At 38.7% G+C, this 144179-nt stretch overlaps 1 protein-coding gene across 2 annotated transcripts; it reads right to left on the bottom strand.

Annotated features, from left to right (window-relative positions):
* Positions 1 to 40025: 40025 nt before the first annotated feature.
* sox2 (SRY-box transcription factor 2) lies at positions 40026 to 115702 on the bottom strand. Of its 2 annotated transcripts, XR_005008138.1 has the most exons (6): positions 115579 to 115702; positions 68038 to 68286; positions 62215 to 62299; positions 61635 to 61704; positions 40648 to 40707; positions 40026 to 40414 (listed from the first exon to the last, which is right to left on the bottom strand). XR_005008138.1 is itself a non-coding variant. In XM_036586851.1 (5 exons), exon 1 carries the CDS (start codon positions 64599 to 64601, stop codon positions 63594 to 63596), a length of 1008 nt encoding a protein of 335 aa, XP_036442744.1. In that variant the 5' UTR covers positions 64602 to 64979; the 3' UTR covers positions 40026 to 40414; positions 40648 to 40707; positions 61635 to 61704; positions 62215 to 62299; positions 63358 to 63593. The 2 variants fall into 2 exon arrangements, 1 of the variants encoding a protein (XP_036442744.1); XM_036586851.1 differs by lacking the exons at positions 68038 to 68286; positions 115579 to 115702 and adding an exon at positions 63358 to 64979.
* Between the last annotated feature and the right edge of the window lie 28477 nt (positions 115703 to 144179).

Genomic DNA, 144179 nt, shown 5'->3' on the forward strand with positions numbered 1-144179 from the left:
TTAAGCTTTTCAGTTTGGCTCTGAATCTCCTACAGCTCTGAAAACGCTGCTACTTTCCTCACTACAGACGCAGAAGCACAACAGTGCATCAAAAAGACATGAAAACATGAATGTGTTGGACTTTAAATACTGCTAATAGCATTAATTGCGTTAGCTGTGCATATTGTTTGTGCATTTCTCATTAAGAAACATGTCTGACACTTTAGTAATATGAGAATAAACAGGAAATGTGTCATTCATTTGTTTTTCATTTTAGATGTTACATCAGGAATTAATAAAAATAAAAAAAGCTCACTGATTACTTTAATATATCAGCATGAAAATTTATGTGATGACAGAGTTGCAGCTGAGACTTAGACATTCATTCAGACTGCATACTTCTGTGTTTTCCTCAGTCTAACATGCCTGAATTCTGTTCAGGTAATTATCCAGCCAATTACCATTTTGGTAAAAGCATATGATAACAGCCTGTATGGAGTTCAATCAGATTCATTAAAATTTGAACCTGAAAATTGGATCCATGATGTTTGAAAGGAAAAAAAATGTGTAATTCGATGTTGCTAAAAATTCATAGTTATAGAGGTTTAAATTTAGATCCTTGAAATTCATGTAGTTAAAATAATCAGGTTAAAAAATCACATAGTAAAATTTCTGGTTTAACAAAAAATCATGTAGTAAAAAAATCAAATAAAAAAAATTGAGAGGTTCAAAAAATAAAGTAAGTAAAAAATCAGGTTAAAAAATTAAAATACTAAAAATTCAGGTTCAAAAATTAATTTAGTAAAAAAAAGGTAAAAAAATGACCATACTTAAATTGAAGGTACAAAAAATTAATGTAGTAAAAAATCTGGTTAAAAAATTAATATAAAAAAAAATCAGGTTCAAAAAATGTGCGCAGTAAAAAATGTAGTTCAAAACGGATCATACTAAAAAAATGAGATTAAAAAAATTAATGTTGTAAAAAAATCTGTTAACATGGTTGTGAAAATTCAGGTTGTGGAAATTTAGGTTGTAGAAGTTCAGATCATTAATTTGGGACAAACCTTATGAGTGGAGTTAATTGATTAGAGTCATTTGATGTCACTAAAAGTTTTTATTAAATGTTTTAGATATTTGAAAACATGAATATTTGAAAATCTTTCTTGATATTAATGTTAAAAAATCAGTAAAAATATAAGTAAAAAAAAGGCTAAAAAATATACATACTAAAATGTCAGGTTTAAAAATCAAGTTAAAAATTTAAGCAATAGAAAAATTAGCACTTTGTATTGAGGTGAAAATTCTGGCTGTGGAAATTAAAGTTGTAAAAATTCAGCTCATTAAATTTTGGAACAACTTTATAAGTGGTGCGTGGATTTATGGAGCCTACAGGACTGACGTGAAGAACATCTGTAGTAAAACTTTTATTTCGGTTTCACCAAACAATAGTAACTAGTTCCTTTCACACTTCATGCTACAGATTCTTTACCTGGAAACTTCTTAATACTCTTTGGAAAAGAAAAAATTAGAGCTCTTCAAAACCTAATAATAAAATTAAAACCTAAATAATAAATTATGCTGTATTAGTGGTCACAGTGAAGCAGGCTGCAGACAAAATGGTTCAGTTGTCCAACAAAATCTGCTTGTAAATAATGATTTTAATGAAAAAATCTTTGGAAAATGCTGCAAATCAAAATTAATTTTTCTATGAACGCCAGCCAGGCCGTGTTTCCAGGTGATGTCATGTTCTTGTGGAGTTTCTGTGCACAAACAGAGTTGAGAACCTCTCACTGTCCAAAAATTGAGTCAGAGACACGTCTAATCTTGTATTTTGGTGAAATTTGCCTTTAATCTAGCTGCGGTGTTCCAATTCCCCACCGATTTCATGCAGTGTGGATACACACACCATCACCGCCTGCCCCGCTCAGCCCGCGCACTGCTAAAAATAATCCACGAGCAAACAGCTTCCCTTTTTCTGCATGTGAGAATGTGTGAAAGGATCCACTAATCAAGCCACAAAGGGGCTGAAAAACAAGCGGCGGAGACACAAGACTCAACGCACAAAAGACCTTTGTGTGGCGCTCTGTCCTTTACAGCCTGGCAGTGTTAGAGTCGCCATTGCTGGAGGAAAGGATGCAGCGTTTGAATGGAGATGGGTTACATGTCAAACTCCCCTATTTGGTTTACAGTATCAATCAATACTTAGAAGCCACCTGATTGGAAGTACAGTACTGTACAGTACTGGAGTTCAAAGACTGATTAAAAGCTACAGAGCAAATGTGACCCCTAACAACCACCTGGAAGAGCTGGTCAACACCAAAACTGCCCCCATCAGATAAACAGCACTTAAAGCTTTCATCTCTGAGAGAAAGGAGAAAATCAAGCTGCTTCAGATCTGAAAACATCCACAGGTGTTTCTGTCCATCCTTCCACTGTGAGAAGACGACTCAGCGCTGTGGGTCTGAAAGGATGTGTAGCTGATCAAGAAGAACCTCACTGAGAAAAGGAGACGGACACATCAAACAAAGAAGCTGAACAATGGACTGACCACCCCAGAGTCCAGACCTCAACACCACTGAATGAGTTTGATTACTTCAGAAAATGATCAACCAGCTTCTAAGACTGAACTTTGGAGGTGTGTCTGCAGATTCTTTGAGGAACTGAAAGTGAGTCTCCTGAAAAGAGTGGAAGCTGGAATGAAGGTAAAGAGTGACTCACTGAACACTCAGACAGCTGAGATTAGATTTAGCTGTTGAAGCTTTTGTGTCATTTTGTCATAAATGTGTTTTCTTTTATTTTCTTGACTCAAGAAAATTAATAACTTGTACTAAAACGCTGTTTTGTCAGAAATGAAATGAATGAAGCGTCTCTGATTTTTGCTCAGTAGTGCAATAAAAACATTTTGATCTGTGAACAACAGTTAAATGCATGGAATTTGTTCTTAAGGCAAATATTAATAAGTTGGTGTTTATGTATGATTTTATGTATTATTTTATACCCAACACAAAACAAATATATAAATAAATAAAAAAAAAATTCCCACACAGTTTGAAGCAGGTGTGTGATGATTTAGGCATGTAGTAAGCACAATGCTAATTGATTTAGGCATCAGCTTCTATTAGCTTTGCTAACTTGCTTAGCTTAGCTTTGTAGCTCCAGTGTAAAACTAAAGACGCATCTAGGTAAATTTTTATTTTCACTGATCTGTGACTTTAAGCATTATGAATTACTTTAGCATTATACCATTATAACCATTTTGTTTCATGAATTACTTTAAACTTTATCAACCACTCTAACCATCATGAAACACTTAAATATTATGAATCTGTTCAGCCATTATGATTTTGCTTCAACCATTATGAATTGCTTTAACTATTCATAATCATTTTAGCCATTATGCACCACTCTAACGTTATGAATAGCTTTAGCCATTATCAAAATAGAATTTTGAATTGCTTTAACCATCATGAATCACTTTAATCATTAAAAATTGCTCTAACCATTACTTTAAGTTAGGAAATTATGAATCATTTCAATCATTATAAATCACCCCACCTGTTATGAATCACTTTAACCCTTAGGATGGTTTTTACCCATTTGTAATCACTTTAACCATTATGAATTATTATCAAAAGAATTATAAATTTCTTTAAACATTTTGAATAGCTCTACTCATTATGAATCACACTAAGCATTATGAATTTCCTTAACCATATGGAATCACTTTGACCATTATGAATAGCTCCAACCACTATAAATCACTATGACCATTATGAATCGTTTTAACCTTTATGGATCACTTTAATCATTATGAATCACTTTAATCATTATGAATCATTTTAATAATTATGAATCAGTATAAATGTTGTGAATTGCTTTAACCATTATGAATCACTTTAACCATTATGCATCATTTTAATCAGTATGAATCACCATAACCATTATGAATCACTTTAACCATTATGAATCATTTTAATCAGTATGAATCACCATAACCGTTATGAATCACTTTAACCATTATGAATCATTTTAATAATTATGAATCATCATAACTGTTATGAATTGCTTTAACCATTATGAATCACTTTAACCATTATGAATCATTTTAATTATTATGAATCACCATAACTGTTATGAATTGCTTTAACCATTATGAATCACTTTAACTATTATGAATAGCTTTAACCATTATGAATTGCTTTAACCATTATGAATCGTTTTAACCATTATGAATCGCTTTAACCATTATGAATCATTTTAACCACTATAATTAATTTTGACCATTATGAATTGCTTTAACCATTATGAATCACTTTAGCCATTATAAATAGCTCTAATCATTATGAATCGCTTTAACCATTATGGATCATTTTAATCTTTATGAATAGCGCTAACCATTATGAATCACTTTAACCATTATGAATCATTTTAACCTTCATGAATAGCTCTAACCATTGTGAGTCACTTTAGCCATTATAATTAATTTTAACCTTTATGAATCGGTTTAACAATTATGAATCACTTAACCAATAATAAATAGCTCTAACCATTATGAATTGCTTTAGTCATTATGAATCATTTTAACCTTTATGAATAGCTCTAACCATTATGAGTCACTTCAAATATTTGGAAAAACTTTTAACCATTATTATCACTTTAACCATTATGAATTGCTTTATCCATTATGGATCACATTAACTATTATGAATAATTTTTTGCCTTTTGAATCACTTTAACCATTCTGAAATTATTTAAACATCCTGAATCGCTCTCCTCATTATGAACCACTTAGTTATGTATATAAATTCTGCCCGTCTAAAGAGTTAACACTGGAGAGCAGCTGGCGTTTGTCCATTCCCTCTGGCCTCTTGTAGCTGCTAATTTCCAGATTAAGGGAACAGGAATAGCTTTAATCTCTCACAGCTTCATTAAATTTCAGGAACAGTTTTGTATTTTGCTCTGTGCGAATGAATGAGCGAAGCCTTCCTAAAGCTCAATGTATGAAACACTCATTACTGTAACGTACAGCGGCTGATACTCTTTAAACCTGCTATAACATAACATTACACTGAGCGCTCGAGTTGGCACTGAGCGACTCTAATTAGAAAAGAGAGCCATTAAAAACAGTTGCGTCATTCTGAAGATGTGCTATAAAGAGATGAGGAAAGCAGCTTCCAGCACATTTGTTGTTATTTTATTGTTATTCCAAGAATAAGAACCCGAGAGACAGAGGAAGAGTGAAGGGGTTGCCGTTCAGCTCCGTCGCAGATGGGCTGGGATGAGTGTGGCCTTCTGCCATGAAGCGTTTCATTTCTCCCTCTCTGTGTTGGCACAGCGGCACTCAAACCTCTCCTCAAGTTTTTCAGGAACGCCGAAGCTGGCCAGCTGCAGCTTTTTCACTTATATGATTTAGAAAAAGGCCCACGGCTCCAACTGGGAAATCAGCTCAAAACGTACTGCATTCACTCTCGCACGGCCTGCACAGAGAGACCAGGCTCCCGGAGAAGGACTGAAATATGTTGATTGTTCAGTTGATTTAACCCGTTGAGTGAGAGAGTCATTATTTTTGTTTTCCTATACTGTTTAAATGAAAATATGTAGTAATACATTTAATTACACATTAGTTACGCATTTACTACATATATTATGGATTTGCTTTCTGTATTGACAAGTTTGAGTCTACACTCTTAAAAAAATGGTTCTTCCAGACTTCTTTAGTAGAGAAAATAGTTCGATGCAGAACCACGAACACTCAAAGAACCCAGTTGCTTTAAACATTATGAATCATTTTAACCTTTATTAATAGCTCTAACCGTTGTGAATCGCTTTAACCATTATGAATCGTTTTAACCATTATGAATCATTTTAACCTTTATGAATAGCTCTAACCATTATGAATTGCTTTAACCATAAAGAATCGCTTTAACCATTATGAATCATTTTAACCTTTATGAATAGTGCTAACCATTATGAATTACTTTAACCATTATGAATCATTTTAACCTTTATGAATAGCTCTAACCATTATGAATTACTTTAACCATTTTGAATCATTTTAATCTTCATGAATAGCTCTAACCGATATGAGTCACTTTAGCCATTATAATTAATTTTAACCTTTATAAATCCCTTTGACCATTATGAATCACTTAACCAATAATGAATAGCTCTAACCATTATGAATCGCTTTAGCCATTATGAATCATTTTAACCTTTACGACCTTTTTCATGTATCCATTTCATGCTTAAATAGTTTTTTGCATGGTGAAATAGTTTTTCAGATTGATGAAGAATGTGCTGTCCGCACGGTAATATGAGTTATGAAATAAAAAGCTATGTTTTACATATTTCCATGCATGCAATTTCCAGGGTAGATACATTAGATGCAGGGTACACAGGGGATAGAATACTGATATGTACATATTCAAGATTATGCAAGATATGGATAGAAGACACTTCTATAACCTAAAAATAGCTCAGCCTGTTTGCGTTGAAGTCCCTGTGGTTAATATGTAATAAGCCTGAGTTTTTAAGAGGTTAACCTGGTAATTTACTTTTTTAAGTTTAAAATCTGCAGTTTTTTTACAGTGTGGAAGTTCTTGCCCCACCTGTGTGCCAGGGCAGAGAAGAGCTATAGACTTCATGACCCCTGGTTCCTATCACCACCTCTGTAGAGAAATCTGAGCTGGTAAGTTTCTCTACAATGAACTATTTCACATCAAACCCCTCACTGACTGAATTTTGCCCTTTAAAAACTCTTATAAGTACATTTTTCTCTCTCAGTCGTACCAGAACACTGATTGCTTTGCTGATGAGCCCTGGGTTGTGTTTCTGGCTCTGAATAAGTCAGATATTTGTCTTATTTACGCTCGTACAGCAGGTACAGTAGGAGCCGTGGAACAAAGCTGGGCTTCACGGCTGTAAATAAAGTCACTGGGTGGTTTTGTTTCTCCTCTCCGTTTTGGCTCGGCTCAGATTGCTGGTTCAGAGACACACCAGAAGCTCCATTCAGAGTGTTTTGTGTGGCGCGCCAGAAGGCAAGTAGTGCTCCACACTCCAGATATCATCAATGGACTACTGGAGTTTCTTATGACATGCTACTGAAGCCCTGCGAGCCGGAGGGTTAGCTAGCTCCGCCTCCGGGCAAAAACAACAACAATGAAACCCGTACTAGCTTTCTGACACCAAAACTCATCCGCAATCCTGATCACATTTGATCTCTGAGGGCTTTGTCATCGTTCGTTTATGGGCAGGGGAACATCTACCAGTTTTTTGGCACTAGAAACATCCAGATTGGAAATTTAATCTGATTTATAGCGCAGATTTAGTTCACTACATTACATAGAACAATACAGAACATGCAAAGTTTTGGGGGCACATTGAGTAATATATAATCTTCAAAGAAAATGGTTCTGTGTAGAACCCTGAACACTCTAAGAACCCTTTGCATTATTAAATGGTTCTTTGCATTGTGAAATAGGTCTTCAGATTGACAGAGAATGTGCGATAGATGATTATACATAGACCCTTTTTGAAAACGGTATCAAAAATGGTTCTTCTATTTTTACAAGCTTGACATCGTAACAGCAGCAGAACCCTTTTTCTATATAGAACCATTTTCAAAAATACACAACACATTCTCCATCAATCATCAGTGTTGTATGTGGTTATAGCACCACATACGGTTCTACTATTGTTAGAATGTCAAGCTTGTAACAATTGAAGAACGTTTTTTGGTGCTATATAGAACCCTTTTCAATGAGGTTCTATATAGAACCATCTACAGCACATTCTACATCAATTTGAAGAACGATTTTCTCACGCAAAGAACCATTTAAGCATTTAAGCCATTTGAGGTTCTTTGAGTGCTCATTGTTCTATATAGAACCATTTTCCTTACTAAAGAACCACTGCTTCAGTCCACTGCTGCTCCCACAATCTCCCAAGCTGTACAGTACAACACAGATGCTAAACTTATCTCTAGCAACCATTTTCTTTACTATAGAACCCTTGAAGAACCATCTTTTTCTCAAGTGTACTCTTTATTTTTCAGACTATTAATGATTTATTTTTTTAATTTGTGAGTACGTTACTCACAGGGGAACCCTGAAGGCCTTTTAGATCTTCAGAGAAGATCTAATACTTCTTGAGAACTAAAATGCATGTCTGTAATTTTTATGGAATAAATTCATCACTGTTGTGTTAAAACTCTGCAACTATTGCAGGAATACTTTTCTTTCACTGTCAAATTTTGGTTGGGAACTAAATAGTAAATTCTTGAAAAGCTCAAAGGACAATTGTCCACTCAGGACTGGTATCTAGGAAAAAACAGGCAAGTGAGCTCTCCCATTGGTTAGGACTTCAGGAACTGGACTGAAGGCCTTACATGTTAGATTAAACACTGGGGTGGAACCCCCAAGGCTCCATCTCAGTACCTTTAGTCAGGGAACATAACTGAACCATAATCCACTGAAATGATATGTTCTAAGCTGTACTGACTCCACACACCCCGTCTCGTCTCCAGGCTTTTATTTTACTGTTCTGTTTTAAAACATTCGGTTATGAAAAGGTACAAATATGAACTTTTCACCTGGAAAAACTTATTTAAGGTTCACAATCAGACCTTAAAACCACTGTTGGAGCTTTGAGGGAACATTTACATTGTTTTTACCTTGATGAACGAAAAATGGACGTGAACAGAACCTTTATTTCTAACAGTGTACAAGCTCAAATATATGTTAATGTCTGTTACAAGCGGTGTTTAATTTAGACATGTTCATGTGCACCAGTGTTAGCTTAGCACTAACATATTATTAGAAACCCTATAGGGGTGATAGCGGAAAATAACCTTTTCCTAGACATGTTTTATATCATTTTTCAATCAAGTTTTGATATTTATGGTCTAAACTGAAGGCCCAGCTCTGGTAGTCACTACTTGATATTGACCCAAACTGGTGACCACCACCACCAATATCTCAGAGTCACATTCATATCTAACAAAAGGCAAAAGCGCCCCTGTTTCCCAAAGGGGTGATCACGCCTTCTGTCTTTGGCTGCTATTGTAAAGCAAGAAAAGGGAAAACTGTCCAGTGTTGGGTGCTTGTCTCCATCCCCTCATACAGCCAGTTTGTTTGGGTCTGGATGAGCGCTCTGTTCGGCCCCCCAAACCCACAGCAGCTGGAAGAATACAGCCAGTCATCGTCTTTCTGAAAGGCCACATGTGCACCGTAACACTGCGTGAAATGGCACTTTTAGAAATATCCATATCAGTTATGTGTTGTCTCTTTTAATGAGCTACTGATGGTGTTGTTTGTTTCCATAGCGACGGCTCCAGAGAGTTTTTAGGTGCTCTAACGTGGTTCAGGCTGCTTAAACTGAGTTCAGCAAAACAAATCAAATGTACACAGTATTCCACCTCCTTTTTCCTGAGGTCAATCAGCTACGTCATATTTAGTGTCTGAAGTTTGCCTCTTTGTTTTTAGCACTGCAGCTATGAAGCTAATGTAGCTAATAAGTGGTTTTGACAATAGTGTAGACAAAATCCAGGCTGCTGCTACTCTTACTAGCTAGGCTAATGCACTTTAGTCCATGTTTATAGATAACAGTGAGTCATACAGTGTCAGAAACCACATAATCAGCTCTATTAGAGACACTGAACACCTCCACATGGTTTAAGGCGAGCCTGTGATGATTTAGGCACACAGATAGCATCATGATAATTGGTGTACATAAGCTTCCATTACTTGTTAGCTACATTAGCCTTGTAGCTTGAGTGCAAAACAAAAGAAATTTCAGACACTACACATCTCAGCTGATTGTCTACATTTTTAGTAAGGGTGAAATTTCATTGTTTCAGCAAATTATACACTTATAAATATTCATAAGCATAATAAATAACAGAAAAAGTGGGCTAGCTGATCTGGGTGACTCCTCATATTCAGGGCTGGAGAGCGGCTGGTCCTCCGGCCTCTTGCAGCCACTAATTTCCAGACTAAGGGAATAGGAAGTTGTTCTAATCTCTTGTAGCTCCTTTAAATTTGAAGAAAATACATATTTTTTGAACCTAAAATTAATCCTAACAACCAAATATCTAATCACAACCTTAAAATGATGGATTCCAGATACACTCTTACAAAAAGATGTTTTTTCAAGGGTTCTTTAGTAATGAAAATGGTTCTATGTACACTCAAAGAACCCTGCATGATTAATGGTTTTTTTCATGGTGAAATGGTTCTTCACATTACTAAAATACTCCATGTAAACCAGTACGATTCGTCCATTGTGTTAGAAGATGATTCTTTAAAGGTTCTTTAGTAAAGAGAATGGTTCCGTGTAGAACCATGACCATTCAAAGATGGATTGATGGAGAGCGTGTATGGTTCTATATAGCACCAAAAAGGGTTCTGCTATTGGTACAATGTCAAGCTTGTAACAATAGAAGAACCCTTTTTGGTGCGATATAGAACCATTTACAACATATTCTCCATCAATCTGAAAAACAATTTCATCATACAAAGCACCATTTAAGCATGCAAATGGGTCTTTGAATGTTCATGGTTCTATATAGAGCCATTGTCTATACTACACAGAACCATTCTTTTTACTAAAGAACCCTTGAAGAACCATCTTTTTCATAACTGAGGCTTTGGCAGTTTTAGGCTGCAGTCTGAGTAGCTGGTGTTGGAATATATTACTCTCATTAAATTTGAAGAGAATTTTTTTCCATTTTTGTGTCCCCCGCATTTACAGACATATCACACATGAAAAACATGTTAGGGTTACAATTTATTTATGTTTTAAAATAAAACAATAAATTATTTTAACAATTACACCTTCTTAAGCCTCAATTTAGCAATATTGGTTTTTAAATCAATTATACAGAATTCCAAGCAGCACAGAAGAGCTCGTCCTCACAGTCATGAAGGCTGAGGCCATATTTTGAGGTAAAAAACATGGTTTTTCTGCAATTTTAACTGCAATAATCTATACATGACTATGGAATATATGAAATAAATGACATAAAGAAAACAAATGCCAAATAAATACTATAAAATATATAATGGAAGTTGTCCCCAGGAGTCGTGTCACTGGTGTTACTGCGTAACAAAAAATCTCTTATTTTGAAATAAAAGTCACACTGATGACATCACTTGACTTCCTTCTACCTGTTTTCTGAGGATCTATGAAGAAAAGCACATGGTGAGTCCACTGTGTCTTTCAGTTATCAGAGATTTTCTCATTTAGCTCATGATTTCATATGAAGCTTTTAGCTGAAGTCACTGGTGTGACCGACTTTATTCTGAGCTAATTGTGAAAAAATAGAATACAAATGGATTAAATTTCCTATTTTAGTGGATGTTCCATGATTGACAACATGTGGTTTGATGCTCTGTAGCAGCTGTTTTGTAAAATACATTGTTCATTAAAATGTCTCTGGTGTTCCCTTTATTACGTGTAAGGCCAGTGAGGATCAGTAACACCAGTGACTCCTATGGAGAGATAGAACAGTGGACGTTTCTGTAGAGTGACCCCCAGAAAGATGGTGCTGTAATGTAAGTGCTGGAATGGTTTTCTCTAGACTTGCTGGTCTGAGAGGAATCATCCAGAGTCCATTCTCACCCCAAAAACCCAAAACAGCGTCACTCGGAGCTCCGCGCTGTCCTGCTCTTCCTCCACAGTGGAGATCCGCTCTGCTCCCTCCTCATTTGTATAATGTCGGGTCATGGATGAAATTGAGTCTTATGCTGGCGGATTGAAGTTTTAATTCGGGCCTTCGCGCTCTGGGGCATCCACACAGCCTGCCCCGCCCACTGCCCGCCAATCAATTAGAGGACACACAGTCTAGCACATTCACCTCTCTCTCACTCTGTCTCTCTCTCTCGTTCTCTCTCTCTCTCTCTGTTCTCCCTCTCTCTCTCTATTCTCTCTCACTCTCTCGCTCTCTCTCTCCCTCACTCTTACTGTTCTTTCTCTCCCTTTCTCACTCTTTCACTCTCTCTGTTCTCTCTCTCTCTCTCTTACTCACCCTCTTTCTTTTCTTTCTCTCTCTCTCCCTCCCTCTCTCCCTCTCTTTCTGTTCTCTCTCTCAACCTCTCTCAATGTTCTTTCTCTCTCTCTCTCACTCTCTCTGTTCTCTCTCTCTTTCTCTTACTTACCCTCTCTCTTTTCTTTCTGTCTCTCCCTCCCTCTCTCCCTGTTCTCTCTCTCCCTCTCTCTCTCTCTTTCTCTCTTTCTCTCACTCAGTTCTCAGTTCTATTTTCCAGCTGTTGTTGTTTTGTGATGTTGAATTATGAATTAGCTGTGTGTGTGTGTGCGTGGTAAGTGTGTGTGTGTGTGTGTGTGTGTATGTGGTGAGTGTTTGAGATAAAGGAGTGCAGATGAACAGTCCACAGCTGTATGTAAACGAGTGCTGGTCTGTATAATAATACGCTGCGTGTCACTCAGGTGCTGTAATGTGTTTTTTCTCTCTGGTTTGCAGTATCTGTGGCCTAAAGCTACAGTATCGGGTGTTTTTACAGCTCTGTGTTTCCACTCTGCATCTGTCAGACGCCTCGTATTTAACTCTCTCAGCGCCGCAGGCCGTCAGACTCTGCTATGGGCAGAGAATTAGCTCAGCGACTGAGACGGAGAAAAACACACACTGCCTGTCTAAAATTTAGAGACACCTAGGAACAGCAAGAGATAGTCTTAAATCTAAACCTGTGTCTAATATTTAATAATAATGATGATAATATCTTTATTTATACAGCACTATTCATGCTGGTGGCAACTCAAAGTGCTTTACAGACAGAAGAAATTATGAGCATTAATTGAAAATCTTATAAGACAATAACAGATCAAATTGACCCCTTAAATGGCCAAAGCACATTTTATTACACACTTCTATAACCTGAGAGTAGCCAATTTACATTGAAGTCCCTGTAGTTACTGAATAATAAGCCTTAGTATGTAATAAGCCTGAGATTTAAGGGGTTAAAAAAATAAATACCAAAGAGACAAAGAATTGTATTTAACCCTTTGGGGTGCACTAACTCTCCCGTGTGTCAAATTCTCTGTTTCTGTATCTGTTTGTGTATCTTTGTGATGATCCAGCTCAGAAATCCAGTTCAAACACTTCCTGAATCTGTAGAGTCGCCCTTTCCATTCCATCTTATCACCAGATCATACGAGACTCACATCCGGAGTTATGAGCCTATGAAGAGGGGCTGAGATACACGTCATCTGCCTCTCACCGTGTGGAACTGGTGGATTGGTGTGTCCATCTACACTCAGGAAATCACTAAGGACTGACCATCACGCCGGAAACCCTTCATTCTTCATTCAGTCCACATCGGAGACTCATGAGAAATGGTGTGCAGATAAAAGGTGAACTGAGCTCCACAATTTAGAAGCTGAATAACAAAAAGAGTCTCTCCATGTTTTCTGTTTCACGTAAAGTATTTGCCGAAGATCAGTCATATGATTTATATGGAGTATTTTTATGCTAACAAAATATTTCCAGTGATGTTTCTATTGTAGATGGGCAAGAAATGAAAAGAATATGCTTCAAAGTTCAATGTTTTATTTGTCACACACATAGTCATACATGGTACAACTAGCAGTGAAATGCTTGGATAACTGCCAGCTCACATGAAGCAATAAGGTAATGTATGACATGAAGTGAAATATAGGGATCAGAAACAGCAGTCAAATAAAAGAACAATATTATACAGAAAAAGCTATAACAAAATATCCATCTATGGTTGTTGCCATATGGCAACACTTTGCAGAAAAGGATGAATAACAAACTAATGCAAAATTCTCTTTATGAATATTTTATGCTAATAAAACATTTCTAGTGACATTTCTATTGTAGATGGGCAAGAAATGAAAAGAATATGATTGTTGCCATATGGCAACACTACGCAGAAAAGGGTTAATAACTTATGTAAGGTGTATTATGCCAGATTTCAGTTGTTGTGTTTGGTTATATATGTTAATACATATATAGTATTATTCAACAGCTTTAAATTCATCTAAGCCTAAAAGATTTTTTTCAGTTTTGTAACAGCTGTTTTATGCTGACAAAATGCTTCCAACTACATGTATATTATAGTGCTGTACCATGAACGTATGGGGAACATAAAGCAGAGCTGATGAGTGGCCTTATACTGAAACTCAGTAACACTTCTCACATTAACCCCAGCGGCTCAGGTGTCAAAGCTCTGGCCTTCAACATTCCTTCATAAAGAAACTCTGATTTTCTCGCTGTGGGTCAGCTCAGCCTCACTGGTCTCCATCAGCCGAGAACAGAGCACACCGGTCAGCACAGCACACACACATACACCAGCAAAGGGCCCAAACCTGCAGCGCTAATGCCGTTCTTTTGTCTGGTAAATGCTGCAGTGGTCAGAAGTGGGGCTAAACTGGGGTGAGAGGTATATTGGTGGCGTTCGGTTGGCTCGTTACTGTGTTTGACCTCCGTGGCTAATGCTAACACCGGCTAGTGAATGGGCCTAGGGGTCAGTGCCCAGTGACACATGACCGCGTGACCTGCCGCGGTTAATTCCAGCAGAACAATGGCTTCGGCCCCAAAGGGAACTCATCCCATTACACCTCCGTGCCAAATTAATTGTTTGTTTTCGCACCGCGCTCTTCCCCTGACCTGCCGGTCAACTTGTTGTAATAACGTTTCGGTGTTAATCTCAGGAAAACGTGGGACGCAGTTGATGGAAAAGCTCGATTGATTCCGTCGAGGTCCCTGCTGGTGTCAGGGTCTCCAACATTCCTCACGCTCTCCGTCTTTTCACTGGACTCAACCACTTTACCCTGAAAACTTCCTCAGTGAGTGATTAAAGCCAGCTTTACAGAAACGATGTCGTAATCAATAAGCATAATAACCGCAGAGAGAGAGAGGTGAACTGGTGAAGAGAGAGGGGGAGAGAGAGAGAGAGAGAGAGAAAAACAGAAAGAGAGAGAAAGAGACAAAGAGAGATGGTTACAGAGAGAACGAGCGAGATAATGGGAGAGAAAGAGAGAGGGAGTGAGAGAAGAAGAGAGAGAGTTAGATGTATAGACAGAGAGAGATAGAGAAAGACTTGGCAGAGAGTGAGAGAGAGAAGAAAAAAAACGAGAGAGAAAAAGAGAGAGAGTGAGAGAGAGAGAGCAAGAGAGAGAGAGAGAGAGAGAGAGAGAGAGAGAGAGAGAGAGAGAGAGAGAGAGAGATGTAATGGTAAGTTTCAGCACCTCAGGGCTCTTAGCTGATCCTAACATGAAAGTTCTTTAGTTTCTCTCCGTCGTTACTCAGCAACACACATAAATTATCCAAGAATTATACTTACATTAAACTGTCACATTTAAGTTACATTAAACTGAACTGGATTCACTGGATGCATAAAGTGGTCATAATTCATCTCTCAGCTGTATTAGAGACTACTTAATAACTCCATCTGGTCTGAGGGTAAGAGTAATGATTTAGATTTTGGTGGGATGTAAGCCTCTATTAATTGCTAACCACAATAATTCATAGTAGACACTGAATAATTCATAGTAGATACTGTATAATTCATAGTAGATACTGTATAATTCATAGTAGATACTGAAAAATTCATAGTAGATACTGAATGATTCATAGTAGACACTGAATGATTCATAGTAGATACTGAATGATTCATAGTAGATACTGAAAAATTCATAGTAGATACTGAATGATTCATAGTAGTCACTGAATAATTCATGGTAGACACTGAATGATTCATAGTAGATACTGAATGATTCATACTAGATACTGAATGATTTATAGTAGATACTGAATGATTCATACTAGATACTGAATGATTTATAGTAGATACAGAATAATTCATAGTAGATACTGAATAATTCATAGTAGATACTGAATGATTTGTAGTAAATACTGAATAATTCATAGTAGATACTGAACTATTCATAGTAGATACTGAATAGTTCATAGAAGATACTAATAATTAGAAATAGAAAATTAACAATTCATAGTAAATACAAAATAATTCATTATAGTTACTGAATAATTAATAGAAGATACTGAATAATTCATAGTATGTACAGAATAGTTCAGAGTATATGCTATTGAATTAATAAATGGTGCTAACTGAATCATTTGCATTAGTTACTGAATAATACATCTTATACTGATATATTAATGAAGTTTAATGTGTTAAACTCCTTCTGAGAAGTGCTGCAGCTGTTGCCTCTTTGTTGAGTCCTTACAAAGAGTCCTTCTGAAACCATCACCAGCACCCACCCACCCACCCCCACTTCACCTCAGCCTGCACTGAGTGCGTATGAGATAAAGGTGGACGATGGGTCATAATTTGTGCGAGAGTGAGCCTGTTCCTCCTCAGCAGCTCCAGCATCACCTGCCCGTCCAACTGGTCTGCGGCGGCCGATAGACACTCCTGTTCGCTCTCGGTCACCCCCGGCTGAGCTCCTCAGGGTCCGTCTGACCACATGGCTGCCATTTACATAGCTGGAGCCTGGACAGCTGGGCACAAAAATGGGCATCTGCAGACAGTGCACTAAACTAAACAACAGGCCAGCGAGGGAAGTACTTTACTAAATGAATACGACACCACAGGGAGCTGCGTAATAAACCAGCACCGCTCCAGACATGAGCGCAGGCTCAGATGGCTTTATGACCAGGTCTGTGTGACGTATGTGATCTTTAAAAAGCACATATATGGAATTCTAACCTTCAGAAGAGAATCGTTTGGTAAAAAGTCAATAATTTTCCTCTTATCCCAAATGCAGTCAGTCAGCCAGGGCCTGCTTGTCATCTGAAGTTATTTCTGGCATGCAGGTTGTCTGCTAATGCTAACTGGTGGGCTATGATGCTGCATTCAAATTAACTTGAAAGCAGAAAGTTGGAGCTCAGAACTGCTTTACTTTTAACTCGTACTGGAGTGTGTAATCGGGAGATTTTGGGCCGTTTATTGAGAGCTAATATATAAACTGACGCATGTTTTTGGGATTTTTACCCTCCTCCATTCTGGCAGGCACCTCCGCTCCCGCACCAGCAGACTCAGGAAGAGCTTCTTCCCTGAAGCCGTGACCCTTCAAACTCCACGATGCCACCTGAACTGCATCTTTGCACTCACTGCACTGTTACTGTACTTTATGTCCTGGTATTATTGCACTGTTTATATTTGTACAGTCTATTACTGCACTATTCATATTTGCACAGACAGTTGCTATACATGCTTCTACTCTGCATACGTATCATTTTACATATCGCTGCTATCGGAACAAAACCTTGTATCTCCATTTTTGTTGTTTTTCAGTTTTTGACATAATTTGAAAATGCCTGTTGTCCTTTACAGTGTGTGTAAATTTCATGATGAATGGACCAGAGGAAACGGTTTAAAATGAGAAAAGTCTGGTTCCATTGACTTACATTAAAAGTAAAGAAGGTTTTTTCCTTCTCCTGTAAAGAATTCTCCATTTTGGAGATACAAGGTTTTGTTCCGACAGCAGTGATTATGCATATTTATACTTGAAATATCTATATTTTTTACCACTCTACCATCCTTATATGTGCATATTGTAACCACAGCATCCCTTACCATGGTTACTTTCCTGCACTTTAAATGTAAATAATACTGTATTTTTCACTTCTGGTTAGATGATAACTGCATTTCATTGGCTCTGTAGCTGTACTTTGCATAATGACCATGAAGTTGAATCTAATCTAATCTAATCTAATCTATTATAAGCACAGAAACACTCAGACAAATGATATATCGCTGCTGTCGGAAGAAAACCTTGTATCTCCATTTTTGTTGTTTTTCAGTTTTTAACACAGTTTGAAAATGCCTGTTGCCCTTAACATTATATGTAAAGTTCATGAACAATGGACCAAAAAAAATGTCCCAAAATTAATTCTGGTTCCATTGACTTACATTAAAAGTAAAGTATGTTTTTTCCTTCTCCTGTAAAGTTACTATTTTGGAGATACGAGGTTTTCTTCTGACAGTAATTTAAGGGTTAAACCTGCAGCATCCACCTCAAACAGCAAATAGATAGAGTGAAAAGATTCAGATTGATGGAGAATGTGTTCTATGGTTCTATGTAGAACCTTTTTGAAAATGTTTCTATGCAGCACCAAAAAGGGTTACAAGGTTTATCTTGCAACAACAACAACAGAACCTTTGTTAGTGCTAAATAGAACCATTTTCAGCACATTCTCCATCAATCTGAAAAATCACTTCACCAGGCAAAACCATGAAATGGTTCTATATAGAACTCATGGTTCTAAATAGAACCATTCCTTTTACTAAGAACCCTTAAAGAACCATCGTTTTTAAGAGTGTACTTTAAAACTGCTGTATGTAAATGAGCACTGTTCTGGTTGGCTGCCATCTATGGTGCCTCGTTCAGAAAGCAGAGCTGCAAAATAAAGTAAAGCAGTTCAGTGTGAGTGTGTGTGTGTGTGTGTGTGTGTGTGTGTGAGGGTGGACAACATGGACAGGCTGCTGACTGGCTACAGCTGCTAAAGGAGAACCCTACGCTGGACACTTGTGATATTTTAAACATCTGGTATTTTTATATAAATTGTTCTGGCTGTACTCATTTAAAAAACAATAATGCGGTGGGTCCAGCAGACCACTGAGAAACAAACATTTCAACACCACACAAGGGTTAAATACTATATCACTTTATTTTTTTAAGTTTAAAATTTAGTTTTTTACTGACAGGCCCTTCAAGGAACAAGTCTTGAACAGCAAAGTTTACCAATGACTTTTCAAGTCCTTTTTTAAGGACTCAATCCATATAAAAGATGAAGTGCTCTTAAGACACGGTTACTTGGGACAAAAAAACAAGCAATTTTCCACCATTTTTCAAACAGTCGTTGTGTTTATTTGCCGCACAATCAGTTTTTGAAGTAGATTTGATTTAAGGCAGAATAAAAGCAATCATTAACCAAATAGTTCTGAAGAGTGTGTGGAGGGAGAGAGAGAGAAAGAGAGAGAGAGAGAGAGAGAGAGAGAGAGAGAGAGAGACAGAGAGAGACAGAGAGAGAGAGAGAGACAGAGAGAGAGAGAGACAGAGAGAGGAGAGAGAGGAGAGAGAGATAGAGAGGAGTACAAAATCACTGCACACCTTCAGCTTAGGCCCTGCATGTTCTCTAAAAGAAGTGCTGGTAACACTTGAACCTACATAACATTGACATAACCATGTTATAAACATGTCATATGCATATATTGTTTGCTAATATGGTTCTTCAAGGGTTATTTAGGAAATACAGTGGCTCTGTTAAGAACTATGAGTTCTATAGAGCCATTTGCATGGTAAAATGTTTTTTTTTGCATGGTGAAATGGTTCTTCAGATTGATGGAGAATGTACTAGTCTGTATCAGTAGAAGAACCCTGTGTGTTGCTGGGGTGTTGAACCATCTACAGCACATTCTCTATCAATTTGAAGAATGATTTCACCATGCAAAGAACCTTTTAAGCATGCAAATGGTTCTTTGCTCGTTAATGGTTCTATAAAGAACCACTGACTTTACTAAAGAACTCTTGAAGAACCATCTTTTTAAGTGTGTACTCTAGGTAGCAGTCAGAACATTAAACATTACAGCATCCGTCATGGCAATTACCAGTATTACTAATATGACACTGTTATATCAGACATGAACTGTCATAACATGTTTACGGCATGTTTATGTCAGTGTTATGTAACGTGGTTCAAATAAAGTGTTACTGAAGTGTTGTTGAATTTGGAAAGTTTGTATAAAAACAGGATGTTTACAGCTACAGCTTAACAACAACACAGCCAAATAAGTTATCATTCATAATTCACAAAATGATTATAGGAAAAATTCTAGAATTTAAATGATAATCGAACATAAATCTGTTTCAAGATTAAATCTTGGTTTTGAATTAATTTCATTATCACTGTTAATATTACATTATTACATTATTATTATCACTATTACTATTATCAGTGCTGTTACTATCTATCATTATTATTTCAACACGTTATTAATTTGCTTGGGTTGAAATAATACATTTGAACCACGATGCAAATGACCTTGTAGATGTAACTAATGCTTACTTGACTGTTTCAAATTTTAGTTTGTCTTATTTATTCTGTTATGTTAAATATTATTAGTTGGTTTATTATCTTGGTCTTATTTTATTGTTCCACTTATTTCTTATCTTAATCTCCACTTATTGCTCTCTTAATTTTTTCCCATTTATCTAGTTTGTTGAGTTTTATTATTAATATTTTCATGCAGTTCTGTTCATTTAGTTTAATCTGATTAAATTCCATTTTAATTTCTTTTTCAATCCCTTCAGCTGTAAATTCTCAGCTGCATTGACAATATTTCTGATTGAAAATACATGTTGATTGGTTGACAGGTTAATTTAAACTTGAAGACAAAATTCAAAATTTTGTGAAATGACAATAAAATTCATTACATCCCATATAAACATTATTTATGTCAAGGTAAAGACAACAAAACTGACCAAAGGCAATTAGATCCCTGAAATCACTGGCCAAACTCGCACACATGGGTTTTGAGTTATTGCGGTGTTTGGTATGGTTTTAGTGGGGTAAATCTGGAAATAAGTGTCATTTTGTCCTTGAAAGCCACTTTTTAATGGAAGTTTAGTTTTTCCAAAACTGTAAACTTCTGAAATTTATTTCAGCCCATTTTTTCTGCGTGTACCTTAAAATACTATGAGGATTTGTACAAAAAAATAACAATAGCAGTGGCACTAAAATTGACCCCTATGGCACACCACACTTCAAAGCAATACATGCAAAATGTGCAGCATTTATTTTTAAGTTTGGTTTATGTCGCATTAAAGATGATCACGTCTAGTTTGTTGCACTCTCAACACAACTGAAATTTGATAGTTTGGAAAGATGTTCACCTTACAAGTTAAAAGAGAACAAATTACAATAACATGCTAAAGGTGAAAAAGATCAAAACATTTGCATGTGTGCATTTTGCCAACACAATAAACAGTAATACAAATGTAGATTTTGAGGACAAATAATTGTTGTGTTTTGTTACATTTATTTATTTTTAATAAATAAGCAAATAACAAAACCAAATGTTAAAAGGTGAGTTCCACTGATTGAAAAAATGGTTAAGATATAAACAAAGCCATTCAGAGTGGTTTGGTGTGAAACGTTCCGTTCTAGAGAAACTTACCGAGTCAGAACTGTTCACAGTGGTGGTGATAGGAACCAGACGTCCACCTCTAAAAGCTCCCTCACAGAAAGTTACTACATGAAATGGTCATTAATAGACTGCCAGATGTCTGAGACACTGTTTTATGATAGTTTTGTGATAATGTTTCAGCTTAAAATGTATTTTAATCCATTTATTTTAATCCATTTATGGTGGAGGGATACATGCAGGGCTTTATGAGGCAAAATAGTCCCCAAAGAAAACTGATTATTTCAGATTTATCACTGTTTTCTGATCATCAACATTCCATATAAACTCAGAAGACTCGTGTAGGTTCACTGGTGGTTCTGGATAGTAAATAAAATGTTTATATTTTACACCATGTTTTACACCAAACCACTCTGAATCACTCTGTTTACATCTCACACACTGAGTTACGCAGAAATGTAAGAAAGTTGGTGAAACTCCCCTTTGAGAACAGAAGACTGTTCTGCTAAAAGAAGAGCAGACAAACTGATAAAGAGCAGAATAACTGTACTAAACTGATGCCAAGTCAAGGCTCCAGCCTATGAGCAGCAGAGGAATCTTCTTGTGTCTGGAGCAGGCAGATGCATTGTGGGTAAGGCAGGTCCACAGCTCCATCACCTAAAACAAACATTAGGTCAGGGATGAGATGTTTAGAGAGTGATGGAGGTGCTATCTGCTCCTGCCATTGCGGGGAAGTCTGTATGTTTAGAGGGAGGTGGGCTGCAGATGGTAAACACCACTGAGGGTCCTGTTCTGACCAAAATGACAGCAGAAAATTTATTCAGACTGACCAGTGGACAAACAGACAGAGCCACCTACATGCACATTAGAACACACTTTACTGCAACTATGCTCAGGATGCACCACTGTTATGCCAGGTGATGTGTGGTTTGAAGTTTGTTTTGTAAAATGTTGTTAGTTCTGGATGTATATTTGCATTTGCATGCACATTTTTAGACTACACAAAAAATTTCCATTAAATCAATGAGTAAAGACGCATCGCGTCATATCATATTACACACAAATGAGCTTTATGATGTTAATGTCTGATGCTAATGTCACGTTATTTGTTCAATATATGTAACATTTCTCATTATGAGACCGTTGAAAAAAATAAATGATTATTGAATAAGTGTCTTGGCACTATTATTTGTATAGTGTGTTTAGTATTACTTTTGCTTTTACTTATTAATTTCAGTAATGTGCATCTAATATATTGCACGGTGTATTACAATCACAGTATGGTGTTATTATGGAGCACAAATTACCTTTTAGTAAATAGTATGTATATATATATATATATATATATATATCAGGCATAACATTTTCTCTGAATACTTTGTTAGCCCACTTTTACCCTGTTCTTCAGTGGTCAGGACCCCCATGGACCCTCACAGAGCAGGTACTATTTGGGTGGTGGATCATTCTCAGCACTGCAGTAACACTGACGTGGTGGTGGTGTGTTAGTGTGTGTTGCGCTGCTCTGAGTGGATCAGACACAGCAGTGCTGCTGGAGTTTTTAAACACCTCAGTGTCACTGCTGGACTGAGAATAGTCCACCAACCAAAAATATCCAGCCAACAGCGTCCTGTGGGCAGCGTCCTGTGGCCACTGACAAAGGACTAGAGGATGACCAACACAAACTGTGCAGCAGCAGATGAGCTATCGACTCTGACTTTATATCTACAAGGTGGACTGACAAGGTAGGAGTGTCTAATAGAGTGGACAGTGAGTGGACACGGTGTTTAAAAACTCCAGGAGCACTGCTGTGTCTGATCCACTCGCACCAGCACAACACACACTAACACACCACCACCACGTCAGTGTTACTGCAGTGCTGAGAATGATCCACCACCCAAATAGTACCTGCTCTGTGAGGGTCCATGGGGGTCCTGACCACTAAATATATATATATAAATCTGATTGTTAATATTAATTTTAGTTGAAATATTCTTTATTTTTCCATTTTTATTTTATTTTATTTGTTTTGGTGCATGTCTTACAGGGCCTCACTGTAAATAAGACCTTAATCTCACACCCCATCCCACTAAATAAATAAATGAATACATACATAAATAAATAAATGACCGATTGATTGAATGACTGACTGATTGAATGACAAAGCAAGCCTCAAAATTTAGCTTTGTATTCATAAACACTGGAAGCACATGAAGTGAGCAGCACTGTTACTGGTCTAATATTCCGTGCGTGATGGGGATCCAGGAATTACGTGTAGCTTCCACAGACAGGTGGGTTTGTGTCCTCCAGTTGCAGCTCTGGCTCAGTTTTTTGGCCGCTCCGTTCCTGCGACAACGTTCTATGCAAAGCGTTTAGTGACGGTGGGTGGGCTGCACAATTATGTAAACTCCATTTCTGTGAGTGCACAGAAAGCTGCTGAGTCACAGGAGACACCTCGGGGCGCTCATGATTCACCGAATGTGAGTGCTATGTTATGTGATCGCATATGTACCTTTATGAGCCGCGCTCTTTTATAACGCTAAGCCATTTCTCACTCGCTGAGGGGACATCGTTCAACACAGAGGCCAATCTGCCCCGCTTAAGAGACTCTCTAGAGTGTGTTTAGAAAATTAAAGCCCTGGAATTTCCTCATAATTGTCAATTTTATCATTTTATTACAGCAAGCTTATTCTGAAGGGGTTCCCATTATGATTTATGAAATACAATTAAGCGTGACTCATTTCTGCTCCTTTGCACGGGGCTGCATGAATCCGCCCGCTACATTTAAATAGCATTAAGTAATTGGAGGGGAAAACACTAGAGGAGCGAGCAGAACACGTGACCGAGAGGCAAAATTGTCTTATTTCGGATTTAACGTCCAGGCCCAGCCCCCCAAAAACACACACACAATAAATATTCCAGAGGTTTTTCACTATCTTAGTCTAAGTTTAAGCAGGGGGGCACGTTGTCTCCAACTGATACAGAAACTAATTTAGAGTGGCTTGTCCAGAGAGATATGCTCTCCGCTGAAAATGAACATTTAGCATGAGCCAGTACCTCGGGTTCCGAAAAAAACCTCGACTAATGAAGTTGATCTCTTTAGCCATTCCGAACTAATTGCATAGTTAAGATTACAAAGCATTTGAATGGCAAAAAAGTGGACTGTTAATTTACACAGCACCATATAACATTAATATTCTACATAAATACGATGACTACAAGCAGTTGCTAAAGATTTTTCTGCAAAGGAGTCACTGCATGACTTTATATCTGTTTCTATGTAAAAAATAAACAAATAAATAACACAATTCAAACTAATGTTTACATTTTGAGCTCTGATTTTGTTTCTGGTAAGAATTATTTTAACAATTCTGCTATTTTAATAAAGACAGTGCATTTTATCTTATAACATCTACACACTGAGGGTTGCTTTCCCAGACAGGGATTAAGCCTCCTGGGGCCACAGCTTAGTCTCCATGACGACTTCAGTACGGACTGAATTTCGGACAGTAGCTATTCCAGAATAACAGTTCCTAACTTCATAATCTAATCATGAACTCCAGATAAGAAAACAGCATCACACAAACATCCTAACTAGACTGAACCTCCTAAATCCTGTCCTAACTTTAGGATGAACCCCAACAGGGTCCTCACTTCTGTTTAAGGTCCGTTTCTCTGGTTTTTAGGCAGCTGAGTCAGCAGCATAGTTCACTACCAGCATAATGAGCTCCATTTATTCCTACTGTAAAACGCTGCTTTCACTGTGAGATGATTTTCTTTTCTAACTCTGCGTTTTAAAGATCTCAGACGCTGCAGACTCGATCTCCACCGCCCCTCTGATCACCTTCGTGTGTTAATGTTGATGATGAAATATTACAGTGATGGTGGTGAATAATGAGGAGACGGAGCTGAACGTGTGTCTGTTTATTAGGAGGAGTAACGTTAGCGCGCTCGGCTAAAGCGTTTGGGAAATGGAGACTGAAACTGGGGAGCGTTAACGGTCTGATAAACAGCAGGGGGCGCTCTCACAGTATTCACAACTTACAGTTGATAACACTTTAGTGTTGCTGTAATAGTTGCTGTCTAGCTGAGTAACATTTTTAACATTATTCTGATGCGTGTTTACGTTTCAGCTGTGTGTGTATGGTCGGTTGCTAGGTAACAGACATGACAGCTGATTGTTGACTTTGATCATGTAGGTTAAGATTTCCTAACTGGAGATAAGATGCTGTAAGATAAGATTCCCAAATGAAGATCAGATTTGCTTCTGCAATATGAATTTGTGACAAAAATCTTATCTTGACCTGTCAGATCTTAATTTAGGACCAAAGACAGGAAGTTTCTGTAACTCGGCCTCCCTTTCTCTCTTTTCTATCTCCTTGTCTCTTTCTTTCTGTCTCTCTCCTCTTTTTTCTTCTCTCTCTTCAGTCTTGTTTTTTTTCTCTTTTTCTTGTTCTCTCTCAGCTCTCTCCTTCTCTCTTTTCTTTCCCTTTCTCTCTTCTCTATCTCCTGGTCTCTCTCTCTCTTTGTCTTGTTCAATCTCTCTTTCTGTCTCTCTCTCTCTTCTCATTTTTGTCTTTTTCTTGCTCTCTTTTAGCTCTCGCCTTCTCTCTTCTCTCTTTTCTCTCCCTCTCCTGTAATCTTTCTATCACTCTCTCTCTCTCTCTCTCTCTCTCTCTCCCTTTCTCTCTCTCTCTCTCTCTCTCTCTCTCTTTCTCTCTCTCCTTCTCTCTTTCTCTCTCTCTCCTTCTCTCTCTCTCTCTCACTCTCTCTCTCCCTCTCACTCTCTCTCCCTCTCTCACTCTCTCTCTCCCTCGCTCTCTCTCTCTCTCTCTCTCTCCCTCCCTCTCTCTCTCTCTCCGTCTCTCTCTCTCTCTCTCTCTCTCTCTTTCTCTCTCTCTCTCTGTAAATATGGTGAGAGTGCTGGAGGCTGTGCAGTAGTCACTATTGTGCGTTCTGTTTGGGTTCTTTGTTCTGCTCTAATCAGCCGTGGCCGATGTGGAGCCTCCAGCTCATTACGTATTCGCACTCGGAGGTGACCATGGGAAGTTTTTTTTTTTCCTTTTTTTTCCCCAGAAGCCTCGGCTGCAGTACTGATGAATTACCTGCTCAGACGACACCAACAAACACACACACACACACACACACCTGCTGCTTCAGTTTCACTGCGGCCTTCTCCTCTTCATACACACACATGTACAGAGTTCTAGCTACATCTGCCTCGATTAGACCCCGGGGGTCCACACTGCTGCTGCCCACTGCCCCACAACATTTCAGATTTCAGCCGGAAAAATGCAGATCCTGTGACCTGAGTGTCACTTGCATGAAGATTCTTTTGCCATTTTCTCTTTTAAAAAAACACCAAAAAGAATTTTCACATATTCACAAATCATTAACCCTCTGGGGACCACTAACGCGCCTGTGTGTCAAATTCTCTGTCTCTATATCTGTGTCTGTATCTTTGTGATGATCCAGCACAGAAATCCAGTTCAAACACTTCCTGAATCTGTAGAGTCGCCCTTTCCATTCCATCTTATCACCAGATCATACGAGACTCACATCCGGAGTTATGAGCCTATGAAGAGGGGCTGAGATACACGTCATCTGCCTCTCACCATGTGGATCTGGTGGATTCGTGTGTCTGTCTACATTCTGTGTGAAACTGACCAATGGACACTCAGGAAATCACTAAGGACTGACCATCACACCGGAAACCCTTCATTCTTCATTCAGTCCACATCGGAGACTCATGTGAAATGGCGTGCAGAGAGTTTACAGCTGCTGAAGTTGCTGCAGCAGTTTTGGAAAGTAGTGATGAAGATAACAGAGCATTTAGATATGAAACATATGAGGATCATGTTATATGAAGAGACTTTAACCCCTTAAAATCTCAGGCTTATTATATACTAAGATTTATTATTCAGTAATTACAGGGACTTCAGTGCAAACTGGCTGAGCTATTCTTAGGTTATAGAAGCATGTAACAAAGCTTTGGGCCTGCTGGTGGGCCCATGGCCTGTTAAGGAGAATTTAAGACATGCAAAAATTGAGAAAATCCCCTCAGACCCCAGAGGGTCAATAACAAACTCTACTTTTTGCCTCCCATGCAAGATCCACAGCCTGTTTGATGCATATGGAACTGAATCAACTCTAAGCTTAGCATTAGCACTGTGATAGCTAATGCAACAACACGCAACAAATCTAAGCATTTCTACACAGCCTGCCGCGATGGCTGGATTACTAAAGCAGGACTTTACTGCCAGTGGCCAGGATTAGAGCAGGATTAGTGCCAGGATTAGGATTGTGGTTTGGGTTAACGTAATTTTTTGTTTTAGATTAGGTTTGGTTTAGGATTATAGCAGGATTAGGGTCAGGGTTTGGGTTAAGGTACATTTAATGTTTTAGATTAGGTTTGGTTTAGGATTATGGCAAGATTAGCGTTAGGAGTAGAGTTTGGGTTGAGCTTAATCTTAGGTTTAGGTTTAAAGATTAGGTTATGTTTAGGAAGATGAAGAGGGGTAAGTGGAAATCAAAAGATATAAAAATTGTGGCTTACAATATTTCCTTATTCTTGTGAGATCCGCTATCAACAACATTAAACATAATTAATCGTTGCACAACTATTTTCCACCCGTTACTTATCCCTGAGAAATAAACAGGCTATTTTTGTTGCTGTGTCTTTTATGAGTGATATATGAATATGAGCTCTGTTCTGATTGGCTGGCCTCTTTCAAGAGGCATGAATTGCTGTAGGCTGAGTAGAACAGATGTAAATGCACTGTTTTTTATGTCATGACAAAAACAGTGAATTTAAAACAGGCTGTTTTTGTGAATCAACTCTTTTAAGTATATATTGAGTATAGAGGCATTATGAATTAGAACAAAGGCTGATCAAGTATTTAACATCCATGTAAAGCAGCATCACAAAAAAATGTTATTATCCTCCCAGCCAAATTTGACTGATTAAAAAAATTGCCAAGTATATAAAATAAGGTTTCAAAAAAGAAGCAGTATTCTAGGCTCTGAAATGCTGGGGGCGTGTCCACTGAAGGTGCTAAAACCACACCCACTTGTAGGAAAGGTGCAGCCTCTCTAATGTGTCGAGCACCATCTGAAAAATGGATGCTTTGTCCTGTAGCCTGTTAGCCCTGTTCTGTAAGTGGCCATTCCAGCTAACGTATCTCCCGGAGACACAATGCACTTACCTCTCGTGATCTTTCAGTCAATTCACTCATAGTACCGCATAGCTGATAGCGCTGGTAGCCTAGTTGAAATTAACAAATCAGGCACTGGCTGAGGAGTGCTGGTGGGCCATAACGGGGCTAGTAGTGTGAAATGTAGCTGCTGGGCACTAACCTCACTCAAACTGCCCAAAGGGCCTAGAGTAGGCCAGCTTGCTGATAGAGCCTTCAGCTTAGCTGAGGTTAGCGAGGCTAGCGCTGTAGTTTTTTTACCACTATAGTATTAGGGGAGGGGTCATGCTAAGTATGGCTCCGGTGCATCATCGGGCCATGATTTCAGGTCTGCCCAAACAATTCTGAACGAAAAAAATGTTGAAAAACAGTTGAACTCCACAATCGAGTACTCCGCAGTTCACCGCAATTATTTTCTAACATGTTAAGAAACGAATCTCTGAGTTTCCTTTCCACAAACTTTACAGTGTGACTGAGGGCATCATATTCTAATGTACAGCAGCTGTTCACCTCTCAGGGTTTTAGTATAAAAACAAGCCCGTTTACAGTGTGAACAGTGGAGCGGTTGCGTGTGCTCTGCGGGGCTGGAGGGGGCAGAGGCTGCCGCTGGTTCGGGTTAACGTGACAATAATTAGAGTTGACTCACCCATCTCTGTTTCTAATCCCCCTGGATATACTGCACTCATACAGGTGTCCCCAAAATCCAATTAGCACAACCGTGCTTGCTGAGGGGGGGAAAACTCAAGATTGAAAAGAAAAAAAAAAAATCACAAACCAGTAAGAGAAAAAAAAGCAGCTTTAACCAGGAAAGAAAGTTTGAAAACAAACTTCAAACTGCCTTCAAGAAAGGCAGCTAGAACTTTGACTGTGACTGAAATAGATACTGCTTCTGTACTGTACTATATAGAGGAGAACTATTTAGTTTACAATATTGCAGTTATAATGTACATAATTGAATTCTAATACTTTTTCACATCAGTCTGCATCAGTACTCACCAATCACATAACAGACCAACGTTTGTTACCAGTTCTGTTATCAAAACCTTTTATTTTTGTCACATCAACAAAACAAGATCAAACAAGCAAGCAAGGGGACAACAGATGATCATGACAATACAAAAGAAAAATTACAGGAACGTGAAAGAGGCCGCAAGTACGTTTTTCATCTCAGATGAAGAGATTGTTCATATTTCAGTTTATATGCTGCATAATGCAAAAGATGTCCAGGCTTCAGCAGTTGTGGGCTGCGCTTCGTTGACAAGAGCTGTTGTACATTCAAGGTTCACTATTTTAACCCCTTAAAATCCAGGCTTATCACATACTAAGGCTAATATTGTACTAATATTATTCAGTAACTACAGGGCCTTCAATGCAAACTGGCTGAGCTACTCTTAGGTTACAGCAGTGTGTCATTTAAGGTGTTAAGAAAACTGAATGTCGAGAATGACTGCATAAAAATCCTGGGCGTAATCCAATTCTGTAAAATTGCTTTCTTAGCAGAAGTAAAGCCAGCAAACTTTTTCCTTTGCATTTACTTTAACCACTTTCAGCAGGGCCCCCTAGTGGCCATTCCACTGGCAGAATGGAAACGTTTTAACTGATATTTGTAATTAATGCTATCAAATAAAATATATTTATTCTGCAACTCGGTTATCTCTGTTATCTGTTATTAACTAGGATTGGTAAAGTCGCTAGTGTGACTCTGTAATGAGCTGCTAGTGAGCAATGAGGGGCAAAAGGTCAGGGGTGAGAACCCCCTGCTGTGAAAAACAATTCCACAAAGACGGCCATGCCAAAGATAAAACAGTCAACTTCAGCTTTCTGTATGTCAAAGAATCCTGCATACAGTAAAAAGCAGCATTTAAATAGAAAAACACTGAATGTTAAACTGCTCACTGTCCTACGAAGATGAGCATCCAGTTCCTTCCAGGTTTGTAAATCAAATATTGACATATATTTCATTGGTGTTCTTGAAGAAAAAAAAATTGGTAACACTTTGTTTTGAGTAGTCTTTTGTACATGATTAATAAACTCTTAACAGATTATCAGTAACACATCAACGACATATCAGTGAAGTAGCAGTAGTGAAGCATTTGAATACTCTGAAGTAAATATCTTGTAGATGTTCTGTTGATTCATTACTTATATTAAGTAGATATTTTGTTAATATGTTTATGTATAATAATATGTATAATCCATTATGCAAAACCAAACCCTGGCCCTAATCCTAACCCTAACCTTAACCTCAACCCAAAACCTAATCCTAACCCTAACCCTGGCCCTAATCCTAAAGTTTACCTTAACATCAACCCAAAACCTAACCCTGGCCCTAATCCTAACCCTAAACTTAACCTCAACCCAAAACCTAACCCTAACCCTGGCCCTATTCCTAACCCTAACCTCAACCCTAAACCGAATCTTAACCCTCATCCTGGCCCTAATCCTAACCCTAAACTTAACCTCAACCCAAAACCTAACCCTAACCCTGGCCCTAATCCTAACCCTAACCTCAACCCTAAACCGAATCTTAACCCTCACCCTGGCCCTAATCCTAACCTTAACCTTAACCTCAACCCAAAACCTAATCCTAATTCTCACACTGGCCCTAATCCTCACCCTGGCCCTAATCCTAATCCTTACCTTAACCTCAACCAAATATCTAATCCTAACCCTCACACTGACCCTGATCCTGACCCTCACTCTGGCCCTAATCCTAACACTAACCTTATCCTCCACCCAAAACCTAATCCTAACCCTCACCCTGGCCCTGATCCTAACACTCACCCTTAACCCAATCCTAATCCAGTGTATCTCCAGGTACAGGATGGTGTCAGTGTGTCTGTATCAGCTTGTTGAGGAGGTTGATGGTCTGTATTAAACCTGTTAGTGTTCAGTTCCTCTCAGTTAAACATCCACAGATCTGTCTTGTGATAATCTACTGAATGTATTCACTGCTGCTACCTCATTAATATGTTGTTGATGTTTAAGAGTCCGTTGACGGTTTATTTCATCTAAAAAGGACACTCAGAATAAAGTGTCACTAAAATATTGTACAGTTCAACTGAGGGAGAACCAACACATTTTTGTGCCTGTTTTGGAAAAGAGTTTAAACCAAGATTTGATTCGTCATTCATAAACACGGGTTAGCAGTGCGGTTCAGTTTGATTAGAGCAGATAAAAAGTTGCATGATTCTAAAGCTTTACGACCTCAGGACATTCCCGGAATATGTGAAAGACGTTCCAGGGAGCAGCAGTATTACACACGTGACAATCAATTAAGGCTGATCTATCTCTGATACAGAGCCTCGAGAGGGCAACGTAGGTTTGATCCAAACTAACACTGGGTGGGAAGAACAAGGAGAGGCCCCAGGAACCTCACATGCCTTCAGGGTGGATCTCAACTGTAAGTACACAAAATAAACGGATGCTGGCAGAGATCGTTTGGTTCTTCAAGACTGGAATAAACTAATTAGCAGATATTTACGCCCATAGAAGACAAGGAGGGCTGAATGAAGGCTTCGCTGCCACGTAGCAGGTTGTGTCATAGAGGAGTGGATTGACAGAAATTAAAAAAGCCTCTCATAATTCTCTCCACATGTGTTTGTGAGGCTGAAGTTCTTGTTATTTATAGTCATGGACATGGCGTTTTGAGACGTGCAGAAGGAGGAACAAGAAAACAATATGAAACATGACAATAATACACATTTACTTCTTGGCCCATAACTGCAGAAACCAGTTAGCGTTCAGTGTTTTTGCTGTATGATAGTGTTGTAGTGTATAAAGGCACTGATGCCATTACACTAAACGTACCACCATGCAAGCAAATGGGAAAACTGTACATTTCAAAAAATGAGAATAAGAAGTAATGGAGAAAATAAGGAATAAATAAATAAATAAATAAATAATCTACAAAGAACCATGAACACTCCAAGAACTCGTTGAACGATTACAGGGTTCTTTGCATCATGAAACAATGCTCTAGATGGTTCTATATAGCTATATAGTGATGTCAAGCTTGTAACAATAGAAGAACCCTTTGGGTGCTATATAGAACCCTATTCATAAAGGTTCTATATAGAACCATCTACAGCACATTCTTCATTAATCTGAAGAATGTTTTCATGACGCAAAGAACCCCTTAATCATGCAAAAGGTTCTTTGAGTGTTCATGGTTCTATATATCACCTTTCTCTTTACTAAAGAACCCTTGAAGAACCGTCTTTTTAAGAGTGAACATACTGTATACATGTTCTTCAGTACTTGATTGTAACTCCCACTGTGCATCCTTTGTGAGACTGTTTGTGTACTCTGTATCTTATGTATAGTTTTTTCTGTATTTATTTATGTATAGTTGTAAATCTGGTACTGAACGAATAAAGATTCTGAATCTGAATCTGATTCTGTGTTGCTGTTGGTTCTGGCAGTGAAACTGAGAGCTGCAGCGTTTTTATTCAGTCTCTGCTCTCTGACTAAAAATGAGCCAAGCGTGCTTCTGGATCTGCTATTACACATTAGCATAGCCGCCGCTGATATTTATGAATGGCTGCTCTGAATCAAGGCAGGTTGTTTCTGCTCGGCTGCTTCTGAGGAAGCTTCTTACTTTTCCCATCTGATTTTTTCCCACACAGCACACAGACCTCAGCGCGCAGGTGCTTCATTACGCTCACTTTTATCCTCCATTGATTATCGCCTGCTAACTTAATCCAGTTCAGTTCAATTCAGCTTTATTTTCAATACACATACAAACATGTAACACACTGAAAACATATTTCGATAGATGTATATATTTTAATATAACATTGCAATATATTCAATTATTATTCAGATACACATTATTATATACATTATCATTGATGATGATGTTCAGTCTTTAACCTCTTGAGGTTAAAGGATTAGTATTCAGGGTTTAAGTTAAAGTTCTGTTGTGAGAGTGAGGAACTGAACCCACATACAGGCCATTAGAGTTTAAGGGATAAAGCTGGAATCTACAACATGTTTTATGAAACACAGTTTATATCTGTAAACTTTCAATCTTTAGACATATTTGAGTCAGAGAAAGTTTGACTCTACATATTTGAACCTTTTAAAAGTTTGAACATTTAAATTTCAATCGCTAGAAATTTTGAATCAAAGTTCTTTACATTTGCATCATAGGAAGTTTTGAATCAAAGAATGTTTGAATCTTTACATTTGAATCTTTAGAAAGTTTTAATTCCGAAAGAGTTTGAACCTTTAAATATCAATCAGATATTTCAATTAGAAATTTTGAATCAAAGACAACTTATATCTTTGAATTTGGATCTTTAGAAAGTTTTGAACTGAAGAAAGTTGAATCTTTACATTTGATTCTTTAGAAAGTTTTGGATCAAAAAAAGATTGAGCATTTAAATTATAATCTTTTGAAATTATAAATTAAAGACAGTGTATGTAATTTTGAGTTTTGATATTTGAATCTTTCAAAACTTTTCAATCAGAAAAAGTTTTAGTTTTTAAATATGAATCTTTAGAAGGCTCTGAATCAAAGAAAGTTGAATCTCTAAATTTGAATCTTTCAAAATCAATAAAGTTTTGCTTCTTTAACCTCTTAACCACCTGCAGAAGTATTGATCTCTTTTATTGATTATCACTTGCTTGTTCAGTTCAGTTAATTGCTGACACCCAAATAAAAATGTAACTGCAATATATTCTGTTTACTCAGACTGGAGCAAAATGTATGGTACACATATCATTACAGTTCAGTGTGTAACATTAATGCAGAGGAGACTTTATTTGATGTCAGAGAGATTTGTGTTGAGCTTAGTCGCAGTAAATGGAGTGATGGGTCAGCATCCCCCCGGGCAGAAGTGTTTGTAGGAGAAAGTGTCCCCACAGTAAGAAGAATAATACTCAGTGAGCTGATTTGCAAGCATGTAACGTGCTTTCTCTCACCCACCACCACCCCCCCCGACCCCCTTTCGTTGCAGAAGGAGGTGGAGAAAGTGTGCTTGGGTGTGTGTGTGTGTGTGTGTGTGTGGAGGATGGGGTAAGTTTCCTTCCCTGTTGGATCCCACTGTTACCCCCCCCACACAGTGACAAAAGCCCTTAGACAGGCTACCCCTCCTATCCTTAATGCCCCTCCTACCCATAATGCCCTGCACCCCCCTCCTCCTTGCCCCATGCTGGGGTATGTGGGAGGAAGCTGGGGTCCAACCTCCTGCCCCCTACACACACACACACACACACACACACACAGCTTGAATTCATGACTGCACTAAAATTCAGTAATCTATGATTCACAAAAATTTAAAGATTCAATGCTTCAAAACTTTTTAACAATTCAGATTTAAAAATTACAATTTCTATGATTCAAAACTTTTTAATGATTCAGATTTAAAGATTTAAATTTCTATGATTCAAAACTTGTTAATGATTCAGATTTACTATCCAAACTTTCTAAAGATTCAAAACTCCCAGGAGATCTTAGGACTTATTATTATGAAATGGACAACAGTGCTTAGCTTGTTCTTAAGTTATAGGAGTGAGGAAAGTACGTCTAGACCTCATGGGCTAGTTAACCCTTTAAATGGTCAGGGCCCACTGAATGAAGTTTTATTGCACAATTCTATGTCCTTAGAATAGCTCAACCAGTTTGCACTGAAGTCCCTGTATTTACTGAATAATAAGTCTTGTGTAATAATAGTGTGTAATACGCCTGAGATTTCAAAGGGTCAAGAGGTAAATATTCAGAATTTCACTTATTCAAAACTTTCCAACAATCCGTCAATCTTTAAAACTAACGGTTAAAATTTAAAGATTCAAACTTTCTTTGATTCAAAACTCTCCAAAAGTTCAAATTTAGGGTTCAAACTATCTTTTGTTCAAAGCTTTCTAAAGATTCAAATGAAAAACTTAAAACTTTCTTTAACTAAAAAAATTGTCTAGAGATTCAAACTTTTTTTCCATAAATTTCCAGGCTTAATATAAACCCACAGCTATTATTCAGTAATCAGATGGAAAGCATTGCAAACTGGCTGAGTTATTCTCAAATTATAGGAGTGAGGAGTGGAAGCCTGGACCTAATGGACCCTGGTTATCAAGGGGTTAAAGATTCAAATTTAAACACTCAAACTTTCTTTGATTGAACTTCCTAAAGATTCAAATGTAAAAATCCAATCTTTCTTATTCAGATGTTCTTTGATTCAAACTTTAACCCAGTGAACTCTATGGAACTGTATGTGAGGCCACGCTTCAGTTCTCATAACAGCAGAACTTAAACATTACTTTCATAGTAATTATTGAGTAATTCATAGTAGATACTGAATAATCCATAGTAGATATAGAATTATTTATAGTAGATACTGAATAAACCATAGTAGATATAGAATTATTTATAGTAGATACTGAATAATTCATAGTAGATACTGAATAATTCATAGTATTTGCTGAATGACTCACAGTAGATACTGAATAATTCAGCCTATACTAAACAATTCATAGTAGATACTGAATAAATTGCAGTAGATACTCAATAATTTGTAGTAGACAGTGAATAATTCATCTGAATAATTAGAGTAGTTACTAAATAATTCATCCTGGATACTGAACAATTCACTTTACTAAATGATTCTTAGTAGTTACTGAATAATCCCATATTTTAACAAGTTAAAGATTCAAAAAGGTACATATTTATCAAATCTTACCCCAAAAATTCAAACTCTCTATCTGTGAAAACTGTGCTTGAAGTTCTGAGCTTTTTAATGTTGAACTGCTCTTGTGTGCTTATGAGTTATTACGAGTTATTATGAGTTATTTGGAGTTGCCTTTGACCTCCACGAAATCAGTCATTAGTCATTGGAGGTTTGCGTATTTGATTTGTGGTTTATTGAATATCTCTCCCTTTATTCTGCCTGTCTTATTCCAATATCCCAGCCTAGTCTAAAGTAAACCCAACTTTTATTAATTAATGCGAGACAATGGGACGCGTGATCCCAGCCACATTTGTCCTTAGAGGAACACAACGAGTGGATAAGCCAGCCATCAGTCTTAATTGGCCTGTGCTAAACCGCCATGAGCTCGGGTAATGATAGCAAATATCCTGGTGGGAGTTCTATTTGAGCTACGAGCTACAAAAAATGACTCTGTAAACATAAACCCACATCTCTGTGGATGAGCTTCAGCTCGGAGCTGCTTTCAAATTTGCTCTGGACCCAGATGCTCCCCAAAAGGGATGGCTGGAAGCAAACTCTACAGCAAAGGAGCCTAAAGAGCCTGAGGACTGAAATGAAAACTTTGGTCAAGACTGATAGCGATTCTTAGAGGACTTTTACCCCTTAAACTCTGGGCTTATTATTAATCCAAAGACATAATATGGAGCAAACATACATTATTCGGTAACTATTATGAAAGTAATGTGTAAGTTATGAGAGTGAGGTATTGAAATTTAGGCAAGTTTATGCAAATTTATTTATATAGCATGTTTTATACACAAAGGCAATTCAGTCTGCTTTACACAAATAAAAGCAAAAAGGAACATCTAAAGGAAAAGTGCTTAAGAGTGAAAATCACTTAAAAATAAAGAAATAAAATAAAGGGCTTAATTGTTAATAAGATTAGCTTATTAAAGGTAAAGTGCAGTAAGAATAGAGAGTCTTAGAGCTCAATCATTAGCACACGAGGAATGTTTTTATTGGACTTGAAAATCTCTACATTCGGAGCTCATATAGGGTCTTTTGACAGTTTGTTCCAGGTGCATAACAGCTGAGTGATGCTTCATCATGTTTAGTTTGAACTCTGGGCTTGACTAGCTGACCTGAGTCCACAGATCATAGCGACCCACTCACTTTATATTCTGTAAACGTATCAGTGATTCATTCGGGCTGAAACACCAGCAGCACTTTAAACTCTGTTCAATGACTAAACAGAAACCAGCGTGAAGATTTTAGAATTGAAGTAATTTAATATAATAATCCTGGTTCTGGTTATTTATGTAACATAGTAATTCTGGTTCTGGTCAATAATGGTTAATAATCCTGGTTCTGGTTAATAATCCTGGTTCTGGTCAATAATGGTTAATAATCCTGGTTCTGGTTAATAATCCTGGTTCTGGTAAATAATGGTTAATAATCCTGGTTCTGGTTAATAATGTAATATAATAATCCTGGTTCTGGTTAATAATCCTGGTTCTGGTAAATAATGGTTAATAATCCTGGTTCTGGTAAATAATGTAATGTAATAATTCTGGTTCTGGTTAATAATCCTGGTTCTGGTAAATAATGGTTAATAATCCTTGTTCTGGTTAATAATGTAATGTAATAATCCTGGTTCTGGTAAATAATGTAATGTAACAATCCTGGTTCTGGTTAATAATCCTGGTTCTGGTAAATAATGGTTAATAATCCTTGTTCTGGTTAATAATGTAATGTAATAATTCTGGTTCTGGTTAATAATCCTGGTTCTGGTAAATAATGGTTAATAATCCTTGTTCTGGTTAATAATGTAATGTAATAATCCTGGTTCTGGTTAATAATCCTGGTTCTGGTAAATAATGGTTAATAATCCTGGTTCTGGTTAATAATGTAATGTAATAATTCTGGTTCTGGTTAATAATCCTGGTTCTGGTAAATAATGGTTAATAATCCTTGTTCTGGTTAATAATGTAATGTAATAATCCTGGTTCCGGTTAATAATCCTGGTTCTGGTTAATAATGTAATGTAATAATCCTGGTTCCGGTTAATAATCCTGGTTCTGGTTAATAATGTAATGTAATAATCCTGGTTCTGGTTAATAATCCTTGTTCCGGTTAATAATGTAATGTAATAATCCTGGTTCCGGTTAATAATCCTGGTTCCGGTTAATAATCCTGGTTCTGGTTAATAATGTAATGTAATAATCCTGGTTCTGGTTAATAATCCTGGTTCTGGTTAATAATGTAATGTAATAATCCTGGTTCCGGTTAATAATCCTTGTTCTGGTTAATAATGGTTAATAATCCTGGTTCTGGTTAATAATGTAATGTAATAATCCTGGTTCTGGTTAATAATCCTGGTTCTGGTAAATAATGGTTAATAATCCTGGTTCTGGTTAATAATCCTGGTTCTGGTAAATAATGGTTAATAATCCTGGTTCTGGTTAAAAATCCTGGTTCTGGTTAATCATGGTTAATAATCCTGGTTCTGGTAATATACTAATCTTAGTTCTGGTTAAAACTCTAGCAGTAGCATTCTGAATAAGTTACAGGTGTTTAATGGTCTTTTTGGGAAGTCCAGTTAAGAGACCATTACAGCAGTCCACCTTTCTGGAGATAAAAGCATGGATGAGCTTCTTTAGGTCTTATTGAGACCCCAAAACCTTTGATTCTAGAGATGATATCAGGCTGTTGTGGTGACTGCTTTGATATGGGTAGTGAAAGTGAGATCTAAGTCTGTTTGGTCTTGATTTGTTTTGGGGTTTGAGGTGTTCGCTAATACTAAGTCTCTTCTCTTTATTGCCACAGCCAATGATCTCTGTTTTGTCCTTATTTAACTGAAGAAAACTTTCCCTCATTCAATTATTTATGTGCTTATGTGAGTTTAAAGGTTTAAATAAAGTCTAAAACCAGCACATACAACGTTTTGAGAGGTAGCAGGTTTAAGGGTCTAAAAAAGAGTAGTGGTTCCTGCTAAAACGACTTGCTCAGAAGTTTATGTTTGACATTGATTATGAATTGATGCATTGACCTCGCTGAAGGAATTTTCTCCACACAGGGCTGGAACCCGTGGGCTGGTTTAGAAGGTGAGAAAACAGGAGCTCACAGTCGTTCCAGCACAAAGGCAAACAGTTTGCAGGAACTTGCCACATTCCAGAAGACAAGTGCACCTCTACCCCTCCTTTCTGCCGTCCATCAGAGGGAGGCTGTCGGAAGGATGATCAGGAGCCACAATGACCCACCATGCAAAAGTAAAGGCACCCCCAACAGAGCAGTGTCCCTCCAAATGCGCTCCACAGTGGCCCCCCCTCTTCCCTTCACCCTATATACCTCCACAGTGACAGCAATGCCACATTACTTCCCCTCATAATATATATGTGTAAATATATATATATATATATATATATATATATATATATATATTATAAATAAGCTTCAATGATTAATTACCACTGATTATTGAAAAGAGCTCTATAATGTTTATATCATCCACACAGTCATTCTGACAGACTGTAATACACTACAGGAAGAGTAGGGGGCGATATGGCTTCTACTGTTTCATTTAAAAAGCCTCTATAATGTTCATATGATCCACACAGTCACTCTGACAGACTGTAATACACTACAGGAAGTGTAGGGGGCGATATGGCTTCTATTTTGGAACCATTTCTAAATTTCTCCTCATGGAGGTCCATTATTATTTGTATTTATCATTCAATATCAGGTTTGATAAACAAACCCTGCACAGTACAAGTCTGACATGATGTGTGTTGGTGCACAAGACTTTTGCACAGTACTGTATGTCTGATGCCTTTACCAAGGAACTCATGAAGGACCGCCTTTAAAGGCTGTATGTATGTGTTGTGGTATGATGACAGCAGTGGTGAACTGTGACTATTACACCTAGGCCTCCAGGACAGGCCGTGAATCCCCGTATCCCTGTGAGTTTCTTAAAGTATGCTAGCACTAAGCTAATGTTGGCGCACACAAACATTTTTTGTCTGTACTAGATTAAAAATAGACAGTTGAAGCCTGTAAAAGACACTCCATATATTTTATTTGAATCTTCTTACAGACATTAACATGTATCTGAGCTTGTATGTATCAGTGTTACAGTGACTCTTTCAGTAAAGAGTTCTGACATAGAGCTGCTGCCGCTGTTTTCCATTCCTAACAACTGACCCAAACCTGCTTAAATCACTAAGCAGTAGTCTAGAACTTCCAGAAGAATGTTTTTTCTCATGAAATTGGTCCCCCTGTAAATCAAAACTTGATGACCTAATAAGTGCAGATGTTTTCTTGTTAGTTCTTTTAAATCGTTAGGTCTTCTCCGAGGGCCTAGAAGGTCCTGAAGGTTCCCCACTGCATTTCAAAGTTGAGATGAAATGATCTGGAATTTAACCCATCTCGGTTCCACTGGAATTTACCCCCATTCCTGTGTAAAAGAGACAGGAAAGCACACAATGGACAACTCACACTCGTGGATTTGGTGATGTTCTCCACCTGGCTGGTGCATCTGAAGAATGTAGGAGTATGTTTGAGTGTGCAAATGTTTTCAAACGTTTAAGATGTGTGGAATTGCTTTGTCAGTGGCCAGCAAACAGAACCATTACGTTCTAGGCCACCAATGTTGAAGTAAAAATGTCTAAAGTTTCAAGAGAACATTACCTTTTTTCCCTTTTCAGGCCTGTTTTCTTCTAATAATTTTCATGTTGGTTCCCACCAGTTCTGCAAGAAACAAGAATGAATAAAGTGTTAGAGGGACAAAAAGAGGAGAAGGGGGGTAGTTTCCCAGACCCAGATTAAGCCTAAGCCAAGACTAAAAAGGATTTTTATCCCTGGAATTTATCCTTAGGCAAAACAAAGGGGAATTCTTCAAAAATTCTATGTAATTGAATCATTAAGATGTAAACAGAGTCATCCAGAGTGGTTTGGTGTGAAACGCTCTGTTCTAAACAAACTTACCAAGTCAGAACTGTTCACAGTGGTGGTGATAGGAACCAGACGTCCACCTCTAAAAGCTCCCTCACAGAAAGTTACTACATGAAATGGTTATGAATTCACTGTCTGGTGTCTGAGACACTGTTTTCTGATAGTTTTGAGAAGATCTTGGCCTTAATATCCATTCATGGTGGAGGGATACATAATATGCAGGGTGTTGTGAGGCAAAATAGTCCCGAAAGAAAACTTATTTTTTTAAGATTTTCCACTATTTTCCATCATCAACATTCCATATAAACTCAGAAGACTCGTGTAGGTTCACTGGTGGTTTTGGATAGTAAATAAAATTATATTTGTGTTGTTGTCATGACGACCCCTGTTTCCTATCACCACGACTGTAAAGACATCTGAACCATTCCCTAAACCAATCTCAGTGGAAGATAATTTGAAGACTGTTTGTAAAGTTTGGTAGAACTTCTACAAAATGTTCTTTTCCAACTGAAAGACTTTTACCTTTTACCCAAGAACTGTGTAGAAAGTTTAATATTTGAATCAAAAAGGGAGAATAAATGCATTTTTCCAGGTTAGTCAGCACAAGCCTGTGTATCGATTTTTGCTTTGCTTCTTGAAGAGTCTATTTTTCTTTATTTAGTCAAAGAGAAGCCCTTGTTTGCTCCCCCAAAACAAACGTCTATTGGAGTCTGTGCTCAGGCTGTGGAATCACAGAGGACTTCACAGAGCGTCTGGCCTTTCACAAAGTTTTCAGGGCCGGACGGAGAAAGGCTGCCGTTGTGTGCGAAGCTTCATCGTCCAGCTGCCGTTCGTTCCTGCAGCAGTTTATTACGCGAGGACTTGCTAATGAATGGAGGCTGCTGTGTTACAGTATGTGACAATCGCCGGCCTTATCTCTCTCCGCTAGCAGAGATTTCACTGATCCGCTCTTCGGCACGGCCATCATAATTCTTCCCCGTCATAAAGAGCGCTTGTTGAGTTTCTGGAGGGATCCACAATGGCCCTCCTTCATCGTTTCCCTGCTCTTTTGGCCTTACCAGAACTTACTAGGACTGTAAGTGTAGCCGTCATAGATGGCAGGGACTATTTCTGAGGTTCTAAGTAAACAGGTCTGAGTATCGTTAAGCTGTTTCTTTTTTAGTGGGATAGGAGAGACAAAAGCAAAAGTGGGGAAGCGCCGCCACTCCCTCACTGCCCGTCTCCTGTTTCCAATGGCTGGGAGGAAAAATGGGCTGAAATGGAGCCGGTAAACAGGGTAGCTTTATGACTCAGCGAGCTCAGGGTACAGCTGTGCTCCTCCGCCATTAGAGCCTGTTGTTTATCAGTACAGACTTATAGACAGACCAAAATATGTAATACGGCCAATATTTGCTTGTTGTCTGTTGTGCTGTGGAAGTAAAAACTGTGTTGTTCCTCTTAGCACCATGAAAATGAAATAGAAGTACAAAAACAAGTACAAATTATTTGTTTTCAGGATATTTCTGCAGAGATTAAAAACTTCAAAAGCTGATTAAAAGCTACAGAGAAAATGTGGCTCCTAACAACCACCTGGAAGAGCTGGTAGACACCAAAACTGCCCCCGTCAGATAAACAGCACTTAAAGCTTTCATCTTTGAGAGAGAGGAGAAAATCAAGCTGCTTCAGATCTGAAAACATCCACAGGTGTTTCTGTCCATCCTTCCATTGTGAGAAGACGACTCAGCGCTGTGGGTCTGAAAGGATGTGTAGCTGTCAAGAAGAACCTCACTGAGAAAAGGAGACGGACACGTCAAACAAAGAAGCTGAACAATGGACTGACCACCCCAGAGTCCAGACCTCAACGCCACTGAATGTGTTTGATTACTTCAGAAAATGATCAACCAGCTTCTAAGGCTGAACTTTGCAGAGTCCCCATCATGGAGAAGAACCATGCAAGGAACCATAACAAGCATTAAAATGGCTCATTGAGTTGTCATGGTTCTTTTTGTAACTGTTTGCCTTACTGAAGAACCTTTGAAGAACCCATTTTTGAGAGTGTACTCCATTAAAAAGTAACAATTTCAGACAAACAAACCCTTAACAAACAGATTATCTTTGTTTTTTAGAAAAATCCATGCTATTTTATTCTTCTTAACACTAAACCGAGTTAAGGTTCTCCTCAGTTCCAGCTGCTGTACTGTAGAGTGCTCAGCCTCTTGGCAAAAAAAAGCTCTTCCTTTGAGTGCGCTGGTACAGCTTGGACAAGCATATTAACTGTAATTGCGCTTGCTCTCCATTAGAAATCTTCATGGAGGCCGTAATCCTGATTTGCAAGTAAAAACATGAGAGGCTTTGGTGTGTCAAAGCTCAGGCTTTAAACAAACAAAGGTGTGCGCTTGAGCTGAATTCGCTAATTCTAAAACATCTCAACCTGGATATGAGAAATTAATAAATGGCACGCATAGCCGCTTACGGTGACGTAGTACTTTCTCAAGCACAGGCTAGAGCCATTTTTCATTCCACGGCGCTAAATCACAGGGGTGAGGAGAAAAAATGGCATGAAAGTTTGCTGTAATTAATTAATTGGTGGTTGCTGGATTCTTCTGAACTCACGATAACGCTCAGGGTTTAGTTTACTCATGCAGACGAATAAAATAATACACTGCTACAAAAGATTTGGAGCTTTAATTTGAAAAGACTGCCTTAATCTGTCCAGATCAGTTGCACATGCACTTTAACCCCTTGAAATCCAGGCTTATTACATACTAAAGCTTATTTTTCAGTTGCTACAGCGACTTCAGTGCAACCTGGCTGAGCTATTCTGAGCTTATAGGAGTGTGTAATAAAACTTTGGGCCCACCGGCGGCCATTTAAGGGGTTAAAGCACAAATGGTAATGCATGTCATATGCACTGTATTTCTCTGGCTGGAGTCCCCAAATTCCCCTTCTGTAGTCAGTTTCCCGGTTGCACATATGCACTTTCAGTTATTGCAAACGTACATTGCACCCCCCCCCCAAACCTCCACGGTCACCCCCTGCTGAATTCCATGTTCTGTTGAACGTCTAAGACAAAATGAGTTAACACGTTTTTAACAGAGAACACAGCAAAATATGGGATTTTCTGCAAATTTTACTGCACAATTTCTATTTATTTGCCGATTTTAAAGGGTAATCACACCATTGATTTAAATTTCAATTAAATAATTAGGAAATTTTGAAAAATTCCTCGTTAACTCCCCTTTAACACATTGAATCAATCAATCACTCAACCCTTATTTACACTCAGTACATTGAGTATGAACCTCATTTATAACATAGCCGAACATTATGCAAAAGAACAAGGAACTGAAAAGTGTAAATCTAAATGTATGATAGTAAAAGTATAGCAAAGAAAATAAATAAGGCCAAAAAATTATTATTAATTAAAATTATTAAAATTATTAAAATTTGAAATGGTGCCATAACTTTTGCAAAGTCCATAATATATGTTTCTTCCCCCAGTATTTCAAATTCAGTACATAACATAAACAGTAATGAACAGTAATTGTGCATTAAAATGTGCTGATGTATGTTCTCTGTTAAGGATGCGTTAACTTATTTACACAAATTTATGTTTTATTTTCTCAACTAAAAAATAGAAATCATTGGATTTTTTAAACTGGAAACCCATCTCTATGTTTAAAAATGTGACTGTATATATCACCCTCTGCTCATCTTGTGTATTACACTGTAAATGCTCACAGTATACTTGACTACAGAGTTTTCACTTATAATAAATATGTTTGCAGAAATGTTAGTGAATAGTAAATATTAGCCAATTTTTCACACAAATTACTTAGAAATAACTTTTGATCCTGAACTTCAGAACGTGTGTATTAGTTTACTTTGGAATTATCAATCACTTTTTTCCTTACAGCAAAATCAATATTTACAGTGCACATATTTTCTTGTGTATTTCGTAAGTTATTGTATTGGAGTTTTTGTTGAAACCTTCACAGGAGAAATTCCCCAAACGTCTAAATTGGGCACATAAAGATTCTGATTCTGATTCTTAAAACAGTTTACAGAAGTCCCACACTGTGTTAACTTACAGTTTGAAGTCTAAATTTGCAGACAGCCAGGTTACTCACACTGTAAAGAGTTGATTTGTGGTGTTTTTGGGTTTGATTTGATGTAAATGTTGATTTAGTTCATCTTAATTAATATTTTGCTTTGCACTGTTTCATTAGAAGTGATTATCTGAGCTGAATAAAACTCATTTTCACGCAAATTCATTTTTGAGACTGTAATGTTTTTACAGTTTTTTACAGTTTTTAGTTTTTAGCTAAAAGTAATGTTTTACAGAGCTGCTGCTGCTGATGAATAAAAGCACAAATGTATGAATGCTGAAGGAGCGGGTGGGAGTTTGTCGGGCTGTAGTCCCCCCCCCCGTGTGTGTGTGTGTGTGTGTGTGTGTGCTGTGGTATGTTTGTCCCAGTGAAAAGAGGGCTGTGCTCAGCCCAGCTCGGGCCCCTGTAATGCTGCAAACAGGACGGATTTGGGCTCCTCTTTTGTTGTCCCGCTTGCTGACATCACACAGTGCAGAGGGGCTGAAATCCCTCTTTCTCCAGCACCAGCACTTTTGAAACAAAACTGCCGTGGCACTGATGAGTATTGCCAACTTGCCAAAAATACCTCATTAATCATCACACGCGCACACGCACTCTAAACAGCCCCGTTCACAGACCCATAAATCCTAACGACAGTCAGAATCACTGCTCACAAACATGCACCAGCGCTGGGCCTTTCGGAAAGTGGAAGCTTCCTCGGCACTCTGGACTGCAGGATTCACGCCGCTAATGCTATTCATGCTTATAGGGGGAAAAATAGAGCACTTTCAATGTACTTCATTCAAGTGTGCATTTATACATGAATAAAATACATCAAATCAATGCAATAACTGAAAAAAGTCAATCAAAAATGAATCAAGCACATCATACATAATTACATACAATACAGTTTTACAGTCTATTTGAATCATACAGAGAGATTCAGAGTGGTTTGGTGTGAAATGGTTCAGATGTCTTTACAGTGGTGGTGATAGGAACCAGGGGTCGCCATGACTACAACACAAACATAGACATTTTATTTACTATCCAAAACCACCAGTGAACCTACATGTGAGTTTTATATGTTGATGATGGTCAAATTGTGGGAAAAATAAGTTTTCTTTGGGGACTATTTTGCCTCACAGCACCCTGCATGTATCCCTCCACCATGAACGGATTTTAAGAAATACATTGTAGCCCAAAGCTTAATATCATAAAACAGTGTCTCAGTCATCAGGCAGTGAATTCATAACCGTTTCATGTAGTAACTTTCTGTGAGGGAGCTTTTAGAGGTGGACGTCTGGTTCCTATCACCACCACTGTGAACAGTTCTGACTCGGTCTAGCTACTGAGGTTGGACAAGCTGTACAGAATGCTGGTAAAAATCCATTCAAATTTGCTACATGATGTTGAGTTTCCAGTTTAAAATGCGACACCACTCAGCTGGACTGTATTGTTGTAGCTAATCGAAACTAGCCAATTGGGGAACAGCAACAAAGTTGCCATCATGCTACCATTAGCTTGTTTAGATAAAAAAAAAAGTGAACTGCAACACATATACAACATAAATAATATTCAGAATAAACAATGCATGTAATCTGATGAACACTGACTTACAATTTTGCTGGGTTGAACAGGATTTTTGCTGAAGTTCTGTAAAGCTCCTCCTACTTAGCACCAATTGCTAAGAATATGTAAGTAAGAATATGAAGAATAAGTAAGAACATGTTTGTGGGTGCAGAATGGATAGGTCAATTATGAAAAAGTGGTGAATATGTAATGAGAAGGATACATCCACCAAACAATAAATGAAAGCTGATTGCCACCAGTTAGCATTGAGGAAGTATAGCATCACAATACTTTAAGACATTTTTTGGTACATGATTGGCTTCACAAGATTTTAAGTTTTTTTTTTTTAACCCTGATAAGAGATCAAAATGAACCATGTTATTAAAACTGTGATGTGATGTAACTCATAATAATAAAACGTTATCATACTGCCCACACCTACAATGAATTCACCACCATGCGAATGTTTGATTAGCTTGATTAGATGGCAAAACCTAAACACAGTCTATCCTAACAGTGTGAGCTTTCACACATATACAGAATAGAGAAACATTTAAAATGAATGATGTACATAATTTGACAAAAACTGGGTTGCTAGGTTGGATAGGATTTTTGCTAACGTTACGTAAAGCTTGCAAAACTTGCCAACGATTGCTAAGCATTTGTAGGTGGAGCATGGATAGATCAGTTGTGAAAAGGTGGGGAAAATGCAATGTAAACAACACTTCTGCCAAAAGTTCACGGCTAGCAATGAATGAAATCGAGTCTCCACCACTTACAAAGTGCTAATCAGTGGTTACCAGTTATCTAGCGCTGGAATTTTTGGTCAAACTGTTCCTTTAAGACCGGAAAGTGAGAGAAGGCCAGTCTCCCAGACTGAGGCACTGCGACATGCTGTTAGCCGCTAATAATTCCACCCGTAGCCTTGGAGAAATATTTACACAGGAGCACAGTCACTTTCACCTTTGCCCTGGAAACGTATTGACAGAGTCAGAGTCATGCTATGCAGAGCGGAGAGCGCAGGCACGGCTAATGGAGGATAAACTTAAGAACGAAAGGTGACATTTAGCACCGATGTAAACAAACCTACACAGTCAACACGCCCGACAAACACTTCTGCCACCCAAACACTGACGTCCTAATAACAGCGTGAACTCATACGAGGGAGGCTGCATGTGAGCGTTTCAGTCAGAAACGCAGCAACTATCACACTCGGTTAGCCTGTGTTTTCACAGTCGTATCTCCAAATAGCAGAACGGTGCGTTCCTTTATGCCACTGAGAGTGCCTGAGTGCGCGGCTCTGAGCAGTGTTTCCACTATTTTTTCCCTCTCCCACTGATGTGACAGGAGAGGATGATACCAGCACTTAGCCGCCTAGCCCCGGCTGCACTCCATCGCAATCAAACACAATCAGCGGCGATGCGGCGCTCGGAGAGCATCACTCTGTTAAACGTCTGACAGGTGGAATCAGCCGGGTTAGGCCCGATGAAGCCTGCTCCTCCGAGACCAGCCGAAATGATTTGAAATCATGGAGCAGATTGACTCCGATTTGCGGGGCCGCCGGCAGCTCGGCCTTTGCGAAAGTGAGGAGAAGTGAGTCCTCGATTCAAAACAGCCAGAGAGGAGTGCTGCATTTGGAAGATGGAGGTTCAGAAAGAGGCTGTGGCACCTGGAAGCATTTTAACCCCTTAAACTTTGGACCTATTATTCAGTTAATCTTTAGGCGTATTATTATAGAACTAAGGTGTAAGTATGTTGTAGGATTTATTCAGTAAATACTATGAATTATTCAGTAACTACTATGAATTATTCTGTATCTACTATGAATTATTCAGTATCTACTATGAGATATTCAGTATCTATAATGAATTATTCAGTATTTATTATGAATTATTCAGTACCTACTATGAATTATTCAGTATCTACTATGAATTATTCAGTATTTACTACAAATCATTCAGTATCTGCTATGAATTATTCAGTATCTACTATGAATTATTCAGTATTTACTACAAATCATTCAGTATCTACTATGAATTATTCAGTATCTATTATGAAATATTCAGTAACTACGATGAATTATTCAGTATCTATTATGAAATATTCAGTAACTACTATGAATTATTCTGTATCTATAATGAATTATTCAGTATCTATTATGAATTATTCAGTATCTATTATGAATTATTCAGTATCTACTAAGAATTATTCAGTAACTACTATGAATTATTCAGTAACTACTATGAATTATTCAGTATCTACTGTGAATTATTCAGGTACCACCACAAATCATGAGAACGAGGAACAGAGACAGGGAGACATTTGGTCAGTTTTAAGGCTTATGAATTATTGATCTGTTGGTTTTTGCAAACATGATTATCATAATTTACTAAAATTTGGTAAAATCATGCTGTGTTTAAGTTTGTTCCCTGTAGAGGAACTTATTCTCACTTTTAAAAAATCAACAAATCTTTTGTATATATAATCGTGAATCATGAAAATGACCGTGAATCATGAAAACGATTGTGTTTTTACCATATCGCCCACTCTTAGCGAATAGGTCGTTCCACTCCAGTGCAACGTGGTAAAAAACAGCCCTACATTTTACTCCTGAGCTGCTTAATTCTCTAAGGACTGCAGTTCCACTTCTGCTACTGGCCATTCAGAACTTTAATAAGCTTTTAATGACCACTTCTAAAACACACCCCATGGTTGAAGAGCTGTTCAGCTCCGTCTGTGCTTTTCCCGCATGCTTATCTTCCTCTCCCTCTCTCTCTCTCTCTCTCACTCTCTTTCTCTTTTTTCTCTCTCTCTCTCTCACTGCTTGCAAATCTGTAAATCTGTCATGGGCAGCTAAATTGTCACCCAGGTTTGTCAACTCTGCCTGTGCTCGACAGGGTCACGGGGTTACAATCGATTTCACAGGCCACCTGCGGAGCCTGGGCCGCAAACTGACTCAAAAAATTTATATCAGACTAAGAACTGCCTACCACCCAGGGCTAGGAGGCCAGCGCTCCCCTCCCACCCCAAAAAAAAGCGTCCCGGGCCCAGCAGAAGCTGGCCCAGGCGGAGGCTGGGGTTGGTGACCCTGCAAGCTGACCCCTTCAAACTTCAAGTGAATTGTTCTGGCAGTTTCCACGGTGACAGGGCACTCCAGGCTTATCCTTCTTACTCTGAAAAGGGTAGGAAAGCTCACCATAGGCAACCAGGCAATGATGCAAATGTTGCATCTCCTTTTTCACTGCAAACGGGTGACTGGACTGAAAAAAGGTTTCGACTGTCTTTCCTTTTTCTTTTTCAGTACTGGCCATGTGGATCTACGTAGATACACACTGTATTAAAAGTTATTATTGGGACAAAATCTTGTATCTCCTAAAAAAGGTAACTTTACAGGAGAAGGATAAAATCTTGTTAACTTCGAATGGGAGTTAATGGAACTAGAATTTTTGCAAAGTAATTTTGGTGTTTCCAAGTGTTTCCATTGGTCCGTTCATCTTAAAATTTTTACACAATGTAAAGAGCAGTCGGTATTTTCATATTATGTCAAAAAATGAAAAATGACAGTTATGTTATGCAAAATGAACGCTTTCTAAAACAATAATAATAATATTTACATTAGATTATTTTTCTAGCTAAGCCCAGATATGTCCTTACTTTGTACTTTAGCCTTAATTACGCTGAGATAATTATGTAATTGGTTGTTATGTGAATTTATATCCTGCAAAAATTGTGGGAAATCAGTTTTTAAGTTGTTTAGAACTTATTCACACATTGACTCATTAATTCAGCACCATCTCTTCATTGATTAAATCATTGATATTGATTAAAGTGATGTTGTACATGAGCCGTCTGAAGTGGCTCAAAGATGAACTGAGCTGATGTCGGAGTGAAACAGTAAAAGTGACAGTAAATCAATGAAGCAAGCTTCGCTTATGCCCCGAATGCGCCTCAGTGCTGTACTGGACCTTTGGAGTGAGCCGTGTGCCAACAGCTATTTATCATATAAACAAATGACCGTGTTTATTCAAGCAAATTTCATAGCATTATGCAAGATTATGTAGCCTTAGAGAGCACACAGCATTATGCAGCCTTATATGACATTATATAGCACAATGTAGTAGTATGCAGGATCATGTGGCATAATGTAGCAGTTTGCAACATAAAGTTCACTTCATACCAAGACATTCTTAAACAGGTTCAGGATTAAACTGGCCTTTATTCCCAGGGAAAAATTCAAATTTCAAAATTGTTCCCAGTTACAGAAACAGTGCACTATATAGTATATCAGCTATGATGTATCGAGCTGTTTGAATTCTCAACAATAAACCTGTAAGTCATTCTCCTGTTAGCTCACTATATAGCAACTGCTAGTGGTATAAGTAGTGAATAGTGAATAAGTAAACAAGTAAACCATTCCAAACAATGCTTACATAGCATTATGTAGCATTACACAGCATTAGACTATAGCTGCATTGGAAATTGCCCCTATTACATGTTATCTTGCCATATGCAATATTATGTAGGATTACATATTGCTAGGTTTCATTCTGTAGCATTATGAAGGATTAGATAGCGTTATGTATCATTATGTAGCATTATGAAGAATTACATAGCGCTATGTATCATTATGTATCAATATGAAGGATTACATAGCGCTATGTATCATTATGTATCATTATGAAGGATTACATAGCGCTATGTATCATTATGTAGCATTATGAAGGATTATATAGTGCTATGTACCATTATGTAGCATTACTCACCATTAGACTTTAGTTGTCGTGGAACACAATCCCTTTTATACAAAAGCAGCCATTTACCTTTGGCCATTATTTGGCCATATACACCATTGCGTAGCATTATGCAGCATTACATTGTGCTATGCTGCATTATGTAGCATAACACAGCATTAGATCACAGATGTCTTAGGAATCGTTCCCTATTACAGAATAGCATCCATGCTATTTAGCCATTTTTTTAAACATAGATAGCATTAAGTAGCATTATGCATCACTGTGTAGCTTCATACAGCATTAGACTATAGCTGTCTTGGAAATTGTTGCTTTTTACAAAATAGTAGACATGTTATTCTGCATTATTTAGCCATGTGCAACATTGCTTAGCAATATGCATAGCGCTATCCAGTATTATGTGGCATTATGCAGAAATATGCAATATTACACAGCATTACACAACACTAGATAGGGATATTGTTTAGCAAGAACTATGCTACATTATGTAGTGTTGGACAGCATTACAGTACAGCTGCCTTGGGAATCGCTCCCTGTTGCGGAATCACAGCCATGTTTTTAGCCATATATAACATTGCACAGCATTATGAAGCATTACACACTGCTATACTACATTGCATAGCAATTCAAAGCGCTAGACTATAACTGTCTTGGAAAATGCTCCCGATTACAAAATAGCAGCTATGCTATTTAGCCATTATTTAATCATATGTAACATAACGTAGCTTTACATAGTACTTTGTCATGTTACTTAGCATTTCACAGCATTGCACTATAGCTGCCTTCCCTTTCCAAAATAGCAACCATGTTATTTACCTGTAAGAAACATTAAGCAGCGTTCTATTTAGCCATTATTTAACCATACACAACATTAGGTAGCATTACACATCATTATGTACACACTCAATAAAGATAGTTCGTCGAGGGTCCTTTAGTAAAGGCATAAACCGAGAGTTCTATATAGAACCATTTGCATGCTTGAATGGTTCTTTGCATGGTGAAATGATTCCTCAGATTGATGGAGAACTAGTTGTGTATGGTTCTATATAGCACCAAAAAGGGTTCTGCTATTGTTACAACATCAAGGTTGTATACAATAGAACTCTTTTTGGTGCTATATAGAACCATTTTCAAAAAGGTTCTATATAGATCCATGCACACCCCATTCTCCCTCTATCGGAAGAACCATTTCACCATGGAGAGACCAATTTAAGCATGAAATGGTTTCATATAAAACTCAAAGTGCATGTCTTTATTAAAGAACCCCTGAAGAACCATCTTTTTTAAAGTCTGTAGCATTGTGTTACATCATGCAGCTTTCCATACTGTGACATAAACATCCTGCACTGCCACATAATGGACCCAAGGTGAGCAGTGGTCAGGTTTCCTCACCTGGCCTGCCTCCAGCTCCCTGCCTTCTCCTCATGCCCCACACAGATTGGCTGGAGGAGTGACGGCCTACAGACAGCATTCACACTTGAAAACTTACAAGCTTCACTGGACTTTTCAAACGTTCTGCTTTATCAGGCAGTCAGACTACAGAGCCCACAGTCTTAAAAACATGGCTCTTCATGTTTTTTTACACAAGGAAATGGTTCTAAATAGAATTTTGATGTTGTACAAGGTTTTATGCAGAACCTTTTGGAAAATAGTTCTATGTAGCACCAAAGAGTTCTTCTGTCGTTGCAAGCTTGACATCGTAACAATAGTAGAACACTTTTTGTTTTCTATATAGAACCAAAAAAATGTACAACACATTCTACATCAGTCTGAAGAACGATTTCACAGCACGAATGTCTTGCATGAGGTTCTAGATAGAACCCATGGTTCTATATAGGTCTATTCCCTTTGCTATAGAACCCTTGAAGAGCTCTCTTTTTCAAGAGTGTAGAGATGTGTGTGGTTTAGAGATATTTGGGGACAAAATCTCCTGAAACCTCAACAGTGATTTGGGGGGAGTGAAGTGCGCAGGCGCAGCGCTGCTTTGCCTGCGTTAATGGCACTCAGTGCTAATGGGGGGTGAATGACAGTGAAATCTCATCCTGAGAGTGGATGTCATTTCGCAGAGGGGACACAATGAGCGCTGATGTGGCCGATAGGGACATGGGGACCAGGGCATCCGATTAAAACGCTGCGCTTGTTCCCGCAGTTACTCGATCAGCGTGTGAACTCTTTATTTACTATCAGATACACTGACCGGGTGGCACCGAGCTGCGGCTCAGCGGCTCACCTGGAGCACGAGGCTGAATGCTATTAGCCTATTAATGCGCGCTATTAGCCCGTATGCCTATTAATGAACGCTGGTCTCTTTTGCGGTTTTACGAAGATAACGATTATGATTAAATTACCGAAGTGCTGGGGTCGTGGCTACTGAAGGACTGCGTATTTCTTTTATTATGTGATTGCTGTGTTTAGTATGCCTCGCGCATGCCATTTATTTACTCAATGGATAAATGCAGTTAGTTCATGTTAATAGTCTTATTATCATCAGGCTTGACTGAAAAAAGCTCTTCATTTGAGCTATTGCTTTCCACCTCTTCCAGAAACCCCCCTAGAGACTGATAGAGGGGGCTTTAGCATTACAGAAGAGACTCCGCAGGAATGAGCTCCACTCAAAGGCTCCAGACTCGCTGACCACTCTTAGGCTTTAATTAATCTAGGAGAAAAGCGGAGGAGCAGGAGAGGTTTTCTAATTTGCCGCAAAAGTCCAACCATGGGTGGATATCGAACCACGCTAGTTTTTATGCTTGCATACTTTCATGTTTTACAATGAATGTTGTGTTGGATGTTATAAACAAGCCTCAGCAGTGGTCTGTCAAAGCATTACAGGTCCACGTGCATCGCAAATCCAATGTTACGATTATTCGCTAAATTCGAAACCCTTTTTGCGGTATGACTTTACTTGCTGAGCCAAATTATATGCAGATTCTACTTATGGCTTGCGCATTTGGTGCCTGGTTTGAACGTGGACAGCCAGTTTTTAACGTTGTGCCCCAATATGTGCCAGTTTATAGAACTAATTATATTCGCAATTTTAATTTTGACATGAATTAACATTTTAAATTCGCGAGAAATTTGTAGTCACCATATACTTGTTATGAAAAGGTAAGCGTTTTGGAGCTGGATGGAGTAAATAAAAAGCTTTAGTCTCGCTCCTAAGTTTGGCAAAGCAAAGACCTTGGAGAGTTTGATCGTTTAATCGCCTCCATAATAAAATTGTTCGCTTATCTTTGAAATTCATCTGTTGTAGCGGTAAAATCTGCCACTGTTTAAATGTTCAGATATTATAATTTTCCTACAAAACACTGTAAAAATGGTTTCGGTTCAACCTAAAATAAAATACAACATTCTGTAACAAACGATTTATTCCACTCAAACACATGCTTTGAACAAAACAATGCAAAGGAAAATAAATATGTTTAAATATAGCAATATTTGATCATTGCTTAAAAAAATGTACATTTGGTCAAATTGGTGCCCACGAAATTCTTGTCACATCGAAATATTAAAAAAATCAAATAAATAAATCTATTGATGAGTGAATGTGTTAGCAAACACAGCAGGCAAACCTTTGCAAATCTTTTCCTTCTTAATGCACGTGAGTGTAACTGAGAAAATTGCTGAGATTTGATTAATCAAATAAAAAAATTAGAAAGTAAAAAACAGCATAAGACGTCAAACTATCGCATGAATTAGCACACAGGCTATTGTGAACGTGTTTGAAACCGCCCTTTACTTCATACATGATGGACTAATAGTTTTAATTATGGATCTTTTTTTTTTAAGTAGGCCAACCCATCAAATCATCATATAACCCATACAACCTATAGAAGCCATATAACGCCATTAATGAACATGATGTGTCCTGGAAGTGGAGGAATGAGGGGCACAATGGTGGGAGCTGCTGGAAGCCTGGTGTGTTTGGAAGCTGCTTAATGATGACCAGAGCTAGGGCTTCCATTTGATATGCTGATGATCCGCCCCATGCTCGCGCTGACACTCTCAATCACAACATTTATTCATTTTCCGCAAGAATTCCCAACGACAGCCACCGGCCACCGAACCGGTCAGCGCCTCAGAGCGACACACGCACGTTTACTCTTTCTTTTCTTCTCTTTCCTTCCTTTTCCTTTCTTTGGTTGGAGATGTAAAGCGAGGATAAACTCAACACAACAATGCTGCACATATTGCTCAGCCTCTTATTTAGCTGTACAAAGATCAAGAAAACGATCCCCCGACCACAGCAATCAAAATAAACATGTAAATAGATATAATAAATATTTTTGAAACCTGATAAATACAAATACAGATCACCCTTCTATTTATGTTCTGTTCGTTGCTGGATGCACCTTTCTGGTATTAATCCTTTTAAACAATTATAAATCATTTTATTTCTAAAATAGATTTTCCATTATCTCAATTACTGGAACAGCATTGATGGTTAATATTTCCCTTTGAAAAACAATAGAGCTGTGTCATTCGGGTCTGATGCAAAACCTGCAACGATCAGTGATTTGGGGAAGGGAGGGGAGGGTATATTTTCATATTTGGTGGAATGTGTGCATAAAACAATATCTATGAATTATTACATTTCTTACAATTGCAAAAATCATGGCCAATAATTTTCTTCTTGTAACCAATCCACAAATCTCAACGCTATGCAACACTTTATTTTACCAAATCTAACCAAAAATATAAAATCTACACTGATCCTGCTTTGAATTTGTTTGAAACATCTGCATCGTTTCCACATGAATGAAATATATTACACTGACACAATTACTGTCGTTTGTTTTACGAACGTGTGGCAAGAATTGTGTCGGTATTTGCTTTATTCACGTGGAACAGATGGACATTGGAATGGAGTAAATTCAAAGCAATAGCACAAGAGTTAGGAAACTGATGACTGGCATTAGTTCAGGTTAATCTAAGTGATCTTTAAACGCGCTAAAATTTTGACGCTGATTTTTAAAAAGTCTAAAAACGGTGTTAATTTCGTTGTTGGTCGAGATTTCCTCGTTAATGCGAGCACACAGCTTTGAGTTGACTTGGTTCAAACGTGCACACTGGATCCAACTGCTGTCGTTCTTTTTACTTTCTTTTGATAAGAATTGCGTTGACTGTATTTTATTCACTGAAAAAAGCGCTTATTTGAATTTACTTCACTCAAATATGTACATCGGTGCTACACGAACAAAATACACTGTATCAACACAATTCTTGCCTAAAGTAAGTAAAGTGAATGGCAGCAACTGCGTTGATGTAATATATTTCCTTCATGTGGAACCAATGCACACATATAAAGTCAATTCAAAGCAGTGCTTGTTTTTTTCAGTGTATATGTGTGAATGTAAGTAAGTGTCCACAGCTCTGCTGGACTCTCCTGCTGGACTCTAAGCCCATATTGTCCCCAGCATGGCGCTTGAGGCCCCGCAGCCTGACCTCCACCACCACCACCACCACTGCTTTCTCTCTCAACCTGTTGCTGCGCAGTAAGTGCTGGAGGGACAAAACGCTGGCTGAACCATCAGCGCAGCCCAGATTGTTCGCTCCATCCAGCCCACATGCTGCTCCACGCGCTCCGAAAGACAGAAACTCGAAATTTCCACTATTTCCAGTTCAGCACAGTTCAGCATTTTGCGGCACAAAGCCCACCAGCGTCCTCCACGCGACGCGCTTTGGCTTTAGAATGGGGAAAAAAAGCGAAGATGGTGGTGATGTGGATGGTGATGTCGAGTTTCTGGTGCAAAAACGGAGCTTAAAAAGGAGTCTGCGCGAGACCACGTCCCCCTGAACAAGACTGCACGTGGAGAAAAGGCTCGGCAGGCCAATGCAGCCAAGCGTTCTGACCTTATTAAATAATAAAGAGATGCTGATTTACATTGTCGTCGAGGACAAAAAGGGGGCCAATTATCCGCCCTTACGCTGCCATTAACTCCAATTAATAAGAAAACAAAGTGTTTATGTTTAAGGTTTTTTAAAGGCTCTGACAAAAACGCAGCACGCGGAGCTTATTGGCTGCTTGACGCATGGACCAATAAGATGAATAAAAAAAAAATAAATAAATGAGGAAAGGTGTGATTACAGATGTTTAGTTTAATGCATGCCCCTGCATGACAGCACTGCTGTAGGGAAAGTGTTGGCACCTCTGACAGCTGGCTTTTCTGTTGCTGCTTTCAAAGAAAAGAAACAGTAAGCACTTGGCAGGCTGCTCTGTGTATTCATTGCACTCACAATTAAGAAAATTGTGTCACACATAAGTGAGTGAAATTGAAGAAAACGTCTCAGACCTGCTGCAGTAAGTGCCACGTTCTGGCGTACTGTCATATCACACTGCTCAATCCGGAATGCTTATAGAGCATAAACTGTCCTGCTCAGTAATAAGCAGGCGTGGTGCATTAATATGAGTTTGCATGCATTAGAATGCAATCTGTTTCACTGATTATGGCTACTTTCTACATTCCTGACTGCTAGAAAATTTGATTTAGACTTCTGAGCTGTGCTTTTTACTACTCTTTTAAAAATACGGGTTCCAAAGCGGGTTCTTAGGCCTCCCTAAAGAATCTTCTAAGTGGATGGTTCCTTAGGAATCACTGTAAATGTAATGGTGTGAACTTTTTTAAAGTTTAAAAAACCTAATAAGAATGATTGAGATTTTTCCCTAAAAGCCACAAACGATTCAAACTTTTCTTGCACTGAAAATTGCTCTTGGGCTTGTAACAACAGCAGAATTTAAGCATGCAAATGCATAGAACCACTGAAACATTCAAACAATCATGGTTCTATATACAACCACCGCCGTTACTAAAGAACCCTTGGAGAACCTCCACTTTTTTTAAGGGCAGTTAAGGAAACTGGCCTCCTTAAAAGCACAAATACAGGTGTGTGCAATAGTTTGAACATCCATGGTCAAATTACATGCTGATTTTCTCAAATGACATAACAGTTAATGCATAATTTAGTACTTTAACACGCTGGGAAAAAATATGTATGTATATGTGTAAAATATAGGTGCCATAACTTTTGCACAGACCACATTTTATTCTTTTTTACCCCCCAATGTGTTAAAGTGAGCAAATAAACAGTAATTGTGCATTAAAATGTGCAAAGATTTGTTCTTTGTAGAGGACGTGTAACTTATTTACACTTACAAAATCAACAACAACATGGACCAGGGGCGCACAAACTTTTAGCACACGACTGTACATGTACTTTCTTAGAAGCACTATGAATAAAACTCCAATTAAACACAAATAAATGTTTTTCTAGCACCTTCATGTTTGAGAAATGAGAGAATGTATTTCAGTCTATTACGACACAGACCTCAGTGGTCAGTTCTGGATTGTGGACTTAACAGGACAGTGAACATCAAACAGGTGCATCAGCATCTCTGAGAGGCGGTTTATACCAGTGGTCAGCGGATCAGAAATCCGCTCCGGCCTAAAGAGCAGCGCGGTGAGGCGCGGAGCCGATGCCATGCTGGCTGGCAGTGTGTGGTCTCAGTGAGGGGAGTATGTGTGGGTGTGGGGGGGGGGGGTCCATCCCCCCTGTGCTTCCCTGCACCTGCACTGGATCAGGCAGCCACGGCTATTCACCCACTCGCACACTGTTAAAACATACCACACTTTTCACTTCAGCCCACTTTACAACGCTGCTGCCCCCCTATGGCCCCCCCAACCCCATCTACCCCCACATAACCCCCACCTACAGCCCCCCCAGCCCACCTCCACACCCTTACACATGGGCAGAGAGGGGGTGCAATGGGGAGAAAACTCAGAAACTCAGATCATTAGCCTACTTTCTCTAGCCGGACCCCCTTCATTCCCTCACAACAGGCTCTCATAACCAACAATGCTGCGGAGCAGAAATAGATTATTCAGCTTTGCTTTTTTTGTTGTTGTTGATCATCTTGAAATGAAGTATTAAAAAAGAACTGTCACTAACAGAAACATAACAATGTAACAACACCACCAGCAGCAATAATAATAATAATAATAATAGTAATAATAATAATATACTCTTTAAAAGAAGAAAAGAGGTTCTTTGTGCCATAGGAGAACCATTTTGGCTCCCTAAGGAACCATGCTCTTAAAAGAGATGTGTGCTAACTTTTAAAGTTCACATAATGAAAAGGTTCTCTGCTTATTCTGGGGCTCTTTACAGCAGAGGTTCTTCAAAAAGCTTCTCGACACTCACACAACTCATTTACAAATCTTCAAAGAAGGATCCAGTGAAAAGTTCTTTAGGGAACCAAGTATGGTTCTTCGATGGCCTCATGCAAAGGACCCTTTCTGGCACTTTCAGTGTGATAATAATAATAATAATAATAATAATAATAATAATAATAACAGCCAAACTGTTTAATTTCCATGTCCATTTATGCCGCTTAAGGAGCCAAAGCAGATCAAACTGATGAAATAAAGAGAACCAATCATTTCCTCCACACACCCAGTACTACAGTAATACTACATTTGTTGTGGTCACTGCAGCTGATCTGAGCAGATGATTCTGGACGACGCGCAGAGTCGTTTGACTGATAAACCCGAGTCCAAATCTAAGTTATATTAAACACTTAATACAGCAGCAGCACTCCAGCCAAGAGGAAAGTGCAATCTATTGAAATGCACTGCCCTTATCAGATTCCTTAAAATCTCTATAGCGCGCGCTCGCTCGCCTACAGACAGCCCTTTATTTCCCCAGCAACAATTTCTCATTAACGAGCACAGTCCAGTCCTCAGCATCCCTCACCAGCACGAGTGAATGGAGACACTAGAGCAGGTATTAAAGGGAAAGTTAGAGCGCTCACCACCTGTTGCTGCTGCTGCACCCTCCAAAAAACAGCCCCCACGGCTTAGATACGGGCTCTAATTCTGCTCGGGCACAAGAAAATAGCGTGATAATAATAATGGCATTGTTAGTGTATAATATATGTGTACTAGATGTATAATATGCGCGTAATGTAAATGTAAAGGTAAATCTTGTAAATGAGCTTAGATGTAGTTACGTTATTGGAGAATGTAAGGCAGCCAATGGCAGCTGTTCTATCCGCCTAATTATGTTCAATATGTTTGATCATAATTACCGATCAATTTTGACGTAACTTGAAACGGATTTTGAGAAAAGTTCAGCTTCACGTAGAATTCAGGGGGGGAAAAGTGCAATATGTTACATCAACTTAAGTAAGTTAAATGAAATAATAGTAATTATTTTGATGTTACATGTAGAGCCAATATACATATTTCAATCATGTAAATTTAAAGCAACTTTTCAGCAACTTTAACTTTAAATAATAATTAATAAACATGAAACTGCGTTCTGCTGGTTCTCCTCATTCCACCACTGTTGTGGATCCATGGATCTATGGCTAATCCTCCATGCGCCCTCTCCATCCCCACTTTATCAGCGCGCAGTGAGCGCGCGCGCGGCCGTTTCCAGCGCTGGTGTTGAATAATGAATTGAACCAGTGCTCTCTGACCCTTAGAGAGTCCAGCAGGGACCCGTTTGTAGGAATAATACTCCGCAATGAGCCCTCGTCAAATATTCATTTAGCTGTTAATGTGAGCTGCTCTCCCCTGAGGGCCGCTGGGAATGAAAGGAAAAAGCAACAGGGCCACAACTGCGCTGCACGCGAACCCAGCCAGATTTCAAACCAACAGCACCAAAAAAAATTCCCACTAAAAACATACAAACATAAACCTGCCCTGCATTCGCGCGCTCTGCCTCAGCCTTATCTTGGGCCTTTCACGCCAAAGCCTCCTCTGCGCATGACAATCAACCGTGAAAGAATAAACAGGCTTTTCAAACACGAGTTTTTGTTCACATCTTTGTATTTGTGGAAGTTTATGCGAGACACTGCAATGTTTACGAACCAATCGTGGTTTAAAAACTGTCTAAAAAGCTCTTTAGGCTTTTTAGAGTTGCGCTTATAAAGTGTGGAAATGGAAAATTGGAGCGATGCCATAGAAGAATCACCCGAAATTACACCGTAAAAATAATTCAATGTTTCAACCAAAAATTCCCTTAAAATTTTGAGTTCATTGAACATCACATAATAAGTTAACAGGATGTAAAACACATTATTGTTCAGTCAATCTACCATTAGACTTTCAATGAACTAAAAAATCCTCTTACTTTTAAGTTAAATCATTGAATCCATTTTTACAGCTTGAAATGGAAGGAAGAAGGTTTGAAGAAGGTTCTAGGCCAGTTAGCGGTTTTTCTAAAGCTACAAGGAGCTAGGAACCACGCAAGAACCAACATGCTGAAGAGCAAAACTTTTGCTATTTAATATTACTATTAATATTTGGATGTTTAGAAGGTTCACAGCGTTACTCACAGCTCCACAGTGCCGGAGATGTTCAGGTGTTTCTCCTGGTTTTCCCCTTTACAGCTTACAGGCACGTGCACTGTAAAAACATAAGATTTTTTTTATATAATCACTTTACTTCTGTTATTAGATCAATCGTAATCTTGGTTTGAGTTGCTCGATATTTTAACCAGCGCGTTAAATGCTGGAAAATAAATTATACACTTGTTTTAGTGCAGAATTGTTGACAGACGAATGAAAATGTGGTGTTAATTTAGCCACAATTATTAAAATAGTTGGATAAACGGAAATATTGAATTACATGAGCTGAAAAGAGGGAACCGCAAAATTACAATTGACCGTAACTTTGAAAAATAATAATAATTGTGAAAATATTGCAACTTCTATTTTTTTGGTTTAAGATGATAAAGTGCTGAATATATTATTTAAAATGGCTCAGAAAAGATTTAAGATTGAGATGTTGGCATCAAATACAGCAGAATTTAAGTCATATAAGCGCTGAAAATGTCGCTAAACTAACGAAAGACATTTTTGAAAATTGCGGTTGGGGTTTTTTAGATTTAAAATATTGTAAACAAATAATGACTACCTGGTTGTGGGTCTTCAGACTTTTTCTTGGTTTCTCAGCCCCACCAGAGCGCAGCTTTACAGGCAAAAGAAGCGAACGGAGGAGCCTAAATACAGAAACATAGAAAATATAGAAAACGTGGTTAAGGCTCAATTTAAAGCTCAACACAGTCATTAATGTGTATGCAAAGCTTACAAACACACACACACACGCGCGCACACACACACGCGCGCGCACACACACACACACTCACTCATACAGCTGCTTTGCTTATAAGAGCTTAAGAAGGATTTTCCAAATACTTACTGTCAATGAGCCGCACTTTGCGCATTTCTAATTAGAAAACACTGATAGCAGAACTTGAGTCCTACAATTTTAGTTTTGTGTAGTGATTATGAATGCATATTAAATTACTGGCATCTATTAGTAATTTTGTGTACTGGATGACAGGAAAACCAAACAAACAGAAATGAGAAATAAAATCAAAAGCCAAAACGATTTCAAATATCCAAATTTCAAAAATTTATTCATTTCAAACTGCATATTGAAAAAAAAACTCAGCTGAAATTGTAACTGTTATGGTGCTATTAGTTCAAATATATGTACATGGAGTGTTGGCATCTGCGTACAGGCCACATTTTAAAATACAACTACGCAAAAGAAAAGAAAAGAAATAAAAAAAAAAAATTTAAACTTAAAATATCACAGTAAATGTACATAAAATTTACAAACCATGAGAAAATAAAGAACACAAACTTCATATCTCTAACAGATGGAGGGTTGGAGACTAAACAAAAAGTATAAAGTAACGTGCGTATGTTTCATCATTTAAAACTAAATTAAAATTTGCTGTCTTTGTTGTTGTTGTTGTTGTTTTTATTTTCACTTTATTTTTTTTTAGTACTATTTACCCTCAAGGAGAAACACGTATCATTTTGGAGCCACAATTCATTCATATGGTTTTTTTTTTACTTTTATAAAAAATGTAACTTTTTGTATAGTTTACAAACATTACAACTGATTGTTATGTGTCTTTGATAAATACTGTACAAAAAGGTCGATTGCAATAATAAAACATTTCTCCCCTCCCCCCTCATTTCAATGTTGAAAACAAAAAGAAAATATGACACAAAAAGATAATTAAAAAATTTGCGGTGTTCCTACCGTTCAGCGTCTTTCTTTAAAATAGAAAGCAAAAAAAAGGTGGGGGAGGGAGGGTGGCTGTGTTCTGTGTTCATTCCTCGAGTCCTGTACAAGTTTTCCCTCACCAAAAAAAGAAAAAAGAAAGAAACGTTCTGTACAAAAATAATAATAATAATAATTATAATAATTATAATAATAATAATAGCGGTAGTAGTCCAGTCCAAGTGTTTTGCGCAATGCGTCCAAAGTGTCCACGTCTACATGTGCGTTAAGGGCAGCGTGCCGTTGATGGTCGTCCCGTGCACAGGTGCGCCCTGGTAGTGCTGGGACAGGTGCAGTCTGCTTTGGCCCGTTTGCTCCTGCACCTCCGCCCCGGGAAGGTACATGCTGATCATGTCCCTCAGATCGCCTGTCTGGCACGGCTGCGCTGCGGCGGCGCGCGAGTGCGAGCTGGAGGTGACCACGGCCGGGGGACTCGCGCTGGACTCGGACTTCACCCCCGAGCTCATGGAGCCGTGCAGGCTCATGGGGGGTCCGCTCTGCTGCTGCGAGTACGCCATGCTGCTGTACGTGGGCGAGCCGTTCATGTACGTCTGCGCGCTCGTCATGGAGCCGTACTGGAGCGCGCTCATGTCGTACCGGTGCACGGGCGCCGTGGCCGTGGTCTGCATGGGCGCGTTGAGGCCGGCGTGCTGCGCGTAGCCCAGCTGGTCCTGCATCATGCCGTAGCCGCCGTTGCTCCAGCCGTTCATGTGCGCGTAGCCGTCCATCCGCTGGTTCATGCCGGCCCCGACGCCGGAGCCGACCCCGACCCCGACGCCGACTCCGACTCCGACGCCCACCCCGACGCCGCCGACGCCGCCGCCTCCGGGCGCCAGGAGCCCGCCGGGCAGCGCGTACTTGTCCTTCTTCATCAGCGTCTTGGTTTTCCTGCGCGGCCGGTACTTGTAATCCGGGTGCTCCTTCATGTGCAAGGCGCGCAGCCTCTTGGCCTCGTCGATGAAGGGTCTCTTCTCGGACTCGGACAGCAGCTTCCACTCGGCCCCCAGCCTCTTGCTGATCTCCGAGTTGTGCATTTTGGGGTTCTCCTGGGCCATCTTCCTGCGCTGGCCCCGGGACCACACCATGAAGGCGTTCATGGGTCTCTTGACCCTCTCCGGGGTGCTCTTCTGGTTGTTGCCCCCGGGGTTGTTGCCGTTCCCCGTGGCCCCAGCGTTGGGCTGAGGGGCCGGGGGCTTCAGCTCGGTCTCCATCATGCTATACATTTACACGGCGGTGTCAGAAAGCCTTCCCTCGGCCAAGAAGAAGAAGAAGAAGCAGCAGAAGTTCAAGAAAGTAGCAAAAGAAAAAAAAAAAAAAAAAAACAAAAACAAAAAACACACCAACAACAAACCCAAGTCCAAGCGGTCGGTTGTGCTGCTGCTGCTGGAGTCCCCCCTTCAGCCCGCGCGCGCTGGGGTGAGTTTCTCTGCTGTTTCCCCTTCGTCTTTCCCCCTTTTCCTCCTGTCCTGTTTTGCCCACAAACTTCTCAAGTCTTCAAAAAGAATCAACAAAATTGAGGTTTTTTTGCCCCCTTTTTCCACGCGGAGCCTTGACAACTCCAGATACTTTTGGTACAAGTTAATAGACAACCGTTCACGTGGAAGGACTGTCAGCCAATATAAATGGTTTCGCACCTGACCAATGGCAGCGCGGGGTTGGGTGGCTTCATTAGCATAAAGGGGCGGGGCATGGGAGGCTGGAGTGGCTTTCCCAGCAGAGTTTGTAGAGAAATCACACGCACACACTCACTCTCTCTCTCACACACACACTGCTCAGAATATATTCGACAAGTCCTGGTCAAACATCTGCAGTGAGGTCAGTGCTTTATTGTGCTGAACTGGCCCTAATCTGCACCAACTCAACGGTCTGCAATGGTCAAAATTGTAGCAGAGCAAAAAGTTCACCAGCTTCTGTAACAGACTTCGTATTCAAACAAGAACAACTAGTATTATAGTTGGTATTATTGGCTCGGTCAGTTGCTGCTGAGCACCTGATGCTACTCTAAAGTCCATACTGTGACCAGAGGAAAATAAAATCAGGAACTGAATCAGTAAAGGACAGTCAGCACATTTCTGACCCCGACAAAGAGGAGCAGCACTGACTGGATGTGAAAGAATCTGTATTGTGGTCAGAATCCAAAAAAAAAGGCAGAAAATGGAGTTTAAAGTGAAATCAACAGCTCTGCTTTCCACCCAGACACTTCAGAGCAGGCGAGCTCTTCGTATGAGCCGGACATTAGGCGCTCAGGGCTCCTCTGCTGCTTTTAAAGCGCTCGTGAAGCCGCGCGAGGCCCGCAGAGTGTCAGTCTGAGTTATAAATAAACTATTCACAGAACAGAACTCTTTATGAGGGAAGTGGAGCTGATCTGGCCTACAAACAAGGCTTATTGTCGAGACAAACACGTGCAATCAGATCACTTTTAATTCACAAAACGCACGAGCCGATGAGGCGCTCACTGTGTTTCAACAGCGCCCTCTCCCGGCCGGACTGACTAAAGGCGCAAGAAGCGCCCGAGCCTCTCTGAGCCGGAAAGAAGTTCAGTCTGAGCAGAGGAGTTTGGGCTGGGAATGTGGGGGATTGGGAATGTTGTTGGGATTTCAACCAAAGTTTTGGGATTTCAACTAAAATTTTGAAGTTTGTAGTAGAATTTTGGGATTTGGACTAAATGGGGTCTGAAATAAACGGTCGCAGTTTGTAAAGAAAGTTGAGATGTTTGTATTTAAGGTGTGTTGGATGAAATGCTATAGTATGAACTAAACATGTTGGGATGTGGACTAAAAGTGTTACAGTTTGGGGTGAAATGATGCACCGTAAAATATCAGGATTTGGACTAAATGGGGTCTGAACTAAATGGTTGCAGTTTGTAATACAAAAATTGACACCTGGGCTAAAAATGTTTGTATTTGAAGTAAATGTTGTGCTAAATTTGGGCTACAATAGCATAGTATGGACTAAACGTGTCCAGATTTAAGACTAAATGGGGTCTAAACTAAATGGTTGCAGTTTGTAATAAAAAAAATGAGACCTGGTCTAAAAATGTTTGTATTTGAAGGAAATGTTGGGCTAAATTTGGGCTAAAATGTTATAGTACAGACTATATAATAGGATTTGGACTAAAATGTAACAATTTGGGCTGAAATGTTGCAATATGGACTGAAATTCTAGGATTTGGACAAAAATATAAGAATTTAAACTAATATGTTACAGTTTAGTTGGAAATGTTGCAAACGTTGGCTCACTTTTTGGCATCCGAAGTGAAGTATTTAAGTTTGAACTAAAATGTTGCAGTTTGGAGTGAAACATCTGGATTAGGACTAAAATCTTGGAGTTTGAGCTAAAGCGTTGAAGTTTTGTGGAAATTAAAACAGGCAGTAAACTTGTGTGAAATCACGTGTAGTGAAAATGACGGAAGTACGAGAGAAATGTGTTGAAATATAATAGGAAATTAAAGGAGACTGCAAATAAACAGGCCTAAACAAATTCAACTTCAAAGTTTTTACCAGGCCAAATATAAAAAATAAATATTTGATAATTTGAGATCAGATCACAGCTTTTGTAAAGTAAATGTAAAAAATCAACAAAACATTGAAAGTCATACAACATTCAGCACATATTTGAATGTGATTAGAGTGAGTGAAGTGGGCAGCACTGCGGTGAGTTTCTATAAGTGAAGATCAGACACACACACACCCTCTCTCTCTCTCTCTCTGTGCATTCGGGCCTTAATCTGCTTATGGAAATGCACTGAACAGCAGGGAATCACCATCATCTCACTGTGTGTGTGTCCTCCTTAGCCACACTTTTCTTAATTGACACACTATAGTGCACATTGCATTACAGCTTTAACGATAACAACAGCACAAGAGCCTTTTCGTGAAAAACAAGTGCAGACCTAGTTAGCAGAAAACAGGCTGCAGGCCAAACATGCAAAAAACATAAAGAGAGTGAAAGCAGTGAACTTCATTCTTCATTTTCAACCTCCATACCATCATACAGGCTTAAATACTGACAGCCAAACACATCAACATCAATAACAACTCTCGGTTACAACTTAGCAAACAGCTAAACACCTCAAATTAGCATGTGCAGTTTAAAATGAATGTTTTAAACCCATGTATACAGACTGTGAGGGACTGAATAGTTTTAATCTACAGCTGGAAACCAGCAGGTGAGACTGTGTCTGCATGTGTGCGCATGTTGTCCACTAGGGGGCGCAGGTGAACAGCAGCTTGCGCAGACACTCGTTTTGGAAAAAGCTTAAAAAGGACTGTTATTATTTTTCACGCAGTAAACTGTTATAAACACATCATGACAGCAAACACTGGGTGCACGGCTAAAAAATATACATTTATTTTGAATGTGTCAAACATATGCATCTAATTTATTACTCACGTGACAAGCATGAATGGAATTAGACTTTAAAGGCATTTTTAATGATATTAGCAATAATACAGCTGAAATAAATACAGAAACAGATGCTTTAATAAGCAGAGCAGGCTTGTGAAAACAGACTCAAATGTAATGCATAGGCTAAGAGATTTAAACATCCAAGCAACTCATATAATTGAGAATAAACAGACCTAAATGTCACAGTTAGAGACATTTAGTGCCCCACAAACAGCTCCCTCTTTCCAAACCGCACATTTGCACCTTACTCACCTCCACTTTAAGACAGCTGGCTGCTCCATTCCCTTCACTGACCAATATCCACATCCCGGGGGTGCCAAAACTTTCAGCAAAAAAAAAAATCCCTCAGGTGCCCCATCCACGGCTGCAGGTCAGCTCCAGCACGGGCAGTCCACGTGCACACTCCGTACACACCTCACGGTCCATATACACCTCACGAGCCTCACTCTCCGTGCACGCCTTGCACTCCTAGCACTCCTCGCTCCTCTTCGCTCGGCGGCCCTGCAACAAGAAAAAGCCGTTTTATGGCTCCACACAGGGCTGATTTGAAAAGAGGAAGAATGCATCAAGAACAACAAAAGTCAAATTATACCGCCACCCCCTGCACCAAACATAATGAGAAGGAGAAAGCTTTGTATTTCCTTTTTTTTTTATATTTTTTTTCCTTTCACCGGGTATTCAGAGATAATTTGAAGCCATTGTTTCTTCCACAGATGGTTCTTTTTTTAATACAATAACGCTGCTCTTTGTGTGCACTACCCACAATAAAAATCTAAAGCCTTCTCCTGAATAACCCATTTTGTTCTCTCTTGTAAAGGGCCAACAAAAGCGGCCGGGAGCTAATGGGCTCGCTTTATTCACAGCCAAAGAATGGCTATTTGATAAAGATTTTTTCTTTCCTGAATGCTTTGCCATGTCAGATCAAGCGACCGTACTGTTAGACTCACCGTAAAACAGCAACTGCAATAAACACAACACGACTACTGCTATTATTGTCATCATCATCATCATCATTATTATTATTATTAATATTAATATTATTGCTGGTTGAGAAATTCCAAGACTTGTTCTCTTGGATTTGGCTCAATAAAATAATATGAAGGTAAGCTAATACTGTCCTAACATGGTCTAATAAACACAGATCACATACAGTCTGCATTCTTTCAGCAAAATAAACATTAATCAAATAGACTGTCGCTAATGAAGTAGGAAGGACACAGTTCAGTGCTATGATATTCTGTCTTAAATACTGTAAATGCTACAATATTCTGATTCAAATGCTATTAAATACTATAATATTCTATACTTACAATACTGAAACTGCTATATTTTTTTCTAAACTATGAAAATGCTATAAAATGAAAAATATTCTGTACTAAATGCTGTAACTGCTTTAAAATGCTACAATATTCTGTTCTGAATGCCATAAATGGCTATAATTCTCTGTTCTAAATGCTGTAAATGCCATAAAATGCTATAATATTTTGTTCTAAATGCTGTATGTGTCATAAAATACCATAATATTCTGTTCTAAACACTGCAAATGCTATAACATTATGTCCTAAATGCTGTAAATGCTATAATATTCTGTTATAAACAAATCAAATGCTATAATATTTTGTTCTTAATGCCGAAACTGCTATAAAGTGCTATAATATTCTGTTATAAACAATGCAAATGCTATAATACTCTGTTGTAAATCCTGTTACCGCTGTAAAATGCTGTAATATTGTTATAAATGCTGTAAATGCTATAAAATGCTATAATATTTTGTTCTAAATGCTGTATGTGTTATAAAATACCATAATATTCTGTTATAAACAATACAAATGCTATAATATTCGGTTATAAACAATGCAAAAGCTATAATATTCGGTTGTAAATCCCGTAACTGCTTTAAAATGCTGTAATATTCTGTTATAAATGCCATAAAATGCTATAATATTTTGTTCTAAAAGCTGTATGTGTTATAAAATACTATAATATTGCGTTATAAACAATGGAAATGCTATATTCTGTTCTACATGCTATAAACGCTATGGAACAGAATAATAATCTTACACAAACACTGCAAACTGAAAACTATAATATTCTTTTATTAGTGCTGTAAATGCTACAAAATGAAATCATAATCTGAAATTAACTCTACAAATGCTGTATAATACTATAGTATTCTGATACAACCACTGATAACCCTATGATACTGTTATAAACTGTAAAAGCTATACAGTGGTATAATATTCTGTTATTAATGGATGAAATGCTAAAAAGCCTTTACTGTATTCTGTTATCAATTCTATAAACTTCTCCAATATTCCATAACATTTAATGCTAAAATATCCAGGGCTCGCTGAATGTTTACACTTAGGCATAACGAGTCAACATCAGACAGATACTTGCTTGACACTTGATTGAAGCTCTAAATTTGTCAGCCAATTGCAGACAGCCATGTTAAATATTCACCAACATACACGCAGCACTGAGCAGTGAAGTCTGACCATTAAAACTGTTTACTATTTATGGAGAGATTTGGAAATGGTCAGGATAACACACACACACAGAGAACAACTGCGATGCATGGTTTATTTGTTTATTTGTGTTTATACTATTGTTTTAGGAGCAAATAAATGTTGACTGCTCAGATAAACAGCTTTACAGATCATTTCCTCTCTGCACTGAAATGTTTTAATATGCATTCATACGTTATATGCATTTGTCAGTCAATGCATGATTGAATGTGCAGTTATGTAACTGAGAATATATACATGCAGCCCATCCATTCACACAATCTGCAGCAGATACCATTTCTATTTAAAGGGGAGTTCCACCACTTTTCCAAAATTTCTGCAGAATTAAATGGTGAGATGTAAACAAAGTCATTCAGACTGGTTTGAGGTGAAATGATCCGTTCTAGACCAACTTAATAAGCCAGAATTAATAGTTTTGGCCTAAAACATACCATAATGCCTAAAACAAAACATATTTACAAAATAGTAGCTTTAAAGTACAAGAAAAAAACACATTCCTATAATGTAAGTTAATGTTACACGTTTTTTTCCAAGTAATTTTCAACCATTTCTGTTGATCCAATATTTATACAATTTTAACAGAACGTAAAAGGCAAGGTGTTTTCAAAGTAAGCAAAAAAGCAAAAACACAAAAAAGAGATACAAATATTTCCAGAAATACATTATAAGATCTCTTCATAGTGGAGGGATACATGGAGGAGGCTGTGAGGCAAAATAGTCCCCAAACAAAACTTTTTTTTTTTCAGATTTTCCATCATCAACATTCCATATGAACTCAGAAGACTCGTGTAGGTTCACTGGTGGTTCTGGATAGTAAATAAAATGTCTATATGTGTGTTGTAGTCATGGCGACCCCTGGTTCCTATCACCACCACTGTAAAGACATCTGAACCATTTCACACCAAACCACCCTGAATCTCTCTGTTTACATCTCACACACTGAAATATGCAGACATTTTGGTGGAATTCCCCTTCGGTCAATGTCGAAGCTGTAACGCAGGGTGGTCAGCAGTGGTCAGGACCAGTATTCAGCCTGGAAATATTTTCACACAGACTCAGAGCGGAGGACTTTATGGTTTCTGACAGGGAGCGGCGGGAGGAGGGAAGACAAAGGGTCCCAGCGGGGAAAGTTGTTAGCGTTGTTTGTGTACCTATCTGTAAGAATTACGGCTTTTCTCCACCTTCCTGAAGCTCCACACTGACAGTAATCCACTGCAGCCACCGCCAGGGCCTTTTGTCTTCCTCGCGAGCGCACAGTTCGCTCTTAATCTGCTACAAAAAAGCCAAGAAATAATGACTTCAATCAAAATACTGCACTCACTAATTAGCTCACAGAGGTGTGCCCAAAAAAAACAGAGAGAAACCTGAACAGATTACATCTAATAACAACCAAATCAATAATCTGCTGATGGGATTATCAGGAAAAAAGACATGGAAACGTTTCATCTGCCCAAAACACTCTCAAAACACGTTGCTATCCCTGGAAAAAGTCGAAGGAGGAAAAAAAAGCATCCTGGCTTTAAGTATTATTGTCAAGAGGATTAGCAGATTTGCTGTTAGTAATATGCTTTTCCCGCCGATCTCATTATTAATTTAATCTCCGAGCTGAAATCAAAGTCCGCTGACAGAAATGCCATTGACGTTTTCACTGACGCTTAATTAAACTCTGAAAGTAACAGAAAAACAACAACAGAAAAAAAAATGATCAGAAGTGACAGAAACACAACAACTTCTGGAGCGTCCATCAGTCTGGACGTTCTCAGTCACAGAATGCTAATGCTTCCTTCAGATGGAGCTGCTGTATGAATGACTGGGCGTTTAATTTCCATATGCATGAGCTTGTTTCTTTTAGACCCCCCGAGTTTTTCCCCTATGGGCCGCACCGAATCTGTAATCAAGAGGAAAACGTCACTCAACGGAACTTCTATAGGGGTGAGAAGGGAAAACTGCAGTTAACTGTCAGGCCTGGAGGAGTAAAATGCACAAAGTAGAGGCTAAAAACTGGAAACAAACCACTCAGCAGGGACAGCACTATTTTATAGCTGTTATATCATGGATTTAAAGTCATCTGTCAAATATATTGATAAAGCTAAATAGTATAACATTCTCATTGGAGAATCTTACACAGTATTTTAAATGGTAACTGGACAGAAAGCACATTCCCAGAAAGAAAACATAATGTTTATTTAGTTTTTATGGATTTTAAACTGTTTTTTCAAAATGATCTGAGCACCCAGTGCACATATTACAGGTAACAGGTCAGATTCTGAATATTAAGAGTGAAGCTCATAAAATGGAATTAAAAAACTAAAATAAACACCACTATTTTTTATGGGCATTGCATTATAGATTTAGTGCTCATTATCTATAAAATGTATCTCTAAAGCTTAAAAGCAATATCACAATATATCGATGTCAACAATGTATCACCCAGCACTAAATGACAGTGTCATAAACTTTGCTTTTAACACTCGTTTGGAAAAGAAAACTGACAAATTGTAATTATTTAGTCAAGGAAGACACTTTAAAGGTATCATGCAGTACTGTGCAAAAGTCAGAGACCACCTCTCATTTATTAATTAACCATAAAAAACAACTTTACAAAACTGGAGATAAAAGAACTGATTAAAAGCTACAGAGAAAATAGGACACCTAACAACCACCTGGAAGACCTGGTCGACACCAAAACTGCCCCCATCAGATAAACAGCACTTAAAGCTTTCATCTCTGAGAGAGAGGAGAAAATCAAGCTGCTTCAGATCTGAAAACATCCACAGGTGTTTCTGTCCATCCTTCCACTGTGAGAAGGACTCAGCGCTGTGGGTCTGAAAGGATGTGTAGCTGATCAAGAAGAACCTCACTGAGAAAAGGAGACGGACACATCAAACAAAGAAGCTGAACGATGGACTGACCACCCCAGAGTCCAGACCTCAACACCACTGAATGAGTTTGATTACTTCAGAAAATGATCAACCAGCTTCTAAGACTGAACTTTGGAGGAGTGTCTGCAGATTCTTTGAGGAACTAAAAGTGAGTCTCCTGAAGAGAATGGAAGCTGGAATAAAGGGAAAGAGTGACTCACTCAACACTCAGACATCTGAGATTAGATTTAGCTGTTGTACTTAGTGGCTGTTTTGACTGAAAATTAAATAAAACTATATACTGTATACAACTGGAACAAAACAATTTATGCACAAACCATCAAAAAACTCCACCAAAAACACAAACAAATGCCGTAAAAACATCATTTACTGTGAAATTCTTACATGATTGTCCTAATCACTTCTGAGAACATGCTTTACACCGTCAAAATTTGTGGACAACATTACTTTACATGTGAACATTATACTATTATACTAAAGCCTACTCAGGTTTATTTAGATGTAAATAATATCACACATGCTGTCAGAACAAAACCTTGTGTCTCCAAAATGGTAACTTTACAGGAGAAGGAAAAAACCTACTTTACTTTTAATGTAAGTCAATGGAACCAGATTTTTTTCCAAGTCATTTTGGGTCGTTTCTTTTGGTCCATTCATCATGAAATTTACAGACAATGTAAAGAACAACAGGCAACAACAGACAAAAATGGAGATACAGGGTGTGCTTTTTAATTGAACTGAATACTTGTGCTAAAATTAGCAACAGTGCTAGTTTAGGAATAAAGCCAAAGGCCACGCCCACTTTCTACCCTTGTTGTGATGTCAGCACTCAAAGCTTTCAGGTGTTTAAAGCATTTTTTGGACTGAAAGTTTCAATATGAGCTTTTAACAACAGTTAAAGGAAGATACTTTGAAGAACATGAAGCCAAATACAGATAAATACACACAAAGCATTATCGCACGATCACTAGGTATTTTTTTTTTGTCCCTTTTTCAAATAATAATAATGCACACTATGCATAAAAGTCACATTCAGTGTGATGTAACTGGTCCTTCTAAACAATTGAATCAGGAATCAATGAAACAAATGATTAAAATCAGTCATTTTTTACCGATTTTTACCGATCACGCCTACGACTACAGCCCTGAAAGTGTCATCAAACCCCTCACAGTCATTAACCCTTTCAGCACAGCAAGGTCAGTTTCACTCGTGCCTGACCGCAGATCTGCGTCTGCAGCTCCACGCTGAGAACGTTATTTGATAAATTCCCTGTCGTGCTTTAAAATGACCACGTCCGGCCATCAGATCCAACAGCTAGTTAGACAAAACATCCTGAAAAAATCCAGAATGCTGAAAAAGAAGAAGGAACTACATGTAAAAGAACCTGTCAGCACTTCATGTTTAAGGTTCTGTGAAGGCCGACGTTAGATCAGCATGATAAGAGGGGAACCGCCTCACTGCGTTCATGTGGAGAAAAAAGATTTGACGTTCAATTTTTATTCATTTATTTACATACACACATACTGTGTTGTTTAGTTATTTGGTTAGTTGTTTGTTTACTTGCTTATTTACTTAAAAATACAATGCTTTATATCATTAAGTAAGTTGGTTATTTGCTTATTTACTTCATGTCCTATTTATTTATTTATTTATTTAGTTAGTTAGTTAGATAGATGGCTAATTAGTTGGTTATTTAGTTGTGTCTCACATTAATTAGTTGTCATTTAATTAATTATTTATTTACATTGTTTTTGTTTTTTTGTTTGTTTACTTGCTTAGTAATTTACTTACAAACATAACGTCTTAGTTAGTTGAATCACGTCTTATTCAGTTATTAAATATTTAGTTAATTATTTACCTACAGTGTGCATGCATTGATTTATCAATTTGTTGGTTTGTTTACATGGTTATTAATCTATTTACAAACAAAATGCCTTTTATAATTGATTTAGTGACTTGATGAGTTAGCTAATTAATGTGCTATTTATTTGTTTATTTGTTTATTTACTTGCTTACTAATTTAATTAAAAGAATAAAGCCTTACACAAATTATTTATACAGTTAGCTAGTCCTTTGCTTCTTGCTTTATTAAGATATTACTTATTTAGGTAATTATTTACTTACACTGTAAGTATGTATTTATGCATGCATTTATTTGTTTGCCTGTTAGCTGTTTGCTCACTAATTTACTTATGAACAAAATGCCTTATATTATTTTTTTTCTTTTTAATTTATTCCCATTTTATTTTATTTCATATTTCTTTGCTTACTTATTCATACGTTATGATATAAATGATGCAGCATGTCAACCTTTTTATTACATCATGTCTTATTTATTTATTTAACTTTTTTATTTTAATTTATTATTTGAATGTGTATTTATTTGCTTACTTATTCGCACATAATCATATAAATAATGCAGCATATCAACCTTTTTATTACATCATGTCTTATATATTTATTTATTTACTTATTTATTTATTTATTTATTTATTTATTTATTTATTTCATGTTTGTTTTATTAGACCTGCCATAACGTTCTGCCAGTCTAACTGTGCATGTTTATCCTGTATTTCAGATTCAATCCAAGTCACCAGCTGTGGACACCAAGGTCTCTACACTAATGAACCTGAACACACAGGACTCTAAGCTTTGTTTATGATGTCCTTGTTGCTAAAATAAAGCAGATTTCATCATTCAGCTCTGATCATAGAAACACAAGTAGACTCGGTTGCACATTTTCAATGTTATTAAACAATAACACATTTGCTGCTGCAGTTATTTGCCTTTTTTTTTTCGAGTTTGTCCTACATGCCCCCCTTTTCAAGGTTTCCCTCCTTTTGAAACGTTTAATTAAATGACTTTTCCTTTATCGTCACAAACACGGAGCGAGGACGGGGGGGAAAACACTCTGTCTGACCCGTGCAGACGCACAAAAGATGTTATTAGAAATCAGCACCCAGAGTAAATAAGGAACAAAGAACATATGTCTTATATTTGCACATCTTGTCTCGCTTCAGCTGCGTTCAATTAAAAAGCATCTGACTTGGAAATACGGAGCAGAGACACACCAAGAGAGCAGAACACACGCTGTCTACCTGCTCACTCAGCGCTGATTACAACACACACATACACACACACACACACACACACTCTACTCTCCACTCGCCTCTGAAGCCGAAATTGAACCCACCAGAACTGAACACAGTCAGAAATCATACACAGAACTGTGCAGATGTCAGAGACCACTGTTCATTTATAACCAGTCAAAACAGCCACTCACGTGTTTCAGTGTTCAGTGAGTCTCTCTTTCCCTTTATTCCAGCTTCCATTCTTTTCAGGAGACTCACTTTCAGTTCCTCAAAGAATCTGCAGACACACCTCCAAAGTTCAGTCTTAGAAGCTGGTTGATCATTTTCTGAAGTAATCAAACACATTCAGTGGTGTTGAGGTCTGGACTCTGGGGTGGTCAGTCCATTGTTCAGCTTCTTTGTTTGATGTGTCCGTCTCCTTTTCTCAGTGAGGTTCTTCTTGACAGCTACACATCCTTTCAGACCCACAGCGCTGAGTCGTCTTCTCACAGTGGAAGGATGGACAGAAACACCTGTGGATGTTTTCAGATCTGAAGCAGCTTGATTTTCTCCTCTCTCTCAAAGATGAAAGCTTTAAGTGCTGTTTATCTGATGGGGGCAGTTTTGGGGTCGACCAGCTCTTCCAGGTGGTTGTTAGGAGACACATTTTCTCTGTAGCTTTAATCTTTTTAGGAAACTGCTGTTTTTCTCCGTCCTTTTTCAAGCAGATTAACTTTTATCTCATCAGAAATGCCTCCTTAATAATTAATGACTTGTGTTTAATGGCTTTTTTGTCTGGCGATTTAATAAATGACTTTTGCACAGTGCATTTTCAACAGGAATGGAAATGACAGTAAAGTTGGACGATATGAGTTAAATTCAACATCATGATATTTATAGATATCAGATGATATTTAACAGTTAGTTAACAGTAATAAAGTTAATATGTTAGGATTAATAAACTTAATTCATTATTATTAATCCAATTAAACATTAATAATTCAGCATTAATGAAGTTAGCCTTGATAGAGATAGCATTAATATAGTTAATACTTTAGCATTAAAATCATTAATAAGGTAGTTTTATTAAAGTTAATACATTAGCTTTAATAAAGTTAAGTTAGCATTGATAATATCAATGCTAATTAATTAAATATAATTAATAAAGCTAATAAGTTCCGATTAGTATAGTTAAAAAGTAACCACTAATAAATTTAATACATTTATTTTAATAATGTTAATACGTCAGCATGAATGAAGTTAATACATTAGCATTACTACTATTAATAAGTCAGTTTTAATGGAGTTACTAAGTTAGTTAGTAAAAAGCTTATATTTTATGATAAACAGCATAAAAAATGAAAACTCATCTTTTATAAAGCTAATAAGTTTAATAAAGTTAGTCTTATTTTGCATTAAAATTCATTCTTAAAAAATGGTGCTTCAAGGGTTTTTTTAGTAAAGGGAGTGGTTCTATTTAGAACCATGAGTTCTATACAGCACCATTCACGCATAAATTGTTCTTTGCATGGTGAAATGGTTCTTCAGACTGACGGAGAACATTTTCTTTATGGTTACATAGAGAACCGTTTTGAAAATGGTTCTATACAGCACCCCTTATCGATACAAGTTTGACACTGTAACAGTAGCAGAACCCTTTTGGTGCTATATAGAACCACATACAACACGCCTACAAAAAAAGGTTTTCTCTAAAGAATCATCCACTGAAATGTCTTTGCGGAACCAAAAGTGGTTCTTCTCTGGAATCTCGCCATTCATTATTAAGAGTCTCCTCTTCATGCTGCTTTAGTTTTTGATGTGATTGTAGCAGAACGGTTCCTGCAGGTCTAGAACGGCTTCCCATAATGCTCTTCACCAACGTAAACGCATCGTACTGACGCTCTGTGAGTAATCCCTGCACAGTCTCGCTGTTTCTGTACCATAAACCACCAATAAACAGCTGAAACTCCTCAAACACAAGTGCTGGTTAAAAGCAGTTTGCATGCCAACAGCGGCAGAGACGCGGTGCGGAACGGCGGCGCTGTAGCTACAGCCGTAATGAACAGATAGCTGTCCTATTAGATAACAGAATACCTGCCTGCTATAATACCCGTAATAGATGCAGCTAAAAAGGCAGGAACTGTCGCCCTGCTTACTAGACAGATATTCTCACCATCAGACATACCGATGGGTTTTGTTTACTGGCCAATTTGAATTCAAATAAAGCTTTGCTTCTGCTGACTGCACATCATTATCCCTGAGACTATAATCCCACCAGCAAATCCTATAGCTTGCAGAGCCAGGCCCTTTGTTTGGGATTACTGAAAGCTTAGCCTATAACAAAGAGAAATGAGGCGTTCCCCTCATCCGCTGTAATTAAGTGTGGAGAGTCGTTTTCCAATCCGGCCGAGGAGCCAGCGCATCGCGGGATGATACCTTTTAGTCCCCGAGGACGTGGACGGCAGCCAGAGATACCTTACAGATGTTTGGGTTGCCAGGCAGCGGCTGGCCCTATCATCTCCTCTTCAGGATCCACACATGTATCGGCTTAGGGTGAAGATCAAGCGCACGCAGGCCCTCGTAAACACCACACCTTATCATCTCCTCACCATCTTATGATCTCATTGTGATCTTATACCTCACAGTCACGTGAAACCTTCAGCTGCATGTTCAGTCTGAATGTGTTTTCATATGTACCGAAGAAAGCAATTTCAAAAATACTGGACCATTTGGGTTTTTATTTTGATTTATTTAGATTTTTCTCCTCAATTTGGTCGTATCCAATTACACCCACTGGTTAGGACTCCCCCAATCACACGATACTACCAGCACTAAGGGGGTGAAGGCAAACAAAAGCTTCCTCCAAGTCCTGTGAAGCACCACTGCATCTTTTCAAACTGCTGCTAACGCAAAATCAACGGGCAGCTGAACACGCTTGGAGGAGAATGCTAACTGTAGCATTGCACTGAGTTATGGAGGAGAGGGAGGGCCATACTACCCACCCAGAGAAAGAGTGAGGCCATTGAGCCCAATAAACCCAAAGAGAACAACTCAGTTATTATCACAATACCCACATTTAGAGTCGGTTATTCATTCAGCCTAATGAGAAACTGTAGAACAGACTCAGTTTATATCACAATACCTACATTTAGAGTCGGTTATTCATTCAGCCTAACGAGAAACTGTAGAACAGACTCAGTTTATACCACAATACCTACATTTAGACAATTTGTACAACAGTCAGTGCCGGCCACGCAAGCTGATTGAGAAGCGTTCCGTGCTGTTATGGCGAAATAATGGCCCGTTTTTTTTCACAAACGCTGTATCACTGCACTGAGACGCCGTTGCTAAGCAACGACTTTGACAGCTGTAGGAGGCGCTCAAGCCATTTGAACGATTTTACTTCTTACTTTGCCACAAACAGAAAATGGACACTTTTAAGATCACATTTGACCGACAGCCGATTTGGTCAGACTCTGAAGATGAGACGACACTAAATTCCCAAACTGTCGTCACCACTGAGCAGCTTTTCAGTCGGCAGCTGTGACAGAAGAACAGCTGAACAACCTGGAATCAGCCAGAAATGAACCCAACACCATTCGCCAAACGTGTAGTCTGATCTTCAGAGTCTGACCAAATGGGACTGAGCCATAAAACTGCTGCAATATCAGGTTTAGCTCAGTTTTGTCAGTTTTTGCCAGATCAGTATTAATGTTGTTTTGTTCCAGCCAGTCTGTAAAGCATCTTACAGCCCATTTAGTTTGGCGAATGGTGTTGGGTTCATTTCTGGCTGATTCCAGGTTGTTCTTCTGTCTCAGCTGCCGACTGAAAAGATTGCTTAAATATCTTTGACATATACAGATTCAGGAAATGTTTGAACCACATTCCTGCACTGTACTAACGCAAAGATATAGAAACATCGAATTTGATGAGCGGGTGAGTTTGTGGAGAGTTAAATTACTAATTAAAATGCTATCAAAACTATAAGACACGAGTGTAAAAATGAACTTGTGCTTGAAGTTTATTGGTGCTTTCACTGCGGCGCATGCTATGTAGCAAAGCTGCACTTTGCACTGTATCTGCTATGTGATGCTAAGCAATGTAGCGCATCCAGTGTGCAGTGGCCTTTATACTGACTCTTTAGTTCTTTTTGCTCTCCCAATATAACACCTGATTATGCTGATCTTCAAGGGCGTCTAAATATAGGCTACAAAAACCACAAGGCTAATGTGGCTAACACGCAGTGGAAGTGTATCTACAGCAATTAGCGTGGTGCTAACTCCATGTTTACAATCTTCATACACTCACCACAAACCATTTGGAGCTGTTTAGTAATATCTGATAGACGTGATTATGTGGTTTCTGACACTGTACGACTCACTGTTATCTATAAACATGGCATGTGTTTGTTTTTTCTTGGCTTGATTACTGTAATGTGTTGCTCACAGTGCTTCCTACAACAACAACAACAAACAAACTACAACTTGTAAAAAGAATATTAACATGTACTAGAAAAACGAGAGCAGTTTTAGCATCACTCCACTGGCTGCCTGCTTCCTTTAGAACTGAATATAATATTTTATTATTCGTTTTCTAATCTCTTAATGCTGTAGCACCTTCACACATCTCTGAATTCCTGATACACTCTGTTCCAAATCGTGCCGTGAGATCATCCAGTGCTGCTCCTCCGAATTCCACATATAAAATGTTAGAAAAGTGGCATTTATGCTCCAAAGATTTGGAAAACATTACCAATAAATATTCATCAGATTCCATCACTGATTGAAAAAATAAATAAATAAAAAAAATGACTTGAGCATTTAACCAACTTTTATTTTTTTACTTACATATTACTTTTATATTATTTTCATGTTTTTGTAATTGATGTACTTTTATTCTACTTTAATTTTTTTTATTGTTTTTATCACTGCTTTCATTTGTTGCATCCTATTGTTTGCTGACTTTATAATCATATTCAACTACCACTTGTTTCTCTGTTGTATTTACATCACATGAATCTAGGAAAAGGAGCAATATAAATAAATGTATTATTATTTTTGTATTATTATTATTATTATTTTGTTGTCGATGACGACAAGTGACACTTTTATTAAGCACCAAAAGCTAGCGCAAATAGTGCCCTCTTGTGGAGAATGTTCAGAGTGCTAAACATGAGTGAGTGAGCACGGAAAAATTCAGGCTTCTGAATTGCTGCTACTGTTTTTATCTATGCTAACATACTTTAGTCCATTGTTTTCAGATAATATTGTCATACAGAGGCATATTCCTGATTTAGATCATGCACTTAACACCATGCTAACTGGCACATAAGATAACATTACTTTTTGGCCTTTTAGCTCCAGTGCTAAAGCTAAGGAAGCAAACTTCAGGCACCAAACATGCCTTGCTTGATCTACTTTGAGGTAAACTAAGTAAATACATTTTTTCTGTAAACTGCTGCTTTAAAACCAGCCGTATTGGAGCAGTGGAGATGCTGAACTGTGTGCTGGTGTGGGCCTCCAGGCCTGGTGCTGGATATCCCAGCTGTAGCATGTGCCCAAATGTTTCTCTGGCCTGGCTGCTTTAACCCCACCAAACCCCACCAAAGGAGACTAAGTCCAGCCCTGGCAGGCTGAGAGGAGATAGCCATACTGCAGTCCAATACTCCAGATGCACACATACACGGTCTGGACCGCCATCTGAAGGCTCGGCCGTCTTTGATAGAGGTGGAGGCTTTGTTTTGATGGCCGTCCAGCGAGCTGGATCAATACGGCTATCTCTGCCATGGACTTTTCTCAAACGGAGGGAAATCCAGTAAAATAAAGAGCGGCCCCTGGTGAATAGAGAACGATCAATGTTGTTTCTTTTCTTTTTTTTTTCTTTACACGAGTGCTTGGACAAAGACAGAGAGAGAGAGACACAGAGAGAGAGAGAGAGAGACAGAGAGAGAGAGAGAGAGACAGAGAGAGAGAGAGAGTGGCAGGGCCACATATAACCAGAGAAACGACTCCACTGGCTTTAAAAGTTTACATAAACACCACGAACGCGGTTTAACTTCTGAATCTGAGTTGTCATGGCAACTGAGAAACTGGGGCATTTTCAGTATTTTTAATATCGCTGTTACTACAAAAGCAATAAAAGGTCTACAGCTTGTTTAAAGGTGTCTCTGCACCTGTTGGCGGCGATTCTGGTCTAATGTGCCCCTCGCTCGTTTACTGGAGTGTGAGCTCGCAGTGTTTTCACGTTTTCTTCTTCTTTAAACAACAAAATAAACAGGCCGGGGGTCCCACACAGGAGCAAACTAACGCCATAAAACCCCTTAACTTCACTCACAGACTTTTACACACACACACACACACACACACACACACACACACACGATGGATGGGTATTTTTTCTTTCTTAGTTCTATTTTTAATTTATACCTACATGTACAATTTTAAAAAATCAAAAGAAATGACTTTTCTATTTTAAGACACATCTTCATGCATTTCTGACAAATATACTTTTCTAATCTACTTTAAAAAGACAAAATTTATGTACTTTATGCAAAAACAGTCTACTTAATTTAGTTTTATTTAATAAAATGAATGGCCCAGTTCCAAAACTGCCCTTTTTATTCTATTATATTCTAAAGGATAATAATAATGAGGTGGTTATAAGCCAAAATAGTTATTTAATAAAATTTTCACACATTTTTCACCCAAAACTGTCTATTCTATTCTATTCTATTCTATTCTATAAAGATAATAGGCAATGCAAGTTGCTTTATTTAATAACACAAATTTGATCCAAAAATGTCAATTCAATTCTATTCAATTCTATTCTGTTCTATTCTATTCTATTTCATAAAAATGATGCTCTAATTCTGACCCAAAATAGTCAGTTCTGTTGTGTTCTAATATACTTTAAAAAGATAATAACAGAATTTTGATCTAAAAATATCAGTTCCATTCTATTCTATTCGATAAAGATAATAGGCAAGGCAAGTGCATTTATGTAATAACACAATTTTGATTCAATTCTATTCCCTAAAGTTAATCACCTGTTTTTTTTTCCCAAAATTGCAATGTAGCCTTTATTCAAATATTAACATATTATTAGAATGACTTAAATTCATTTAGTTTTTCAATTTGACCCCCCCCACCACCAACGTACGCACCCCACTATAGTAGCAACCTGTGCTAAAGTAACACACACACACACACAACACACACACACACACACACACACACACACACACACACACACACTGCAGTGTGTTTTGGTCTGATGTACAAAACACCAAGCATGTTGACCTTTCATGACCTTCCAGCCTTGAATGACAATCCTCTACAAACATCAGCATCAGCAGGCAACTCACCCACACCCCCCCCCACACACACACACACCCACACACACACACACACACACACACACACACACACACACACAGGTTTAATAAGGGCTCTTCAGGGAGGTCTGAGGTTTCAGTGGGCAGACGAGCCGTGACTTCACCCACATTTCTCCGTCCACAGCTTTTCTTCCTCTGCTGTTTAAACTGTGGTTGTAGAATTTCACACCGAGCCCATAAACACTGTGGGAAGATAAATGACCCGCGATTGGCCGGTGTGTGTGAAACGCAAAGAGAGCCGGAGTTAAGGAGCCGAGGAAAACACGCATTCCCCCAATCACTAAACGACAGCATCACCACGGGAAACAGACTGTCATAAAACACTCACACACTCACAAACACACAGCCTTGTTTTTATAGCTTGTTAGGACAAGAGTCCATATACGTCACGTATACATCACATATACATCATATATAATCATATATACAGTACTATCAAAAGCCAAAGAGACCAACCTTCATTTATTTAATATTCAGTCACAGCAGCCATTAAGAACAAGTTCTCCATTTTCAGCTTCAGGCAAAAAGCAGAAAATATATTAAATAATTAATCCTAAACAACTAAATTTACACCGATCAGGCACAACATTATGACCACCTCCTTGTTTCTACGCTCATTGTCCATTTTATCAGCTCCACTTACTCTATAGGTGCACTTTGTAGTTCTACAGTTACAGACTGTAGTCCATCTGTTTCTCTGATACTTTGTTAGCCCCCTTTTACCCTGTTCTTCAGTGGTCAGGACCCCCATGGACCCTCACAGAGCAGGTACTATTTGGGTGGTGGATCATTCTCAGCACTGCAGTAACACTGACGTGGTGGTGGTGTGTTAGTGTGTGTTGCGCTGGTCTGAGTGGATCAGACACAGCAGTGCTGCTGGAGTTTTTAAACACCTCAGTGTCACTGCTGGACTGAGAATAGTCCACCAACCAAAAACATCCAGCCAACAGCGTCCTGTGGGCAGCATCCTGTGACCACTGATGAAGGACTAGAGGATGACCAACACAAACTGTGCAGCAGCAGATGAGCTATCGTCTCTGACTTTACATCTACAAGGTGGACCGACAAGGTAGAAGTGTCTAATAGAGTGGACAGTGAGTGGACACAGTGTTTAAAAACTCCAGCAGCACTGCTGTGTCTGATCCACTCAGACCAGCACAACACACACTAACACACCACCACCACGTCAGCGTTACTGCAGTGCTGAGAATGATCCACCACCCAAATAGTACCTGCTCTGTGAGGGTCCATGGGGGTCCTGACCACTGAAGCACCCCTGGTCGAACTCCCTGTTGTTTTTTTATTTTCTAAGTATAAATAAGTTAATATATCCTCTACAGAGACTCACTTCTGCACATCTTAATGCACAATTACTGTTTATTTACTGAATTTAACACATTCGGGAAACATAAAACAGAAAATGTGGCCTGTGCAAAAGTTATGGCACATATCATGTTTGTTCCAACATGTTAAACTTGTATATTTCAGTGTTTTCTCAGTACACTCTTAAAAATGATGGTTCTTCAAGGGTGCTTTAGAATAGAACCATGAACACTCAAAGAACACTTTGCATGATTGAAGGGTTCTTTGCACGAAGAAAGTCAGATTGATGGAGAATGTGCTGTGGATGGTTCTAAATTTGTGAAAAGGGTTCTATATAGCACCAAAAACTGTTCTTCTATTGTTATGATGTATAGCTAGTAATAATAGAAGAACCCTTTTTGGTGCTACATTGAACTATTTTCAATAAGGTTCTATATAGAAGCATATACAACACACTCCTCATCAGTCTGAAGAACCATATCACTTTAAGCATGCAAATGGTTCTTTGAGTGTTCATGGTTCTTTATATAGCCACTGTCTTTACTGAAGAACCCTTGAAAAACCATCTTTTTAAAGTAGGCTAGTCTTGTTTATCTAAGCTTTTACTGCAGTCACAACATTTCTGTATTGAAAATATAGGAAAACCAACAAACACAAACACAAATGGGTGACAGTGCATGCAACAGTTTGCAGCATCTGCTTCCTCCAAGTGTGTGTGTGTGCAAGCATATGTTGTATGTATGTGTGTGTGTGTGTCTGTGTGTGTGTGTGTGTGTGTGTAAGACCCTCAGGCTGACGGCTCTTCACCTCCCACTGTTAACATCTGCTCTGCTTAACGCTGCTGTAACTCTGATACATGCTAATGCTAATAGAATCAGCCTGCCAGCGTTTATCACACAACATGCCTGCGTCTCACATTCACACGCTCAGATACGCCGATAGATCATCATTAATAAAGCAGCCGCCAGACGCTGAGCTACAGGCAGAGCTGAGAGAGTTCACTCAGAGCAGAGGCGATAAAACGGCACATCTGAACGGATTACTCTTCAGAACCTGATTCAACACTCTACATCATTTCCACGTGGCAAATGTGGAATTATTATATTTTATACATGATGTAATGTTTAAAATATATTACATCAACACAGTTTACTTACTTTTGGCAATAATTTATTTCATATATTTTGTTAATGAGGAATAAATGTAGTGAATAAGCACAGTAACAGCCCCCCAGGGTTGGGATGTGATGAGTCGGACTGTGTGTGATATATTCCCTAAAGATAATCACCTGTTTTTTTTCCCAAAATTGCAATGTAGCCTTTATTCAAATATTAACATATTATTAGAATGACTTTATATATTACCATAGTTCATCTGATTTAAAATTCATTTAGTTTTTCAATTTGACCCACCCCCCACCACCAACGTACGCACCCCGCTATAGTAGCAACCTGTGCTAAAGTAACACACACACACACAGCACAACACTTAAAAAAAACACGTTAAAACTAAAAATACTCAATAATGAGGTGGATGTCATTTCACTGTCACTGTTCCTTTCTTTTTTAAAGCACACCTTCAAGCACTTTAGTATATATGTACTACTCCAGTTAAAAATCATAAAAATTATGAAGAGATCCTGCATTAATAATCATATCATTCATTGTTAAATCTTCAAAATTAGAAGGTACTGAATAAATTCGCACTAGTTGCTGAATCATTTAAAGTAAATGCTAAACAATTCATGGTAATTACTGAATAACTCATAGACGATGAGTTATAACTGTAAGTGCTTATTATTGTGAAATGGAAGTGTCTATGAGCAACAACAGCTCAGCCAAGAAGTGGTAGAGCTCACAAACTCACAGAGCCAGGCCACCGAGTGCTGAAAAATCACCTATCCTTTGCTGCATCACTCACTACAGAGCTCCAAAACTGCCTCTGACAGCAACATCAGCACAAGAACTGAGAATCAGGAGCTTCATAAAAACAGGTTTCCATGGCTGAGGAGCTGCACACAAGCCAGAAATCACTATGCACAAAGCCAAGTGTCGGCTGGAGTGGTGTAAAGCGCTGCCACTGGAGTAGTGATAAACAGTAAAGTTTGGTGGAGGAGTGATAAACAGTAAAGTTTGGTGGAGGAGGGATAAACAGTAGAGTTTGGTGGAGGAGTGATAAACAGTAAAGTTTGGTGGAGGAGTGATAAACAGTAGAGTTTGGTGGAGGAGTGATAAACAGTAGAGTTTGGTGGAGGAGTGATAAACAGTAGAGTTTGGTGGAGGAGTGATAAACAGTAGAGTTTGGGGAGGAGTGATAAACAGTAGAGTTTGGTGGAGGAGTGATAAACAGTAGAGTTTGGTGGAGGAGGGATAAACAGTAGAGTTTGGTGGAGGAGTGATAAACAGTAGTTTGATGGAGGAGGGATGATGGGCTGGGCTGTTTTTTAGGGTTTGGGCCCCTCAGTTCCAGTGAAGGGTGATGTTGATGCTACAGCGCAAAGACATTTTACACAGTTATCTGCTTCCAGCTTTGTGTCAGCAGTTTGGGGAAGAGCCTTTCCTGTTCCAGCATGACTGAGCCCGTGTGCACAAAGCAGCTCCATAAAGACATGGAGTGACCAGTTTGGTGTGGAGGAACTCCAGTGGCCTGCACAGAGCCCTGACCTCAACTCCACTGGACATCTTTGGGATGAACTGGAACGTCGATTTTGAGCCAGGCCCTCTCGCTCAACATCAGTGTCTGACCTCACAAATGCTCTTTTGACTGAATGGACACAAATTCCCACAGACACATTCCAAAATCTTGTGGAAGGCTTCCCAGAAGAGTGGAGGCTGTGGAATTCCATATTAATTCTCATTGTTGGAATGAGACATCCAACAAGCTAAATAAAAATAGGTATGATGGTCAGGTATCCACATAGAATTGATCACACCCTGCATCAATGTGTGTGTTCAGGGATCAGATCACATGAATGCATAAAAAGCCAGGTGTAAACACCCCCAGGACGGCCTGCGTTCTGATTAGGATCGGATCTCTCAAACCACGTTTAGAGGAGGTCAGAGACGGATCTTGATCACATTTGACACAAGTGTAAACAGAATGTTTTATTTATCAATTATGTGAGTGGAAACGCGTCTGCTGAGCGCTGACAGGTGAGAGGATGAATAGTGAGACAAAAGATGGAGGTTCCCCAAACAAACAGCCTTCTGGACTCGGCCAATGAAAGCCTCCAAGCTGAGCTTGACCACTCGTGTCGTAATGGCGAAAAGAGTAAACAAACGTAAAACCAAAGTTATGTATGTGTTGATGTGCTTTTTACACAGAAAAAGTACTATCGGATCTCATCTGCTCACACTGGGGATGCATTTTAATGAAAAGCAAATGGAAATCCTGTTAAAGTTCATCCAGATACGATCTGAACATGAAACACATGTAAATGCAAGATGTAAACAGGCTCACAGTGTATCAGCATTAAGTGAACCAGACTGTAAACTACATTTCAAAGTCAGATATCTCACTTTTTACTCCACTACATTATGAGAAATCTGGCGTTCCTTTTGGTTTATGTGTGCATAAAAACATAACGTCAAAACGAAAGAAGTGCGAAGCAAGAACACCAATCAGGGCACAGCGGTCACTTTGTTTTGAGCTTGTTTTGACCTGTTGGTCATACCGACCCAGTGCAGCACACGGTTCAACGTCAGTGCAGCAGTGTAAAATTTTGGGAGAGTCTATTCAACATAAATGATGAACTAACCTAACTTTGTGTAAACAGACCACAATATAGAAATATGTACACAGATGCAGTTGTGACTGATGTGTCTTTTTCTGAATTTATACAAACACTTTTGCAAAACTCACTTTTTAAAGCAAGTTTTTATTAAACTTAAACTTGTAACTAAGTTCAAATAAATCTTAAACTGAAACTTTGCTTGTTTGTAAAAAGTGATTTCAGAGCCACTCAGTTCTACCTGATGGAAACTGTTTGCCCTCAGTGTTTTGTGCTTATGATAATTTTAATAGACATCAGCGTCACTAATTAATGACATTCTATTAAAAGACTGGTTTACCAAGAGAGACACTGGAGTATTTTCACCTAAAATGAGTTAATGAAGCGAGTCTTGTTACAAAAATGATAACAGGACATTAAAGTCATAATTAATCTTATAGTACTTTTACTTTTGATACTTAAGTACATTTGAAGGCAAATACTTTAGTACTTTTACTCAAGTGGAGGTCTGAAGGGAGGAACTTCTACTTTTACTGGAGTAATATTTTACTTTGGGTGTCTCTACTTTAACTCAAGTACATGATTTGTGTACTTCGTCCACCACTGAACTAGAATGCCATGTTAGCATTTATGCTAGCCTCCAGAAAAGCAGTAATAAGACAGTACAGTGGGTAATGGGATAGCCTTGTATGCGGAAAAATGGGGGTTCACATCCAAAGTGAGGCAATAACAATAGTATTTCTGGCTGCTTTGGGGAAAAACACTCCTCTGAAACATGATTACAATCTCTCTCTTGATAAGATTGTTTGCAATATACCTTAAATAAATCTAAGTTTAATTTATGATCATGTTCTCTAGAGACGCTGCACCCCAAAAAAGCCCTTTCACTGGCCCACTGCGAGTAAATGGAGGTGCTTAAGAGAATTTTCTTTTAGACGATGTGATCCTGAGACGGAGAGAAGAGGAACAATGCCAGCTGGACGTCTCTGACCCAGAATTGCTGCAGAGGCATTCGAACTCTCCGTCCTGATGCACACACCAAAAAGCCCCCCAATCCTGCGCAAAATCAATAAAAATGATCTTGGAGTCCATACGCCATTTGGCAGCTCCATCTTGTGGCGTCTGCTTTAAGAATATAGAGGCCATACTGTACAATGGGCCAGCCAAGCGCATGTAATTTGTCAAGCTAATCTGCAGCACTCTTGCATTGATTTTTTTCCCTCCCTTTTCTGACTTTTTAGCCTCTAGTCATTACGAGCAGAAAAAAAACTTACTTAATCATACGGTGTGTTAATGTACGGGTCACAATAATGCCCATTTTCTTGCCCTCTGGTAATTTCGTGGCTTTCTTTAGCTTTTGCTCTAAAAATCTCTTTATAGGTCACCGTCCTCCCACTTCTGAAGACAGGAGGAGGTCAGCCGTTCTCTTCTGATGGAATACGTCTCAAAGGCCTCAAAAATCGTGTTTGCATCATGTCTCGGTGAGCTGTGTACTATTTAATGCCACTTTTATTTTCTTTATGATTTCAGTGATCACATTATGCCATTAGCTAAATCACTCTGAACAGCTTTCATACCTACTCCAAGGGGACTGACATTCGCAAGTATACATCATAACAAGAAAAGTGATTTTGTTAGAGTTTTACAGCACAAAGTGGTTGAAATTCTGTGCCTGTATCGCCATTTGGTGTCATTAGGACTCTTCTTCAGCTGAACATTCCATGATTTCATAGCATTTTGGTTATATTCGGTTGTTTGTCCCCTACTGTTTATCTGCAGATGCTCAAATAGTTAACAAACTATGTGGTGAAGCTCGACAGTGCTGGAAAAAGGATTAGGATTAACATCAGCTTTAGGTTTAGGTTTAGATTTTGGCTTGAGGTTAAGGTTAGAGTTCATTTTAATGTCTAATTAAATGGTTAAGATATAAACAAAGTCATTCAGAGTGGTTTGGTGTGAAACGCTCTGTTCTAGAGAAGCTTACCGAGTCAGAATTGTTCACAGTGGTGGTGATAGGAACCAGACGTCCACCTCTAAAAGCTCCCTCACAGAAAGTTACTACATGAAATGGTTATGAATTCACTGCCTGATGACTGAGACACTGTTTATGATAGTTTTGAGAAGATTTTGGGCCTAAAGTGCATGTTTTGAATCCATCAATGGTGGAAGGATACATAATATGCAGGGTGCTTTGAGGCAAAATAGTCCCCAAAGAAAACATATTATTTCAGATTTTTCACTATTTTCCCATCATCAACATTCCATATAGACTCAGAAGACTCGTGTAGGTTCACTGGTGGTTCTGGATAGTAAATAAAATGTCTATATTTGTGTTGTAGTCTGCCCTGTGATGGACTGGCGACCTGTCCAGGGTGTATCCTGCCTTCCGCCCAATGACAGCTGGGATAGGCTCCAGCACCCCACTGCGACCCAGAAGGATAAGCGGTTTAGATGATGTATGTATGTATATATGTATTTGTGTTGTAGTCATGGTGACCCCTGGTTCCTATCACCACCACTGTGAAGACATCTGAACCATTTCACACCAAACCACTCTGAATCTCTCTGTTTACATCTCACACACTGAGTTATACACAATTTTTTTAATCAATGGAATTTCCTTTTGAGGTGAATTGTAAAGATATTCATCTGAATGTAAATGAAAGACAAGCATCAACAGTGGACCATGGAGTCATTTTTCCATTGATTTCATGTTGGTTTTCTATATAAAAATGCACTGATAAGCTTCTTAGGTGTCAAATCAGAAGAGATTTTACAATTTTACAGTCTTTGACTATGTCACTGTTGGTCCCCTGCAGCTTATTTGCTCACATTAGGACCAGGTTTAGCATTAGGTTTTAGGTTGAGTTTAAAATTCTTCAGCTGATATGAAATTAACAACCATTAGAAAACAGAGTTTTGCAGTGCACACTATTTGAAATTTTGCGTCCATATAAGCATTTAGTGCCATTAAGCCACTTTCTCTGAATAAAAATAAAAATGTACTGTTAAACTTCTTACAGAAACTGTTCAGCAAAAAATCTAATTGACCCAGTTTTCCACTTACCCCAGATGTAGATCATCAGCTGAGACATGTTTGGAGTCCAAAGTTTGCTTCTTTAGGTCAAAACTGGAGCTATCACTGCTAACAAACACTAGAACTCAATAGTCACCCAAACCATTTCTGTAAAAATACATGAACAAAGCTTCTTTCAACCACTCAGACCACATCCAGGTCTTCATTAGGTTACACAGAGTTGTTGATGTGTCTTAGTACACAGTATAACCTATTATATAAATATATAAATGAGGAAAACTGCAGGCAGCCACTTTAGACAACAAGGCCTGTGTTCACAGACCACCTCAGGAGTTCTGATCTAGAACCAGTTTTTGTGACAATGACTGTCAGAAATATGGATCTGATCATTTTTATAGCTCACAGTAAGTCACGCTGTGCTCTGTGGTACCATAATTAAGACATAAATGCAGTTTGAGCAGCTTGAGAGAAGTTTTGGGGCCTGTATTTGTACAGAAACAATTTAAGCTATTTGGGTGACTATTGAGATCTAGTGTTTGTTAGCAACATTAGCCTGGTAGGTCCAGTTCTAAACTAAAGAAGCAAAATTTGGACTTCAAACATGTCTCGGCCGATCAGCTAGAGTACGTGGAAAAATGGGTCAATCTGAATTTTGCCAAACTATACCTTTAATCTGAGATTATGAGGGATGTAAACATATACAAACGTAACCCTCAGCAGGACGGATGACATTTGCCCATACAATGTCCCTATATGGAGCGGGACAGTGCAGCACAGGCCTAAACCCATTACAGGACATGGTATTACACTCTGACAGCACAAACCAAGAGGGGGGAATCGTCACTATCTTATTAAATAATCCAGCCATATCCATCGCTCCTGCATGCTGCATTGCTTTTGAATCTGTTATGTGTTTGTGTTTGTGCTTTGCCAAAGCTATCATTTACACCCAGAGCACTTGAAGGGTGAAAAAAAGGGAGAAGAAGAAGAAAAAAGAGACCCCCTCTTATGGCATGTGTGTCACCCCGGCGCTGGGAGAGGCTTTAGCCCCGGCGCGCTTATCTGAAGCAGTCGAATGTATTTCTTATCAGGGGGGGAAAAAAGAGAGAAGTGAGGAGAAGCCGTGTGACAATGCTGCCGTTATCAAATTTCCTCAGCCCAGTCGCCGTGTCATTCAGCCGGTGAGATGGCCCCCGCCGCTTTGATTGATGGATGGGGGCCCTTCGCCCACAAATAAAAAAAAAAAACCTGGATCAACAGCTTTGCACTTCTCTCCCTCATCGCACAACATTCCGGTGTGACAAAAGCAGGATTACGGATGCATTAGCTTTCCATCGACCACGGGCCTGCTGGCCTTGTCAATACTTTGCACATAATAACCTGAAGCTACGATAAGGAGACAAAAGGAGGGGGGGAGAGATAGGAGAAGCAGAAAAGCAAAAATAAATCAATGGAAGTGTTGGGGGGAAAGTTATTTTTTCACTCGTGCACACATATACACTTGCTGTCAAGCCGAGGGAAGAATCCGGCGCTGATGCGGCCGGATAATGGCCTCTGACACCGACACAATGAGTCCTTCAGGTCTATCAGGTCAGCTGGCTCCGATAAAGGCCGAGCTAGGGTCCACTCAAGCAGGCAGGAGGACAGGAACGGAGGCTTCGGAGGCTTCATCCGACCCCGCGCGCAGACGTGGAGACACGGCAGCCTCCGAAGCATTACGCAAGACATTCAATTACTCCATTAAATCCCCAGAATTAGGAGCCACCGACTTGAGTGACTTTTATACTCGAGCTTTCAAGCGTCTCGAGGAAAAGGGCCCGCCAGATATATCTCAAATCATCTCCTTTCACACGGATTAAATTATATCCCTCAGTGCAAACGGGGCCTTGTTTACAGCTCACTCCCCGTCGCTCACACTCGTGCTGGAATGCATTAGACTGACAGCAAACATGAGGAAAAAAAAGGGAAAAAAAAGGCATGGAAAACGCATGCTGGAATCAATCTGTTCACACAAGTGCACATTAGGGGTCGACCGATACATACCAACACTGAGTTCAAGGAGCTGATACTATTTACAGTCGTACGCAAAAGTTGAATTTTCTCGATTTTTTTAATGTGAAAAAAGTTAGTGCACTTAAATAAAACATTTCTGACAATTTCACAGTTTCACATATTGGGAAGAAACACAAGATAAAATATAAAATATGCTATAACTTTTGTACAGGCCACATTATATGCGTTATTTTTCTCCCAATATGTTAAATCAAGCAAATAATCAGTGACAGTACATTAAAAGGTGTACTCCATAGAGGGCGTGCTAACTTATTCTCACTTCAAAATGAACAAAAACATGTAATCTGCACTGTATACTCCAAAACCTTTTGTTAATCCTATAAGACAGCTGTAAAAATTTTGGGTAACACTTCGCTGTAGGGTACTTTTCATGCGGCTACATGACACCTACATAAGCTTGTCATGTGAACTGACATAACCCTACATAAATGTTTATAAATGCTTATTCCAATAGGCATCATTCACTATAAAGGTCATATTTGCCAATTTTGATCAAAGTTAGTCAAAGTATCCATTATAACTGATGATGCCTATTGGAATAAGTATTTATAAGCATTTAATAAGCATTTAACATTTATGTAGGGTTATGTCAGTTGTCATGACAAGCTCATGTAGGTGTCATGTAGTCTTATGAACAGAACCCCACAGCAAAGTGTTACCAAACGCTGAATCTGATCTTCTCTGTTTATAATGTATAACATATGATTTCTTGATGCTAAAGCCGACCATTTGTTTATGTTAATGTAGTTTGTCTCACAAACCACCTTTTGTAATGTAAGTTGCACATCAGACAATTTTTAGTGTTACTCGGATTAAACAAAACAATAAAAAGCTTGTAAAATATCACAGTGTATCCAACAATAAAGGAAGCCTCGTGCATATTTAATACAGTGATAGAAAACATGGTAATATTCAGAAAGCTCTGAGTTGACTCGCTGATACGCTTCACTTTGGCCAACATGGACTAAGGCATCACCAAATTCTCTGAACGGATAACAGGTTTTGGTTTACTGCCTCTATTTCATGAGTCTTCTTCATATGACTTATTTTTATGTTCTTATATGTTACTCTCAGGGTGAGGTTTGGAGACTTTTTTTATTATAATCCTGATGTTCTCCATTCATGTTCTCCAGTTCAGTCTGCATTAGTGTCATATAGTTAAACAGGGAGTGATATTGGGTTCCTCAGAGGCACGACTGTCTATGGTTTTGCTTTACTGCCAGGACATTGTGAGCTCAAATCCCAAAAGGTGACCTCAAAAGGTGCTAAACATCAGCAATGTTTTTGCTGATAAGAATAAATAGATCGTCTGTATCGGCCAATTGTGCAAACTGATATAGCGGTGGCTCATTTCTCACACATGCTGTTACTTGCACTGTCTGTGTACAGCCTGACCACGATGACAAAATTTCACATAAATCAGTAACGTCACTTAGTAAGTGCACTAAAGCAACATTTAAACAGAACAACGTTGGTGATATTAATTAATAAATTCCAAAGTATTTATAGAATTATATTAGAATAGATTTCTTGCATGCCGGCCTTATACAGTCATACACTTCACAAACATACAGACTCCCTTATACACAGATATAACATAAAATCAGACTCCTCAATAACAAACATACAGACTCCCACATATAGAGATACATATGAAAATCAGACTCCTCAATCACAAATATACAGACTCCCACATATAGAGATACATATGAAAATCAGATTCCTCAATCACAAATATACAGACTCCCACATATAGAGAGACATTGTAAAATCATAGACTACTCAATCAAAAACATACAGATTCCCACATATAGAGCTATATATAAAAATCACAGACTCCTCAATCACAAACATACAGACTCCCACATATAGAGACATCGTAAAATCATAGAATACTCAACCAAAAACAAATGATTTTACAGATTCCACATATAGAGATATATATGAAAATCACAGACTCCTCAATCACAAATGTACAGACTCCCACATATAGAGATACGATGTAAAATCACACTCTTCAATCACAAACACTCCCACATATAGAGATACAATGTAACAGACTCCCACATATACAACAAAGTAAAACCACAGACTCTTCCATTGCAAACATACAGATTCCCACATATAGAGATACATATGAAAATCACAGACTCCTCAATCACAAACATACAGACTCCCACATATAGATACATATGAAATTCACAGACTCCTCAATCACAAACATACAGACTCCCACATACAAAGCTCACAGACTCCTCAATCACAAACATACAGACTCCCACATATAGAGATACATATGAAAATCACAGACTCCTCAGTAACAAACATACAGACTCCTACATATACAACAACTCACAGACTCTTCCATTGCAAAATACAGACTCCCACATATACAATAACAATGTAAAATCTTAGACTCTTCCATTGCAAACATACAGACTCCCATATATACAAATACAACAAATACAAATACTATACAAATACAGACTCCCACGTATGCAGATACATGCCAAAAGCACAGGCTACAAACAAGCTCCAATCTCTTGACGCACGTTACAGGCCCGTATCTGTGATGGCACTTCAAGGTACTTCTCAAATTGGCGGAAGCTCAAGTAAACGAGTGTGCGCGATGAGGCCGAGGGTAATTGTTTCACCGTTTCGTAATTAATTAATTTCCTCGACGCGGCCTGCTCGGGCTCGAGAGCGGCTGCAGGTAATATTAAATAAATAAAGTGGAGGCAGGCTCTGGAAAATTAATGAGAGATGAGCGACGAGAGGCCCCGGCATGTTCTGTCTGCGGAGAGGGCTGACATACAAAGACACAATAAACCCCCGGAACAAACAGCGCCTTTAAAAAAAAACTAGCCCAGAAACAGAGAGCAAATTCAATTACAGAAGTAATTAGAAGATATAGGGCAAGGCTGCCTTTTGGGACTGCGCCAGAAAACATGAATTAATAAGAGAGAATGGGAAGAGGCCGTTGTAGTAATTAAGAACCAATCACCTATGTCAATGAATACCTAAAAACAGGATGGAAAACTATTAATTCAGTGATCAAAAATATTTTTAAGATGATTAATACAGCAAATTCATTTTAAAAGACTAATTTCTGGAAAGATAGCAAGACAATTGTACATAATGTGCTCCTTCTGGCATTTATATTGCTAATTAAATTTTGATAATTTGCTGAGGCGTCGTGGAAATTATCTGGGAAACAGCAAAGGCAGCATTTAATAAATATTATAAACATTACGCGAGGCGCTTAAGCGCCGTGCCGTAGAGATCACATGACAATTCAGCTCTAAGCATTCAAAGCAAAGCCATCAAACTTCAAAAATGCAACTTAATTTCGTAATGCCTTATTGGGAACAATGGACGTAATTAAATTACGTTAAGGACAACAATGCGGCGCATTAGCTGATTAATCTCCCGCACTGTTAGCGGCGATACGCAAGACAATTTCATAATGCACAGAGCAAAACAAGAATGGACGACAAATGAAGAAGATCCTGCTGATACCGGCTTTATCAGTGCATGAATGGTGTGAAAAAAAGCTCGACATGAAAACAAACAAACAAACAAAACATATCACAATTGGCAAAAGATATTAGCATGCAATTAAAAACAAGTAGAAAATGGTACGGCTGCTTTTTTTCCACATTTCAGGGAGGTCCTCCGCTCTAAATATGTATTTATGATGATTTGTGTGAATTTGATCAAAAGCATCGGGGGGGACACATCTGAGACCAGGCCGGTTTAATTTGTGGAGAAGATTTGAGAGAAAACGTAATTTAGTCATATTCAAATTTCCCAGTCTGAGAAGCAAAACAGATACTAAATATGAAGGCCTGTGATGCGAATTTCAAGTTAAAAGATCTCGCGGGCGGATTAGTTATTCTTTCTGTAAAATGGGAGATTTCCGCACGCAAAATTTACATATTCATATGTGTTAGCGGTTCAAGCCATTTTAGCGGCGATATGAGAGCCAAATTCCACTTAATATTATCAGCGCTCAGGATCGGCCGGCATAAAAGAGCAATTGCCTGAAGGGAAGGGATAACACTAATATGCTTTCAAATTTCAATGAAATACGAGCCACATATTTACACCATGAGGTATATCGTTTACTGAGGCTGAGGATGGACACTGAAGGCCCATACAGAGTTTATCGTTCCTCTTCCCCAACTTCAATTATCACTTAAACGGCCTTAATACTCAAGATGCTAATGATGAGCGAGCGTATCCTCCCTCTAAAGTCCAAACTCTCGGCCAGGCGCCAAAACAAACGGACTTAGAGGCGTGATTAGTGTCTGAGGCTTCGCCATATCAGCCGTGATCAAACGCTCGGCTGAAGCAAAGTTTATGTATGCGATGTCAGGGCCTTAAAATGATTTAGCTTGACGCGAGCGTTAGCAGAGACGGCTAATTTCCTATTCAGAGCTTCTATTTGAGCCCCATTTGGATAAATGAGAGTGATTAAAAACCAAGATTGCGACAACACAAGATGTCACTCAGCGAACGTTTGAGGAACATCTGGTGTCAGGGAGACCTGAGACGGGCTTAACGGAGAGACGAGAACTTTCCCTCTTCACATCCTGGCATCCGCGCTCGCACGCCGGGCTTTGGTAGCGTGCCAGCGCCTCGGCCATCTGTGTCCTTTAACCCTGAAGATGACAGATGTGGAGGCTGATTTGGAGATTCAGCTGAAATTCACAGGCCTTCGCTTCACGACACATCAAGTGGAGGATCTCGCAAGCACTTCCTGCCACTCACAGCCAGCCTAAATGAGCCAATCCACACGCCGTCAATTAGCAAAGTGCTTCAATTAATTCACTTTTCTTTCTATACGGGAGGAAATTGGGCTAAAATTGAGACTTTCCAGGCAACGGCAACGTATCTGTGGCTAAAATGAGCAGAAGAAAATGGCACATCTTCACGGAACTGTAAGATACATTGATTTGTAGTGTATGGTGAGTTTTTTCCACTGAGTCTTATGTCACACAGGCCAGGCTAATGTATATTGAGAAGCAGGTTTCCAGATTTACGTAACACTTTGGTATTTACACTGTGTAGGCCAAAACCTAGCACAAAAAACTGATATTATATAATTCGCAGTGGGTGGACCAGAGAGCTCTCCGATGGCTACACCTTATGTAACGTTTACCAACATTTATAAATAACTTTTACTGATCTCATGGGCTTCTTTCTTCTCTCTAACCCAGCAAACACCTGTGTCCAGAACACAGCAGGTGTCCATTAAACACTGAGAGGTTTTGTTGTAAATAAACTGCTATTTTTAATCTCTTTTTTGTCTTCAAATTTGTTTTAAACTCTCTAAGCAGCGGCGCAATGCTTTGATGCCATGTAAGTCCCGAGTCCGTGAAAGTCTTGGCCAGAAGTCTCCTCTGCTGTCAGAGGAGCCCCTGGCCTGCTGATTACGCCGTGGTAGACTTGCTCCTCAGAGCTCCGCCAGGTAAATTGCAGTGTCCCCTCGGCCCCCTCTTTTGTAATATCAAGCTCCGTATCGCAGCCCGGCTGAACTGCGCCGGCGCTCATTCTTTACCCAAATGACAGTGTTTTTGTCCAGGTAATGGCGCTCATTTTCCCCCAGAACCCAGCGGTGGCTTCACTTATCATCAGACAGAATCACAGCGGAAAGCTCCTCAAAGACCCCGGCTACAAGGAGCCTTCAGAAAAACACTAAGAAACTCCCACCTAGCTGTCATGGACCCTCAACCTATGCAACCCAGCGCAAATATCAGACCAAACATGCTATGGGATCAGCTGCTGTAGCCACAACACGGTCGACCACACGCTAGTCTTGTAAGCCAGACAACTGTTTATTGTCAGAGAGTGTGTATGTGGGGGGGGGTTTCGTCACTCAATGTGTGGTCCCTTTTCCAGGAACTAGCCATCTGACTGATATGCAAACCAACCAGTCATACACATATGGTGTAGTGGTTGGTGCTACAACTGTGCTACAATAAAATTAGACCCACAAGAAACAAAGCGGTCTGCCCTGCATTGGACTGGCGACCTGTCCAGGGTGTTTCCTGCCTTCCGCCCAGTGACCGCTGGGATAAGCTCTAGCACCCCCCACGACCCAGAAGGATAAGCGGTTTGGATAGTGTGTGTATGTGTGTGTGTGTGTGTGTGTGTGTGTGAAACAAAGTGGTATACAATGGCCACTAGTAAATGCTGTGTCAGAGCAAAGAAAGTGTTGGGAAGTGTTTTTAGACTACATCTCGCTTCAAAATCCTCTTTGTTGTTATGGTTGCCAAGCTGGCAACTGCTAGCTACTGACTAGCTAGCATTTTGTTTCTTAAATAGCTTGTTTCCATCAGAGTGGCGCATGAAACTGAAATGTGCAGAGCTAATGAGAGTGTAAACGTCTATAGGGAACTATTCAGAACGTGCAACTGATAAAAATCTGACAGCTGTCATCTTGGCGTAAACTACACAGTACAGTAGTGGGTATATTGTGATTAGCTGTCTAGCTGTCCAGCTCACCCCTTTGTACTTTTGATATTATGCAGAATATCAAAATGCTAAGGGAGCTTTTTCTGCCCCAGACAACCAGTTTAGAAATGGCAAAGCTCAAAAACTTCATCTGTGGCAATGACCTGCATTTCTCTGTTGTCAGAAAAAAACTTTGAAATGGTAACTTTACAGGAGAAGGAAAAAACGTACATTACTTTTAATGTGAGTCAATGGAACCAGACTTTTTTCCAAGTCATTTTGGGCCGTTTCTCTTGGTCCATTCTTCATTTACATACTGTGTAAAGGGTAACAGGCATTTTCAAATTTTGTCAAAACTGAAAAATGACAAAAATGGAGATACAAGATTTTCTTCCCACAGCAGCGATTTGTAAAAGACCTGAAGGTTAACTTCTCAGGAACTCAACTCCAGCTGCACTTCAGCTTCCAAAATTCCATGGGGTGCTTTGGAGCAAGCGTGGGCTAGAGAGGTATAAAGCCCCCCAGCACTGGGCTGTGGAGCAGTGGAACTGTGTTCTCTGGACTGATGGAGCTCCATCCAATACCTTTGGGATGAGTTGTAGTGATCCAGAACTGACCATCCAACATCAGTACCTGACCTCACTAATGCTCAATCAAATCCTCACAGCAATGTTCTAACATCTAGTGTAAAGCCTTCCCAGAAGAGTAGAGGCTGTTACTGCAGCACAAACTCACTATTAATACCCTTCATTTCAGAAGAATTGTTGAGTAGGTGTCTACAGCTTTGGACATTCAGCATACCTTGTATCTACACTATTTGGCCATTTTAACAGAAACACCTGCCATATAGATGCACTATATAGGTTTACAGTTACAGACTATGGCCCAATTGTTGCTGCACAATTTATCAGCCCCCATCTAACTCATCCATCAAAGGAAAGGGATCACTGTAGGACCACCAGTGACCAGTAATTATTTGAGGGGTGGACCATTCTTAGCACAACAGTGACATGGTAATGGCAAGGTAGTATGAGTGGTGCTGGTATGAGTGTATCAGGCACAGTGGTGTTGCCTAAATTGGCGAGTGAGTGTAGGTACATCATAAGAGTATCTAACAACCTTTATTTTATTGTTTAAAATGTCTTCCTGCTTTGAACCTATTACCTATTAGCTGTACATGGAGTTGTGTACAATCCAAATACCACCAATGTTGTTAAAGAGGAATTCCACCAATTTTTTTGGACAAATGAACTGAAAGACTCAGATGTCTTTACAGTGGTGGTGATAGGAACCAGGGGTCGCTATGACTACAACACAAATATAGACATTTTATTTACTATCCAGAACCACCAGTGAACCTACACGAGCCTTCTGAGCTTATATGGAATGTTAAAGATGGTAAAATAGTGAAAAATCTGAAAAAATACGTCTCTTTGGGGACTATTTTGCCTCACAACCCCCTGCATGTATCCCTCCACCATGAATAGATTTAAAACATGCACTTTAGGCCAAAAACCTTGTCAAAACTATCATAAAACAACGTCTCTGTCATCAGGCAGTGAATTCATAACCATTTCATGTAGGAACTTTCTGTGAGGGAGCTTTTAGAGGTGGATGTCTGGTTCCTATCACCACCACTGTGAACAGTTCTGACTCGGTAAGTTTCTCTGCAATGAAGCATTTCACACCAAACCATCAATGACCGAATTATGCAAAAATTTAGAAAAATCAGCGGCACTCCCCTTTAATGAGTCTTCAGTTTTGAATCTTGGAACTCAGTGTGAGCCGTCACTGGCCTCCATCAGCCATTCTCCAGAATGTGAAAAATCTTTGATCAATCAATCATCTGCAAATTGTCGTTTCACGGTTCTAATAAACGCGCAACAAATAGAGGTTCCATTCACTTCCTGCCTGTCTGGGAAAGATGTGACCCATCTGAGCTTCTGCAGAGCTCTGTCCTGAAGTGAATCACGCCCATGCATCTTGATTTGGCTGACAGTTAGGCTCTTTGTGAATGGAGAATGCTCCGCAGTGGGAAAGTTAAATTAAACAACTGTTTTTGACCCCCGCTGTATGGGAACACACACGTTCATAGCCCGCGGACAAGAGACGCTGACAGCCTCCCTGGAGAGAGAGAGCAGGAATGCCTGCACCATAAACTGCCACCAGTGCTGAATTAACTCTTACAGTCCAGTGGGACCCAGACAGATACTGCACTGCTCCTAATGTATGTGATTCATACAGCTGTGTTGTTGCTGCCGTAACTATGAAGTTTCTTGTAGGTTTAGTTAGTTGGAAACACTTTACTGTAGGTCAGCGTTCATAACTGTGACACCTACATGAGCTCACCAGGACAACTAAACCCACATAAACATACAAGCTTATTCGTCTATTACAAAGGTCGCTTTTGTCAAGCTGACATAACACCTATGTGATGTGACATTGGGTTGTGTCATGATATAGTGTATATCATAGTGACATAATACTGATGATGTGGCAACTTTATAAGCATCTTATAAAGGGTCAAATTACACTAACTTTGGCCTCATGGCCTTCTACGTCTTGGGACCATCATAGGACCATCACTGACCAGATATTATTTGGGTGGTGGACCATAGTGGCATGGTAGTATGAGTGGTGCTGGTATGACTGTTGCCAAAAACAGCCCATTAGAACCCAATAAACAGATGCATGCCTTTAGTTAAACAAATATTACAGTACTAATTCCTTATTTTTGGATGGAAATAAAAGGGTTCAATTCTTGCCCTGCAAAGAACTGTCCAATCAGGAATAGCATCTAGGTGGATACAGCTGACCAAGCGAGCTCTCCCACTTGTTGGGACTTCAGGAGCTGGACTGAAGGCCTTACATGTTAGATTAGCTACCAACATAATTAGGAAGTAACAGAGGAATCAACCAATGTGAGACAAGACCTCACTCTAGTCCCTCTGAAAGCTCTCGATACGTTAGATACTGTGAATATGAGTCTAAGCAGATTTGGGTCAGTTGTCAGGAATGGAAAACAGCAGCAGCAGCTCTGTGAGAGAACTCTTTACTGAAAGCATCACTGTGAAACTGACACAAGATCAAATGTATTCTAGTATTCATAAGCTTCAGGTAAAACATGGAATGGCTTTTACAAACTTCAAATGCCTGTGTTTGACCTAGAACAGCCAAAAATCTATCTATCTATCTATCTATCTATCTATCTATCTATCCTCACTAATGCTGTTGTGGCTGAATCCTCACAGCAATGCTCTAACGTCAAGTGTTAATCTAGTGTTACTGCAGCACAAACTCACTATTAATACCCTTCATTTCAGAAGAAACACTGTATGATCAATGACGAGGAAGGAAGCTTCTTAACAGTGTTATAAATGGAACAAATGTTCATTACTTTTTAATGCCCTTTATTTCAATGAAAAGTCATTTTCTTCATAAAACATGCCCCGCTTTATGGCATAAGCTCTCAAGTACTGACATAAATTCCTTTACAAATGTCTTATGCATGTGTTATAATGCTCCTATGTAGGTAAACTTCAAATAAAGTGTTACTTTCTATATAACACAAAACATCATGAAAATCACATCTAGAACATGATCAGCATTAGGAACCTATGAACAAATAGGAATTGGACTCTTTCATTGAACATGCAGCGAGGTTGCTCTAATACACTCTACTGTCCCATTTGGCCCCACATATTTATAAATACTGTACTGTGCAAAACTCAGAGACCTTCATGTATTTATTTAATGGTCAAAACAGCCATGAAGTACCAGATATTCATTTTTCAGTATTCAGTGTGTCCACTCTTTGTTTTAATAACAGCTCAAGTTCCTCAAAGAATCTGCAGACACACCTCCAAAGTTCAGTCTTAGAAGCTGGTTGATCATTTTCTGAAGTAATCAAACACATTCAGTGGTGTTGAGGTCTGGACTCTGGGGTGGTCAGTCCATCGTTCAGCTTCTTTGTTTGATGTGTCTGTCTCCTTTTCTCAGTGAGGTTCTTCTTGATCAGCTACACATCCTTTCAGACCCACAGCGCTGAGTCGTCTTCTCACAGTGGAAGGATGGACAGAAACACCTGTGGATGTTTTCAGATCTGAAGCAGCTTGATTTTCTCCTCTCTCTCAAAGATGAAAGCTTTAAGTGCTGTTTATCTGATGGGGCAGTTTTGCGGTCTAGCAGCTCTTCCAGGTGGTTGTTAGGAATCCCAATTTTTTAGAATCTCATATATTTTTTGGAAACTACTGTTTTTTCACTTTTATTTTTCTTTCTCCTTCCTTATGAAAGTGCATATCTTATATCTAATCTCCTCAGAAATAATCTCCTAGTCTCCTGAAAAAGGAATAGCTTGTGCTTAACGGCTATTTTGACTGGAAATTAAATAAATGAAGGGTGGTCTCTGACTTCTGGACTGTAGTGTACAGTCAACAGAAGTAACATCAATAATGAAATTTTCCACCAAGAAGCAGCGTTTTGCTAATAAGCCCCATCTAAACTAAACAAAAGCCAATTTCACATCAAACCCCATTATAGCTGTATGAAATCTGCTGATGTTTCTGCAGTGCGGCAGCGTCAGATTCACATCCAGAATCCACTGAATAAAGGTATTGTTCTTCAATTAACTGGTTATGTGATTTTCCCCATAATCCTGTTTCTCTCTCTGCTGCTGCTGGTCAGCGGGGAGCGGTTTGCAGCGCTGGACGGCCAGAATGAATTCCTACGGCACACACAGATCTGTAGCGTTTGGCTGCGAGCGCATGTGTGTGTGAGGCTTAGATCATGTCTAAACACTGCATTGTGTTCTGCTGAAAGAAATCTGTTCTTTTATTTCAACATCACTGCTGTCCACACTGCTCCCACTACGGCGCTGGGCGAAAGCCAAAGCTGGGGACAGTCCATGAGTTCACAAAATATCTCTGAGTTAGGCCCACTTTCACAAAAATCCCAATGAAAAGTTGACCAGAGTTACTCTAAAGCAGGTTATTTTACACTGCTATGTTATTAAAGTGAAGCTTTGGAGGAAAAATCAAATTTACACAATTTCCCCCAAATAATAACTGAACAATTACCTTCTGCAGTCAATCTGACAAGATGTGTTGGGTATCTAAAGTTTGCTTCTTTAGTGTTTCACTGGAGCTATGAGGCTAATTTAGCCTACAAGTAATGGAAGCTTATGTACACCAATTAGCACGGTGCTAACTGCAAACCTAAATCATCACACTCACCTCAAATTGTGAGTTGTTCAGAATCTCTAATAGACTTCCTGGCACTGTTTGACACTGTTTTATATAAAGATGTACAGAAATATCATCACTGTCAGAGCAAATCTCCAAAATGATAACTTTAATCTTGATAAATTATACTGGTATTTAATGTAAAAAAAAATTTCCAAGCAATTTTGGACCATTTTTATTGGTCTGTTCATCTTGAATTTTTTCAAAATGGTCATGATGTTTTATTCCAACAGCAACATTATGTTGCATATTAAAAAGCAGAGGCAGCCACCTGTAAAACTTAATTTTGTCCAAATTTTATAGATTTTATTTAGTGGGTTATATGATAATTTGTGATGATGATTGTAGAATAAAATTTCTGTAAAAGGTTCATTTTTGTTTTTGCTGCATGCAAGTACATTACTAAAAACTATTTATTTTGACTAACATATGTTTGTGCTTGCAAAAACACCATATATCATTGAAGTAAAGACAAATAAACATAAATACAGTTAAAAGTAACAAGAATTTCTTTTTATTTTGAAAAAAGTAGCTGATGTCTTGCGAGCCAGTTTGAACAACAAAGTTTGGGTCCAGATTTCTCCTGGACGCCTCCTGCCATCACAGATTTATTAGTCCATCAGCAGCTTCACACTTTATTTAACCCCACAATCCAGGTTTCTTTCACTCTAAGGCTTATTGTTCAGTAACTACAGAGACTTCAATGCAAACTAATGCAGCTATTCTTAGGTTATAGAAGTGTGTAATAAAGCTTTGGGCCTACTGGTGCATGGCTTGTTAAGGAGTTAATGTAGTATTGATTAGCCAAAGCAGGTACTGGATAATTACTACAATTAATACTGGGCTTCCTCGAGGAGAGACCTGGAAATGGTTAAAGTCACTACTTACTGTATTAATATTATTTGTATTTGTTCTAATGCTAGTGTTTTTCTAAGCACACAAACACTTACTGATCATATAATCAGCTTTTTCAAAAAAAATAAATAAATACACTTTTGCACAGTACTGTAAATGAAAATGTACATCATACGTATCATGTTTTGCTGCATACACTCCTGGGCAAAAAACTGGCCAAGCTCAAAATGGCAAAATATTACACTTTTAATAGTCTTAACAACAAATCATTAAACACATAGATAAAGTAACTTGATATAGCAGAGATTTTCACTTTGACTTCTTTCAATGTTTAGGTTCTGTGTGTAAACTTGCAGACAGTCTTTTACAGAAAGAAGAGTCAGTATTGATCCACTCAGCATTGACGGCTTCAAACAGCTGAAAAACACCGCCGAGCTAGTTTGTGTTTAATGTGAGATCAAATATTCTCGATACGATCAGTAAAAACCATTATATTTTGGGCTTGGACCATTTGTTTTCTTTTTTTTACCCAGGTGTGTACATACAGATGTTCATATATCTCTTTAGCTCCTTTCACACTCTCTGTTTATTAATTTTTCTTTTTCTTCATTCTATTTATTGTATTTTTGTCTCTTAGTTTTAATACTTGTTAACAGTCTGTGTTTGTCTGGCCTGTTCAGTGTGTTGTCATGTCATACATGTGTGACTCACCAAGACAAACTCCTTGTATACTTGGTGAAATAAAAACACTCTGATTCTGAGGTTTGATAAGCTAGAAGAGAAACAAAACACTACTGTAAGTGATGGAAGTTTATACACACTGATTAGCACCTCGCGAATTCCATCACATTGTTCAGTTTCTCTAATCGACACGATTATGTGGTTTATGACTCACTGTTATCTATAAACATTTTGTCCACACTTTAGTCCGTGTTTATAGATTACAGTGAGTCATACAGTGTCAGGAACCACAGAATCGAGTCTATTAGAGACTCTGAGCACCTCCACACAGTTTGAGGTGAGTGTGTATTGATTTAGGTGTGCAGTTAGCATCATGCTAATTGGCACATATAAGCTACCATTACTTAACTCCATTAGCTGCTACATTAACAAAAGTATAAACACACTTATAGACTAAAACTAAGAAACTTCACACACCAAATAAGTCTCATCTCAGCAACATTTTGGAGATATTTTCACTGAACTATCACTTTAAGGCCTGCAGTAAGAAAACAAGGGCCTTTTGAACTCCAGTGAAGTGGCTGTAGGTTTACATCACCAAGGCAAGGCAAAGCGCCTCCATAAACTGCTGCACTTTTGGCGGTCTGGGTTCAGGAAGAGACGGAGAGGACGGAGGGATGGGCACAAAGGCAGAGAAAAAGAGGAAAAGAGGAAAAACAAAGGCGGCTGGTGGGAGGTTAGGCCTGGGCAGGAAGAGACGGCCGGGTGGAGAATTAGCCGCGGCTAACTGAGCCCCTATTGTCTGCTGTTCTGCACCGCTGTTAACACTGCAGGAGCCAAACATACAGACACAGCACACGGCGCGAACGCTAACCAAACCAGACCATCAGGAATGATTCAGAATCAGCTCTTCATTACTGTCTCCGGCACTTCGCCGTGTTTGTGCACTGACATTTTTACACTGTTTGTAAATATGTATAGTTTAATACTGTCTATATAATGTGAGTGTAAACACTGTCAGTGCTTTCACTGCTGTAGTATCTATCTATCTATCTATCTGCCTATCTATCTATCTATCTATCTGTCTGTCTGTCTGTCTGTCTGTCTGTCTATCTATCTGTCTGTTAGTGGATTTGAGTTATGCACCAACCTATTATGAGTATGTTAATGCTTACACTGTAAAATGCCCTACAGAATTTACATTAGTTTCACAGTAGTACTGAACACTGAATAATTGAATACTGAATACAGAGTATTGAGTAATTCTTAGTAAATAGTGATTAATTCATAGTAGACACTGACTAATTCATAGTAGATACTGAATAATTCATAGTATACACTGAATAATTCATAGTAGATACTGAATAATTCATAGTAGATACTGAATAATTTATAGTAGATACTGAATAATTCATAGTAAATGCTGAATAATTCATAGTATACACTGAATAATTCATAGTAGATACTGAATAATTCATAGTAGATACTGAATAATTTATAGTAGATACTGAATAATTCAAAGTAAATACTGAATAATTCACAGTAGTCTTTTATAGTAGTTAATAATCAATTCACAGTAATTACTGAATAATCAATAGTAGTTAGTGAACAATTAATGGAAGTTACTGAATAACTAAGAGTAGACCCTAAATAATTGATCACAGTTACTTAATAATACATAGTATTTGCTGAATAATTAAAGTTAGATATGGAAACACTGAATAATTCACAGCAGATACTGAATAATTTAAAATAGTTACTGAATAATCAACAGTAGACCCTGAATAATTAACCATACTGAATAATTTATGGTAGATAATGAATAATGATTAATAACTTAATAAAGAGACTGTAGTTAAGGGGGTTGAAAAAAACCTGGTTTCGATTTTTAAAGCATGCTCAGTGTTTATAATCAGATCTTTTTATTTTATTTTTTTTTTCTTTGCAGTGAGTCTCATGTCAGAGTAGTTTTGGATAATTTTCCATATGCACAGCATGTTATATGATGCAAAGGAAAAATAAACATGCTATTATTTAATAAATGACAAAAAAGAACAAGCTGAATTTAGCTTTGAATTTTAATGCTGTTTTGAAGCTGCAATAAACAGCGTGTTGTTTTGAAGTTGCCACACATACACGCCTTAAATCCGGTGATCAAACGTTTCACACATTAAAGCTGATCAGGAGCTCAGAGAGATTACACACAATAAAACACAGACAGAATAAACAGAAATGGCTCATAATATTTCAAATGTGTAACAAATTATACTGCAATTATATTATATGACAAGAACATGTAGCAGCCATTATCCTGATACTTCATACAGTCTTAATGGACTTGCAGGTAAGGAAAGAGTCTGTATTTGTGAGGATTATACAGTTTCTGATCAAAAACAAGCTGGATTTTGTTCGATTTCTGCACATTCTTCCCAGAGTATGTTGTTATTATGCTGTGATGAGCTGATATTATGCAATGAAGCAGTGCTGTACATTACATTAAGGCATGTTTGGCTAAAGTAACCGACATAATGGCTTTAAAAATAGGCTTGTATATTGAATTTCATGCGCCGGCTGGTTTAAGTCCGCACCATCATATGCTCGTCGCTCCCAGCTACGTGTTTTTAGGAGGCCGTCAGAATCTGACTTAATGTCCAGCTTCAAAACCAGGCATCCAAACAGGGCCAATGCTTTATGGGCAGCAGCGAAATAAAGGAGCCGGCGCATTTTACTGTCCGCCAGGCTTATACCATCACTGTAAGCACATTAACATCCTTTCCCTCTTTTCAGAAAACGTCGTTTCCTTGCACTGCCGACAACTTGCTCTTTTGTTACCTCCACTCACTTTGAGTGCACGTAATGGCTGAAATGGATAATGAACAGGCAGGGAAGGCAGAAAACAGCAAAAACACACCGCCGCACAAAAGGAGCCGTGGAGGGAAAAAAAAGGGGGGAAAAAAGAGGGAAAAAAGGGAAGCTCCAGCCACGCGGCACTCTGCGCCTCTCTGAGCCGGCCGGGCAGGACGCAGGACGCTTTAGGATGAACCCATGCAGCACTAAACCCCACTGTCCGTGCCCAATCAGGGCCGGTTTTTCTCTCGCCGCCGGGGCTCCTCTGCTCCACACTGCAAACCCTGTGCACTAATTGCTAGATTGTACCAGATTTTCTAGTTCAGTTCCACCCTATAATCGACTGACAATGATGGGCAAGGAAGGGGAAAACTTTAGAGTCCAGCGCGCAGGGCCGAGGCCAGAGAGCACAGACCACTCAAGGAACAGTGAGCACATGCCTGGGTGTGTGTGCTTATGTGTGTTTTCATACCTTGTCAGGACATGTTTCTTATGTATTATTTATATAATATAATATAATATAATATAATATAGCCAATCTGCAACATGTTTCATATGTATTATATAGGTGCCTACATTTAATAAAAAAGTATGTATTTATATGTACAGGCAAGTGCCTATATGCAATAATAATATGTTGCATATGTATTTTGTATATGGAAGTGCCTATATGTAATATGTCCTATATATGGTAATGACTATGTAATAAATATATACACATATTACTATTACATATAGGCACGTATATTTTTCCACCTCCACATATATAATAAATATGCAACATATTATATGCATGTATATATGTGTGGACATGTATTATATGTATGTTACTCACACATATATGTATTTCATATATATATATATATATATATATATATATATATATATATATATATATATATATATATATATATTTATGTGAGTAACTATGTGCAGTAATACCATCTCCCAAATGTATTATATATATGAAGGGGTCTATATGTAATATGTCCTGTATGTACTATAAAAATATGTGTAAGTGCCTATATGTAATAGTAATATGTACTATATGTGTTATGTATAGGTAAAGGCCTATATGCAATAATAGTATGTTGCAAATGTATTTTTTGTATGGAAGTGCCTATTTGTAATATGTCCTATATTTGTTGTATATGTTAGTAACTATGTAATAACAACTAATCCCATATGTATTATATATATTGCAAGTACATATGATATGATGCATATGTTTGCATGTAAATATCCATTTGATATTATATTTGTCATATTTATTATGTATATATTGGAAGAACCTGTGATAATATGTCCCATATGTATTATATGTAAATGTCTAATCTGTATGTAATAAGGCTTATTTGCATATTTCAGCCTTTTACAGTATCAACACTACAGAAGCAAATATCGTGATAATGATTAAGAAATGATATACTGTGCAGCCAGTGTGTGAACAGCACCAGCAGACAGAGTGTGTATGTGATGGGGGGTTTAGGCGTTAAGGAGGAACACAGCAGCCCCCCTGTGTTGTCTGGCAGCCTCTGAACAGAGATTTTCTTCCAGGAAAAGCAGCCAAAGCTCCACACTCACCATCATACAATCCTCCAAACCCTCGCCAAGAGGCCAAGGCGGTTCTCCAGGGAGACACCTAAAGCTACGGTACCATATCAAGAACTTTACATAATACTGCCCATCCCCCTCTGTAAAGAATTATTACACAGAGAATAAATCAATCAAGAGCGACAGCACGAGGAGACTGTTTTGTTTCCTTCAGAAAAAGTGCTTTTAGTCAATAAAGATTTTCCTTTGAAGAAATCTGTGAACATGAATTTGGTTGTTAATATTGAAAATATTGTTTTAATAATAAAGATATGAAGATATGCATGGAATATATATATTATACACTGTTATATATTATATATTATACACTCTGCAAATGAACAGAAATTTGTATTAACTAAGTAATAACATTATATTCCATACGTATTATATATACAGAAGTACGTACACATAATATGATGCATATGATTGCATGCACATATCCATTTGATATTATATTTATCATAACTATTATATATATATATATATATATATATAAACCTATGATAATGTATCCCATTTGTATTCTATGTAAATATCTAATCATTATGTAATAAGGCTCATTTGCATATTTCAGCTGTCTACAGTGACAGCACTACAAAAGCTAATATTGTGATAATGATTCAAAAACAATACGGTTTACTATTTTTTCAGTGTTAAACTCAGCAAATAAACAGAAATTTAGCACTAAATTTTGCAGAAAACTGACACTTACGTTTGCTGAGTGTAGAGGATGTGTTGCAAATAACAGATGCTTTTTTATTTATACAATTTAATAGCAGTTAAATGCACCAAAAATTCCAAGCTGCGTGCATAAAAATTTGTGGGCGTGGCAGATCACAAAATGACTGACAGTGATTGTCAGAACCTCTTCTCATTAGAGAATCTGACACAGACAGTTGAAATTATGGCTCTTTGGTTGGCAGAATTCGTCCATGTTCCACTGTATACAGTCTTTCATTAATTCTTCCTGCCTGTTTTGTTGATTATTCTGCGCTGTGTTCACTGCTTACCGCTCGCCTGTTTGCCATCAGTTAACTTCTACACGAGTTATGTGTGTTAAACTGATTCTGGGCGACTTGCCGCGTGTACGCTCTGTTGTGTGTGAATTATTGTAATGGCTGTATGTGAGGTTTATTTAATGTAGGTTTGTCCATGTATGCTGCTAGATTATGTATATCAGGGTATATTTCACATGTTTTATGAGACGTATTAGTTTTTTAATATAATAATTTAATTTAATATACGTTTTTTAGGATGGCTCTTGACAATTGGCCAATGACAACAGAGGAAAAACTAGCCTCTTCCGCTAACTCTGACTCATTTACAGCTCTGTTGATATTGTTTACTAACAGGCACTGTCCATAAAAATAAATTAGTATAAATACATATAGACACTTAAAAAGATGGTGTTTTAGTAAAGAGAATGGTTCTAGTTAGAACCAAGAGTTCTATATAAAATCATATCATACACTGTTTTTAATTTTGGAAATGGTTCTATATAGCACCAAAAAGGGTTCTGCTATTGTTACGATGCCCTGCTTGTAGCAATAGATGAAACTTTTTGGTGCTAAATTGAACCACTTTCAAAAGGTATATATATATATATATATATATATATATATATATATATATATATATATATATATATATATATATATATGCAGGTATCTATATGTAATAACAATATGCAATATGTATTATATAGGTGAGTGCCTACATGCAATAATACTATGTTGTGTATGTATTATATGTATGGAGGTGTCTGTACTCTCTGGTACATATACAATATACTCTCCATTAATCTGAAGAACCATTTCACCATGCAAAAAAACATTACATGCAAATTGTTCTATATAGAACTCACTGGCCCTCATTCACTAATATCTTCCAAAGTTTGTTCTTAAAAGTGTTCTTGAGAAAGGTTCTAAGAAAACCTCTATGTCAGATTCATGACGTGTTCTTAAAGCGCAGAACTGTTCTCACCTTTGTGTTCCTGAGTGTGTGTAGATTCTGTTCTTAGCTAAGAACAAATCCCACATAAGAGAACACTGGTGAATGGCAGAATCTTCGTCAGAACTGCGTAAGTGGGTTTTAAGAAGAAATTTCTTCTTAAGAACAGTTGGAGAATGAGGCCCTATGTTCTAAATAGAACCATTGGCTTTACTAAAGAACTCCTGAAGATTTAGATTCTGGCTTTATTGGCCAAAGAATTTGTCTTCTTTTACACACTGGATCACATTTGGGGCAGGCGATACAGCCAAAACACAACATAATGATACTGTGCAGATGTCAGAGACCACCTTCATTAATTTGATTATCAGTCAAAAAAAGCCATGAAGTACAGGTTTTTCATTTTCAGGATGTGTTTGTGAGAAGGTTAGATATAAGATAATCCACTTGCATCAGGAAGGAGACTGAAAAATATAATGAAAAAACAGGACTTTCCAAAAAATATATGAGATACAGAGAAAATGTGTCTCCTAACAACCACCTGGAAGACCTGGTAGACACCAAAACCGCCCCCATCAGATAAACAGCACTTAAAGCTTTCATCTCTGAGAGAGAGGAGAAAATCAAGCTGCTTCAGATCTGAAAACATCCACAGGTGTTTCTGTCCATCCTTCCACTGTGAGAAGACGACTCGGCGCTGTGGGTCTGAAAGGATGTGTAGCTGATCAAGAAGAACCTCACTGAGAAAAGGAGACGGACACATCAAACAAAGAAGCTGAACGATGGACTGACCACCCCAGAGTCCAGACCTCAACACCACTGAATGTGTTTGATTACTTCAGAAAATGATCAACCAGCTTCTAAGACTGAACTTTGGAGGTGTGTCTGCAGATTCTTTGAGGAACTGAAAGTGAGTCTCCTGAACAGAATGGAAGATCGAATAAAGGTAAGATTAGCTAAGATTAGATTTAGTTGCTGAAGCTTCTTTGTGATTTTCTGAACTAATTTGTTGTTCTTAATGGCTGTTTTGACATTTGCACTATTTGCACTATTTTGATGTTTATTTGACTCATTAATGAGCTGATTAGCTGAATCAGGTGTGTTGAAGTAGGAAAATTCCAAAATATGTAGAAAAATGTGCCATACCTTCTAAAAATTGATAAAAACAACAATTATGAGCTGTTATTTTAGTATATTAACACATTTTATATCACTTAAGACAACCAGCCAAGGTGTTATAATTACATATAAATGTATTATAATAGTGGCTAACAGAAAAAAGTGCTAAAACATTTGTGTACAAATTGCCTCTTGAGATTTTATGCATCTAATGTTCATTTAAACATCTTGCACAGCATTTATTTTCATTCAGTATATCAAACTAATTCATACAATTGTAATATTTTATGTGTGAATCTTTAAAAATCACTTTTTTTTTTAAAGATTTTTTAAAAATAAGCACAAACTGTGGCAACTTTAGATCCCGCTGGATCAAATCAACGGCCAAAAATATTAAAGGCATTTTCTGATGACACATTCTGTGCACAACTATTCACCCCCCCACCCCAACCCCCGCAGCGCCTGCTGCATATCTTTAAAGTTCAACTCTCCATAACAGTCCTGCCGTAAACAGTCCACCCCCATCCACTCTCTCCCTCTCCTCGCTCACTCGCTCACTCTCTCGCTCACTCCGGCTGCAGAGAGGACGCACGCACTCGCGCTCCGCCGAGGCAGTGGAGACAAAACAACTAGCTAGCGCTCTTTTAATTAGCGCGTGCATTTTTGACAGAAGATGTAATTTGCTTTTGTCTGCGAAGCGGGACGGTGCGAAGAGCACCTGCAGAATCAAAGAGGAATAAAGGTACCAGCATGGAGCGCATGTGTATCCAGGTGCCTGCTCGCGCCGCAAGTATGCTAGTCCCGTCTCCCGTTCGCCCGGGCTTGCACACACTTCAGTTCGTATCAAAACAACCTGCATGGTCCTTGAAGGCTGACCACACACGTTACCTGCCCTCGCAGGCAGCCTATCGCAAAGTATCCCCCACCTCCCCCCCCCCTGCTGGGCCAATGAGGCTTGAAACAGAGCAGACAGACAGAGACAGGTAATTAGCATTAGCATTAGCTTACCTGTCCTCGGCTAGCAAAGGCCTAATGCACCTTTTTTTAAAAATCCAAATCCACACCCCAATCAGAAGCACCCCGGGGCGGCCGCTCGCGCTCAGGACATTTGCTCTGCGGTGTCTTCCCTCTGCCCGTGCCTGGCTGAGTGCAAGGCGAGCTAGGAATGCACTGGGCTTTAGACTTTTTTTGTCCAAGCTGTAGGTCTTTTTTAGTGAAGCAAGATTAGTTCATACAAAACTCAACAATACAGCAGTGAAACCCATTGTTGATATTCAACATTTTTCACATAGCGGAACAGAATAGACAATACGGTAGCTAGGAAACCATGGACCGGATTACAAGCTGATCATATCAGCTTCCTTTTCGCGGCCTGTAATCCGTTTCCATTCAAGAGCGGGAGACGGAGGCAGACGTAAACCAAAATCGATATCTGAGGGATGGGGAAGGAGGAGGAGGGGGGGGGGTTGAGTTTTTCACATCGAAACAAACCGAACAATAAACATTTTTCCCTTTATTCTGGTCTGTTTTGAAAGAGGGGGGCTTCTACAAGTCTGAAAGCTAGGCTACTTCCACAGACTGCAGAGCGAAAAAGCAGCATCGCTTCACATCAGGACCAAAACTATTCCTAAACAACTGGGCTGTACCTCTATTCCCACACAAAGGCCAGGTAAAGACACCTCTATAAGCATGTAAACAACTAGATGAGATGAAAAAGGTGATCAAATCTGTTGCTAACCAACTTCTACTCCACTTCAAACCTTTTGGCGCCTCTATTGTCAAGCATATAACATTTCTTTTAACACACAGCAGAATGAACTGAACCTCTTTGTGAGCCTTTAGCAGTAACTACACTTCTGATGTGATATAATCAGAAACCAAAAACAGCCTGTAAAATCTTACCAGCTCTGTACCTGCACTCCCGATCCCATCTCTCAGCGGCTCCGGCTGCCGCGTTTTCCCTCGCTCCCTCACTCCTCTAGGTAGCCAGAGAGAGGGATTGTTCAAGCCTTTCCTTTTCATCACTTCTGCAATTGACCAATTGACAACTGATTGATGGTTATCTTTCCACACCTACAAAGGCAGAAATTACCATCACTAAAGCCACTTACAGTAAAAAAAAGGGAAAAAAAAACCTCGAGAGTAAATTACATGTTGCTAAAATTCCCCTTCACTCAGCCCCATACAATGGCAGCCAAACGGGGGGTGAAAAAAAAAAGTTTCCCTTTTTTTGTCACTCGCGAGGCTCTGTAGATTTGGCCTTCCCTGCCAAGAGCAACGAGAACTTGACAGCTTCTTTAAATGGTGAGGCACAAAAGCTGGTGAATGAGGGATGGTATTGGGCTGGACTGCCATTCTCTGGAAGAGGACCATTATTTGCATTGAAAACAGAGGAGCTGGTGAAAAACAGATAAGGAATATCTGAATACGAGCTGGGACACTCCAAGTAACACTGAGTTGGGGGGGGTAGTCTGCAGCCAAACAACAAGAAAAAAAAAAACAAAAATAATTACAATTCACTTAAAATGAACATTTTGCAAAAATTTGTGCTTATTTTCAGCTTCTGATTCTTGCAAATAATAAAATTTTCCCTCAAATAAACAAACTGTGAGTAAGCAAGAAGTAAATATTTGCTGAACAGAGCTCATTTTGTGCATCTATGCCTACATATATATATATATATATATATACACACACACACACACACACACACACACAGTGGTCAAATTACATGTGTTGTTGCAAATTTTCTCTTGTTTATTGAATTTACTTTACTGAGTTCAACATATTTGGAAGTAAATAAATCATAGCCTGCATAAAAGTTATGGTAAATTTTATAATTAAAAAGCAAATAAATAGAAATAGAAATTGTGCATGCATATATATATATATATATATATATATATATATATGGGGTGGCTGATTGAACTTTCGATGTCAAACCCAATACTAATTCTAAGGTCGGCAACACATTTACACAGAAACGATTCATCCTTCAGAATGTATGTAGAAGCCTGAATCTGCAGCTTGCTAGCTTTTTCCTTTTCTTTTCTTCCACCGCTTCTCTTTTTTTCACAGCCTGGGAGGCTGAAAGGCCTGAGAAAGTACGAATAGGGAGGGAGGGATGGAGGGAAAGCGAGTGGTTTTGCCCAGAAGCACTCAGCTGCCAACAAGAAGCTTCCCTTTTTCTATGGGCAGAGGAACAATTCCAAAAAAAAAAAAGAAAAACCTTTCAGACTCTTTCAGTCGGAGCAGATGGGACCCAACCAAGAAGGCATAAACTTCGGAAGAGGGACCCCCCCACCACCCCCCTCATTCAATGACATCAGTGAGTGTCAGCCGGCCAGCATTTAAGCGCATTACGGACACACAGGGGGCTAATGTGCACAACATATTTAAAACCCTTCATCGCCATCTCACCATGACCTACACGTCTTCACACGGGCCAAAGCAAAGACCATTTCTCAAGTGTTTCCTCCACTGTCGCCTTCACGAGCCAATAAAAGTGGCCTTGTGAATGTGACGAGAAACAACCGACACTGTCTGTGACAACTAGCGGCAGTTAGTTGTGGTTAAGAACATTGAAGGAGTATAGATTGTTAAAATTCCTGCAAAATTTAATGGTTAAGATAAAAACAAAGCCATTCAGAGTGGTTTGATACGAAACGCTCTGTTCTTGAGAAAGTTGCAGTGGTGGTGATAGGAACCAGACGTCCACCTCTGAAATCTTCCTCACAGGAAGTTACTACATGAAATGGTTATGAATTCACTGCCTGATGACTGAGACACTGTTTATGATAGTTTTGATATAAACTTTAATCAAAAACTTTATTTACTTACATTCATGGCATTCATGACATTCAAAACTTATTATTTCAGATTTTCCACTATTTTCCATCATCAACATTCCATATAAACTCAGAAGACTCGTGTAGGTTCACTGGTGGTTTTGGATAGTAAATAAAATGTCTATATTTGTGTTGTAGTCATGGCGACCCCTGGTTCCTATCACCACCACTGTAAAGACATCTGAACCATTTCACACCAAACCTCTCCGAATCTCTCTGTTTACATCTCAAAGATGCAGAAATGATTTAAAAATACCTTTTAAGGCCTCAGAATACTTTTGGAGAAGCAGAGCTTGTGAGGGAAAGACTACTTTTGTATACTCATACGGAGCCCTGCTGGTGACATCCCGTATAAATTAAAATAATGCGTGGGAATGAGATGATTAAGTCATGGCCATGACTTAGCAAGGCATGGGAACAAGATCAGGCCTTGCTAAGTCATGCATTAGAATCTCATTCCCACTCCTTACTAAGTCATGGCCACGCATTAGGATCTCATTCCCACGCCTTACTAAGTCGTGGCCACGCATTAGGATCTCATTCCCACGACTTACTAAGTCGTGGCCACGCATTAGGATCTCATTCCCACGCCTTACTAAGTCATGGCCATGCATTAGGATCTCATTCCAACGACTTACTAAGTCATGGCCATGCATTAGGATCTCATTCCAACGACTTACTAAGTCATGGCCACGCATTAGGATCTCATTCCCACGCCTTACTAAGTCATGGCCATGCATTAGGATCTCATTCCCATGCCTTACTAAGTTGTGGCCACGCATTAGGATCTCATTCCCATGCCTTACTAAGTCATGGCCACGCATTAGGATCTCATTGCCACGTCTTAATAAGTCGTGGCCACGCATTAGGATCTCATTTCCACGCCTTACTAAGTCATGGCCACACATTAGGATCTCATTCCCATGCCTTACTAAGTCGTGGCCATGCATTAGGATCTCATTCCCATGCCTTACTAAGTCATGGCCATGCATTAGGATGACATTCCCATGCCTTACTAAGTCGTGGCCACGCATTAGGATCTCATTCCCATGCCTTGCTAAGTTCGTGGCCACGCATTAGGATCTCATTCCCATGCCTTACTAAGTCGTGGCCATGCATTAGGATCTCATTTCCATGCCTTACTAAGTCATGGCCGCGCATTAGAATCTCATTCCCATGCCTTACTAAGTCGTGGCCACAACTTAATTATCTTGTTCCCACACCTTACTAAGTCGTGGCCACACATTATATTTATTTTTGCAGGATGTCACCAGCAGGGCTCCGTATACTCAGTTTCACTTTTGCACTAACAGCCACAAGCTGAGTGCTGCTAAGTTGGACAAACTTTGCAAAACATGTGTAAAAATCCTATTTGTGTGTCTTTATTTTCATAATTTAGTTTTATGGTTTGTTTCAGGCAAGTTAGCCAGATCGTTACTGCGATGCTCATTGGAAAACTGCAGCTATAAGTCACCTCACTTCTGCTAATCACACTGGATATCTACACTTTATTGTTACAGACCAGTGTCACTACATATCACTGAGTTTCCAATTTAAAATGTTACACCACCGAGCTGGACTGTGTTGTTGTAGCTAATCCAAACCAGGCAGGTCAGAAACAATAATGACGAATTTACCCCACGCTCTGTCAGATCTATTAAAACTTGAACCTGTTAATTGTCGCCCCATTTTTTCAAAACTCTTGAAATGGAACGCGCAAAGCAAAAGCAGAGCTGTTCCCACATACTTTGGGCCACAGCTGTGGGTTTGGTCTCATTTGAAAGGAAATACTCTCAAGATTATTTCCCATCAGTCAGAATAACTGTATGAATTACTGACACAGAGTAACAGAATCTAGAATGGAGGAGTTTATTTCCTCCTGACTTGTAGATCTCTAAACTGATCTCTGACTCTTGCCGTGTTATCAGACCACGTTTTGAATTATGATGTCCCTGTGGAGAACAGAGAGCCTTAAAAAATGGGTCCTTACCCACAGCTGTAAATAACAAATCACAAAATGGTTTGCAGGAATCATATCCTGAGATTTAAAGCCTTCTAACAGTGTATTCTTTGTATATATAGTATACAGTATATATTGTTCATATTGCTGGAAGATTTGATGCATTAAAACTTTGCTTAATGTAGGTGTTGTGATATAAACTGAGTCTGTTCTACAGTTTCTCATTAGGTTTAATGAATAACTGACTCTAAATGTAGGTATTGTGATATAAACTGAGTCTGTTCTACAGTTTCTCATTAGGCTGAATGAATAACTGACTCTAAATGTAGGTATTGTGATATAAACTGAGTCTGTTCTACAGTTTCTCATTAGGTTGAATGAATAACCGACTCTAAATGTAGGTATTGGTATATATTCTGACTCGTGCTCAGAGCATCCATGGTAATTTGATGATGAGTTTGATGATGTATTTCAACTTTACATCCTAAATTGGACTAAACAGTCACTGGAGATGGTGAGATGGTGGTGTGCCGTGTGATGATCTTCTTCAGCTGAATTTATGTGTTTCTCTTTGATTTGTTTTATCTCTGCTGATGGGAGATGAGATGATTTCCCATGTTTTATTAATGGAGCTCAGTAGGGAACACTCGAGTGAATATCAACAAATGGATAACAGTGTGTGAGACACGAGCACGATCACTGCGGAAACCATGCTGCTCCTCACGCTCCCTCCGAGGCACCGCCGCCTGCTTTAATTGTTCGTTCATCCAGAGAATACATAAATAGGTGCCTCAGTATTTTAGCCTTGATAATGACACTATTTTTAAACCCCAAATTGCGGCTTTACGTTTCTATGGAGATCCTCCACACGGCCTCTGGAGTTCACAGATAATTCCTGCATGTACCTTCAGCTTCAGTTCAGACCATACAACACACACATGGGCTGTGACTCAGGCTGAGACTGAATGATTTGTAGCAGAATTAACAGCAATAATAAACAACAATTTCTACAACAATGATAGTATAAATAATATGATTAATATGAAATGATATGCCAACAACAACTGCCAGAAATTTCCCATCAAAGATCAAAATACATTATCTATCTATCTGTCCGTCCGTCTGTCTATCTTTCTATCTATCTATCTATCTATCTATCTATCTATCTATCTATCTATCTATCTATCTATCTATCCATCCATCCATCCGTCCATCCGTCCATCTATCTACCTATCTATCTATCTATCTATCTATCTATCTATCTATCTATCTATCTATCTATCTGTCTGTCTGTCTGTCTGTCTATCTGTCTATCTATTCTGTTTATGTACCACAATGACCCTCACTCTCATAACTACATACATTTCCTAGTAGTTATCCAGTAGTTCTTAGAAGATACTAAACAAGTCATAGTGAATGTTACTGAATAACTCATAGTAGATGCTGAATAAGTCATAGTAGTTACTGCCTAATAAACACATTATTAATGCTAATAATAACTAATACAACAATACCAACAACAACATTAATAATATTAATAATAAAGGTTACAATGTAAACTGCATTATTATTATTTTGTTGTTGTTGTTGTTGTTTGACATTAGTGTATTTGACACTAATGAAGCAGGAGTTCTCCTATCCATCTATCTATGTATCTGTGCATCTATCCATCCATCCATCCATCCATCCATCCATTCATCTATCTATCTGTCCATCCATTCATCTATCTATCTATCTATCTATCTATCTATCTATCTATCTATCTATCGGTCTGTCCGTCCGTCCGTCCATCCATTCATCTATCTATCTATCTATCTATCTATCTATCTATCTATCTATCTATCCATCTGTCGGTCTGTCCGTCCGTCCGTCCATCCATTCATCTATCTATCTATCTATCTATCTATCTATCTAGCAACAAAAAGTATAAGCTGATTAGGCATTAACTTACATTACTTGTTAGCTGCATTAGCCTCATAGCTCCAGTGTAAAAACCAAAAAACATCAAACTTCAGACATCAAACATGTCTTGGCTAATCACCTAAATTCGGGCTACGGTGGGGAAATCGTGTACGTTTGACTTTTTGCCAAACTAAGTTTGTAGTTTTTGCCAACTGGAGACATGAAGAACTCAGCAGAGCGTCTGTCTGTGTTTGCCAGTCAGTCAATACCGATAGCGGTTATGGCTCCTGCAGTAGAGTGAGTAGGTGGGCCGTAGCTGGAAGCCCCTCAGGCCTTCTCCGGGGGAAATGTGATTACACGTGTTTGAGCACAAGTACCTGCTGTTCCAGGACGCTGGGGGGGAAAGCAGCTTACCACTGAGAGCCCTAAACTGTCAGCCCACTCCGAGCCCCCCAGTCCAAACACGGCCGCCGGGGCAGCGAGGCAGAAAACCCGGCTTTGTTTCAGGCAGCGGGACGCCGCTCATCACTCATCACTTACCTACAGCGCTCCAGCACTAAAAATACTGTGTGATTAGCTTGTCAAGTGAAGATCGTTATCCCGTGTGGAGCGGAAGACAGTAGGTGAGCTGGTTGGCTGGTCAATTAATTAAAATTCTGTTTTACAAAAATTAGTGATCATAATATTTATAATATTTCCAGATTTGCACTTAGATGTAATTAAGCAAAATATACAGTACCATTCAAAAGTTTGGTATCACCTGCCATATTAGCCATCTGTCGTTTTCTACGGTCGTATGCAAAAGTTTTGGCGCCCCTGGCCAAATGACATGTTTTGTTGAAGTACACATCCACTACAGACGGTTTAATTGCTTTGATGAATTTAACACACTGGGAAAAAAATAAACATAAATTGTTGTCTGTGCAAAAGTTATGGCACATGTTATATTTTATCTTATCCAAGATGTTAAATTCAGCCAATAAATAGATATTGTCCACTGAAATGTGCTGGAAAATGTCATGTTTGAAGCTACACTATGTAAGATTTGTGGATTTGGTAAGATGTAATGTGCCGAAGAACATATTATATCCACCATAAAAGGCTCCATGAATTGTCTACTTACATAATTTTTTGTCAAGCTATCTGCCCTGAGATTTAGTTTTGATGCATCCAACTAATTATTCGAAACCTGTGATCAATTTACACAACAAAATTTGTAGTATATGTATGTATATACATATATATGTATGTGTATATATATATATATATATATATATATATATATATCCACTTGTGCCAGGACAACACACACTAACACACAACCACCACATCAGTGTTACTGCATTGCTGCAGTGATCCAAATAGTATCCAGATAGATCCACCACCCAAATAGTACCTGGTCTGTGAGGGTCCATGGGGGTCCTGACCACTGAAGAACAGGGTAAAAGGGGGCTAACAAAGTATCAGAGAAACAGATGGACTACAGTCTGTAACTGTAGAACTACAAAGCACCTATATAGTAAGTGATAAAATGAACAATGAGCGTAGAAACAAGGAGGTGGTCATAATGTTATGTCTGATCGGTGTACATATGTGTACGTGTGTGTGTGTATGTATGTATGTATTGTCGCTGTCCAAACAAAAACATACATCTCCATTTTTGTCAATTTTTAAAAATCATTTCAACTCAGTTGAAAGGAAAGCTGACACCAGCTGTCCTTTATGTTGTGTGAAAATTTCAAGACAAATGGACCAATAGAAATGCTCTAATACCACTTTGAATAAAATCTCTTTACATTAACTTTTCAGATTTATTATATATTTCGTTGCTTCAGATCAAAACCTTGTATCTCCAAAATGGTAACTTTACAGGAGAAGGAAAAACATACTTTACTTTAAATGTAAGTCAATGGAACCAGAATTTTTTCCAAGTCATTTTGGGTCGTTTCTTTTGGTCCATTCATTTTGAAATTTACAGACAACATAAAGGATAGCAGGTATTTTCAAATTATGTCAAAAACTGGAAAACAACAAAAATAGAGACACAAGGTTTTGGTCCAACAGCAATATGTGATTCTTGGAGGCTGGCTAGGTTAGCACAGGAATCCCCTTAAATAATTCTTATTTGACATCTAAAGAGCTGTGATGCTACATTAGATGGGCCAATTTGTCAACACTGCAAGCCAAGCGTCATGTAGGGATGGTAACGTGATCCGGCCTATAGCTGTGTTTGGGTTTTCACGCTTCTGTTTCTCAGAACTAGAGCATAAACACACGACACATACGGGCGTAAATCGTCACAGTGATTCCACTCAGTTACGATCAGAGGAGTGCAGACGAGCCGAAACCCACATCTAATTAAAAGTATTGTTAGTGCAGTGAAACAAACAAGCAAACAAACTGCTAGAGTACAAAGTCCGAGCTTCCGTACAGAACTACAGTGGAACATCTCAGTTCACCCAGCATCTATCAGCAGAGGAACGACTCTCTGCTTCTCGTTTTGGATCATTTTGGTCTAAAATAAAATTCTAGAGCTGAAGTGAAAGTTAAAGCTAAAGGCAAAGTGAGAGGTGTGAGTCAAGTCAAGTCAAGTCAAGGCTTTACTGTCATTTCAGCTATATACACCAATCAGACATAACATTATGACCACCTCCTTGTTTCTACGCTCATTGTCCATTTTATCAGCTCCACTTACTCTATAGGTGCACTTTGTAGTTCTACAGTTACAGACTGTAGTCCATCTGTTTCTCTGCATACTTTGTTAGCCCCCTTTTACCCTGTTCTTCAGTGGTCAGGACCCCCATGGACCCTCACAGAGCAGGTACTATTTGGGTGGTGGATCATTCTCAGCACTGCAGTAACACTGACGTGGTGGTGGTGTGTTAGTGTGTGTTGTGCTGGTCTGAGTGGATCAGACACAGCAGTGCTGCTGGAGTTTTTAAACACCTCAGTGTCACTGCTGGACTGAGAATAGTCCACCAACCAAAAACATCCAGCCAACAGTGTCCTGTGGGCAGCGTCCAGTGTCCACTGATGAAGGACTAGAGGATGACCAACACAAACTGTGCAGCAGCAGATGAGCTATCGTCTCTGACTTTACATCTACAAGGTGGACTGACAAGGTAGGAGTGTCTGAGTGGACAGTGAGTGGACACAGTGTTTAAAAACTCCAGCAGCACTGCTGTGTCTGATCCACTCGTACCAGCACAACACACACTAACACACCACCACGTCAGTGTTACTGCAGTGCTGAGAATGATCCACCACCCAAATAGTACCTTCTCTATGAGGGTCCATGGGGGTCCTGACCACTGAAGAACAGGGTAAAAGGGGGCTAACAAAGTATCAGAGAAACAGATGGACTACAGTCTGTAACTGTAGAACTACAAAGTGCACCTATATAGTAAGTGGAGCTGATAAAATGGACAATGAGCGTAGAAACAAGGAGGTGGTCATAATGTTATGCCTGATCGGTGTATATTATAATGATAATTTATCAGTGGTCCCTTCCAAATCAGAATGATCCATGACAAAAACTGAAGTCCCTGAGCTCCTCCAGTGGAGAGTGGAGTGCAGCGCGACTCCTGCTGAACAGGAGTGTGCGTTAAACAGCGGCTCAGCAAGCGACCCATCAGACACCGGAGAGCGAATATCAACACAAAAACTCTGCAGGGGAGGTGTGATATCTCTCGCAGACTCAGTGTGGGGCCCCAGGGACCGCAGGAGCCACAGGGGGCCTCGTATCCACACCCACCCACCCTCCACTCACACCTGGAGCTTAATGAGGTGCCAAAGCCCCAGAGGCTTCACACGCTTTATTTACATCCAGCATGCAGGGATTAGTGCGCATGCATAAAGGTTCAGACCAGGTTACGGCCTCATGTGGATATGTATTTGTTTACTGGTGCGCTTTTTGGTTTGCACAAAAAAAATACTCCAAAGTATAACTGTCATCAATCCAGATAAACATGTCTGCCATTGTATCATGTATATGGGTCATTCTACAGAAACGTCCATTTTTGTGTCCCTAGCGTTTACAGATATATTACAGTTTAAAAAACATGTTAGAGTTACAATTTATTTATGTTTTAAAATAAAACAATGAATTATTTTATCAATTACACCTTCTTGAGTCGTCAATTTAGCAATATTGGTTTTTGAATCAATCATACAGAATTCCAAGCACCACAGAAGAGCTCGTCCTCACAGTCGTGTGTGAAGGCTGAGGCCATATTTTGATGAAAAAAACACGTTTTTCTGCTATTTTAACTACAATAATCTATACATGACTATGGGATATATGATTTACATGACATAAAGAAAAGAAATGGCAAATAAATATTATAAAACATATAATGAAAGTTGTCGTCCCCAGAAGTCGTGTCACTGGTGTTACTGCGTAACAAAAAATCTCTTATTTTGAAATAAAAGTCACACTGATGACATCACTTGACTTCCTTTTACCTGTTTTCTCAGGATCTATGAAGAAAAGCACATGGTGAGTCCACTGAGTCTTTCAGTTATCAGAGCTTTTCTCATTCAGCTCATGATTTCATATGAAGCTTTTAGCTGAAGTCACTGGTGTGACCGACTTTATTCTGAGGTAACTGTGAAAAAACAGAATACAAATGGATTAAATTCCATATTTTAGTGGATATTCCATGACTGACAACATGTGGTTTGATGCTCTGTAGCAGCCGTTTTGTAAAATGCCTTGTTCATTAAAAATGTCTCTGGTGTTCCTTTATTATGTGTAACACCAGTGAGGATCGGTAACACCAGTGACTCCTATGGAGAGATAGAAAAGTGGACGTTTCTGTAGAGTGACCCATATGCAGAATGCATGGACTGCACTGGAGGGAACCTGGTGGCAACAGTGCAACCGTTTTATCAGTTTTAGCTTGTAAAATCAGAGCTGTCCAAAAAACCTAGAGCTACTTTGTTTTCTATCACTGTATAAAAGATGCACAAAGCCTCGTTTATTATTGGATGCATCATGTTTTTCCAAGCATGTGCCAGACTGGTAGATGCTTATTATTAATGTGTTGAAATCAGAATAACAATAAAGCATTTGTGCATTTTCTTGTTCAAATTCACAGTTTGTGACACAAACAGAATAAAAATCACCATCTTTGTTAGCTCACATTCTTTACACCTTAAATAAACGTGACGACTGAATTCTGAAATTGTTTTATTAATGGAAAAGAGTAGATAAAATGGTAGAAATAGCCACTTTAACCTTTAAAAATCATTAGCGGATGTAGCATAGCATAACCATCATCGCTATGCTGGTATTAAAATGTTAATTTTGTACAATTTCGGACCTTTACTGATCTTCTCCGTTCTTCACTTAGTTCATGAAACTTTTTGTGCACATTCCGGCAGATTTTTGGTGAGAAATACGTTTTAGCCTTGCCTTTGACCGAATGCTAATGCTAGCACTAATGCTAACTGTGATGAGAGGATTTGGAGCTGGACTCAGACAGGTGGAATGGAAGTTAATCTCCATGAAAATCTCTTAACTTTAACAGAGTGAGGTTTTCCTGTCCTCATGCACGCCATTGTTGCTTTATTACCAACACAACACACTGCAATAATAGAGCTAAGATGCTTAGCCGGTTCCATGCTAGGCTCGAGCTTTTTGTCTCCGAATCTCAACAAATTAGTACAAATTGCTTGTCGGCTAAGTCACTGCCAAACCTGCGAAAAGACTTCCTAATCTGCCTCAGAGTGAGAACCTGTCAAGCAATTAGCCGAATTAGCCCCGAAGCTACATGCTTAAAACAAAGGGAGGGTTTTCTCTTTGCTGCAGGGCGGGGAAACATCGGTTTTAGCATGGATCTGCATGACAGTTTGGCCCAATCAGCACAGCAACCCCCCCCCTCCTCAAAAGCCCTCTCTTCCAGCCTTTGTTGGCCCATGCTGGGAGGCTTTCTGAGAGGCTATCTGAAAGGCATTGTCAAGTGGTTGACACCTTGGCTCAATATTCCTCAGTATTGCTGCATCACAATGAGAGGTGTGAGTGAGTGTGCTACCGTCGAGGGCTGAAGAATTTAACACATTTAAGGAGTTTGTTTTCCAACAAAGCCCTTCGACGCAACATTAACATCGGCCTATCAGCCCCAGGACTGAGCCACGAAGATCCTGCTATGAGAAGAAGAGCTAACAAGATGTTTACACAGTAACCAAAGAGCGTGAGATGATCACTTTTAGTCAATAATGACGGAAACTGATAGTATTTGTGAAGTGTTGTCTTCTAATACATTGCAGTAATGGATATTGCTGTGTTTATTAAAGCTTTGCTACTGCCTATAGAGCCCATTTATGTGAAGACTGTTCCAGCCTGAGTGAGCATTTTAATAGATGATATAATATCAAAAAAAAATCCATTCATGGCAGAGAGATACATGCAGGGAAAACTGTCCCCAAAGAAAGAGAAGGAGTATGGATTTTAAAAATTCCTGCAAAATTCAATGGCTAAGACATAAATAAAGTTATTCAGAGTGGTTTGGTGTGAAACGCTCTGTTCTCGAGAAAGTCACAGTGGTGGTGATAGGAACCAGACGTCCACCTCTAAAAGTTCCTCACAGAAAGTTACTACATGAAATGGTTATGAATTCACTGCCTGATGACAGAGATGTTGTTTTATGAAAGATTTGAGAGGATTTTGGCCTTAAACTCCATTCATGGTGGAGGGATACATAATATGCAGCGTGTTGTGAGGTAAAATAGTCCCTAAAGAAAACGTATTATTTCAGATTTTCCACTATTTTCCATCATCAACATTCCATATAAACTCAGAAGACTCGTGTAGGTTCACTCGTGGTTTTGGATAGTAAATAAAATGTCTATATTTGTGTTGTAGTCATGGTGACTCCTGGTTACTATCACCACCACTGTAATAATACTAATAATAATAATAATCTTACTTATACAGCACTTTTCATGCCAGTGGCAGCTCAAAGTGCTTTCCAGGCTTGTGATAACTAAAGAAATCTGAGTCTCTACAATGAACCATTTCACACCAAACCCTGAATGACTCTGTTTACATCTCACCAACTAAATTATGCAGATCTGATTAAAAAAACCCCCGTAAAGGAAATCGCATGACATTTCAGTGAATCTTGCAAAAAAATCCATGAAGAACTGCTAACTCTGTTTATTGTGTGTTAAGTTAAGCTTGGCTCTCTGATGCAGAAAACAACAAAGTATCACTGCTGAAGGAAAGCGAACATACCAGCTTTTGAACTCACCTAAAAGCTTAAATGATGTCACTTCCTCTGCCATTTAATGGCACATCGTTTTTGTGTCTAAATAGCTGGTGTGATGGGGTGGAAAGCAAAATTCAAGTAGACTGAAATATTTTCCTAAAACCTATGTTTTTATATACACAAAAAATATTTTTAACACTCTCACACACACACACACACACACACACATGCACACACACATATGTATATGATATTTATTAGCAGATTTTTGTCCATCGTACATCGTACACTCAGATGGCACTCTTTCATGGCCTAAATTCCTCCAATTTTTCAAAATTTCTGCATAATTTAGTGAATAGTGAATGTAAACAGAGTCATTTAGAGTGGTTTAAACCAGGCGTCACCATGACTACAACACAAATCTAGCCATTTAATCCAAAACCAGTAAACCTACATGTGTCTTTTGAGTTCATACATATATGATTTACATGATTTAGATGATGGTAAAATCTGAAATAATACATTTTCTTTGGGGACTATTTTGTCTCACAACACCCTGCATGTATCCCTCCACCATGAATGGATCTTAAAAATACATTTTAAGCCAAAATCTTCTCAAAACTACCATAAACAGCGTCTCAGTCATCAGGTAGTGAATTCATAACCGTTTCATGTAGTAACTTTCTGTGAGGGAGCTTTTAGAGGTGGACGTCTGGTTCCTATCACCACCACTGTGAACAGTTCTGACTCGGTAAGTTTCTCTAGAACGGAGCGTTTCACAAAGAATTACTTTATTTAGAGAACGAGAAAAAAAACACTGCAATTTTGTTTCACTTCAAAGCTGGACTGAGTTGTATCAGCACCCCTATGACTGCGGGGATGTGGTCCAAGATAAATAGATGTTTCCCGCATGTCCAGATGTGGCTATTCAGGCTGCAAGGTCCGACATGAAGAGAGCAGCTGACATCCAGTGGCCTGAAAAATACCTGCCCTCACTCAGACGATGGTATGCACAACAAGGAGCTGCTGCAGAACAGCTGCAGTGAAAAAGGCTAAAAAAAACACAGAACTGTGTATTTTGTCTAAAGCTCACACACCTCATCCCTCAGCTTTATTATCTGACACTATGTGAATTACACGACCCTCATGAAAGAATGCATGTATACATACTTTTACTATATACTGTATATACTGTTTAAGATGGTGTAAGTAACAGCAAAACACAGCATTAACACCTAACACTCAAAGAACTGTACGTGGGTCCACATGCCCAGAACTACAGAACATAAATGATAGTTTCATAGTAATTACTGAATAATTCATAGTAGACAATGAATAATTCATAGTAGATACTGAATAATACATAGTAAATACTGAATAACTCATAGTAGATACTGAATAATTCATAGTAGATAATGAATAATTCATAGTAGATACTGAATAATTCATAGTAGATACTGAATAATACATAGTAAATACTGAATAACTCATAGTAGATACTGAATAATTCATAGTAGACACTAAATCATTCATATTAGATATAGAATAACTCATAGTGGTTACTGAATAATTGATATTAGATCAATATTTTTTTAGTAAATACTGAATAATTTCATAGTTGAATTGAATGTAAATTATTTATAGTACTTTTTACTGAATAAGTGTGAAAATCAATAACTGAATAATAAACCTACATGCCATACTCACCTGTCCAGCTTTAATTATCTATCACTCAAAGCTTCCTCATATTGTCTATTCATTAATATTATTATTTATTAAATGGAATAAATATGTGGCTGTATATATAGAGCATGTCTGAGTGACTTGCTCTTTGCATTTGTTTGCTGACTCAGCAACTCATAAGGAAAAATTCCACCGTATCTGTACTGTAATATACATTTCAATACATTTTATTACATTAATTTTTTTTACAGAACATTTGAAAATGCCAGTTTTGTTTTTTTTTTTGCCTCCCATGTGTTGCATACTGTACTCTTGAACTCTATAAATGAGAACGGATAAATAAGAGTGTAGAACTGAGATATATAAACTATGGTAATGGACTTTAGAACAGCAACGTCTAGACTTGGTCTACAGCGCCAGCAGTTATGTCGGACACGTCTCTGATCAAAGGCTCGTGTCCTTCATGGTGTCCAAACGGGCCGGGGATGTTTTGTACTGCATCGGAACTCACTCGTTTGAGAGTCTGAGTGCAGCCCGTATGAGAACAGATCACTGCTGTAACCAAATCAATCTAAAGCTGCAGTGTTACTGTGTGCAGTGAATGGAGCGCTGATAAACATCAGGGCTGCAGGATCTCTGGGGCAGAGAGAGAGAGAGAGAGAGAGAGAGAGAGAGAGAGAGTTTCACTGGGAGAGTGTTACATTTGTTAAAGTGCGCTGGGTGAACAAAACTGCACACCAGAATACAGACTGCACTGAAAGAGCCTTCATCTTAAATTCAGGACTTTTTATTTAACGCTTTAAGCTCTGAGGGTCTGTGAGTCCACACTTCAGTTCCTCACTGTCAGAACCATAGAACTTACACATTAGTTTAGATACTGAATAACACAAACTAGATACTGAATAATTCATAGTAGTTACTGAATAATTCATAGTAGATACTGAATGATTTATAGTAAATACTAAATAATTCATAGTAGATACTGAATAATTCATAGTAGTTACTGAATAAGTCATAGTAGTTTCTGTATAATTCATAGTAGATGCTGAATAATTCATAATAGTTTCCAAAAAATGTATAGTAGTTACTGAATAATTCATAGTAGATACTGAATAGTAGATACTGAATAATTAATTGTAGTTACTGAATAATTCATAGTAGTTTCTGTATAATTCATAGTAGTTTCCGAAAAATGTATAGTAGATATTGAATAATTTATAGTAGATATTGAATAATTCATAGCACAAACTTAATAATTCATAGTATTCAATGAATAATTTATAGTTAAATCATAATAAAATATCTTCTATTTACAAACACAAATAGAAAGAAAGTTCACGATCTTTTAAAGAGAGAGAGAAAATGATTAATATACAGTCTCAGTATGCTTTTGCTACCGTCAGCAATAACTTGAGTGAAGGGGTTAAATCCCCCTACGATACTAGGAAACTGCTTATAATGCACCCTGTATACACGCAGTATAGAATTTGTATTAATTACCGTATATGACTATATACCTGTATCAAACCCTACAGATGTTCATAACGTTCATTATGAGAATTTTGCTTATCATGAGTTTTTTGGTGGCAAAGCAGCATCACAGTGACAGTCAACAGTGGTGAAAAGACACAGTGACTCTTGCTCACAAGTCGAACAGGGTTCAATAATCAATTAGTGCACTGATCAGGCCTAATGAAGGATCAATCACATCTGCCTCCCCACCCAGGACTCTCCCAGCTGAGCAAAAAAAACGCCCCCCGATCTCAACACTATCTTTGTTTACGCTGTCACAATGAAGGTTATCTCTGCGGGGATGGCAGCATCAGGTGACAGCTATTTCCCATGATGCTGCAGAAGCAGTCAAGCTGTCCATCGAGCTGTCAGCTGACCGCTGGTTCCCATGGTTCCCCCCGCTGCCACTCTTCCTCTCTGAAAGCCTCTATTATGCGGCGGTGTTGGAGAGGAACTGCTCCGGCTTTGATAAGCTATCACTGCTCCCAGGTGAACGCCGGCCAACCAGGACAAAATCAGGACAAAACACAACGGCAATGAAGCGGCCGGCCTTTTATCGGCCACCAAACCAAAACTGCAGCTTCTGTTTTATAGCAAACTCGCTCATAACCATATGCGTAATGTTACATTTCATATGTTCTCTGAGATCTGAGCACCAATCCGAAACAATTTTCCCTATATTGACCAAAACACACAGCTATAAAGGGTTAATCACTTCATTTAGCATTCATTTCTGTCTTTTGGTCCAATGAAAATCCAAGGAAATCCTAATTTGATTGTAATAATTGATAGTAGTCAATGGATAATTTACAGTTAAATTCAATTCAAATCATGATAAAATATCTTCTATTTACAAACACAAATGTGGTAAAGAATGAAAGTTTACAATCTGCATTTTCCACATAATTTCATTTCTTTTAATGAGCGAGTGAAAGTGATTAATATACAGTCTCAGTATGCTTTTACTACCGTCAGCAAAAACTTGAGTGAAGGGGTTAAATCCTCCTATGATACTAGGAAACTGCTTATAATGCACCCTGTATACACGCAGAATACACATAGAAATTGTATTAATTACCGTATATGACTATATACCTGTAATCAAATAAAAGTATGTAATCACAAATATCCAAATAGGTACTCTTTTGTGTTCATCCAAGGTCTACACAAAATTTGGTAACTATATATACATTAAGCATTCATGGTATGTTCATAAACAGTACACTAACACTCCCCTACAATTATATAATTACATAATAAACATTTGGAAACATTCATTAAATACGTTCAGTAATGAGTAACGAACATATTTTCACTGTTGATTTTTACTTTTCTACATCATTTGCGCTCAGCGGCCGTCCTTTACATTGTATGACAATTTCATGACGAATGGACCAGTAGAAATGCTCCAAAACTGATTTTAATAAAATTTCTTTACCTTGACTTACATTAAAAGTGAATAATGTTTTTGTGCTTGTTTTTCTATGGAGAGCAACTATATAATGTAATGAACTGAAAACACCAAAGCATCATATGCTGCTTATTTATGAAATGATCATAAATAAATTTAAATTTATTCAGGGAATAAACAGCCTATGATGCGAAGCACTCTGTGAGCCTAAAGAAACCCGTATTAAATTCATTATTGTTCAACGTCTTTATGGTCTGATATACAGTTCATCGTTGAGTATGTTATCAGTTTAATACATACTTTAATACACACTTACTTCTCATTAATGAATGTTTTTAGTAAAGGTTTCAAACTGATTATGGTATTGTACCGGAGGGCAACTGGACTGTTTATGAATACAGTGAATGCATCATGAATTTCTCTGCTGTCAGAAGAAAACCTCGTATCTCCAAAGTGGCAACTTTACAGGAGAAGGAAAAACCTACTTTACTTTTAATGTAATTTCAATGGAACCAGACTTTTTTCCAAGTCATTTTGGGCCGTTTATTTTGGTTCATTCATCATGAAATTTACATACAATGTAAAGGGTGACACGTATTTTCAAATTATGTCAGAAACTGAAAAATGCCAAAAATGGAGATACGAGGTTTTCTTCCGACATATTTGGATATTTAAAGCATTCATGTAATATTTCAAGGTCTATTATAAAAGCCTGTATTTTACTGCTGAAGTGTTTGTGTATTTTGAATAAGCATTGGCCAGTTTCGGTTACAGCACAACATTAATAAAAAATGAAATAAAAACATTTTTTCTCTGGTTATTTACAGTTTTATGCAAAAGTTTGAACACAAGTCAAATGACGTGTTTTGTGAAAATAAGTGAACACATCCTCTACTCAGAACACACTTCTGCACAATTTAATGCACTCTTACTGTTTATTCGCTGAATTTAACATATTGGAAAAAAGTAAAACATAAAATATACATTTTATATTATGTGTGCTGTAACTTTTGCACAGGCAACATTCTATGTTTTATGTTTGTCTTTCAGTTTATTAAATTCAGCGAATAAACAGTAATCGTGTGTTATAAATGTGCACGTGTGTGTCTCTGTAGAGGGTGTGTAACTTATTTACACATAATAAGTTATTAAGTTGGTGCTCAAATGTTTGCATAAGCTTGTATGTAGCGACGTTGGCTAACAGAAAATACTGGAGCTCCGGTTATAAAAATCATCCATTGGCTAATTTGGCTGCAAAGAAATCAGAATCGCCCACAAAATATTTATGATCGGAGCATCTCTTTAATATTCAATCAATTCTGTGCTCATTTTTCAGCCCAAATGCAATTTCCAGACTGTTTTCAAACATAAAATCTTCAAAATAAGACTGTATTAAATGTATCTGTATGAGTAACTATGAATCGTAGCAAAGTAATCAAAGTGAATTGAATAATTTCCTAAAGAATCGCCATCGAATCGAATCATTCTGAGGTCAGAGATTTACATCAGGATCATTAAGAGATGAAGACTTTATTCCACAAAATATGAATAAATATCCTATTTTTTGAGGGATTTGATAAAAATTTTCCATCAGTTTTTAAGTCAAGTGATGGGTACATTCATCTATTCAAACAAATCTCGGGCATCAAAAAATTTCTTGGCTTTTTAGCAGAATGTCGAACCTTTTTTCTAAAGCTGGAGCCAAATAAATAGATAAATAAATAAATAAATAAATAAATAAATAAATGGCTTCTTTCCATTCCCTCGCAGTTTCTCAGCAACAACCTCCTCTCTCCCTCTCTCTCTCCCTCTCTCTCTCTCTCTCTGAATGTCCTTCAGGCTGAAATGTGACAGGCCGCTGCTGAATGCAATTCTTTTAAACATCGTCACTGGAGAAAAAAAACATTTCTCTCGATTTTAATTAGTCGTGTTCAAGGCCTCTAATCCTGTGAAAAAAGTGTGACTACCACCACCTTGTGTACAAACACCTCCCTGCAGCAAGAGAGCGAGAGAGAGAGAGAGTGTGTGTGTGAGAGAGAGAGAAAGAGAGAGAGAGAGAGAGAGAGAGAGAGAGAGAGAGAGAGAGAGAGAGACTGTGTGGGATTATCTTGGAAATGAAACATGACACCAAACAGAGCTGTGAGACTAGTGAAGTGTGTTTACTTCACTCAAGCTGAGAAAAACACACACACTCAGGGGTTTTATGTCAAACTCAGCACCGCGTCGGTGACACAGTAATAAACAGAAGGTCGGCCGGCTACACCGTTCCATTACCCGAGCTGCCAAAGAGAACCGTCGCGTCACTTCGCCACGAAAGATGTCATATTGTCTCAGCATCGCTCTGAAATAATTGTCATCGCCTTTCCCAGATTCACTACCATAAAGGGTTTAGCATCCGGACGCCTCCGATCGTTACCCAAAGTGGTGGAGAACGCGGGCAGATTCCGGAATCGGCCTTCCAGAACCGAGAAACGACACCAGCAGCCCGACTTGAGAAACGACAGAAAAATAAACAATCTTCCAAATGAGCAGAAAGACACACAGCACAAAGGGGGAAGGGGAGCGTGGACAACCCCGGCAGCAAAAAAGCTTTTCCCCCCTCACGTTGAACGAGGGGAAAAAAGAAGGACAATGACTGTTTTTTTTTTCTTTTTTTCTGTTTTCCTCTAGTGTGAAATTTCCTTTTGCTATCATCTAATCTCGTCATATCTCCTCCACGGTCTGAATTACACTTTTTCTCCGTCTTGCTAAGGCTGTGAAAGGTTGTTTGTTCTGCTAATTAACTTTATTACCTTGATAGCTCCCCACAGCCTTTGACGAAAACAATTACCATTCTCTTTTTTCTCTCTCTCTCTCCGCTCTCTCTCTCTCTCTCTCTCTCTCTCTCTCTCTCTCTCTCTCTCTCTGGCAGAAAGACTATTAATTAGAATTGGGGCCTGGTTCCTGCCATGTTAGCCTGCCATGTTCCCAAGCCCTCGAGCAGGATAGCATTACATTGTCAGTAGCAATTTAGCTCTCATCTGTCTCTGCTAATTATTGTCACATTCATCAAATTCATCAAGGAAAGTGCTCTCAGAAGGATTGCATATTTGCAGTTAATATAGCATAAACTGGTATTAACCATCACCACATTTGTGATGATGAGAGGGACACAACTTATTCATCCCTAATTAGAGCAAGCTGGGTAATTAATTATACATTCCGCCTTATTACTTCAGAGCCCCACATATTGTTTGTGGAAAAACTGGAGAGGGAGCGAGGGGAGATAGCTGGAGAAGGCAAGAGCCAAAGGGGGGGTGGGGGGGTGGGGGGGGGTGTATGTTGGGGGATGGGGGGGTCTGAGTTTGGTGGTGATGTGTTTTGTCACATGCCCTCTTCCATAATTCCCACCTGACAAACGTCCCAAATCAGGAGGAAATTGCAACTTGTCATCCACCAAATAAACTGCCATAATAACTGATTAACGATTAGCACCTGTGACAGGTGCGCCGCGCGTCAGGAGATGAGCTTCGGCTGGAGAAACATAATAAATCACTCAAACGCACTCCGGACTTTTACGCATCAGCTTTTTTAAAATCTGGAGATTTTTAGCTTGGATTATTTACCGTGTTAGTGGTGGCGAGTTGGAGGAATGTCCTGTAAAATAAACAACTAAATTGACTTATTTTCCCAATTTATAAGCTTCCCATTTAAAACCATGTTCCAGCGACAAATCAAATTTATGCAGTGAACGCCCCCCCCCACCCCCAACCCCTTGTACCAAACATAGTCGATCAGTCAGGACGTGTTTGGTGTCTGAAGTGCGCTTCTTTGGTTCTGTGCTGGAGCTACGAGGCTATTGTAGCTAACAAGCAATAGAAGTTTAGGTACAGCAATATTAAACTGACCACAGACGCTCCCATGGTGCATCTGTCTAAGCCAGCGCTGCCCAAATCGAGGCCAAAAAGTTACGCCAGAATGTGAAGCCAGAAATCAGTCAATCAACCTTTATTTAACCTTGAAGAACTTCGAGGGTGACCTCATTTACACTGACTGACTCAAATCCATTAAGTATACAAAAAAAGTTAATAATAAAAATACATAAAAACAGTAGAAAATATAAAACAGTAATTAAAACATAGCTAAAATGTTTAAGTTAATAAAATCAAAGAAGATAAATAAAGCGAAAGGAGAATAAGAGCAAAAAAAGGCAACTGAGATTAACGAAAATGACAGAAATAACAATAAAATAATCATAATTAAAACAAGAATAAGTAAATAAATAAATAAATAAATAAATAAATGAGAAAAGAAATAAAATAACTAAAATAATGAAAATAAGACAATAATAGGGAAAATCAAGTAAAACAGTTACAGGCAGGAAAGCTTATATAACACATCCACCTCATCCGAAGAGAGAGCATACATAATTTATACTACATATAACTTATTACTTAATAAAACGTATTAAATTCTTATTTCAGCTGGCTTGAAGCCATCTACTGCCTTTCTTATTCTCCTTGCTTATTATTCTACAGTAGCAACCACCTTGGATACCATGTAAAATACCACAGCAATCACTTATCAACATCGTAGCAACGGCCAAGCAAGCACCTAGAAACCAGCTAGCAACGTCTTAGCAACCAGCTGGAATATCATAGCAACCACTTAGCAACATCCTAGTCACCATCCAAAATACCATAGCAAGCACCCAATATTACTCTAGCAACCACCTTGAATGCCTTAGCAATTGCTTGGATACCATCTAAAATACCATAGCAACCACCTATCAACATCATAGCAACGACTAAGCAAGCACCTAGAAACCAGCTAGCAGTGACTTAGCAATCAGCTGGAATATCATAACAACCACTTAGCAACATCCTAGTTACCACCTGGAATACCATAGCAACAACCCAACAGTAGTCTAGTAATGACCTTGGATACCTTAGCAATTGCTTGGATACCACCTAAAATACCATAGTAACCACCTATCAACATCATAGCAACGACCAAGCAAGCACCTAGAAACCAGCTAGCAATGCCTTAGCAATCAGCCGGAATATCATAGCAACTGCTTAGCAACACATTATCAGTCCCATTACAACATTCTAGAAACCACCTAACAACCGTCTACACCAGGGGTGTCAAACTCAACCACTAAAGTTTTCATTTCATTATATCCACTACCTCACAACTGTCTGAGAAACTATGGCAACCACTTTCTAACATTATAACAACCAAATGCAATTCCATAGCAACTGCTTAGCAACAACCTAGCAAATATCTATAATGCCACAGAAACCAACTAGCAACACACTTGTAACCATCTAACTTAACTTAAAATACAACCCCATTTCCAAAAAAGTTGGGACGCTGTGCAGAATGTAAATAAAAATAGGATGCAATGATATGCAAATCATGTAAACCTTATATTTTTTAGTAAAATACTACAAAGACCACATATTAAATGTTCAAACTTAGAAATTAAATTTTATTTTGAAAAAAAAATATGCCCATTTTGAATTTGATGCCAACAACACGTTCCAAAAAAGTTGGGAAGGGGGCCTGTTTACCACTGTGTTTCATCACCTCTTCTTTAACAACACTCTGTAAGTGTTTGGGAATTTGTTTTCAGTGGTAACAGGTCTGGACTGCAGGCAGGTCAGTTAGGCACCTGGACTCTTTTAATACGGAGCAATGCTGCTGTAATACATGCAGAATGTGGTTTGACCTTGTCTTGCTGAAATAATCAAGATGTTCCCTGAAAAAGACGTCGTCTGGGTGGCAGCATATGTTGCCAAAGCATGTATATATCGTTCAGCATTAATGGTGCCTTCACAGATGAACACGTCACCCATGCCATGTGCACTAATGCCCCCCATACCATCATGAATACTGGCTTTTAAACTGCGCACTGATAACTAGCTGAGTGGTCTTTAGCCCAGAGGACACAGTGTCCATGATTTCCAAAAAGAATTTCAAATATGTTGATTCGTCGGACCACAGGACACTTTTCCACTTCCCCTCAGTCCATTTTAAATGAGCTCAGGCCCAGAGAAGGTGGCAGCGTTTCTGGATCCTGTTTATATTTGGTTTCTTCTTTGCGTTTTAGAGTTTAACTTGCATTTGTGGATGCAGTGATGAACTGTTTTCACTGACAGTGTTTTTCAGAAGTGTTTCTGAGCCCATGCAGTGATTTCCACTACAGAATCATGTCTGTTCTTAATGTAGTGCCGCCTGAGGGCCCAAAGATCACGGCCAGCAAATACTGGTTTTTGGCCTCGTCCCTTACATACAGAGATTTCTCCAGATTCTCTGAATCTTTTAATGTTATTATGTACTGTAGATGAAGAAAAGCAAAAGTTCTTTGCTATTTTCTGTTGAGAAACGTTATTCTTGAATTGTTGCATTTGATGGTGCAGTCTTTCACAGAGTGGTGAACCCCTCCTCATCTTTACTTCTGAAAGACTCCGCCTCTCTGAGATGCTTTTTTTAACTCAATCATGTTACTGACCTGTTGCCAATTAAACACCAGGTGTTTTTTTTTTAACATTACACAACTTTACCAGCCTTTTGTTGCCCCCGTCCCAACTTTTTTGGAACATGTTGTGGGCATCAAATTCAAAATGGGCAAATATACAATAACATTTCTTAGTTTCAACATTTGATATGTCGTCTTTGTACTACATCAGTGTATTTTTTTTTATTTACATTTTGCACAGCATCCCAACTTTTTTGGAAATGGGGTTGTATATGTATAATATACACAGTATGTATACATGTGTAACATGCACAACACAACCCACTACTTTATGATTCAGTCCACAGTCTACAACAACGTTTCAACACTTTTAACTGGCTTGTTAAAATGTAACTAAACTAGAAATGTTAACTAGAAGGAGAACGTTTGTAAACAAACATTCTTCTTTCATTTTCCTTTAGAAATGTATTTTTATTTTTTTTTAATAAAACATATTGTAATGTCATCAAATACACACATTCTTCTTGTTGGAAGAATTGGAATTTTCACTGGAGTATAAAGTAAAATATCATCTCTGAACAAAACCATGTCAAAAATGGTAACTTTACATGAGAGCAATTGAGACACTTTTGCAGGACGTGTTCTCTCTTGGCACCAGCGCCTCCGCCCCGGTCTCTGTGGACTCCACAGGAAGCCTGAGGCTCATCTCATCTGCACCCGCCGCACAAACACTTCTCACCGTGCTACAATTACACACCACACATTTAATCACCCCACACAATGGCGTCCCAGGACATCAAGCTTCTCCGTCTCAGGGCTGTGCGTTTGCTCCTGGGGCTCGGAGCCGGCCTGCTGTCCAACACTGAATCTGACCTAAAAGGAAGAGCTGGTTTTGTCACCGGGCTCAGAGCAGGTAGCTATCACAAACTACACAGCTTTGGGGGATTACACACCTCATATCATATAACCACATCAGGACATCCAGTACATGACACTCCATACGTGGCTCTACGAGGGCGGAGGAGGAAAATACTGACACTCCTCGGTACGGATTTCAAAGCTAGCATGCTTGTCTGAATAACTAGTGGAAAAATGATGACGTCGTGAAAAACTGACAGAGTAAAAAAAAGATTACACTGGAGTAAAACAGTAAGTAAGCCAGGTACTCTTTGGTACACTGCATACTCTATTGTGCTCAAGTATCTTGATTAACCCTTGTGTGGTGTTCAGGTCTGTGGGACCCATTTTCAATGTTTACCAAAAGAAAAAATGATGTGATTTATTATTATTTCAACCTCAGATTCTTGGTCTTTGCTCATTTTCTGTGAAGAACATATAAAATAACCCATTTTCAGTGTCTTCACTCTGTTCACCCCCACATTTATATTACACATGTGGTGTTGGCTGAACCCACGGGGAGTAAAAGTGTGGAGGTGCTGTGTCCTTCACTCTGTTCTCCTCCTATATGGCCTGCTATTAGTGTGTGTGTGTCTGTGTGTGTGTGTGTGTGTGTGTGTGTGTGTGTGAGGGTGGACAACATGGACAGGCTGCTGACTGGCTACAGCTGCTAAAGGAGAACCCTACGCTGACCACTTGTGATATTTTAAACATCTGGTATTTTTACATAAATTGTTATGACTGTATTGATTTAAAAAACAATAATGTGGTGATCCAGCAGACCACTGAGTAACAAACACATCAACACCACACAAGGGTTTATATACATACTGCATGAAATTCGGAGACCCCACCCTTCATCTATACGATTTCCAGTCAAAACAGCCATTCATCCATCCATCCATCCATCCATCATCCAAACCGCTTATCCTTCTGGGTCACGGTGTGGTGCCAGAGCCTATCCCAGCTGTCATTGGACGGAAGGCAGGATACACCCTGGACAGGTCGCCAGTCCATCGCAGGGGGTTTATTACATACTAAGGCTTATTATTCAGTAACTACAGGGACTTCAATGTAAACTGGTTGAGCTATTCTTAGGTTATAGAAGTGTGCAATCAAACTTTGGGCTTTAATTTTTCAGGAGGTATTTATGAGGAGGTTAGTTATAGGATAATCCACTTGCACACAGAAAGAGAAGAAGACAAGAAGACAAGAATAAAAAAAAACAGGAGTTTCAAAATGATTGAAAGCCAGACACCAAAACTGCCCCCATCAGATAGACAGAACTTTGGAGGTCTGGAAAAATGGAAGCTGAAATAAAGGCTCAGAATGGATGGATGGACACTCTAAATATACATCCATCCATTCATCCATCATCTAAACCGCTTATCCTTCTGGGTCGCGGTGGGGTGCCGGAGCCTATCCCAGCTGTCATTGGGCGGAAGGCAGGATACACCCTGGACAGGTCGCCAGTCCATCGCAGGGCATCTAAATATACATGTGCACTCTTTAAAAAGTTAGTAAACTACATAGTAAAGACAATGGTCCACATAGAACCATGAACACTCAAAGACCTATGAGAACTATGAGTTCTGTGTGGATCCATTTCATGCTTGAATGGTTCTTTGCATGGTGAAATGGTTCTTCAGACTGATTGTGTTGTATATGAACCTTTTTGAGAAGCGTTCTATATAGCACCAAAATAGTGTTCTTTAGTAAAGGGAATGCTTCTATTTAGAACCATGAGTTCTGTATAGATCCATTTGCATGCTTAAATGTTTCTTTGCATGGGTTCTTAAGGTTGATGGAGAATGTGCTGTATACGGTTCTATGTAGAACCTTTTTGAATATATGGTTCTATATATATGGTTCTATACTGACACTGTAACAATAGAAGAACACTTTTTGGGGCTATATAGAACCATTTTCCAATAAATACAACACATTCTCCATCAATCGAAGAACTATTTCACCATGCAAGGAATCATTTCAGCAAGCAAATATTCACGGTTCTATCCAGAACCATTGTCTTTACTAAAAGCCCCTTGAAGAACCATCTTTGAGTATAAACAAGCCTTTTACGGTGCTTTTATTCCAGTACTACTATCACAAATTATACTATCATATAGTAAATAATTAAGTCATGTAATAAAGACAGTGAATGGACAGATGGACACACTAAATATACATATACACAAGATGGTTTTTCAAGGGTTCTTCAGTAAAGAACCATGAGCACTCAAAAAAACATTTGCATGCTTGGATCTTTGCATGATGAAATGGTTCTTCAGATTGATTGTGTTGTATATAGTTCTGTTTGAAAATGGTTCTATATAACACCAAAAAGGGTTCTTCTATTGTTACAAGCTTGACATCGTAACATTAGAAGAACCCTTTTGGTGCTATATAGATATACAACACATTCTCCATCAATCTGAAGAACCATTTCACCATGCGAAGAACAATTTAAGCATGCAAATGTTCATGGTTCCATACAAAGCCATTGTCTTTACTGAAGAACCCTTGAAGAACCATCTTTTTTAAGAGTGTAGAAACTTATACTATCATATAGTAAATAATGAAGTCATGTACTAAAGGCAAAGGATGGACAGATGGACACACTAAATATACATATACCCTCTTAAAAATGGTTATTCAAAGGTTCTTTTGTAAAGAACCATGAACAAAGAACCATTTACATGCTTAAATGGCTCTTTGCATA

The sequence above is a fragment of the Colossoma macropomum genome, unplaced genomic scaffold (assembly GCF_904425465.1).
Source record: "Colossoma macropomum unplaced genomic scaffold, Colossoma_macropomum, whole genome shotgun sequence".
NCBI lineage: Eukaryota > Metazoa > Chordata > Actinopteri > Characiformes > Serrasalmidae > Colossoma > Colossoma macropomum.

Coding starts and splice junctions, on each gene's coding strand:
- sox2 (XM_036586851.1), bottom strand. CDS start 64,601: ATGTATAGCATGATGGAGACCGAGCTGAAGCCCCCGGCCCCTCAGCCC.